General features: G+C 35.3%; 4 protein-coding genes across 6 annotated transcripts; 1 reads left to right on the top strand and 3 right to left on the bottom strand.

The window, feature by feature from the left end:
- Nucleotides 1–2,662: 2,662 nt before the first annotated feature.
- On the bottom strand, nucleotides 2,663–16,996 carry LOC138308567 (uncharacterized). Its single transcript, XM_069249617.1, has 18 exons — nucleotides 16,901–16,996; nucleotides 15,288–15,500; nucleotides 13,689–13,835; nucleotides 12,949–13,103; nucleotides 11,710–11,722; nucleotides 11,270–11,297; nucleotides 11,076–11,085; nucleotides 10,454–10,976; nucleotides 9,868–9,944; nucleotides 9,657–9,746; nucleotides 7,455–7,554; nucleotides 7,156–7,304; nucleotides 6,573–6,700; nucleotides 6,194–6,303; nucleotides 5,976–6,080; nucleotides 5,602–5,732; nucleotides 5,194–5,285; nucleotides 2,663–4,673 (listed from the first exon to the last, which is right to left on the bottom strand). Exons 1-18 carry the CDS (start codon nucleotides 16,931–16,933, stop codon nucleotides 4,507–4,509), a joined length of 2,271 nt encoding a protein of 756 aa, XP_069105718.1. The 5' UTR covers nucleotides 16,934–16,996; the 3' UTR covers nucleotides 2,663–4,506.
- A 4,584-nt stretch (nucleotides 16,997–21,580) lies between these two features.
- LOC138314604 (uncharacterized) lies at nucleotides 21,581–26,584 on the bottom strand. Its single transcript, XM_069255020.1, has 5 exons — nucleotides 25,979–26,584; nucleotides 25,017–25,303; nucleotides 23,815–23,933; nucleotides 23,568–23,681; nucleotides 21,581–22,889 (listed from the first exon to the last, which is right to left on the bottom strand). Exons 2-5 carry the CDS (start codon nucleotides 25,294–25,296, stop codon nucleotides 22,692–22,694), a joined length of 711 nt encoding a protein of 236 aa, XP_069111121.1. The 5' UTR covers nucleotides 25,297–25,303; nucleotides 25,979–26,584; the 3' UTR covers nucleotides 21,581–22,691.
- A 3,635-nt stretch (nucleotides 26,585–30,219) lies between these two features.
- Nucleotides 30,220–80,706, bottom strand: LOC138308560 (segment polarity protein dishevelled homolog DVL-3-like). The gene is made up of 18 exons (XM_069249609.1): nucleotides 80,439–80,706; nucleotides 79,088–79,157; nucleotides 69,920–70,038; nucleotides 69,575–69,654; nucleotides 56,109–56,189; nucleotides 49,312–49,435; nucleotides 48,483–48,617; nucleotides 48,212–48,224; nucleotides 46,587–46,923; nucleotides 46,036–46,123; nucleotides 45,471–45,599; nucleotides 44,930–45,150; nucleotides 44,513–44,644; nucleotides 43,379–43,546; nucleotides 42,899–42,916; nucleotides 40,994–41,260; nucleotides 36,274–36,510; nucleotides 30,220–34,591 (listed from the first exon to the last, which is right to left on the bottom strand). The coding sequence occupies exons 1-18, from the start codon at nucleotides 80,597–80,599 to the stop codon at nucleotides 34,272–34,274; spliced, it is 2,700 nt and encodes an 899-aa protein (XP_069105710.1). The 5' UTR covers nucleotides 80,600–80,706; the 3' UTR covers nucleotides 30,220–34,271.
- Nucleotides 80,707–81,332: 626 nt separating this feature from the next.
- On the top strand, nucleotides 81,333–107,911 carry LOC138314590 (E3 ubiquitin-protein ligase MIB2-like). Of its 3 annotated transcripts, none has more exons than XR_011207398.1 (19): nucleotides 81,333–81,458; nucleotides 81,989–82,214; nucleotides 84,414–84,585; nucleotides 84,708–84,823; nucleotides 86,075–86,269; nucleotides 86,453–86,592; nucleotides 86,885–86,995; nucleotides 88,394–88,498; nucleotides 89,948–90,125; nucleotides 90,503–90,636; nucleotides 91,798–91,946; nucleotides 92,359–92,518; nucleotides 93,082–93,236; nucleotides 94,062–94,188; nucleotides 95,712–95,921; nucleotides 96,338–96,513; nucleotides 97,788–97,969; nucleotides 100,090–104,818; nucleotides 107,413–107,911. XR_011207398.1 is itself a non-coding variant. In XM_069255003.1 (18 exons), the coding sequence occupies exons 2-18, from the start codon at nucleotides 81,992–81,994 to the stop codon at nucleotides 100,323–100,325; spliced, it is 2,769 nt and encodes a 922-aa protein (XP_069111104.1). In that variant the 5' UTR covers nucleotides 81,333–81,458; nucleotides 81,989–81,991; the 3' UTR covers nucleotides 100,326–104,838. The 3 variants fall into 3 exon arrangements, 1 of the variants encoding a protein (XP_069111104.1); XR_011207399.1 differs by lacking the exon at nucleotides 107,413–107,911 and adding an exon at nucleotides 104,871–104,914; XM_069255003.1 differs by lacking the exon at nucleotides 107,413–107,911 and having other exon boundaries at nucleotides 100,090–104,838.
- The last annotated feature ends 5,316 nt before the right edge of the window (nucleotides 107,912–113,227 follow it).

The raw sequence follows: 113,227 nt of genomic DNA, 5'->3' as shown, positions 1-113,227 counted from the left end.
TATTACACATATTCTGTCATTAACATCAGAGTTGTCTGCCCCTAGGAAGAGGTGGTGCACAGTTCCTGCGTAGCTTGTAAGATTGGCATCACCAGTTGGTGTAACAGTCTTCATTAAAAAGAAGTTTAGCTAAGCAAAGTTATTGATTCTTCCTTTCTAATGACAAATGTAGATGAGATTTCTTCTAACAGAGGAGATGACTCTAAGAAAAAAAATCCAGAATATCTTTGACAGTATGAAGCTACTGTCAGCAGGAACATCCAAGCAAAATAATTAGAAATGGATGGTTTATCATGGCTGTTCTCTTTTTACTAAGGTAAATAAACATTTATTTTATTATGGCTATTTATTATTTGACTGAACACAGATTTTTTTATCATGGCTGGTCTTGTTTTAACAAACATTTCCTTATTATCCAACTCATTATATTGAACACTGATTAATATAGTTTTTAAACATGACACATTCCAGGGTTATTTTATTATCACCAACACTAACGTCACCTTTTTGAATTTGAAGAACTATACATACACAGTTAGTTCCCTTACACTTGTGAATGTTTTTATTGTGTTTTAAATTGTGGCTGGTTATCATGGTGGTCCATATTAGGACAAATTTTATTTCTCATCACGAAACTTTAGCTGAAAACATTTTTCTCTATATAGAGATGCTTTTATAGACTGGTGGTGTTTGTAGAAGTTTGATGCATCAGTAGTACTAAGACTCGATATTTGGTTATGGTTTCTAGACGAGTTGCTTCCGTAGAAGTTTTTCATTCCTTATTAATTGATGAATTACTAACAGCATCACCGCTTTACTAATTAAACTGCTGTGGTTTCCATTTTCAAAACATTGCATTTTAAATTAATATTTCATCACCAAAGAAAGTTTGTGAATTATCTATCAAATCACATACAGCAGTGACCGATCGGTTAAAATGTCTGGACATATTAACCAAGCCCTCTACCTCTGGGTGGCCACAGTTTAAATGCCATGTGGGGCAGTTGCCAGGTACTGACTGATGGTCAGTGGTTTTTCTCCTGGATACTCTGGATTTCCTCCACCAACAAACCTGGTACGTCCTTACATGATCCTGGCTGTTAATAGGACGTTTAACTAATAGAACCCTGGCTGTTATTTTGTATGTCTATCCTAGAGTATCAAGGCTCTGTACACAGTGGATTGACTACAAGCGTAACACATAGTCCAACATATCACATATTGAAGTGATGTTTGATACATGTAGATATTGGTATATTATAGTGTGTGTGCGTATATAAACTAAAGTAATACTTAGTATGAAATGTCATGGTTATTGTTTGATTTCGGAGATTATTAAAAATATCACATGTTAATTAATGTGTTTGTATTGCTTACTATTAAGTCACTAAGCAAAACGACTTTATATCGGGCCTATAAAGGGCTTATTTACATCAACTGGTGTTGGTCTTAATGTTTCTGTAAAGGGCACATGGATCGGATATGGAGTAAATGCATGCTAGAATAAAGAAATAAGTTTGAACATCATACAATATTGGGTCAAATTGGCTGAAGTTGTGAAACAATTGTATTCTCCGTGATCATTATTCCCCGAGATGAAAATAACCATAGGTATGCTGGGATAGCATAGAACAGACCCTTGATGTGTCGCATAAAAATCATACGAAATGCTTGTAAATTTTTACCAATGACTGATCTCATGTCTGTGGTAAAATTTGCTTAAATCATTAAGAAACTTATTCTTCATAGCCCAATTATAGGTATTAAACTCGTCTGACAATATATGTCAATATATAGTTTGAAAAGTTATTTCACAAACACGTTTTCCTCGAAATTCAGTCGTTTTATCAGACCAATCGAGTTACTCACCTTGATTATATATTGAAAGACGAGTTTAATACCTAGGAGCCCAATTAAGAGTTCAGAGAAGAGATACTTTACCTTAGACATGTTTCAATGAAGGACTCAAATATTTTTTCAATGATCATGACTCAAGTAAATAGAAAGTGTCAAGTCAGCTTAAGTTCTATAAAGAGGACTATATAACCAAAAGGTAATTGTTCTCTAACACATCAGCAGGTGAGCAATGGTGACCTATATACAGGACCCTTGTAATTTGCACATCCTTGTATCCACTTTTGTAGAATTCATATTGCGAAGAAAGCAGGTGTAAGTGTTCTTCAACAAAATGTGACTTATAAGCAGCGTTCGAAATTAACACCTGTCCGTCTGCCCGTGACGGGCAATTTTATAGTAGGGCACACAATTTTTACTGTGTAGCTGGTCTTTTGACTGGCAGCTTTTGGTCCAGATACAGAATTTATACAAAACCAAAATGGCAGTAGAATTGTAGAAAACTGTACAAAACAAATATCGTAATATTCTGGTTTTCAGTCAACTTTGTTGAGAGCCTACGTTACTAATCCGGATATGCAGATATATTTTGTTAGTAAAACTATTACTTTGCTAGTAATCATATAAACTACAAGGATGAATTGTAACTTTGTAAGGACCAATAACTTTCAGTCAGGACCAGTAACTTTAAGGGCCAGTCGGTCCTTAGGACCAACTGGAAAAACTGGGAGAACACTGCTTATAAGGTGAACATAATCTAAGGGGAGATAATTTAGTCTGCTATTTCCTAATAATCACAACACAGAACTTGTGTTATAATAGAGTCTTTAATAAGTGAGGAAATCCAGCCTCTACAATAAAATATATTAACAGTATAAATCATTGTGATCCAGACCACAAACAGTCATAAAAATATACTTCATACGTTAGTTCTTACATCAAAGTATCAGTTACTTCAACAGATAATAATCGCTACAAGATCCTACTGTGAATGCAAGTCCAGTCAATGGAATGCTTCAACAAATGTTTGATTTTAATGGAGAAAACATATGAAATTTAACAAAACATTGAAGTTTTTAGTATTTCTAGTCCTTGGCTAAAGTTTGTTGATAAGAATGAACTTTAGATCAGTCAGGGTCCAGCTTCATTCCTTAAAGTTAAGGAATCCGTTATTTAACTTAAAATTCTCCATAGGAAATCATTAATACAGGCTTTAAGGAAAGCTCCTTCACTTAAAGTGAATAGTCGGGCAAAGAAAACCAGTCTAAATGCGTTCATTAGCCTTCCAAAAGTTCTCGCATATTAATACGACGGCCAAGTTCTGCTTAGTTTCCCAGTTCTGACCATTAAAGTAAAGAAAAGTTGAAAGCATTGAAAGCGAGGCTGCGTGGAAATGTAACCACGGACATAGTGAGCCGGGAGGACGTTTTAGAATTTCCATACTTTAAATTAATTTCTTCGTACGCAGACAGATTTTGACGAGAGATTTTATTTTTCCATTTCATAAGAAATTATACATTCACACCATTTTTACCGACTTTAGCCATCCTTGCCCGACTGTTCACTTTAAGATTTTTTCTTTAATTTTGTATTTCTTTTCTTTGCAGAATTTTAATTTAATGAATGTTGATGAAACTGGACCCATTTTCTAGTTACAATGATTGTAACATTAACAAATGCCTGCTTTGTTAAAGTATGTGTAACAAGAAATACCATACACTAGAATTACAAATGAAATCATTGAATTTTCCTAACCACACTTGAATATTAATTTGAATATGATAGTCATAGAATGTGTCTTCATTACAAAATGTTATTGCTATACATATATGAAACGGACGAAAGATATATATCACAAACAGGAAATTCTATGTAAAAGGTATATAATCATATGGACGGATAAGTAAAACCTAAATAGTCAAACTCTATAAAAAGTTGTGGCTTAATTGATGCCAAAATATATCCATAAAATATACAAAATCTTAAAACACAAAATGTCCTACAAGGTAACTTATTCACAGCCGTGGTTTACTCTCTAAGTGGTTTAACTCTTGTAAAAACTCAAAACAGTTTACCATAAAAATGCCATACTGAGTCATAAATTATAAGGTTTTAATGTAGGCTAATTACAAATTACAATGTCTACATAACTAAAATATTGTGTGATTTGAACTTCTTTTTTTATCAACAAAATGCAAGTTTGTAATTGTCATTTAAAATGCTATAATAATTAAGAAAAGAGAAATTAATATGTTATGAAAATCAATCAGATAATTATTATAATTCTTTTTTTTTAATTGGATGTGTTATTGAGCCTTTCCAAACTTTTCTTTGATAAAGGTTGGAATATAAGTCAGAATGACCTACCAATACTTTCGATAATACAATTTCACCCCACGTATTTTCGAGTGGCACATGGTGTAGAAAATAGTAAATACACACCTTTAATAGTTTTAGTCAAAGCCACAGCAGCAGCAGGAAACAGTTTCATGAAATAATACAATTTATCTTTTCTCAAAAGCAAATTCAAATTTCTTAACAGTCACTTATATTCTTTAGTGAACTCATGGAAATTTTTGACCTGACAAATTCTTGACAGTTTGTATATGTTTCTTATGGGATATTGTTCATTGAATTCCCTGTTTCACATTTCTAATCCGAGTTGCTGGAGTTGCTTGCCCCTGGTTTTTCGTCCGATCCCAGTGACGTCTTTGATCCAAATCTCTGTTTCTCCCCGCCCATTTTGTTCAGCTTCTCCAGTGTACTCAACATTGGTAGAGTAGAGAGGTTGTCTTCATCCGAGTCCATGGCTTGTATACCTATTACAGATGGGTACAACATTAGAGACTTAAAACTATACCATAATAGTTAGAACAGAAACAGTCTGTGCTAAACATCCGAGTCCATGGCTTGTATACCTATTACAGATGGGTACAACATTAGAAACTTAAAACTACAGTATATCATAATAATTAGAACAAAAACAGTCTATGCTAAACACCAAAACAGTGTTACAAAAATAAATGACCTGAGATAACAAACAAAGGAGTAATTAAACAAATGGTTACATTCTAAACTACATGTATATGGAAGCTTCCAACAATGGAAGAGCTAGAAATCAGATGGATGGAGGATCTAGTCTAGAAGTAGAAAAGACGAAATCAAGTTAGGATCTTGATATATGATGGAAAATAGTGAAGGGATAGCTGTTCTTGAATATCAATGGTGATAATATTTCTGTATGTACAAACAATACCATTACATACACACATAACCATCAATATGTATCTCCAACAGGAGATAACTCAATGTGAAATGCGAAAGGTTTTGGATTTTTACCTTGATCAGCCATATCCCAGGCCTCACGGTCCAATGAATTGTCACGGATGTATTCCAGCACTCTGTGTAGCTGCTGATCCTTAGCCTTCAGTCTGTTTAGAAAAGGAGTCAATAATTTGTATTATTTATTGTTCAATATTTGTCTAATAGCTATTATTATACATTTTGTTTGCAGTCCTATTGTTTATCATTTCATCAACAGAAGTCAATCTAAAGACCCAGGAGCTGTCTCCTACAACAGAATATCAAATGATTTGCAATATGGTACCAATCACACGTGAAAACTTTCCTTTATTCCATTTTAGAAAGAAGTATTTTATCATCAGTCATAATACTTGGTTGTAGGACATAAATATCAATCGGATTTTGGGTTAATAAATGAAAACTTGATAAAGTACAAATCCTCACTTCATTTCCTTGGTGTCGAGCATACAAAAGATGACCTTGGTGACGACCTTCTGTAGAATGGTGTCGTGGGAGCGAGCGAACATTCCGAGGGTATCTCTGATACTAGGGTGGTTCACCAGCATCTCACAGGTCTAAAAAATAGCAAATAAAGGAAAAATCATATTACACTGGGCTAGCTCTCTACATGTGGTAGGTCCGACATCAGTCCTAAACATTATAGTGAAACAAAGGATTCCTCAGGGTTACAGAAGAATGCATGCATTGTTTATGGAAGCAGACTCAGAAATCCACCTAAAAACTTATCCTTGTCTCAGACCTCATAAACAGCCAATGCTTGTTACATTGGTAAATAGAAATAACATTGTTACACCTACCATCCTGTTCTCAGCGTAATAAAGGAGGATCTTGCCCGCCAGCAGGTACAGTTTCTCATCCAGAGTTTTGTTGGGGAGTTCTAGCAACACTTCCATCAACTCTTCCTGAAAACAGAAAAACAAATTACAGTATTTATAAAGTCTGTACTCATTGGTATAATTATCATTACGTTTACAAATATTAAGGATATCAGATATAAGTAGTTGTGATATATTACCTGGGCACATATCATCTCTGAGCTCTCTATAGCAAGCAGTTCGAAAGTCTGTAATGCGTAGCGTTGAGTGTCTGGGTCTGTACTTCCACACAGGTGAACCAAGGCCTGGGCTGGTAACATAAAAACAATTTCCATTGCTACACCAAATTCAATCAAAGTGCAGTAAACATCATCATGTTAGTAATCAAAATAACAATTATACAGGGAAATCTACAGCTGTATATCAATATTTGTATTGAAAATTTTGCATGTACATTTTTTAACCTCATGCACAGGTGCTTTATCACGTAAAATCATTTTCACTTTTCATGAACGAAATCAAGAGCATTTAATCACAATGTCTGTCATATTGAGATGATGAAGCTGATCTCCCCCCTACCTGGAATATTCCTAGCAGCCATCTGAGCTCGTATCTCAGGGGTGAAGGCTAGCTCTAAGTAGATACTGGCTACTGTCCTCTGGCAATAGATAGTACCCTGGTAGGCTGCGTGGGCAAGGTCATCCAATCTATTAAGATCAAGGTCATATGGTGGAAAATGAAAGAAAACAAATATGTTTAAAAAATACATCTTAAAAACTGTAAAGAAAACCAATAACAGTTCAATTGATAATAAGTGTTAACATGATTTTAAGGACATTTTAAATATTGGACAATGCCTGGTAATTGTATTAAATATCCTAAAAAGTTTGTAAACTTGGTGTTAGAGAGAACATATACTGTATTCGACCCAATAAGTGCCATGGGTGCTTAAAAATTGGTAAAAATGAAAAGGTGCTAATAAGTCGAAATTCTTGCAAATCTATACCGTTTTATGTAATTTTGGTCCTTATTTATGCATGGGCAATTGAAATTGAGGCCTCAAAAAGGGGGAGGGGCGCTTATAGGCACATGGGCGCTTATTGGGTCGAATACGGTATATGATTTTACAATGATTACATTGTCTATTTATTGATATAATTACCCATGATCAGCGACAACAGCACTTTTGTTTTCCTCTGACTCAGAGACGATGGTATAGAGACTATCAGCAGCTTCCTGCATGATACGAGAATTCTCCGAGTGGAGCAGAGAGGTCAAGGTCTGGACACCGTTCATGTCCACGAAGTTATCCTGTAAATCCAATCCAGTAGCCACATGATTAGAGAGAAATAAATAGATTTAATATACAGACATATTTACTAAAGTAAGTCAATGAAAAGTAGTACATTGTGTGTTCATTATAAACATGTTTTACTGTATATACCGTAAGTGCATGTGTACCTGAATGGACTGTATGGTGAGGAGTTCGGCGATGGCCTCCACAGCGTGTTCCTGAGTCACGTCATCATCACAGTGGGCCATGGCCATCAACACATCCAACCTGAAAACAAATATCTAAGGTCAAATCCAAACAGTAAAATATCAGTTGATCTTTCAATAAGTTTACCACTCCTCCCCACCCCCTTCCTCCTCCTCCCCACTCCCTTCCTTCTCCTCCCCACCTCCTTCCTCCTCCTCCCCACCCCCTTCCTCCTACATACAACTGAAGTAATTTTACCCCTAAAGCCCTTTGCAAAAAAAGTTCAAAGCTAGTAGACTAATAGAGTTGAAATTGGTTAAGTTTAAGTGTGCCACATTTTTTATCCCCTTTCTATAATGTTGTACATGTCCTCGTTTTCATGGTACATGTATAACAATATTGTTGCACTAGACGCTTATCCTCACTCATTATTGCAAACCTGTTGAGACAAACACTTAACCTCCTTCCACTATTTTAACGCTGTTGAGACAAACACTTACCCTCCCTTCACTGTTTTAAACCTGTTGAGACAAACCCTTAACCTCCCTCCACTATTTTAACGCTGTTGAGACAAACACTTACCCTCCCTTCACTATTTTAAAGCTGTTGAGACAAACACTTAACCTCCCTCCACTATTTTAAAGCTGTTGAGACAAACACTTACCCTCCCTCCATTATTTTAAAACTGTTGAGACAAACACTTACCCTCCCTCCATTATTTTAAAACTGTTGTGACAAACACTTACCCTCCCTCCACTATTTTAAAGCTGTTGAAACAAACACTTACCCTCCCTTCACTATTTAAAGCTGTTGTGACAAATACTTACCCTCCCTCGGCTACGATGCGGAATTTGTTGTCGTCCCCTGATGCTGCCATACATGCCAGCTCATGTGCAGCTGTTCTCTTCTCCTTAATCCTGTGGGGAAAAATGGTCACATTATCTAATCATTTCATATTTAAACAACCAAAATCTAAATTGCAGAGATTATGACATTATCACTTTTATCATACAATACTTGTATGTTTTGGTCACTTACTTGGAACTGCGAGCAGATTTCATCACGAGTTCAATGTCTCTTTCCTGTACCAGAAACTTCTCAATATAGTCCCCTTTCTGTAATTTATGCAATATATAAATTCATTTTAGCATATCATTACATTATATTTCAACTTTAAATACTGATCAATGTCAAAGCTTTGAAACATATTATGTACTGCCCTCTGATATTTTTCAACTTGATATGTGTGAAGGAAAAATCTGTAGCAAGTATCCAAATTTAATAATGGTGATTTTTTTCAATAAATATAAAGAAATTATATAATAAGAACTTTTGATAACAAGTTTTTCTTAAGAATTGGTTGACCTAGGTGGCTTCGACACTAAAATTTAGCAATAAACAAATGAAAATATAAAAATGTTAACATCCGTAACCTGTGAAACAATAAGAAACCATTTCAAAATCAGAATTTGCAAGTATGAAAGCGTAAACTTTTGACAAAGTGTATCGATTATGAAGCAGGGATGTACGTATCTGTTATTGTTTTTATCAGTCGCCATACTGTGTTTGTACCTTTGAGGACCCGGATGTAAACTTTCTGTGACGTCACGCCATCTTTTCTGAAATTCCTATTGGTTAAGTTTAAGTGTGCCACATTTTTTATCCCCTTTCTAAAATTGTTGTCCTCATTTTCATGGTACATGTATAACAATGTTGTTGCAGTAGACGCTTATCCTCACTCATTATTGCAAACCTGTTGAGACAAACACTAACCCTCCCTCCACTATTTTAAAGCTGTTGAGACAAACACCTAACCTCCCTCCACTATTTCAAAACTGTTGTGACAAACACTTACCCTCCCTTCACTATTTTCAAGCTGTTGAGACAAACACTTAACCTCCCTCCACTATTTTAAAGCTGTTGAGACAAACACTTACCCTCCCTTCACTGTTTTAAACCTGTTGAGACAAACACTTACCCTCCCTCCACTATTTTAAAGCTGTTGTGAAAAACACTTACACTCCCTTCGCTATTTTAAAGCTGTTGAGACAAACACTTACCCTCCCTCCACTATTTTAAAGCTGTTGTGAAAAACACTTACACTCCCTTCGCTATTTTAAAGCTGTTGAGACAAACACTTACACTCCCTTCACTATTTTAAAGCTGTTGTGATATATACTTACCCTCCCTCGGCTACGATACGGAATTTGTTATCGTCCCCTGATGCTGCCATACATGCCAGCTCATGTGCAGCTGTTCTCTTCTCCTTAATCCTGAGGGAGAAAATGGTCACATTATCTAATCATTTCATGTTTAAACCATCAAAATCTGAATTGCAGAGAATATGACATTATCACCTTTATCATACAATACTTGTATGTTTAGGTCACTTACTTAGAACTGCGAGCAGATTTCATCACGAGTTCAATGTCTCTTTCCTGTACCAGAAACTTCTCAATATAGTCCCCTTTCTGTAATTTATGCAATATGTATATATATAAAAAAAATCATTTTAGCACATTATTAAATTATATTTCAACTTTAAACACTGATCAATGTCAAAGCTTTGAAACATATTATGTACTGCCCTCTGATATTTTTCAACTTGATATGTGTGAGGATAAAATCTGTAGCAAGTATCCAAAATAACGGGTGATTTTTTTTTCTTTCAATACCTGTAAATATAAAGAAATTTTATAATAAGAACTTTTGATAACAAGTTTTTCTTAAGACTATTGGTTGACTGTGGTCTAGTTTATGATAAGACATTGATATAGACATCGCAAAATTTGCCGGTCCGACGGACATGTCCAGCAAAATTTGACTCGGACCGCCTATTTTAAAATCCGGTCTGGACTAATTATTGAGTACCGGAAGTCGGTAGAAATGTCATCTCTGAATCTCTGAAAAATTATACAGGTGCCGAACCTGGCAAAAATGGCCATTATTTTTAACTTTAGCAATGTCTGTTGATACATACCTCAAGCCTGAAGTTGACGAAGAGAAGACCGATGAGTATGGCTGAGGCCAGAAGGATGACAGAATGAGCAGAATAAAACACCGCAGTGAACACGTTCTTGTGGGAACACTCATCAACAAATACCCAGTCTTTACAGCCGTGGTCCTGTAAAATATGACAACACACATCAACAAATACCCAGTCTTTACAGCCGTGGCCCTTTAAAATATTACAACAAACATCAACAAATACCCAGTCTTTACAGCCGTGGCCCTGTAAAATATTACAACACACATCAACAAATACCCAGTCTTTACAGCCGTGGTCCTGTAAAATATTACAACACACATCAACAAATACCCAGTCTTTACAGCCGTGGTCCTGTAAAATATTACAACACACATCAACAAATACCCAGTCTTTACAGCCGTGGTCCTGTAAAATATTACAACACACATCAACAAATACCCAGTCTTTACAGCCGTGGTCTTGTATAAATATTACAACATTCATCAACAAATACCCAGTCTTTACAGCCGTGATCCTGTATAAATATTACAACACTCATCAACAAATACCCAGTCTGTACAGCCGTGGTCCTGTAAAATATCACAACACACATCAACAAATACCAAGTCTTTACAGCCGTGGTCCTGTAAAATATTACAACACACATCAACAAATACCAAGTCTTTACAGCCATGGTCCTGTATAAATATGAAGCTTAGCCTACAAACAATAATGAGAATAAGGGTATAATTCCAAACTTTTGCTACCCCTGCGTACAACATGTACAATCATTGTACCGCAACCGTACAGGAAATCACATCTCCTAACCGACAGCACCAACCACAAAAAATATACATAACAATCATTGTACAAGTACAGGAATGACAATCATTGTCAAGTACCTAAAACATGACAATCATTGTACAAGTACAGGAATCTCCTAAAACATAACAATCATTGTACAAGTACAGGAATCTCCTAAAACATAACAATCATTGTACAAGTACAGGAATCTCCTAAAACATGACAATCATTGTACAAGTACAGGAATCGCCTAAAACATACAATCATTGTACAAGTACAGGAATCTCCTAAAACATAACAATCATTGTACAAGTACAGGAATCGCCTAAAACATAACAATCATTGTACAAGTACAGGAATCTCCTAAAACATGACAATCATTGTACAAGTACAGGAATCTCCTAAAACATGACAATCATTGTACAAGTACAGGAATCGCCTAAAACATAACAATCATTGTACAAGTACAGGAATCGCCTAAAACATAACAATCATTGTACAAGTACAGGAATCACCTAAAACATAACAATCATTGTACAAGTACAGGAATCGCCTAAAACATAACAATCATTGTACAAGTACAGGAATCTCCTAAAACATGACAATCATTGTACAAGTACAGGAATCACCTAAAACATGACAATCATTGTACAAGTACAGGAATCTCCTAAAACATGACAATCATTGTACAAGTACAGGAATCACCTAAAACATGACAATCATTGTACAAGTACAGGAATCTCCTAAAACATAACAATCATTGTACAAGTACAGGAATCACCTAAAACATAACAATCATTGTACAAGTACAGGAATCTCCTAAAACATGACAATCATTGTACAAGTACAGGAATCTCCTAAAACATGACAATCATTGTACAAGTACAGGAATCGCCTAAAACATGACAATCATTGTACAAGTACAGGAATCTCCTAAAACATGACAATCATTGTACAAGTACAGGAATCGCCTAAAACATGACAATCATTGTACAAGTACAGGAATCGCCTAAAACATAACAATCATTGTACAAGTACAGGAATCTCCTAAAACATAACAATCATTGTACAAGTACAGGAATCTCCTAAAACATAACAATCATTGTACAAGTACAGGAATCTCCTAAAACATGACAATCATTGTACAAGTACAGGAATCTCCTAAAACATGACAATCATTGTACAAGTACAGGAATCGCCTAAAACATGACAATCATTGTACAAGTACAGGAATCACCTAAAACATAACAATCATTGTACAAGTACAGGAATCTCCTAAAACATGACAATCATTGTTCAAGTACAGGAATCTCCTAAAAAATGACAATCATTGTACAAGTACAGGAATCACCTAGAACATGACAATCATTGTACAAGTACAGGAATCGCCTAAAACATGACAATCATTGTACAAGTACAGAAATCGCCTAAAACATAACAATCATTGTACAAGTACAGGAATCTCCTTCTTTTTCTGATCTCCATTTCATTTTCTTGTTTTTCTTTAGATATAACATATGATATGCTTCAATTTCATTCAATAATACCGGTATTGATAAGTTTTAATCCTTTTTGTTTGTTTCGTAAACAGTACATTGTACAGTATATATAACTTACAACTGCTTTCGTTTTCATTAAAATATACTGATATTTGTTATCTCTTTTATGTTTTAAAACAGTATATTATAAAGTATATAACTTACCACTGTGTGTAATTTCCTGTGAAGCCTCCATGTCTGTTGTAGTACGGACGGAAAATCACAGTGAAAGCTAAGAAAACCCCCGTCCAGGCTACGGCGTACCAATAATTGGTAAACACTGACAAACAGGTCGTCAGGAACATCAGATATATCATACCCTGAAATAGAATTTGAGAATTATTTTTCTTTGCATAAAATTATGTATTTATACACAACAAAAACTGAATTTAGATTAAAGGGGTTTAATCGCTACTCTAACAAATTATAACATATGATATATATAGGTTCCTGCACTTTACACACCACTTTCATACCTCACATCCTGTACTTCAGCAAACTAAACTACAAATTACAACATTTATATAATTTTGGCTCTCTTGGGGGCTGCTTATGTAACAAGACTCAAGTGATGAAGTTAAGGTTTCTTGGAACACTAATACTAAATTCGAGAATTATTTTTCTTTGCATAAAATTATGTATATATGTAATATGTATTCAATGAAATGGCAGTTTTCTAATATCAATATGTACCTAAAATCTATATATACATGTATATACATACAAGTTATCCACCTTCGTCAAATGTTAAAACTATCTTTTCCCGTCTAACAAACTTATGAGTCATATTTAGTAGCTAAATATGAGTTGTCCAACAAAATCAAATGCTCGGACCATCTTTTCCCGTCTGACAAACTTATGAGTCATATTTAGTAACTATATATACGAGTGTGTTATCCACCTACATCAAATGCTCGGACCATCTTTTCCCGTCTAATGAACTCTTTGATTTCCCTGAAGAGTTCCACTTTGACATCTTGTTGACCTGAGGTTGATATGGTATCCACGCTCATCGTCATGGTACTGGCAATGGAACGAATGTCCAGCATCGTCTTTGGTACAAACAAAATCAATAATGACAACATAAGGTAAAAAATTATCCATGAAATTAGTACTCTTACATATAGAAATCACAAATAAATATTTCACTGAACAGATGACCAAGAACTTTCATAATGTTAGTTGCTTATTTTTTCTTTTTTTTGCCAGTAGGTTTTTTTTCATAATGGACCAATTGAAATTGACTTCAGATTATTTGCCAATGTGACTTTCTTAAAGATGCTCCACCGCCGGCAAATGCTACTTTTTCACTATCAAAAACAGGAGCAGACAATTTAGTGTTTTTCTTCAGTTACAAAAGTTACTTACTTTACACCATTACCACCATTGAAAAGTTTGAGCTTCTAATTATACTTCAAGTTTAAAACATAAAAAATAACTAATTGCATCCCGAAAAAATTCCGACTCACTATATCCTATATGTAATGAAATATTGATTGCACATGCACCAAAGGCAAAACATTATTTTATATAATTTTTGTGTTAATTAGACATATATATAATACACGATTAAACACCAATTATTGTTCAAATATGAATATCATTTATTCTCTGTCGGCGGTGGAGCATCTTTAAAGGTGGCATTTTACTTCTGAAAATATAAACCTTTACAAAGTTTTCTTCATTGTGTAAGGTTAACCCTTTCACCACTGTAGGCCATAATGGACTCATCCAGATCAATGCATGGTAGAGTCTAATAAAGTTACATTGGGGTGAAAGAGTTAAAAGCAGTAAGAAAAAGGTATAAGTAAGTAAGAGTGATCCTCTGACAATATTTCACATCTATCATACAATGGCTAAACAATATATAAAATGTACAAAACTGAGGTACTAAACAGTTGAACAATGATAAATTGTGAAATTGATATTGTGGGATAAAGTTTTCTCCTCTCTTGTCCAATTTTATGCTCAGAGATGAAATTTTTTTCATCTACCAAAAAGATCTGTTTTGACTTAAAGATGCTCCACCGCCGACAGAACATAAATGATATTCATCATTTGAACAATAATTGGTGTTTAATCGTGTATATATATGTCTAATTAACACAAAAAATAATATGAAATAATTTATTTTGCCTTTGGTGCGTGCGCAATCAATACTTCATTCCACATAGGATATAGTGCCACAGAATTTTTTTCGGGATGCAATTAATTATTTTTTATATTCTTAACTTGAAGTAAAATTAGAAGCTCAAACTTTTCGATGGTGGTAATGGTGTAAAGTAAGTAACTTTTGTAACTGAAGAAAAATACTAAATCGTCTGCTCCTGTTTTTGATAGTGGAAAAATACCATTTGTCAGCGGCGGCGCATCTTTAACAATAGTCACAGACAGCGATTTCTATAATTCTCTCAGATACCAGTGCTGTTTAAGCATGCACTGACTAAAAATGTACTCCTTTTTCAACAAAGAAATAAATAATTTAAGATACAAAATAAGTTTACATCATTTCTTTTAGCAACAGGTAACAGTTTGATGACAGCATTCTCTGGGATGTCATAGTCTTCTATGAAGAAGGCGTCACGGAGGTACTGGCCCTTGTAGCGTAGTTTGAACTGGAGGTCCTCTCGCCCAATATCATACAGAATGTGTAGTAGGTGGGCACGGATCCTGGCAATCTTGTCCGAGGGCTTTACAACCGTCAGAAATGTTTTATACTGAAAAGGAATAGTATAATGTATTCCGAATTTGCATATTACAGAGTTATCTGTACTTGCGGGTAGGTATTGAATGTGACGTCATGTGTTTGGGAGCGTAACGTCTCGAAGAAAACTACGTTAATTGCCCTCACAAAATAATGACGTAACAGTTGATACCTACCTGCAAGGGAGTTAACTCTGTAATTTGCAAAGATGGAATAATTCAAACAAGGCTTTTACTGTATATTGAATATGCCACAGGGGTTGGTATTCGTGGCACTAGTTCTGTGGCCCAAGACAAATAAAGATATTGAAAGGACCTCCTATATTGGTGATGACTTATTCTAATGTGGTGGAAGGAGGGCCACTTAATTAGTATCAAGCACTTAAAAGGACCATCAGAAATTAATATCTAACGGTAGTGGTCATGTTGGCCACCAATGGGGCTAATTTACGTACCATGTGCTATCCAATAATGTTTATGCAGGATTGGATCTCCAGAGGTTATGGACTGTAACTGATCTTTGTAATCTTCCCCCTGAAATGACGTTATCGAGGGATATCGCCTTTTGACATCATTCCATCAATAGAAACAATAATCCCGCACAAACGTTATTGGGTATCACGTGGTATGTGAATTAGGAGGCCAATAAGCTTCAATGAAATCCCTCCAATTATAGTAGCAAGTATATATATATATAGGAGCCGAGGAGTAGTCAGTTAATCGTTGTGTCTATAGGCGGACAATAATATAATAATTAAAAGTGTAACTGGTTTTAGTTGTGCATAGTGAATTGCCTTTAGCTTAAATTTCTTAGTTGGGGGAGGGGGGGTCTCTTTAGCTCAGTTTATAGAGGTGACCTGGTGGACCAGTAAGTATGTAGGATAGTGATCCTAGCTGTCTGTTACATGTAACTCTCTCCCACATGTTACAATGATACTTTGTTCCTGCATGTCAGAAATTGTCAATCGGTGTCCCATTACTGAGAGCTACAATCTTGTTTTACCTTATTCCTTTAGTAGGACCTGGTAATTTGTAGTAAACATTTTTTTGCTATTTTTTTTGTACATGTTACATGCGATGTATTACATGTTATGAAGGTGTTATAGAGTTCAAAGTCAGTTTCATTTATCCATTGTGATTAAAAACAAGTGAAAAGCGTATATATTCATTTTTTACAAACGATATTGTGCGTTTTTGTCATATAAGACGTGTTATGCTTGTACATGTCGACTCGTCCCCAGATGCAGGTGCCCGAAATATATTATTCAAGAAGATATTATATGGGGCGAGTTGGCCACTTCACAATGCGATATTCTTTTCGATATAACAATAGTTCAAACTTCGAGCTAATAGTGACATGTCGAATTCTCACAACTTCACTTGATGCTTATTCTTTTAGTAGCAATGGACTTACTGGGAATGCTTTGCTTTCCACGTAAATAATCATTTTGACGAAGGACTTTTCCTTCCGGCCTTTTGTTTACATAATTCCCTTGACAATGACGTCATATCCGCTAACACAACTACCTGGTTTTATCAATTTTACCATTCTTAAAGAAACGGAACATAACATTTTAAACATTATGAAGCGGAATTTAAAGCAATGTCATTTAATAAAACAGGTGCATAAATCAATTGATATAGCTATTAAAAATATAGAAATGAATTGAAAAATATATGAGAAATGTATATTACCTTATTTTAAAAAACAGATTTACAAACCAAAAGGTACGATAGGCCTTGTATGATCATGTTTCTGCCAATGAGACCTAATATTATAAAGACAAGTTAAAGTTTATATAACTTTTTTGCCTAATGTGCAAATGGCAAAAAAATAAAGCCTTATAATATAAGCAGGTTTAGTGAACTAAGCTCATATATATTTACCTAGTATCAGACATCTTTGTGGTTATTTCAGCTAGATTAAAAAAAAAAATATCTACACTGATTCTAAAATTCATGTCTAAATGGGTTCTGTTGGCCCGCTGCATTAAAAACAACTAGACACTAGATGACACACACATGTATAGAGAAAAAATATTTTAACATAAAGATTCAAATGCCTGTGGAATAACCACGCTTTGTTTATAGAGACTGGCTTTGTCTCTGCTCCTCTTTCACTCTTGGACATTTTGTTCTTCTCTCTTGATGTTAATTGCTTTGGTCCTGAAATGAACCATCAAACACTTTCCCATGATTATCCGTGGTTTCTGGGTATTGATTGCCATGGTGACTCCTCCCCTTGCAGTTGTAGGATCTTTAGTTGATTCACAACAACATTTCAATTTACAGGTGTTATATAGACATTGTTTTAAACAAGCTCACAGCTGATGCTGGACAGCTTTTAGGTTTTTAAATGACGACTGGAGCACTGACCATGGTCATTATGTAATTAACTCACTGACAGGTGAGCTAAAAATCAGAACACAAATGTTTTCCACCAAACTCTTTTATTGTTAACAACATTATGGAACTAAACTACAATTAATATCTGCTGTAATAACAATTGTATATTAGTATAAAATATAGGATTCAGAGTTTTATGTAAAAGAACAAAAGTTCATTCTAAATATTTAATACATTTCTATACACAATTAGAATCTGGCTTGTAAAACAACATGAACTTCACTCACATAAAATTGAGTATTATATTAAATAAAATCAAGAGATAAAATTTATCAAAAGAAAAAACCTTGATGATGAACTAATAATCTTGGAAATATAGGTTATTTTTATAAAGATCATTGAAAAATTACAAGAGCATCCAACAACTGTAAAAGTGTAAATTCGTGAAGCCAAAACATATTATAGATCATACATACTCTGTAGAAGTAAACCCCACATTGCCAAAGACCCATCCCTCATTACCAGCCAAAGACCCAACCCTTATAATAAGCCAAAGACCCATCCCTCATTATAAGCCAAAGACCCATCCCTCATTACAAGCCAAAGACCCAACCCACAATACAAGCTAAAGACCCATCCCTCATTATAAGCCAAAGACCCATCCCTCATTACAAGCCAAAGACCCAACCCGCAATACAAGCTAAAGACCCACCCCTCATTACAAGCCAAAGACCCATCCCTCATTACAAGCCAAAGACCCAACCCTCATTATAAGCCAAAGACCCATCCCTCATTACAAGCCAAAGACCCATCCCTCATTATAAGCCAAAGACCCACCCCTCATTACAAGCCAAAGACCCATCCCTCATTACAAGCCAAAGACCCACCCCTCATTACAAGCCAAAGACCCACCCCTCATTATAAACCAAAGACCCATCCCTCATTACCAGCCAAAGACCCACCCCTCATTACAAGCCAAAGACCCATCCCTCATTACAAGCCAAAGACCCACCCCTCATTATAAACCAAAGACCCATCCCTCATTATAAGCCAAAGACCCACCCCTCATTACAAGCCAAAGTCCCACCCCTCATTATAAACCAAAGACCCACCCCTCATTACAAGCCAAAGATCCATCCCTCATTACAAGCCAAAGACCCATCCCTCATTATAAGCCAAAGACCCATCCCTTATAATAAGCCAAAGATCCATCCCTCATTACAAGCCAAAGACCCACCCCTCATTATCAAGCCAAAGACCCACCCCTCATTACAAGCCAAAGACCCATCCCTCATTACAAGCCAAAGACCCACCCCTCATTATAAACCAAAGACCCATCCCTCATTATAAGCCAAAGACCCACCCCTCATTACAAGCCAAAGTCCCACCCCTCATTATAAACCAAAGACCCACCCCTCATTACAAGCCAAAGACCCACCCCTCATTACAAGCCAAAGATCCATCCCTCATTACAAGCCAAAGACCCATCCCTCATTATAAGCCAAAGACCCATCCCTTATAATAAGCCAAAGATCCATCCCTCATTACAAGCCAAAGACCCACCCCTCATTACAAGCCAAAGACCCACCCCTCATTACAAGCCAAAGACCCATCCCTCATTACAAGCCAAAGACCCAACCCACATTACAAGCCAAAGACCCATCCCACTGACAGAGCCCATTGCCTGGTTATGATTCCTCCCTCATTGTCACACTTTTGATGGTCCAACACAGAGGTTCTGTCCCTACTCCTAAGGCTGTACCTCCTCCTACCTTCAGTATTCCTCACAATCCATCTCCTCCCAGGCCTCTAGTACCCCCATCCCTCCAGGTCCACCAGGCGGGCATTCTTGAGAACTCAAATCAATAAAGTGGTGTCACTAGGCAGGTTACGAACTCAACCCTTCTAGCGACCCCACCTCAAAAGATTTCCTCTACCACAAATCCTGATATCACTGGAGGGGAGAGGCACCAATGGTCTGGTCAGATCAGGATTGGTTAGTCTACATCCGACATTCATCAGAGATCCAGGATCGTAGGAGTTTCTGGTTCCAAACATGTGTGTCCCATCCATTCCACACAAACTCAGGAATCCTCACCATAATCAGACAAGAAAGCTCTGTAGTTCATAAAGACATTTAAATAACCCCAAAGAACTTTCAATTATATGAAGTTTGCAAAGATAAACCCTCCTAAATCATTTTGAATCTCCCAAAATAAACTCCAAAAAACCCTAAAAAGAAAACTCCCAACCTACAAAAACATTTTTTTTTTAATTTTCCCTAAAAAGTGAATTTGAATCCCTACCATAGCCTGTAAATAAAGGCTGTGCACAATGACATTACATTCTGAATTATGCTACATAATTTTGAATCTCTCAATAACCATGTGTTTTTTAAATCACCCAATGACATAAATACAAAATCATTCTTTCCCTTTAAATTTTGAATCTCCCTATTACCACTTAACTATATTATTATTTTCTCCTGAATTGACTATCTGCATATTTTTTTTAAAATTCAATTCAATTACAGACCCCCTAACAAATATTCAAACATTACAAAAATGTATATACGTTCAAATTGCTGTGCAATATTTAGAAGCACAATTCAATTTAAAAGTTAATACATGTATTGTAGAAAATTGTATTGCCACAGACGTAACTAATTCCCAAATTTCCTATTATTGCTAGAAAAAACATCAACCTACAAATCTACTTTGAAGGCTTCACAATTTCTCTGCTCCTGTAATCTGACATGATCTCATTGGAACCATATACTGCTTCCAACAAAATTACTTCATTTTTCTTAAGGCTATCAAAGTTTTAACTTTTTCAGACAGTAAAATCCAATGTTAATCAGCTGGCTTCATTGCCAAAGTTAATCATTCAAACTTATGGACAATAATTATTAATAAGCAAGGATTGGAATTGCTTCAGTTTAAAAAATATATAAATTATGAGCTAAAACATTTGGCACCAATAATCAAAATAGTAAAAAACATACAATATCAAAATGACTAGACTTAATATATATATCTGATAAACAAAATAAACATCAGTAATATTGCACTAACAAAATTTTGTGAAAGTCTTATTGATTCTTGACATTGTAATTACATTACATATGCTTAAATTTTTTTATATTAACGCACAGATGATGCAAAACAAGGTGAATATGCACACTGAGTGCTGTGCTGTTTGCAAAAAGCACATTAAATGCGGCACTGTTTGCATAAGCACATTAAGTGCGCGTTGTTTGTGTAAGCACACTTAGTGCTGTGCTGTTTGCAAAAAGCACATTAAATGTGGAGCTGTTTGCTAAGCATATTGAGTGCTGTGCTGTTTGAATGTTATCACACTGAGTGTTGTGCTGTTTTTGTAGAAGTACATTAAGTGTTTGCACAGCAGGCATTAAGTGGGAGCTGTTTGTATAAGCATATTGAGTGCTGTGCTGTTTGTGTAAGCACACTGAGTGTGATGCTGTTTGCAATAGCACACAATGTGCTGTGCTGTTTGTAGAAGCACATTTAAAAGCAGCACTATTTGCATAAACACATTAAATGCGGCGCTGATTGCTATGCACATTGAATACGGCGCTGTTTGCAGTAGCACATTAAGTGCGGCCCTGTTTGCTGGAGCACATTAAGTGCGGCGCTGTTTGCTGAGCACATTAAGGCGGCGCTGTTTGTAGCACATTAATGGCGCTGTTTGCGTAGCACTTAAGTGCGGCGCTGTTTGCTAAGACATTAAGTGCGGCGCTGTTTGCGTAGACATTAAGTGTGGCGCTGTATGCTATGGACATTGAGTGCGGCGCTGTTTGCAGTAGCACATTAAGTGCAGCGCTGTTTGCTATGCACATTGAGTGCGGCGCTGTTTGTATAAGCACATTAAATGGTGCTGTTTGCAGTAGCACAACTTAGAAGGATTCATTCTGGACTAGCAAATTTGAATCAGCATTCGATGCATTAGCACTGTTTCATATGGTGCTGTGCTTACAACAGCTGTGTTTACAATAGCACCAGTGCTGCAGAACTCTGAGGATACCAATATGGAGCTGTACAAGGTATCAAAGTGCTAAGAGTCACACAGATTGGTGCTGCTCTGGTTACAGCAGAGTTTGATACAGAGCTATTTACTGTAGTCATATACTGATATATTAATTACAGAATTTCTTTGATCTTGTTTTATGAATGCACATTTCTGTGCGGCCCTATGCTTATCCAGCTTAATTACAACATTTCATATCTTCCAGCGAAATAGAAGTAATTACATTCACATGATACAAAAGTGGTGGAAAATACATTTCATCACAAATCATACAAGTGTAGGCAATTATAAAAAAAAGACTGATAAAAGCAGCCAAGAACAAACCCTGCAAACTCTCTGCATGTAAATATCATTTGTAGACTAGAGTGCAAAACTCAAGTGTAAGCATGAGTAAGCAAAGACGAGCACCAAAATCATTAATCCCAAATTCACAAGCCATGTTCAGATATTAAAGCCATTAAGGTAAAATCACAAACACACACACTACCCAGAATGAAAGTAATAAATCTGGGGTACTTCCTACATAAGGAGACTAAATATCTTTTAGAGTACTTAAATTTAAACTATTCTATTATTTTAAGGTGCACTAAGTAAATTACACCTGCATGCAAAAACAGCAATTTTTAACATAACTTTGTACAATTGTTCTGATATTAAAAATACTTTTCAAGTAAGCAAATAGTATACATCTACATGGAAAAGTGTTCATTTCTGTTCAAATTGTATCAGGTTTTTAAGTGAAAGCCAAATAAGTATTTTTTTTCAATTAAATAAGTTGAGTTGTCTCCTCTGTAGTCAGCCTGTGATGTGATTTAGAAGCCGTGTTTAGGGCCACCTCGGCGTCCCTTGCTTGTGCCTGGCCGTCCTCCACCCAGGGAAGGAAGCTTCTGTCCAGCTGCTCGGGACTCACATTTTGGTGGGGTGTGCAATCTGTCGTGAGAGCGAGGAGATATCTTAGGCTGACCAACCAGGCGAGGAGACATCTTTGGCTGACCGCCATGGCGGGTTAACTGAAAAATAAAATGATTTCATTGAAAAGGTTTGCTGAAATGTGTCTAAAGACCATAAATATACTCAGATAAGGATTAGTTTTAAGAATGTCATCAGAGCTTTCATCAAAGGTTTATCAAAAATTCATGCGTGCGAAGGCCAAAGATTTCATTTTTGTTATTCAAATTTGCAGTGTTCATGAGAAAGGTGGCCCAATGGCCCAAGGCTATAGAAAATCTAGTCGGTCTATGTAAAATCTTATCACCTTGGCCCTATAGGCTATGCAATTTTGACATATTAAAATTTTTTTTATTCTGCATCCATGGACAAATTCTGATTTTGAATTATGTTTGATGAAATGCTTGACAAGGATAAAGAATAATATTTGTTGTGAAAAATCTGTAAATTTAGTAATTTCCATAGGTTTCTGTTGAATTAGTTAAACAAAACCTAAGAAGTATTACAGTCCTTTCATTTAACAGTACCGTGGTACATGTATGTGATAATTAAATGGGGCTATGAAAAAATGGCTGGGGCCATAGAATCTTTTCTCTGTAGACCGATTGTCTATGGAAAATTCACAGTCACTCTCAGACACTGAATTTGTAAAGGCACAGTTGAAAGGTGTTGAGTTCAGTAAATCATTTTTTCAGAATTTTATCAAACAAAACAATCAACCAAGTGGAGGATCAACCTACATCATTGTACAGATTCTCTGGCTGAGACTGGTGTTCCAAGACTTCAAATGTCAGCAGGTTCATTGGCTTCATCTTGATCTTTTGCATATGACGAGCAGCGATTCCCTGTCCATCCTAAAACATAAAAACATTAGTATCAGCAATCAACATGCAAGCAAAAACAATAAAAAAAAGTGCTTGCTCGATTTCATGAAACAAATAAAACAGGTTCTTAAAATCTTGCAGATAAGAAAAGATTTATTTTCACCTTGACATCTGGGAACAGGTTAGCAGGTTTTCCCATGGCCTTGTCCAAGTAGGAGAGCTCCTCCTTGATTGGCTGACGCTCAGCATCTCTGACAGTGAGGCCAGGAACATATCCCTTGACTGGAAACACCAGAGTATTCATTCAGCTCAAAAATCATTATAGATTTATTATTTCAATAATCCACATATAACATTGTCATTCACAGGGATCTGAGAATTAGTTATAGAATGTATAATCATGGACCCACTAGAGTGCCCTAAGACCATTTTTAGACGATTTAGAGATTCAGATAAAAAAAAGAAACGGCAAATATCATACTCTACATGGTACTATAAACAAGAAGGGTGGCAAGCTCCTAGACTAAAAATTTCTAACCCGCCTACTTCAGCGGCTATAAAAACACATTCCTAGCACATCTTCATAAAAAATGGTTACTACTGTTGGAAAGAACATAATTTTCCTTTCAAAATCATCCTACAAATCTATACAAAGTGCTGTCATTAAGACGATTTAAGTCCCATTATGAGAGAAACATTACTAAATCATCTAATCAAAATGCAAAGTGTCTGTGTGGTCGATATATATAATATGCATGAGCGCTGCCTCCTGCAATCTCATTGGCCAGCTATAAAAATTTTCTCTTCTCGGGACGTTGTACATCTATATGGATTTCTCCCATACTATTCAAGCATATTCAACTGTGGATATACATCTCAAACACAACATTATTATTGGGAAAGAGAACTATAACTTTTATGTAACATATCACTTTATCTGCGAATCTGAATAAGGCCATACAAACAAATATTTGTGTTTCCGGTAACCCGAACAACCCTTTAAAATCAGTGCCTACTCAAAAACTTTTTATTAGTTTTGTACTCAACCAAACAAATTACAACCTATATTTTGTTTGGTTTTTCACAAAATCAGGAATTTTTGTACAAATTCTGTAAATCTAAGAAACCAATAATCTGCTGGAAATCAAATCCAGGGTTTATATAAGGTTGACTGAAGTCTACTTCAGTTTTTTCACTGCAAGAAACTGGGATGAAGAGAAAAAAAAATCCCTACCTACCGACCCTTCATTTTTTAAGGGTGTTACCAGAAACAAGAATATTTTTTTATTTGGCCTAAACTGATACTATGGACGGATAATTAGGTCCAGTGTTAGTACTCAGAATGCCTTCCCAGGTTCTACTCACATTTGCTGGTACCCCTGTTGGTTCCCTGGACCTTGGGCAGCAATCCATGTGTGGTGCTCTTTGCCTCAGTAGGAGGGTGCTGTTTCCTGTTGTCCTGTGGAGTGGGGAAGATGATTCTCCTCCCTGACTCAGCTGTAGGGTAAGACCTCAGGCTTGTTCTCTGCTCCTGGAGAGGGGGCAGATGGGATTTACGGCTCCCCTCATTGATTTTCCCATCAGACACTGACTCTTGGTCAGGCTGGTAATATCCGTGACCAGTATGACCACGGTTCAGAACCATTTTAGGTCTGAAATAGATAGTTATTGAATTACTTCAAATTAATTTTAATGGTAAAATATACTTTATTTAGTCTTACTTTTCAATTATATGTAAGTAGTTGAAAACAGATTTATAGAATTAAGGCATTCGATGACTCCTTCCAAAATTTTCTGACCCACATGGGATTTAAACTCGCAACCCAGAGGTGGAGGGCCTTTGTTAATATATGTCCAGACATCTTAACCACTCAGCCACCGAGTCTGCAAATTGTAGAGAGATACTGTTACCCCTCGGTGGCCAAGTGGCTAAGATGTCTGGTCAATACTATTATGATTATCTCTTATATTTGCAATAACATCATCGTTGTCAATATTTTAATAGAGTCAAAGTCGACACCACAGCGTCATTGCATATCTCTAGTCCTAGAATGTATCGGTAAATTCAAGAAATGCAGTGCTTATTGTTGGCCAAGATAACGTTAATATAGACATGCAAAACTAAAACATTGCTGAAAACACTACTTTAGCATCCAAACTGGGATACACAAAGCTAAATTAGGCTAGAATCTCAACACTTCAAGTCACTTCCGCCCAGCTGTTTTCACAATATGGCAGGTCGAATTTAATCAATGATTAGAGTCAAATTGAAAACTTTTTACGCTCGACTCCGTACATTACATACTTAAAGAAATGAATATACTCACGTTTTCCACTTTTTCTTGGTATTTCACCTATATTTACGTTTTTTATAAAGATTTCCCCGGGAGCTCCCAACCAGAACTCCCGCCAACACAACTTGTTCTTGTTGTCAATGCTGACGTCATAATAATCCAAGAAAGAAGTCCAAAACATAGTTCGGGTATGGTTTCTTACTGTTATGAAAACTTAAAGTCTCTAACAGAATTAAATCATGAAATATCATGTAATTTGAGCTTTGAAGCTGTTACGATGCAAAATTCAACAAAATATGATAAGAGACAACCATCTTGTCCCGCCGGAAAGAGGAACGAGCAGAAGTAAATAGTCTAGTGTCAAAGGTCACGATGGAAGACAATTAGACTGGATTGCCTGCCTTAGTAACAATTCTCTCCGCTAGGCTGCGCTCACATCGGGGCGAAACCTAGCGGAGAGTAGAAAAACTACGACAGGCAATCCAGTCTGGAAACACGGTTTCCCGCTACGGGAAAGTAGGGCCAATATCGCAACCTCGAAGATTTGAGTTACTCTCAAGAAGTTGCGATTGCCCGAGGGCACGACTTCTCATTTTGAACAGCTCGATATTTACACGTTACACAAACAGAACAAAGTACCTCTTTAAGCAAGTGTGGTTTGGAATTGTACTGCATGTTAACACTATTAAAACAAGTATATACTGTTTGTGCCACATTTCTTTGACTTTGTTGTAAACTGCAGTATCATAACTTTTGTCTGTAAAATACTGCTATGAACAATCATGTTGAGTAATCAAACACTAACTTAAGCCTATTTCAGTTCTGGTACTCGTAAGGGTCAACTAGGCCTATATCATGCACGACTAAGAATGGGGCGTAGTGCTCTAAATAGCCATTTATATGAATATATATATATGTATATATGTATATACCATCTCGGTTATGTATATGTGGTGTGGCCGAAGATAACAAACATTTTTTACTTGAATGTGGTCGATTTGATGAAATATGACGACGCTACCTTCACTCATTAGATTTCAATGTTACTTTGGATCTTCTTCTTTTTGTAGATAAATCTTCTCTCACCCCAGACAGGGATATCCGAGATTTTACTGATGTGAGATTGTTCTATCTCGCCCTAACAAGCTACACGAGATCTTTGCACGTGCTCACATAGGGTAAGAGAAAAAGAATCACTCACACTCTTTGGGGTGAGACAGGAGGACTCAAACCTCGTGATAAGATTCTTATCTGTCAATCCGTACTCGACAAAGTCACAGGGATCTGAGAATTAGTTACAGATTATATAACCATGGACTAGAGTGCCCTAAGACAATTTTAAGACGTTTTAGAGGTCTAGATCAAAAAACGGTAAAAATCATACTCTACATGGTACTATGATTTTTACCGGGTTTTTTTTTTCAATGCCTCTAAAACGTCTAAAATGGTCTTAGGGCACTCTGGTGGGTCCATGATTATACAATCTGTAACTAATTCTCAGATCCATGTGGACAAAGCCTCGTGTTGACAACTGAACCCCCGGGTTGGATCTGTTCACGATGATTTTAAATCTTTGTCGGAGACCCAAGAGTCCCCGTTCTTTTCAATTTCATAAATTTAGTTTGATGGTAGACATCCGTTTTTGTTTTAAAGTTTTCAAGTGAATGTATACTTCGGGAAATGTAAGAGGTCCGCCACAAGTCAGTATCCATCATCCTCGATATCCCAGGGGTTACTATATCACTGATGGTAGTGGATATAATGTCAGTGATAGTAACCTCTGGAATATCGAGGATGGTCAATGGCAGTACACGTATGATATTCCATCCATCAATACGGATATAGTACATACATACTTTTGTTTTAGTAATCTAAATCTTTTCATCTACAAGTGATGATAATTATTGTAGAATTCAAACTAGAAGACGCAATAGAATTTTGCACACGTGATTCGACTAATTATTTCCTAAATATCAAAAAACGTAGTTTAAATCAAATTCGAGCGCTTTTCATACTATTTTAGTCCAATGAATCTAATTTTGGCCAAATGATATTTTCAATTATTTGCAAATCCTTGACAAAGGAATGCAAGAATATGATTTAGTTTTATTTATTTTTTGGTGATCCGACGAGTTGGAAAAGGTGTGGAACTCGACCAGAATGGGAAATGAATGCATCGTATCAGATACACATGTATATAGGGTCTAAATATTTTCGCCTTTTAAAAATACGTTTTTGGTTTGAAGATCTATCAAAACATCCAGTTTCTACAACATTTATTTTGGGCGCGCTCATCTAAAGGTGCTCTATTATTTGCGCATACCAAATAAAGTAGATTTATACTAAATCTCCGAAACACAGGGACACAATTTGTTACAATATACCAATATATGGACATATACAGATCACAGGTTTACGGCGCGCAAAAAAATTACTAAGTATTTTTTTTTAATTGCGCGTCGAAAACCTGTGTACTGATGTACCAGTTATTTACGTCTTCTTCAAACTTATCCTCAAAACGACACTGTTTATGGACACTAAGATATATACATTGTGAAATGTAACAATTTCTCGTGTATGAAGTGCGGGTGTGTGTTTTGGGAGACTGCAGTACTTCTTGTATAATGGAGCTCTTGACCTTTTTATAGTGCTATATCACAGAAGCATGCCGCCGAAGACACCAATGCAACACACCCCACCGGTCATTATATTGACAACGGGCGAACCAGTTCTCCTACTCCCGGTATGCTGAGCGCTAACCAGAAACTGAAACTACCATTTTTGTAGACTTCGGCGTGTCTCGGCCAGGGAACAGACTCATAGGGGCGAGCACTCAACCGAAGGTCAAAAGTGAGGTAGTGTCAAGGGAGACGTTAGGAAGAAGAAATTATGGTACGCAGAAATAAAAGATAAAATCCTAAATTTAGTGGCCTTCTACGATAAGCAGGTTTTGATTGACGAAAAAAATGTATGGGACACTTACATGGATATTATAACTTACTACATGCTCGATACTCCAGGAGTTAATATTCCACCCCTGGACTACCTCATAACAGAAAAGGTTATTTTAGTCCTTTGATGTACGTCAAATCTAAAGAATCATATTCAAAGGAAGTCTTAGCAGACTCATGAATATTGAGATTGTTTTTCCTATGCAAAAGTCCAGGGGGGAGGGGGTGTCTTCACATATGCTGCCTGGCATAAGGCGACTAAATTTAGGACTTTGCTCCTTTGCATACACACCGAGGAGATAGGCAACTAAATTTGCATCCAATACAAATGAGCACTATATATATATTTTGCCACACATCTGACGTCACAAATGGCACGCTTCCCAGTCATCGCTCATATTTTAGCGTTCTGCCAAACAGCATGGCTACATTTTGGTAGATCTGTCCTTCGGCTGCCACTTGTTGAAGGGTAAATTGCGCTCCATTGTGCTGTATAGTTAAATATTTGTCCACTTACTTTGTCCCGTATTACTGTTCGTATCCTATTATGTAATCGTGTTTGTTTTATGTCTTGATAAAGGGGCAGATCGCCTTGAAAATTTGACACAGTTAGTTTTTTTGTCCACACGGTTGGAATTATTTCCTTGTCCCATAACGACAGTAATAGTAACCCCTGGAGTATCGAGGATGCGCTTACAGGGACATATACAGTCTGAAGTGACATTGTTAATCAGATGATCTTGAAAAAGTGATTGTTAAGATTTGTAATGAGTCTAAATTCCCTATAAATGTTATTTATGTTACAGTTGTCACTTCCGAGGGTAAACTATGGACACTATTTCATTATTCCAGACACTAAATACATTGTTGAGTCATACCTGCCTATAAGGACCACCCAAGGGAGTTGAGGGACAGAGGAAAAATGGTCTAAAGTGTTGTCTCCATGGTTTCATGTGTTATTGTTGATTATCTAGGAGCAGGTCTGAAGGTATACCATAACATAATCCTTGTATGACAAAATGAAGGTGACCACAACATTTTCAACTCCTGTTTAAGTTTTAATATTGTTTGTTTTTTCTCTTAAATTTTTATCCTCAAAATTGAACTCCTGTTTAAGTTTTAATACTGTTTGTTTTTTCTCTTAAATTTTTATCCTCAAAATTGAACAATGTACTGTTGGATTATTACCAAATTGTAAAATCTGTGTACACATCAAATTGTAAAAGCAAATTTGTCACCAAAACCCGGACATTAATCTTGATAATCTATGGTCCTTTTGTTTGGTTTTGTCATTGGATCTGTAGATAAACAACACAACAAATATTATATTGGGCATTTTTATTTCGGCCCACTAGGCCGATATCATTTACACAATCATCTACCGTCAAGTATTCTGTACAAAACATCTTCTGGGTGGGGGGCAACCAAGTCAATAGTAACCATGGTAATGCTTGGACAAGGGCAGACAACCCTAACCATAATTTGTTAACATGATGTTAACGTATTTATGAACACTGCCATTAAGACAAATGATTTAAGATACTGTGATACTTAGAATAAGTTGTCACACACGATTTTTATTTGGCCTTCTTCAAATCCTAGGCAACTCCTGTTCTTGTCTTTATTTCATTTGTACTTTCACAAATCAAACTTTCTCACATGTACACATTTCATTTATACACACATTCCAGAGCTGACATACCATACACTCATTCATTTCAAGGAGATGATTGCCTTGGTCAAATTTTCGGCAATAACACCATCAAACTAGCCATTTTTTGTCAAGGAATACTGCATTTTGATATTGGATCACTAGGTGTAAAATTACATGCTCCTTGCAGCTTTCAAAGCAACCAGGAAATTTGTGTAAAAATTAATTCAAATCATATAACCTGTAATACCAATCAAATCATTCCAAAACTTGTTGAAAGAAAAATACTACGTTATGCTTGTTTTGTATAGATTAATTGGTTTTAAATTCAAAAGTAAACATTCGACATGGAAACTAAATATAAACTATACAAAAAAAGTGATGATCAGTGTTACTTCAAAACAGAAATATACATTACAGATCAAAAGGTATTGATTAAAAACAAGATACCATGTACAGTATAAAATTGGTTCATATATACAAAATATTGCACGAATTGGAAATAACACATGACCTTTGGTAAAATGTTTGGTAAGAGTTATCTTTCCTGTCAGAATCCAAGCAGCACCACGATTTCATTAAACTTGGACTACTTAATTACTAATTAGATGCGAGAGGTTTTCAAAATCAAGACTTTTAGCTCCACATAAAATCTCAAGAAATGGTGAAGTCAGCACATAGTTTGGGACATCAAATGCACATGTTCTTGAGAACATTTAGCAGAAGACACTGGACAGAGAGTTACACTCAAAGCTAAATGATGAATTCACACTATCTCTCTCACTATGACATACATACACGATTTTAACAGCAATGATCACACTTAAAGCTAAAGGATATAAAAAGTTTCCCAAAGACAATGTTCCTGTAATGTGTGACACAGCGACTGATGCAGCCTACTAACACATCCACACAAATCTTACACACACAACCTACCACCCATCACAAAGTTGCATTTTTACGGCATTTGGTTTCAAGACAACAAATATATATTCCACCATTTCTCCTTCACAACCGTAAGCACCGCTTTCCTACTTCTGCCAACACTGGCTCGTCATTTCACCTCGGCCTCGTCTCACCCCCAAGATGACATTCGGATGATCTAGTCACTGATAATACATTATGATCATGATTTCTACACTAACAATGCCTTACACACAGCGTGGTTTAACATCAGAGTAAGCCCGGAACAGATACCCATTCTCTGACTGGTTACATACCCAGTATTCTGGGTAATCAGTTTGGTTATCTATGAAGGATTTTGACAAAACAAATGGAAAATTTCAATAGCATAAAAACTTGTATAGGAAATAATTAGAATTTGGCTAAAAGATAATTTGGCAAATCACTTCTTCCTCATGCTTGTCTATGGCAAAGATTTTCAGCAGTAGATTTTGGTAATACTCGTTTACAACATATGACATACCTGTAATGCATGTACATTGTACTAGATCAGTATACACGTTTTGATGGGAAAAAATGGTTCATTTTGTTTGATGTCATATCAACAGCCATGGACAAAAACGAAGAAATTTACAATTTTGTGTGTAAAAGGCATGAATAGTCAAATCAAAAGAAAGAATGCTGTCTATTTTGAAATTCTTTGGTAGGTAAATTAATAGATGTTGACTTCTTTATGATTACATAAGTTAACCTCATCATTCAAGCACGATACTCTGAGAAAAAAAAAATCTTTAAAAAATTTATCAATTTCACTTCTGATATAAAAGTAACATTATTTTTAGTAAAAGATCTAATAACAAGCAGTATCTAATGTAGATAGTGCACAAAATAAATTTCATATTTACCATTTTAATAATATCATAAATCTGTAAAATTTATTTTTGATCAAACCATTTGAACACTATAAGACATCTTCTTACAAAAAAAAGTAAACTTTTAGCTTGTTGTGTTATATAAAACATCTGAAAATAAAAATCTTAAAATGCACAGTTTCACATTCAATAATTTAACCAAAAGCTAGCTTGCAATAATAAGGGAAATAAAATAAGTTGAAAAACTAAAACAAATGAACGTATACGTAGCTGTATTCTAATCAGTTGATATCAATAATTTTTGGACTTCTGTTGAAAGCTAGTTCCTAATTAATGTAAAATTATGCTCAATTTCATTAAAATCAGCAAATGGTTTTATAAGCAACATCAGAAAAGCAATCCAAAAGTGTGCTTGGAATCCCATGAATTACATGTATCTCACAATAAGGAGAATATATTACACAAACATATGGTAATGTCAAATAAACATTGTTTAAACAGGTTGAAATTAAAAATCAGCAGTAACTTTGTAAATATCTAGAGTCCATTGTTTTTCATTTTCAAAGCTAAAAATAATAATAAAAATAAATAACAACCGTTTATTTATAAAATAAACAAAATTGATATTTTCTTTTCTATGTGATAATCATGCCACATTAAGTAATGCAGGCAAACCAAATCTCTTACTACAACCCTGGGGGAACAACACAAAAACATGCACAGATGTACATAAAGAAAGAAAAGACAAAGATTGAAAGAAAAGAGGAAGGAAAATAACAGCAATGTGAATCTAGCATCTCCCAGAGCGTAGACGAGATGGTTTTCACTGAGAGCCTTAATGAGAGCTTATCACAACAACGACATGCACACACCACCTTACAGCATGTCCATCTATCCGAAACAAAATCACTTAAATAAAGAAATTCATTGTCAGAATAAAATTAATAAAAATGTGTCTGTAAATTATTATAAAACTAATCACAGATGACTTCAACAGAAGACAGCGACAACCATTCAGAGTACAAATAGAAAATTTACGATCTCCAGACGAAGTGGACCAGGAAGAAGGAGGAGCCAAGGTGATCATGTGACACATGACCATACAAGGTCAACAGCTGTTGAAGGTTTAGTAGTTAAAAGCACCAAGCACGATTCCGGGGAACAGGAGCTTCCTCCTGCTATCAGCCAATACTGAACGCGCACGCAAACAAACAGGCCTTAGTCCAGCTAACGCGGCGATCATGGAAGGAAGCTGTAACCATGGAGATGAGGGTCAGGGTGAAGATCAGAGGTCATGAGTCGATGACTGAATCGCCTAAAGTGAAAGTAAGAAGACAACTAGGCTTAAAGCCATCATCAAGGCTGACTATAAAATGTTAACACAACCCTTCCAATCCTAGCTCTTCATCAGAATGGTTTAATCCTGTAGTAAGATCGCTAAGATTGCAAGGGTCAAAGGTCATTCAAATTCTATGATAACATACATAACAGTCACACTCACTTTCACACTCAAAATCTTCTAAAATAAATTACATTTGCAAACATGCTAAAACCAGCTTGAGATACATTAGCATACAGTTTGAAGTATACGTGTTGTATATGAGGATATGTAGGGACATGCAGACTAATGGTAACTGTACATTCATAAATACTTTTTACATTATCACACAGAAAACAAAAATCCATGTCCATTGTTATTTCTCAGCGGGATCTTCTCTCATGTACTGCCTTCATCCAATGGCCATAATTTTTGATTGATCAGATTTCTGTTCAAATATGACAGTTGTCATACTTCTCATATTTAAAAAAAATATCCATTTAGGAAGTCAGATCTCCAATTTTTAAATAATTCTCAAAAAAAAAATATATATGAAAATCAACATTGTGGTTTTTTCCCAGCATGCAATAATAATGATAGCTGATTGGCTGTATAGGGGCCACATGACTGATCACATGACGTCCACAAAAAACTCACATGGATTTCCCATAGCCATTTTGAAAGACTGTCTGCTGCCACTTAAATCCTGTGGCATACTAGACAGGTCCCTCGGGGGAGGAGGCAGTGGTTGTCCCGGCATCATAGGTGGCATCATTTGTGGCATCATCTGGGGCATCATATTGGTTGATGGTGGGGCCGGCACCACTTGTACACGCCGAGCACTCGCTAGACTCGCTGTCTCCGTGTCACTACCCCCACTTCCTGCTGGACTTCCAGACTTCCTGTCCGATTTCTCTTTTTCCTTTCGGCTACTTCCCGATGCACTGCTTCCTGAAACACGAAACATTTCCAAACTATAAGTACTTCCAACATTTTTCTTCATTTAGAATTTCGTTATACAGCTGCAAACAGCTAGACTTATTGTTTACTAACGATTATTTTATATACGATCTGTCTATTAGGGGTGTCATAGAATTGCATATAGAAGGTATAATGGATCATTCTTGTTACACAGATATACATGTATTTTATACTGGGTATATTATCTGGAAGTAAGGCTGTTATACTTGGTTATTGAGATTAGTTTAAAACAACATCCAGTTAGTTCATGCTTTTCAATGTGTTATTTCTGTCAGAAAGCCCACAATTTACAAACTCCTTTATCTTTTTATTCTCATATAAAGAGGATCATTAAATCTGAAGATTTTTTTTTTTCACTCTGCTAGCTGATTGTTAATTAATTTGCTTTGCTAACAATAAGAGTACAATCTTAGATAAAGATTTCAAATGCATAAACAATTCATAAACAATTGTTGCTTTCTGTTTAATCAAATTCTTGATTAACACACAACTTATGCAAACCGATAGATATGTTAAAGAAACTGAGCCCATGATTTGACATGTGGCGTATTGTGTAACAGAATAAATGAACCGAGTCTGCAATTAATTTTGTAACAGGGAAAGCTGCCTGGGTAGGGAAACTGTCAATATATACAGCACAAGGTTTACACATATCAATACTAGCATATATAACATTTCTACATCTATGGACTTCTGTCATGGTCAATATCAATACATATCAACCTGAAACCGTTTTGACGATGTCCATCACAAATGACAATAGAGGGATTCAAAAAGCAATTCATAGGATGTTTGTAAATAACATCAAAGAAATAATTATTAATTTTTTGTACAATCTAAAACATTAAAATTATAAACCATCAATACAAAAAAATAAATACTGATGTGTATACACTGTACATAGTGACATTATGAATAGAAAATGTTGAAAAATATTGGTTACTAAATAAATGTACATTTCTATCCAGTTAAGATTACTTCCTTTTCTGGGTATCCATATTTTTTTTAACTAATGGCAAAAATAGAGAGACAAACACAAACAAATAAGGGAGAGCTTTCCCTTTACACACCCAGAGACAAACATTTATTTAAATATATATTTAGGCATTTTATAAATCTACAAAAGATTATTTCTGGTAAAATACAAAACAACCAACTATGAAAATCATTAAGTATGAAGGAAAGGGCCTTTAAAACATAGAGAAAAATTTAACAAAAGAACAATATCCTTCTACGCTGAAATAGTCCAGTACATATGGCAGTGTTACAGTACATATACACTGGTTAAATATTAAGAGTAGTTAGTACTGATGGCTCGGAGAACTGAAGCCAAAGGCAGGGTAACATATAACTATATTCATGCTATACAAAAGTATATTAACATAAACCAATTTGAACAAATAACAAAATTCAATAGAAGAATAAACCATAAACATGTGTCAAGGAGTTATAAAATAAGTCCTTTTCTGTGTATACTGAGTGGGTCCAGAGAAAGCGTGCCTACTCATAGACAGCGTAGCAGTGAAGTTCATGCGAGTCCCGAAAATATGTCAAGCTCGGCAGCAGCACTAGGCAGTGTGGTGATGGCGACCATGCGGAGATACTTCCCCTGACTAAGGATGGCAATCTGGAGTTATGTCCCCCTGACATACCTGTGCCATCAGCCTCTACAGGTGGAGTGGGTGAGAGTGCAGACTTAGCATCGGTAGCAACAGTTTCCGTATCAACTGTCTCTGTGGTGACCGTGGTTACCGTAGCAGGAGATTTAGACACAGATTTTTTACCGCGGACATTGTTGTTTGGCTCGACTGTCTCTATACACAAAGTTTTTGACAACAGCCTTTGAGCCGCCGGGAGATTTACTGGCAAACATGAGCAAGCATTGTGAACTGCCAAAATCAACAAAGATAGAGAAATCAAAAACATTACATCATAATAAATGATTACATAAATATATATACCTGCCACTTCATGATACAACTTAATACATGTGTATAAAATGAAAAGTACCATCAAATGAAATGAAAACTACAGTTAAAATGAACAGGAGTAAAATGGCATGCAAAACAGAACTGGGGAACATTTGGTTCTCTTACCAAGGGCTTTATGTTAGAACTAGGACAGTTCTCTTTACACTATCTTGTTACGGGTTATATTAAATTATTCTGGGAGGAAAACATCCTATCTGTAATGACTTGACTTCATGATGGAGAGTTAGTTAAAACAAAAAAAAATTGTGCAAAAACTGTGTGAAATTTTACTCCAGGAAAAGAAATAATCTTGTGAAATAACAGCTTATACCAAAATTGTCTGGTCCCAGACAAATGATTTCTCTACAACACATGCAAAGCTGCTCACCATATAAGAAAATAAGGGTATTCAATGTGACAAAAAAATCTACAAAAATTATGACAAAAAGGTGAACAAAGCAAAAAAAAAAAAGGAACAATAGAAAGTTTACTGAATGAGCATGCTAAATGAAAATTAACAATGTGGAATAGAGGCAGGTATTACATATAGAAAAAGATGTTGAATGGCAATTCACAATGTCTCCATGCCAGAATGTCAGAGAAAATCAAATTATTCCACCAAATCAGGACAATGGAAGCAAAACTCAGAAAGTGTGCAGAAATCCATGTCAAAATAAACACAATATTCTCGTGCATGAAAAATGACCTGTCCACCCCATAAACTAAAATGAATCCCGCTCTGCATTTATAGATGATGCAATAAGGCAGTGGGATAAGGGGTGAGCAGGTAGCTACATTTATACAATAGTAATAGCAAAATGTGTCTTCATAGAGTTATTCCCCTTTATACATGATGTGGCTCATCTTTTTACATACAACATGTACATGGTATCTCATTTTGTGTACAGTTCATTTTATAACAAGAGCAGTGTAAACAATGTGTATTCAGAATAAAGAAATCATGCAAAAAAAATGTCTGTATGACACAAAAAAACTACAACATACAAATCAATACAACACAATCATGTCAGTACATACAAAATTTGGCCATAACCATATAAACATTTGCCCTCAGGATGCGCACGTAGATTTATCACTGCCCTCTACATGTTCTAAACGATTGCTCTGCTATACTTCCTAGTATGTCCCCAATTACATCTACTGTCCAACATTTGTAGTTTGAATATTCTCACCAACAACTTTGTTCTGCCTTGTAGATTTAGTCTGTTATTCTAAAGCATCTAGTACTAGTAGATTTAGGAGTTTTAAATTTCCATTCCTTTAATTTCTTCCAAATAATTTTTTTTTTTTATTTTTTGTACCCTCATTATTGGTCTCTAAGTTCTAGCATGCTTTGTAGTCTAATTAGTAGTAATACAGATGTCAAAAAGTAGGCTAATTAGTGTTCAGAGTCACTAAAGTAATTACTAATTATATTAATTATCAGGGTTATGAAAATATTAAAGCATGGAATGAATTATTGAAATGTTTATTATAAAATCTAAATTCCATAAAACGAATAATATATTTTTAATTGAAACATTTATACATTGAAAATATTTGAAATCAAATGAATATAAGTCAAATATAATGTAGCAATTCAATACAAGATTACCAACTATCCGTTCTAACATTTCATAAAGTTTTCAAAATTCTGAACAAACTCTTGATTTGTCTAGAAAGGGAGTTTATTATCCAAAATCATTCTTTTAACTTTAGGATGCATGAAAAACCTGATATTTGTTTTGAAGCTGGAAAATACAGGTGAGATATACACAGGTAAGATATACACAGCCCAGTTATTTAGGCATCAAGCATTATTTAGGCATCAAGCATTGTCTATCTAACAGTGTGGTTAAATTCTGGCATTCTGCATATAGAAAGATATTTGGCTTGAATATTCTGTGGTTATCTAGTAGCGAAGAAAATGATACACTGGAAACCAAGCAAAATTTGAATATATCCAAACACATACTGGGTAATACGCCTGGGAAAGTAAGAATCTATAGATAAAATCTGCAGTAAACAGACAATTCCCCCGCTCCCTGGGACAAGATGAACATATGTTGGGGCTATTATATTCCTCTGTTGGTGGGAACAGTATAGACAGTGGTAAATACGAAATGTTGCAGTCAAAGAGCTATATCATAAATGCACTGCAACTAAATCTGGGAAAAGCAACATATCATGAAAGTATATGCATTATAACTACTTAGAAATTAATTCAATTATTTGAAAAGCAAAATGCCAAGAAAATTTTGACTTGACTGAGTAGTTATTACAACAAATGATAGATTGGTATCTGCCTTTACTCTAGACTGCAGCATTTAAAGGACACAAATAAATCCATAATAGATATCCCCTCTCTTTAAAACATCCAAATATTAGTAGTTAAATAGGAACATGCTTGGAAAGTATGCTGTTTATTCTGAAAGCAACAAATAATTGATGAAAATTGCATTCGTAAGATAGACCTCAACTTTGTTAATGTTTTGAGTTGTGTTCAGTTACAGTTAGATACAAATAAAATATGATCTGACTGGTGTCAGCCCCCTGGCAGAAGTTCAGATTTTAATAACCCATGCATGCATTTGAGCAGAATTTGGGAAAATTTTGTAAAAAATCTCCCAAGGCAGTTTATTTACATAAGCAGACATATATATCAGAATCAACATGTATACACATATAGCGTTAACTATTGGTGGGCAAGTGTTAACTATCGGTGGGCAAGCGTTAACTATTGGTGGGCAAGTGTGATGACATGAAATTTGGGATGTAACATCCCAATAAAATTTTAACAAGCAAAGCAGCAATAAACAAAACAACAGAAAATAAACAACCAGTAGGTAAGTACAAACACCAAATTAGGCAAAAAAAAACGGAAGGGGAAAAGATAGAAAGCCATGGAAACTGCTGTAAAGGTCATCACCATGACTACAGCAGGCTTATAGAGGTCATGACCTTGAAGCGCTGGGTAACAAACAAGACTACAAACCAGAACTAGCTGTGGACGTCCGAGAACATGCAAAATCCATGGAGTCCGTATATGGGGGGACCATGGAGTTTGGTTGTTGTTGGAGTTGGTTGAATTGTTGTTTATCCTTATTTTCCCAAAGTTTTTTCAAATGATTGTATGTACTGACAATACATGCACAATCTTTTTGGACGACTGAAAAACAAAGAAACCAAAAAAAATTGGGGAGAGGAGAAAATTAGGGGAAAAGAAGCACACGTTTTAAATCACACAGGGTAATGGTTAAGTATTATCAACCCAAGGTTTTATACACCATCCCTGAAGGGGCGATATCAGTGGGTTGGGCAGGGCAACAAAACCACAGAAAAAAATAAAATCAAGAAAACAATGTCTCCTAAAGTAAATCATAATATTCACATCCATGTTGAAATAAAAGGTTACATAAATGACCGACACTTTCTCATGCTGAGGCAGAAAACATGATACACATTTTTTACATGCACACTATTAAAATATAATTTTCTACATTAAGTTAAACAGAATTGGTGGTTTAAGACAGTTTTTATTAAAGATATTTGTTCAAACCTACATTTTTGTTTGTTCTCGTTTCTCTACACAGCCACATGCAATGTCAGACCAAGTATAGCGACAGTGAGCATGAAGCAGGTCAGTTAGGTTACAGGTATAACGACTAATCAATCTCAGGTGTTGTTTTCTATCAGATCGGTCTAATGATCTCGTGTACTAATCATTATAGCATCTCAACTAATCTACCTTCTCATTTCATCAATCAAATATCTATTCCTAATGGATCATTCAAGCTCTAAATGGGAATAGATTTTATAGAATCACAACTGTACACTTAAAGTACAGAATTAGGTATTAATGATAACTTAAGCCATGAAATTATCACAGAGGATTTCTAAGCTTTCAAGTTCTACATACAGTTCACAAGAAAAATCATTATGTAAGCCTTGTCAAGGAAGCAAACAAAATATCTAATAAGAAATGCAAAGCATTTAGCTGCACAAGAGAAAACTCTGGTTAGACTGTCTGTGAGATCAGGCCTGTATTATTCCATAGCATTATCCCTTCATTTCATTGTCTTGATAAAATACTGGTTGGGACTAAATACGGGAAACTTTTTTCTTCTGTCTTATACCTAGCTCTTCTTTTCTGAATTATTAGGATTTTTAGAATAGGGAAGAGACAAAAACCACACACAATTAACTTGAGTATTTGCCTACTAGTGACATAATCCGTGATGAAATCCTAGGACACAATGGAATCAATTTGGGAGACTAACTGCTATCAATTTTATCAGTGAAAGACCCAGTATGCTGCCTAAGCCTTTCAACAGACCTGAAAATATAAAATACACCCTAACACTATGTAATGTACTGAAGACGCTATCCCTGCTGTTATTACCTGATGCACTATGTACACTGCCGGCGCTGTTATTTCCTCCCCCGCCCGTCACCGACTTGTCCATTCCGTCGACGAAGCTGCCGACGTAACTCTGACTGTCGGTACTGGTGTAGCTGTAGGGTGGTATGTAGCTGAGGTTGGTCGGTAGGTAGCTTGTGTTACCGTAGGGGTACTGGTTATTCCAGTGCGGGGGTGGTAGAGGGGCCAGAGTGTCACGGTCAGCCTCCGAAACAGAGTCCACGTCTTCTAAACTCAGCGTGGATAAATCTGTAAACATACACAGTATACAGCAAACTTTAAACTTGGTGTCTGACAAACTTAAACAAAATGGAAATTTTCATACTATTTTTTTTTTAATAATGAGATTTTCAATGGGTAACTAAATGGACTATCAGTAATTTTTGTAATGATACATTATTGTAATACCTATTTGTTCATTAATACATTGAATGTTTTGTGTTTTGACATGCTGCACAAAATGGGAAATTAAATCTATGTCTGTTTGTCAGTGTTTGACTTGATTTGCTTTCCGCTGGTATGAATAACACTATATCACCACGGTCATTATCATCACCACAATTACAATTAATAATGAGAATTAACAAGTTCAGGGAGATATATATCTAATATTACAGTATTATTGTTTCTCAATTTATAGACCAGATTGATGTGATCACCATGAAGACACCAATAGGACAGTCTGCTTGTTCTGGTGTTTCTGGTTTCCATGGTTTCTTTTTGATACAAATGAAGATGGAGATATTATAAGGGCAGTATCGAAAGGTATAAATGAAGTAATGAATTATTTACACATGTCAAATTAACATAAATTACAATGTGCTATAAATGGTCCTATTTAAATCATTGAGTGCTATTGAATGAAATCCAATTGGAATAGTGACATTGATTCATCCATTTTCTTGCTGCTGAAGAATGTTATGTTGGAGCCAAGCAAAATCAATGTAATTCATGTACGATGAAGACAATACCAAATCAATAATGAGAAATATTGATTAAATATGATGAGAATTGATTATAATAGCGAAAAGAAAGCCTTTCATTCCTGTACAAAGTACAACATGTCATTGCAGTGGTCGTATGATTTAAATACAGATTTTTAGAATTATTTGATATTTAGGTGATTCATATGAAATCTGAGCAGGAGATTTGGGTGTATTAACATGCAGTAGCAGATTGGTCATGCTATATATAGATGGTATATATATGCAGAGCTGCTCTTAGCTGAAACAAAAACTTAGGAGCCCGTTGATAGTTACAGAAGACGGAATATAAGCCAAACATTATCAATATATACTTTTTTTTAGACATGCACAAAATTTTCATAATCACAAAGTTTGAGAGTGAAAACTTTTTTTTTAACTTTAGAAAATTACCAGTATCATTGACAAGTCTCCAAAGTACTGTAAACACAACATCAAAGGGATACAATTAACGCTGATCTAAGGTATAGTTCAGTACCTCGGCCCGCACCGGACAGTCGGACGCAAAATATGCATTACTGATAATCTATAGCAGCCAACAATGAAATTTAAATATAACCTTAAAGTGACCTTGACATATTAAATGACCTTAGGATTTGCAGTAACCTTGATACATATATGCGATATAGATGACCTTGACATTTCAAAATGAAATGACATTTCAAAATGAGCAGATTATTTTCAATGAACTTGACATTTCCAAATGACCTTGACATTTGAATGATATTGGTACTGATATGAGTAATAGATAGAGCCTTTATAAGCTGAATGGTTGAGCATAAGCAGACGTTGACAGTAGATATATACTGATTTGTTAAAACAGTAGATATATACTGATTTGTTAGTACAGTTGAGTGTTGTTAATGAGAGGGAGGGCTGGCTAGGGAACTGTATACACACTAACCTGGATACACGGGTCCATCTAAAATTGGGAATGGAAAAAAAAAAGAAACAATGAAATATGAGTAAAATCTTCAATAATGGAGACATTTGGTCGGAGAACCCCGAATATCAAACAGATAGTCCATCTGGTCATAAGGACACCAATAAATGTATATAATGAGTGATTTTATAGGAGATCTGATGAGCAACATATTTACACATGTACTGTAGTCTATTTCCCATTGCTTGGTCACCATCACAAATTAAAAGGAACAAAAGCAACTTGTTATAAAATCTGTCATATATGACAGTGGTTTTTTTTGTAGGAATGGAATGGAATTACTGTGTAAAATGTGAAACTTTGAAATGAATTTTGATGAAAAATGTTAGTGAATAATGAAAACTATGAAACAATTTTTATGAAAGGATAACATTTGGTCAAGAAATGATAATGTAAATTGAAATGAAATTACATGTTTTACAATATTTGTATAGCACTTACTTCCATAAAGATCCCCGAACACATAGTAGCACTGCTCCGAAAACGTAATTTTATTAACAGTGTGTCGAATATAGCCCGCTTTTAGTAAATTACATCCATATTTTCTCGCGTCCCTTCGATCAGCAAACCCGTCTACATGTGTGAACAGCCAGTCTACTAGGTCTGAACCTGTAAACAATAACATCACATACATCATCAAATGTCTGGACCTCAAAACAACAGGTTTTATAAACATTAGTATTTCTTTCTTGCTTTTATTGTTCTGATTGATATGTTATGTAAATTTTCTACAATCGTGCTGCCAAGCAAAACTTTCTACAGCACTTGCTTGGGAAAGTAACCAAGTAAAATCTAGTCATTCATATCAAGATTAACACTCAGTGTAAACTTTTTCGAAGTCATAACCTGGTATTTAGATCAAGAGTCACATTTGTAGCCTTTCACCAAGGCACAGTGATTCTGAATCCATGGTTAAATGGAATTTTTTGTGGCCCATTTAATGTAAGTCAGGGGATGTTTATATACAGAGATCTGGTTTTTCTAAATGTGAATCAATTTTACCAATGGATTGTTGGAATGAAATTATCAAGTAAAAAGACATGAATCTTAACAAATATGTATATGACAGTGATTTTCAGCTGAATTATAAATTTGTGCTGAAGTGAAAATGCTATGTAGTTATTAACTCAGAGGCTTGGGTACAATGACAAAATTGTTCGCTTGTTTTTGTTTGCATGTGTATATTGCTTCATACTGTGTTCATATGCAAAAGTATTGCATGAAGAATGCGTTCACAGGAGAGAGTACTTCTTCAGTAAAGTTGATTCCTAGCTCCTTATTCCATTACTTATTAAATTACCAATTACTTATTAATATAATAAATTTATCAAAATGTAATATCAAGCATCACAATCTTGTATAATTTAACCTTTAAATTCCAAACTAAGGGCTCATTCTTTCCTGATTATTTATTCAATTTCCTGATAACTTATTCTATTCCAAGATACTAATAAACATCACAAATAGTTCAAAATACAAATTAAATATCAAATGGCAATCAGTTTTACTCTGAGTATAGGTACTAAAGTGATTTGCCAAACTTTGCTTCCATGCAAACCAGTTGTTGTTACTAACCTATAAAAGCATTTGGTATGGTAATTTTTAGCCACATCCTATCGCGGATTTCTAGTCCAGAGTCAGGTTGGGCCATTGCTTTGACAACTGTAGCCATATCAGTGTTGATTGTGAGGTTTAAGTCATCAAATCCTGAAAAAAAAAGATAACAAAAAATATTTAGCAGTGTCAAGCTTCCAATTAAAGTTTAATAAATCATTTAAATTTTCACAATGTTTCATGCGGAAAGTTTTCCAAATATTGGCTTAATTGTCAACTCATGTAAAATACTAAAGAAGAAATCACTGAGTAAAGAACTCGTGAGTGATTAGCTAATAACTCATGCTCTGATTCGAGTAAACGACATGTGAGTGATGAGCTGAAAACTCATGCTCTGATTCGAGTAAACGACATGTGAGTGATGAGCTGAAAACTTACGCTCCGATTCAGGTATAGAACTTGTGAGTGACGAGCTAGTGGAAGTCATGTTACTTAAGGATGGGCTTGGCCCGCCCCGTGACAGGAAGTCACCCCTCAATGCTGTCGTGTGTGCTACCCATGCAGATGGATCGATGGGCCGCACAGGCTCCTGTCTAGGTACTGTAAAGTAACCTTTAGGATTTGGGTCCCAGCATTTGGCAACGACTAGTGTAATTGGACTGAAAACAAAACAGAAATTTCAAACAGGATACATAGTTCATTCCAAAACCTATCATTTTATATGAAAGGCACTCATGTTAATCATTAGAATTGTAAATTGGGGGGAAAGAGATTAGAGATTGCATTACGCTTCTGCCAACATTCATTCATGTTGCATACAATGAAAGTGTATTTGGTTTTTTCAGTTTCCAGGATTTGAATTTCACCAAGGAATCGAACATAAAGAATGCAATTCCATATTCTGCAAGTTTATATTTTAAAAATTCTACAATCATATTTTGATGAGAATGATGAACAAGAAACATTTTTTATCACTGACCCAGGTTTTTGGACAGCTTCCCGTAATGCTCGGACAGCATCATCATTACTCATGTTTTCAAAGCTGACCCCATTGACTTCTAGAATCATATCCCCAGGCTCCACCCGTCCGTCCTGTGCTACAGCCCCCCTGAAAACAAAAATGTTCACATATTATGTATAGAAGAACACACTGCAAATCTCAACAACTTAAACCTTACAGTGAAATAGTAAATATTTCCCTGGTTGGAAAAAACAACTTTTAAATCTGTTAAATTTCAAGATTTTTATTAGTATTCATTTTCAACTTATTTAAACCCATCAATTTAGTTTAAAAGAAATCAAATTTGCCAATGCCTTGTAAGTATCCCTAAGTCTGTATAGAGAATACATGGTTAGTATCTTACAATACAAGGTTTATTTTGGTGCGAGACATAGGAAAGCCGAGATGACAAATTCACGTGATCGTATTGACGGATAAAGCTTTTCATATTGACGGATAAAGCACAAGTTTATCCGGCAGTAGTTATCGGTCAGTATGTGGGACAGTTGCAGGATAAATATCAATATGTAGATTGTATACTTACCCTTTCATTATTGAGCCGACATATATACCCCCATCCCCACCTTTATTACTTTGACCGACAATACTGATACCAAGGAAATTCACTGTGTCTGAAAGTAAAGAAAACAGACATTTATATATTATTGTAAACAGTTACTCTACACATTACATGTATAAATTCCAACTTTGCCATTAAATCTCAAAGTTGGCAGGGCCATGTTACACTTGATGTATTTTATGTATTCAAGTCAATTAGGTGATTTTAGCTTGAACCTTTGAGTCTTACAATCTTCGGTTTATATGAGTTTAAACTTTTTCAATATTGAAAGGAGATCGAGTAAATTACAGAAAGTTGGAAAAGTTCTTTTCATTTCCAAAATGCTTGCTTTCATAATATTTAGCATCATGATTTTACAATTCATTACAAGTGAAATGAATATGATTTTGTGGAAAATGTATGGCTAATTCAGGCCAATAAGACTTAATGTATGGCTAATTCAGGCCAATAAGACTTACCCATATTTAATGTGACCGTAATGATGTTAAGAGACAATACAGGCCAATAAGACTTACCCATATTTAATGTGACCGTTATGATGTTAAGAGACAATACAGGCCAATAAGACTTACCCATATTTAATGTGACCGTTATGATGTTAAGAGACAATACAGGCCAATAAGACTTACCCATATTTAATGTGACCGTAATGATGTTAAGAGACAATACAGGCCAATAAGACTTACCCATATTTAATGTGACCGTTATGATGTTAAGAGACAATACAGGCCAATAAGACTTACCCATATTTAATGTGACCGTAATGATGTTAAGAGACAATACAGGCCAATAAGACTTACCCATATTTAATGTGACCGTAATGATGTTAAGAGACAATACAGGCCAATAAGACTTACCCATATTTAATGGACCGTAATGATGTTAAGAGACAATACAGGCCAATAAGACTTACCCATATTTAATGTGACCGTAATGATGTTAAGAGACAATACAGGCCAATAAGACTTACCCATATTTAATGTGACCGTAATGATGTTAAGAGACAATACAGGCCAATAAGACTTACCCATATTTAATGTGACCGTAATATGATGTTAAGAGACAATACAGGCCAATAAGACTTACCCATATTTAATGTGACCGTAATGATGTTAAGAGACAATACAGGCCAAATAAGACTTACCCATATTTAATGTGACCGTAATGATGTTAAGAGACAATACAGGCCAATAAGACTTACCCATATTTAATGTGACCGTAATGATGTTAAGAGACAATACAGGCCAATAAGACTTACCCATATTTAATGTGACCGTTAATGATGTTAAGAGACAATACAGGCCAATAAGACTTACCCATATTTAATGTGACCGTTAATGATGTTAAGAGACAATACAGGCCAATAAGACTTACCCATATTTAATGTGACCGTAATGATGTTAAGAGACAATACAGGCCAATAAGACTTACCCATATTTAATGTGACCGTTATGATGTTAAGAGACAATACAGGCCAATAAGACTTACCCATATTTAATGTGACCGTAATGATGTTAAGAGACAATACAGGCCAATAAGACTTACCCCTATTTAATGTGACCGTTAATGATGTTAAGAGACAATACAGTAACTAGAAACTGAGTAAATACCAAAGGGCAATAACTCTAGAAACTGAGTAAATGTCAAAGGGCAATAACTCTAGAAACTGATAAATGTCAAAGGGCAATAACTCTAGAAACTGAGTAAATGTCAAAGGGCAATAACTCTAGAAACTGAATAAATGTCAAAGGGCAATAACTCTAGAAACTGAGGTAAATGTCAAAGGGCAATAACTCTAGAAACTGAGGTAAATGTCAAAGGGCAATAACTCTAGAAACTGAAGTAAATGTCAAAGGGCAATAACTCTAGAAACTGAGGTAAATGTCATTCTCTAGAAAGTGAGATCATTTTTATTACTCAACAAATACAAAATATAAATGCAACAAGTTTTATTCACAGATTAGTTCTGACAGCATGTCAAACATGATCATGTAAACTTTCCTATCACAATTTTGATGTAACTTTTGTATCTCGTTGCTATTTATACCCAACACCTTGTGAAACCAATAGCTGTCTATTTTTATCGCCAGTGAAAGCTATCTGGTGATGGATTACTATTATAGTGCCTGGAATGAACCACCTGCACTGCACCACTGATAACAAACAGATTAGGTCAGAACAAAAAAACATTATTCATTTCTATAACCTACCAAGACGTACTTCTGATAAAACATATCAGTAAAACACACAGAAGAGGCAGTGTGAGCACATACTGATACTGTAAAGTGGTGTTTACAACTTGATGATTGTCAAGTTAAAAGAAATACTGATCAAGCTGCAGACACCACAGACATTAAACTCATCACCTTATTTCTGAGTGGAGTCTGGGTTATTAAACAATCTATACCTACATTGTACTTACATATCTAAGACCTGGACTAGACAGACTTACCCTGCTGATGGGAGGAAGTCGGTGTTTCCGCCGCCTTCGTCGGTGTCGACCATATTTTGACGATCTATTAGTGGTGTCTGTAACTGTTGAGAATCTGTGGAGAAAAATTTACAACTCTTTAAACAACAGATTACACAAGTATTTTCACGCAACATTTCTGGATTAAATTCAAGTGCCACTCCATCTAGTAATGATTCTTGATTGAGCGAGATAAACCGAGGTTTCCTATATAGAATTGTAGGGAAAACTTAGGTAGAAATATTCTAGCATTTCAATTTGCTCCCCATCAAACATTTCTCACTCGGAAGATTTACACTATCAACCTTCCCTATCATATATCTACCAGTCAATTTTGTTGAAGCTCAATATTTTACATCTTTTGATCAAGACAACATAAATTTTAATGGAGTTTTTTGCTGACTTCATGTAAGTAAAGATATTAATTCTTTTTCCACTTTTAATTAGAGGGCAGCATAACATTAAAGCACCACAGCGCCTGTTTCTGAAGTAATTAATGATGTCTGATATATGATATTCAGGGTTATTGACAACAAACACTGTACCAGTACTGAATGATACCATCCCAGTTTCCTGAGACTCACACAATCCTGGTTGTCCAACAATAAATCAGCACTTCACCAAAGGATACTTCATTCTCATGTTCTGCTGTGTAATATATCATTATCATTTGTGTTATATGCCATTGACATTTTAATTAAACAATTTAAACATGAATTTTTGCCTAAGAAGCCTTTTCCTAAACAATCGTTCAGGTAATTATTTTGTACCTGCTGTCATCTTCAGAGTCAAAGAAACTTGTGGTGTCGATATCACTACTGAGTACTGTTGACGAATCATAGGCATGACCGCGGTCTCTGTGATGTTTACTGTGGCCATTGATCCTGGGGGGAGCTGTGTACAGAAATAGAACAAGGTCAAACAAGGTCAAATAGGGTCAAACAGGGTCAACTCTGATGTCAAACATCTTTGGAACAAGTGAAATGATTAACCTAACACTAAAATTCTACATCCATGCATATCAATATCAAGAGCAAATGCTACAGGCTTTGTCAATAAATCAAATTTTATTTTCTCTGATGCCATTAAGAAAACATTTGAATGCACATGTTATTTTTTGGCCGTAGTGTTAATAGATATACCATTATTCTATTACGGCCCTTTCCAGAGGAAACTGTTCTCCTATAGCGTCGAAGACGAGGGGACTTTACCTCGCCAGGTAACACTATAGGAAAACTGTTTCCCAGGGAAAGGGCCATTATAGATTAAGTACGTCACATGATATGATATTCCCGTAGTCAGGTAAAGTCTCCCGTAGTCAAGGACAGGGAACTGTCGCAAAATAGACCATGTCTGTTATCCGAACACATTCCTAGTAATTATCATGTGCTGTACTAATAGAGACTATATACTGCAGTGACTTTCTTACTTTTACACACAAGATTTTGATAGGAAATCACATATTGCAAAGAAAATCAGAAACAAATTACCCAAGCAAAAGTCAGATCCTGGACCAATAACAGAACTGAAATCTCTACCATATACGGACAAGTTCCCACCAGTAACACTCTACCATATACTGACACCTTCCCACCAATAACACTCTACCATATACTGACAAGTTTCCACCAATAACACGCTACCATATACTGACAAGTTCCCACAAATAACACTCTACCATATACTGACAAGTTCCCACCAATAACACTCTACAATATACTGACAAGTTCCCACCAATAACACTTTACCATATACTGACAAGTTCCCACCAGAGACACTCTACCATATACTGACAAGTTCCCACCAATAACACTCTACCATATACTGACAAGTTCCCACCAATAACACTCTACCATATACTGACAAGTTCCCACCAATAACACTCTACCATATACTGACAAGTTCCCACCAATAACACTCTACCATATACTGACAAGTTCCCACCAATAACACTCTACCATATACTGACAAGTTCCCACCAATAACACTCTACCATATACTGACAAGTTCCCACCAATAACACTCTACCATATACTGACAAGTTCCCACCAATAACACTCTACCATATACTGACAAGTTCCCACCAATAACACTCTACCATATACTGACAAGTTCCCACCAATAACACTCTACCATATACTGACAAGTTCCCACCAATAACACTCTACCATATACTGACAAGTTCCCACCAATAACACTCTACAATATACTGACAAGTTCCCATCAATAACACTCTACCATATACTGACAAGTTCCCACCAATAACACTCTACCATATACTGACAAGTTCCCACCAATAACACTCTACCATATACTGACAAGTTCCCACCAATAACACTCTACCATATACTGACAAGTTCCCACCATAACACTCTACCATATACTGACAAGTTCCCACCAATAACACTCACCATATACTGACAAGTTCCCACCAATAACACTCTACCATATACTGACAAGTTCCCACCAATAACACTACCATATACTGACAAGTTCCCACCAATAACACTCTACCATATACTGACAAGTTCCCACCAATACACTCTACATATACTGACAAGTTCCCACCAATAACACTTACCATATACTGACAAGTTCCCACCAATAACACTCTACCATATACTGACAAGTTCCCACCAATAACACTCTACCATATACTGACAAGTTCCCACCAATAACACTCTACCATATACTGACAAGTTCCCACCAATAACACTCTACCATATACTGACAAGTTCCCACCACTAACACTCTACCATATACTGACAAGTTCCCACCAATAACACTCTACCATATACTGACAAGTTCCCACCAATAACACTCTACCATATACTGACAAGTTCCCACCAATAACACTCTACCATATACTGACAAGTTCCCACCAATAGACACTCTTACCATATACTGACAAGTTCCCACCAGAGACACTCTACCATATACTGACAAGTTCCCACCAATAACACTCTACCATATACTGACAAGTTCCCACCAATAACACTCTACCATATACTGACAAGTTCCCACCAATAACACTCTACCATATACTGACAAGTTCCCACCAATAACACTCTACCATATACTGACAAGTTCCCACCAATAACACTCTACCATATACTGACAAGTTCCCACCAATAACACTCTACCATATACTGACAAGTTCCCACCAATAACACTCTACCATATACTGACAAGTTCCCACCAATAACACTCTACCATATACTGACAAGTTCCCACCAATAACACTCTACCATATACTGACAAGTTCCCACCAATAACACTCTACCATATACTGACAAGTTCCCACCAATAACACTCTACCATATACTGACAAGTTCCCACCAATAACTCTCTACCATATACTGACAAGTTCCCACCATAACACTCTACCATATACTGACAAGTTCCCACCAATAACACTCTACCATATACTGACAAGTTCCCACCAATAACACTCTACCATATACTGACAAGTTCCCACCAATAACACTCTACCATATACTGACAAGTTCCCACCAATAACACTCTACCATATACTGACAAGTTCCCACCAATAACACTCTACCATATACTGACAAGTTCCCACCAATAACACTCTACCATATACTGACAAGTTCCCACCAATAACACTCTACCATATACTGACAAGTTCCCACCAGAGACACTCTACCATATACTGACAAGTTCCCACCAATAACACTCTACCATATACTAACATGTTCCCACCAATAACACTCTACCATATACTGACAAGTTCCCACCAATAACACTCTAACCATATACTGACAAGTTCCCACCAATAACACTCTACCATATACTGACAAGTTCCCACCAATAACACTCTACCATATACTGACAAGTTCCCACCAATAACACTCTACCATATACTGACAAGTTCCCACCAATAACACTCTACCATATACTGACAAGTTCCCACCAATAACACTCTACCATATACTGACAAGTTCCCACCAATAACACTCTACCATATACTGACAAGTTCCCACCAATAACACTCTACCATATACTGACAAGTTCCCACCAATAACACTCTACCATATACTGACAAGTTCCCACCAATAACACTACCATATACTGACAAGTTCCCACCAATAACACTCTACCATATACTGACAAGTTCCCACCAATAACACTCTACCATATACTGACAAGTTCCCACCAATAAACTACAAGTTCCACCAATAACACTCTACATATACTGACAAGTTCCCACCAATAACACTCTACCATATACTGACAAGTTCCCACCAATAACACTCTACATACTGACAAGTTCCCACCAATAACACTCACCATAACTGACAAGTTCCCACCAATAACACTCTACCATATACTGACAAGTTCCCACCAATAACACTCTACCATATACTGACAAGTTCCCACCAATAACACTCTACCATATACTGACAAGTTCCCACCAATAACACTCTACCATATACTGACAAGTTCCCACCAATAACACTCTACCATATACTGACAAGTTCCCACCATAACACTCTACCATATACTGACAAGTTCCCACCAATAACACTCTACCATATACTGACAAGTTCCCACCAATAACACTCTACCATATACTGACAAGTTCCCACCAATAACACTCTACCATATACTGACAAGTTCCCACCAATAACACTCTACCATATACTGACAAGTTCCCACCAATAACACTCTACCATATACTGACAAGTTCCCACCAGAGACACTCTACCATATACTGACAAGTTCCCACCAATAACACTCTACCATATACTGACAAGTTCCCACAATAACACTCTACCATATACTGACACGTTCCCATCAATAACACTCTACCATATACTGACAAGTTTCCACCAATAACACTCTACCATATACTGACAAGTTCCCACCAATAACACTCTACCATATACTAACATGTTCCCACCAATATAACATCTTTTCAAAACACGAATCATCCTAACCAGCTAACAACATCACGGCCTGTCAGTGTAGCCAGTTTTGTTTTTAATTTGAAAGGCTTAAATTTTATTACTTGTAATACATTCCCCAAACCATTTTCACAGGATATTTTATTCATTTTTTAAAGACTTTTATCAAACATCTGTCTTTTCAAAGTCAAACGGTTTGGAATTTCAAGTCTTTGCAAGTTTGATCCTCAAAAATTTCAGCATTCCTTCTATCATTTCTATCCTAGTATCTTAATCCCACATGCAGCTGATGTTTTAACATATCACCACACAAAATCCAAATGCAATCTGAGCTTATGACCGAAGGATCTGCATCAGTTTATTCACCAACTGTTCAGCCAAGTCACTGACATTCCTAACATTCTCCACATTCAACCCAACTAGCCTGTCTGTCATAAGACAATAAGATGTTAGATTCTATTATATATAACGTATGAAATACAACGACAGTCTTCAGACAATAAGATGTTAGATTCTATTATATATAACGTATGAAATACAATGACAGTCTTCAGACAATAAGATGTTGGATTCTAATATATATAACGTATGAAATACAACGACAGTCTTCAGAGTTGGATTCTAATGTATATAACGTATGAAATACAACGACAGTCTTCAGACAATAAGATGTTGGATTCTAATATATATAACGTATGAATTACGATGACAGTCTTCAGACAATAAGATGTTGGATTCTAATGTATATAACGTATGAAATACAACGACAGTCTTCAGACAATAAGATGTTGGTTTCTAATATATGTAACACATAAAATACAACGACAGTCTTCAAGTCATATGAAACCATAAAAAAATCAATAGGAAAAAACCAGAAAGCGGACATCTTCTATAAGTGAATGCTGTATAATATGACTCATAAAAGCAGCTCGTTAAGACAGGTGGGTTAAAGAAATCAATGGAGGTAGAGTGTCGCTGTCTTACACACTCCGTAGTGTAGAGCTCGAGGATGAATAAGAAGTTACAACAGGTAACACTACTAACACACACTGGTCATTCTCATTTAGATATACTGTAAAACCATTAAATTTTGTTGGACATTTAATTTCGTTTATTTTGTGGGTACATAAAAAACTACGAAAATGAAACACAAACGAGAACATAAATGAAAACTTAACCAGACCTAAAACTTTATTTTAAATAGAAAAGCAACGAAAATTTCCACCAATGAAAACGTTTATAGACGTAAACCAACAAAATTTTACCCTATTTTGCCCTAACAAGATTAAATGTTTTTATAGTATGTAATGTGCTAAATTTTGTTCCTTCCTAGAGACATAATTATCAAATATTCCGTAGTTATTGTGTATTCTTCATATGAAATGCACAACAGACAAGAGGAATTCATCAACTGAAACAAATGTTAAAACTGAAATTTCAAAATTTAATAAATTGGCTGTAATATAAAAAGAAATCCATGTAGTATGTTGTTTGTTTCAGGATGAGAAAGGTTGAACAAACCACATAAACCCCTCATTTGTTGTCAGTCGTTGTACACCAAGAACAACATTAAGTTAGGTATGCGACACCTCCATAATTCAGATTCATTGAAGAGTCTTTTTGCTTAAACGATTTATCTGTGATTGTGAACAGGTTGTTATAGCATTGTTTTGTGAGAAACTTACAGATTTCTTTACGTAACATCTACAATCGACCGTCCAAATGGTCGCACCTAAGGATAGGAATAACATGATGAGGTACAAAACTTTTTTCAGGTACTGAAGACTGACCATATTCAGTACAGATAGCAGTCATACTACTTTTTGACCAATAACTTCTCACAAGGGGGATAACTGAATAACAATAGTACAGACCATATAGAAGATTCATTTATCCACAGGACTTCTGAGTTATGAAGGTCTCAATATGTAAACGGATTGGTTAAACATATATGTTTAAAATGAATTAAAATGTGTTTAAAGCAGTGAGGTGCATTGTGTAAAATATATAGTGTTTTATTATCAAATCGTGTATTTAATTGTAGGTTATAACACAAACACATATTACAAAGCACATCGCAAGACAAACACACACTTTACAAAGCAAAATTAACCTGAAATTAAATGCAATAACTAGAAACTTCACAAAATCCTCATCAGATCATTGCCCAGACCAGAAAATTATACCCAATGAAAGTAATTCAAATTCAGAAAGTACATGTATTTAACTTTGAAAAGTATAAGCACACAATCCAGATATATAAGCTAAATTACAGCAGAACTGTTACAATATTTTTTTTGCCTTATGTATGCAATATCAACATAATTAGGGTCATGACTAATGTAGGATTATTGTGAAAAACATGGAAATGATTTTTCAATCAATGATTGAATCTATCTACAACATTATAGGCAAAATGAGACAAAAATTATGTTGTAAAATCTGGCACACTCCAGCAATACTTTGGTTAGAGAATATAAATGTATTGCACTTCAGCAATACTTTGGTTAGAGGGTATAAGGTCACACTCTAGCAAAACTTTGGTTAAAGGGTATAAGGTCACACTCCAGCAATACTTTGGTTAGAGGGTAGGAGGAAAGGAGGAGTCAATTGTTACTAGGCAATGGCAACAAGCTTACCATTGGGGTCGTTATGGTTACGACGGTCTCGATAACTGTGGTTAAAACTGTTGTGAGTATGGCGTGAACTTCTAGGTCGATCTATAGAAGAAAAAAGTAAAAACAAAAACCTAAAATTAAACAACTTTCACTACATCTAGATTTTAAATAAAAGAAGCAAAAAGAAACAAAATCAGAAATAGCAAGCAAAAGTAAATAAATATGGTTTAGTACTGAGGGCAAGCAAAGCAGTTGATAGCACTAATAAGACAGCATGGTATGGCTGGAATAATAATGACCATTGATGGGTAATCTAAATCTCAATAAAGACAGTTATTGTGAAAAGTTATGTAGAACATTCTTATATATATGATCCTACAGGTCTGCAGACTACTACCAAGATAAAGACACTGATGCCTTAAGCAGAAAAGTACATTCTAAAATATTTAAGTATCATGTTTTTAGGTGGTAAATGATTGATATTGAAATATGACAAGTTCCACAGTCATTCATATCAGTACACTATCTACCTATAACTATCATCATAACTTGTTACTTTGCTATGAAAGGTCTAAATCATGAACAAAATTTTCTGTTCAGAGCAGATCATGAAGTCGTCATAAAATATGGATATAATTTTGAAGTCCAAGGACTTACAAAAAGAAATTGGTATGAATATCAATATCTGGAAAAAGTTATGGATTTGTTCCTAAACATGATGCTGTAATACTGATATATGTGGTTGATAGTTAGGTATTAAGATATTAGAATTCTGCAAGCATTTTTCAATCCAAAAGAAAATCATCATCCTTCAATAAAATGCAAGACCTGCAATGAGAGCGTAAAATAGCACATGCAAACTTATCACCAGCTGACTGACACAAGGTCAGTACAAATATAAGGTAAACAATCTGTCTCTTATAAAATTGATACCCATTATAGGCAAGATACTGCAGGAAAAAAATAAACGTTGGATTCATACATATTCCTCAAGATTATTAGCTCATTGAGATTATGTATGTGTAGCCATACAGCATTAGTAGCTATTCCAATAGCGCTGCTAAAGTTTAACATATTTATCTATATGTACTATAGATAGGCAAACTTGCTACGAGAGCATTTATTCAATTAAGTGTGGTGTAAATTGTTGTCTTTATTTCAGATAAGAGCAGCTCTATCACTTCACACATTTTTAGGCTTGTTACTTTATTTACAAGTTTAATTAATAAACAATACCAACACAGATTTCCTGTATTGACTACTAGATTTAATCAATATCTATTTTTCCTGTCAGTCTTCTGCAATATTACAATTAAATTAGAATGCAATGTAAGATTATACTTTTAATTTACCTATAATCGCCTGTATGTGTAAACTAGTAATACTTATAAGATTAACCATTGTTGACAACTAAACCAATGGAAACAATATCAGATCAATAAACTTACAACAAGATTAATTTGTAAGAGAATTCATATCTATTGTTGTATTATCAACTTTGAATCAGATTTAATCCTAATCAAATTATGAAATAATACTATTTATGGAGATCACACACCAGGCCGCCGTGGTATAATATAATTGGCATTGTTGTCCATGTATGTATTATATCCTATGATCCAACTGGGACCTTTCACTGATTACACAGAAAAACGTTCAGCACACAGAATGACCTATTAAAGACTTCAGTAGTTTCAGTTGTTTAATGTACACCCTCGACAGATTGACCTAAACACATGACCTGGTCAGCAGACTCACACAAAGTTAAAAGATTTTGAAGATCTAACTTAATTTGTCCGATATCTATTAGTGGAAGTGGGTTTTTCTGTTATTTTAATTATGGTATCTATTTGGAGTGAAGGCAGAAGTTGATGGACCTATTCTACAATGACTAGTGGGAGTCAACATTGTCCACATAACTAAAATGATTCATATTTCAAATATCATGGCACTAGCATCAACACCTATTCAGGGATGGTGTGGGAAAGCTTCATCTCTATACTAAATGATTGGAGTCAGACTCTCAATTAAAATGATGGACCAATATACAGAGAAGTAGGAGGGGGCTCTACTGGTGATGGGGGTGGGGGTGGGGGGGGACTCGGTGGTGGGAGGGATGGGTCTAACTATAAACAGGATTGGTATATCAGCTCTGTAACAGCTGTTTAGTTGGACCAAGAAAACATTAGCTAACTCATCATACAGACATTGTTAAACCCTTAGACAGCAGCAAGTGCAATTTGTGGCTGACTTCCAATCCACCAGAATGACTAGGTAGCCACCAGGGACTGTATAACTTCTATAATTACTGCTTAATTTCACCATCATTTTCATAACGAACATCATGAGTATTTCCTAAAGCTTTTACTGAAGTATAAGCTAATTTTGCTTAGTTTTGCCTTTTAGCATGGCATATTGGACCCAGGAGTTGGACTGTAATTTGCCTGTTGGACCCTGAGTTTGTGATGTAATTGGCCAGAGAGACCCAGCTGTCTTTTGTCTATGGACCAAAAAGACTGTACCTGTATGTAACACACCTGTTAGATCCAGGACTAGAATGGCTGTAAGTCTGATCAAACCACATACCAGACTCATGCTTTCAGCCTCAGATTTCTATTAGCTATAGATCCAGAGGCTATTACTGATAACCAATGTTTATAGACAAGATCCACTGTAGTCTGGCCATTATCAATACATTTACTGATATGGAAGCAGTTTGTGTTTTGACATTTTCATACAGTAATGTTGAATATCTCGTATGTCTTTATCAAGTCTTCTAAGACAAATTACCTTGAACTTGGTTAATGGATGTGTTCTTACATCTGGAGAATGTAACATTGACAGACTTGTAGTAGACAGTCGCCAATACTGATCACAAGCAGCAGCATTTACCGACAAATATTCTGCTGCAAGCTTGACCTTTAACAGGATCAACTTAATGGCTACTCAAAAGCATTACCGAGAACACAATCAATACCCAAACCAATCAGTAATTTCCACGATAAATGGCCTTTATACCTAAGATGACAGCTACTTTGTATATTATGTAGAAGGGTCAGCTAGCTAATTTGTGGACTGAGAAACCATAGAAATGTTCTCTGTTAAGCAAGCTTCTCTCTTTGAACAGAATAACAGAATAAAGATTTTATTTCTTAAAAGCCTGGAAGCTGACAGAGAAAGCTTCCATTTCTAAGTAACAATTTACATAGATAACTACCTCTAACTAAGTCAAGCTTGTTAGTCACAGATGCTGTAAACCACTATACCATCTCATTTTTATGAGTAATAATTTGTGAAATAATCACAGGTCAATATTTTCATTCACAAATACAGTAGAACTTAAATGACCATTAATCACAAAATTGTGAAAAAGTCACCTGGCGTCATATCGAGAAATTTCGGGGACATGAGATTAAATTGGTTCATATAGTAACAAATACTCCTTTACGGGTTAACATGTTAAGATTGTTGAGTTTACCAATTTACCAATTGATACAAATGTTGAGAAAACTTATAGTGGTATATAGGGGGGATGGGGGATGCAATGTGTCTCAATGGAGTTTACATAGAGGCCAGTCATCACTCCAGCAAAATTTGTTTTATTAAAGCAACTAGCATATAGGGGTAATTCATCCAAAATTTTAGGTTCTGTATAAACCATATCAGACGAATAGATTTTACAGGGAAAAGAATACTTACTATTTTGTGTAAATTGAAACCTGAAGAAGTTAGTAATAATTGAGCAGGCAAACACGGTTTTGTTGTAAGCAGAAGACTGTAAGAGGCTAAGAGCACAAAACATAAGATTATCTATATGCTTAACAGACCTGTTTTAATGTGCTAACCTAACACAGGAAGTTCTGATGATGCTATCGACACATATTGGCTTTCTGAAAAAACTTTGAAAGATTAAGCTAACAAACAAGAAATTACGACATGCTGTTATGAACAGTTGCTGAAGGAAAGTGGAGATTTATCTGCCAATTCTCTCTCATTACATTAACATTCTGTAGATATTACACCCCTGTGACCTCTTTCAACATCAGAAATTTAGAATATTTTTAGATATACTTAAACTTCAGCAGAATAGTTTTTGACAATAAAATGTGGTGAAATTGCTGAAGTTATGTTTTCCTGGATAAGCTTAAGGGTAAGTGTTATTTTTTAAAGATTATGCTGCTGTTTATGTTGCTATACCAATGAAGACTGCCGTGAACTCGGCCCTCGCCACTTTGGCATCACGTACATACTAAACACAGAAAGTGTTCTCTGCCAATTTTCCATCCTTATGATACATGTATTGAAAGTGCCATAAAATGTTCCCCGGCCTGACCAGCATATTGAAACAAGAAGAATCCCTGGAGCACTAAAGCATATGAATATCTTTCCTACCTATCTTCATTTCCAGCCAATATTCACTAGCAGTTGGTGGTAGGTATCTCAGACATATCTCACACCCCTTATCTTCTACACTTGACTCATCCACTCTTTCATATCAGCAATTCCATTACACAAAATGGGGGTAATAGGTAGTAGGAAATTATACTTTGTTATAACTATAGGTGTAATCCTGGGAGCAGATATTATGAAACAAGTCAAACTTTTACTGCAGCAAACCTGATTATCTCGATTCTCTGTAGCATATGGATTCTGTTAAAGCCAGCAATGGCAGAGAAAGGAGACAAACATGTACGCAAACTTGGTAACAGAATATAGCCCTGGGATATAACTATGTCTGGGTCTACCAAAACAAAACTCTCAGGATAAACTGGACAATATTGTTAGAGGCCTGATAAACTGGACAATTTGTTAGAGGCCTGATAAAATGGACAATATTGTTAAAGAATAGGCGGACAATATTGTTAGAGAATAGGCCAGACAATATAGATAGAGAATAGGCCGGGCAATATTTTTAGAGAATAGGCCAAACACATGATAAAGTGGACAATATTGTTAAAGAATAGGCCAAACACATGATAAAGTGGACAATATTGTTAGAGAATAGGCCAAACACCAGATAAAGTGGACAATATCAATATTGTTAGAGAATAGGCCAAACACATGATCACGGTTTATCACAATAGTGCTCTCCCACAACCTCTCCTTTCCCTTGTACCTGTCCTCTTTTTTCTTTCCTTGTAATTATATAATAGTGCATGCAAATATGGTAAAATATGTTTCCTTTTAACAATATGCCTGAAGCTTTAGAATCAGTTATTACTTGTGACTGGTAAAATAGATTGGATAACACTTTACTATTTAAATTGGGTACCTATGTTCAAATGAGTTTTACTCGCTTTTCTTAGCTGCTGCAAGCAAATATAGACATCTATTTTCAGCATATTGTAACTTAATTTTTGAAGCATGTGAACAGGAAACTCTCAGTATGTTGTACTTTTAGGCTGACAGAAGATATCAGAAACAACTTCTACTGTAACAGCCTTCAGGCCCACCACCACTCTAAAACCCATTATGTTGTGGACGCTGTAATTCACAAGCTGAGGTGTGTGCATGAATTCAAACACCCTTGAGCTGTCTTACCTATCAATGCTGGCCAATGCAGACTGAGTGAAGTGACAGCTGAAACTTGTACACAACTTACATACAATCATTGGATATTCACAATTGATTTTCTACACACAAGTTCTGCATTTGTACATATATTGGTACAACAGAACTTTAAGTACAAACTCTTCAACATTAGTTAGGTAGTTTCATATCTAGCATGGATCAATATATGGATCAGTACAAACCCTGTAGGTGTGAAGTAACACAAACATGTAATCATCACACAGATCTATATGGTGCAGGGAAAATCACGATTATTTACATCTATCTTTCTTACTTAAAATCTTCTTTAGATATCAAGCAAGTATATATCATATCACAATGCTCTAATATCTTAATCATTTTTAACTTTCAGATTTTTAGAAATCAGGACAACCTAAAAGCTCTTGCCAATATATTCACCATCCAACAGTTAGATAGATACATAATACGAAGACTCAGTCTAGGTGTGAGTTTATGGCAAAAACTTCATAAACAGAGTCTGTTTTGTACATTAGATATTACGTAACCGTTACTAATGGACTGGAAACTTCCTTCCCTCCGGGAACACTACTCCGATAAGCCTGTTACTGATATAGTTGGATTTTTAAACATATGTTTTCCTAGCTATACTTCAGTTGTTTTTTTCCACCAAGATATTGTTTTACCACAGAGTGTTTTAGTATTCAACCTGGTACAAATCACACTTCCGACAAGTCAAATTTACAAAATGTGGAAATATATTCTGAATTTTGCAAATGAAAATAGATATGATGTACAAGTACCATAACTTATGCAATGTAGAATCATTTGAATTCTATTTCACAAGGCACACAAGATAACATCAAGCGAAACAATTTGTAAAATTTGGGTTTTGATGTTTGAAGTAAAATTTCACATAATTTGGCGATTTTGAATCTTTAAATAGAGCTGAAGCTATGTGTGTGAACATTCCATCAGATACGGAACACATCAATTATCTACGGACCTCCCTAGTTATAAGATACAGAATGGAAAAATAAAGGACTAAATTTCTAATTTAGAGTCCAAAAAGGCCAATTATGTTAACTATATATTTTTTCCACATCTATTTCACATTAAGAAAATCATTATAACAAAATTTTCCTTATCACAATAACTACAGTCTTCCTACAGAATGCGTAAAGTTATATCTACAAGTCAGCATCAACTTTAGGGCATCTTTTACCTGTATGAGGTCTGCGGTTGTTGGTGTTTCTGACACGGGCGAGGATAAACCAAGCCATGTCCAGTTATATTCCTACATCCTTGACCACATGACTGACCACCACAGAAATGTCACCTGCCCCTCGGTCCACACACTAAATCTCTGGTCACTACTCTAATCCCATCGCAGCTAAAATTACAACCTTAAGCTACAGGTGCCACTGGCCCACTTACAAATAATAATCTGATTTGTTACAAAATTTTTGTCGGCCAACACTGAACAAAGTGTTTGGCAAAGGACATTGAATTCTTCTGTTTCAAGCGTTCACCACATGTAAATTTATATAGCAATCATTACGGGTAAATGGAAAGTGTCTCGCAAGGCTGTGTAATGAGAAAATGACTCGGGTCCATATGGTAATGAAAGTTTAATAGAATGCAAGCTATAGACTACCAAACACAAAGCATACTGTTTGACAAGGAAATATCAAATACTTTCACCCATTAATACAAACAGAAAGCCAAGGTGTCGATTTCTTCCACCAGTAATAGATTTTATTGTGCTCAATGATATAGATTTCGGTCACGGTAATAAGGTTTAATCAGTGAACTGTTTATATATACTGTGGTCTCCTAACTATAAGGATGTAAATACAACAGTTTAACACCTATATACATTAATGTATTAGGCCTATAGCTTTCTACCATACAGTGCCAAGTCACACAGATTCATAACAAGAACTGATTGGTCGCTTTCTAAAGAGAGAACACAGAACCAAAAGTCTACAGGACATCAACAACAAAATTTCACAACTTATGATAATTGAAAAGTAGGCCCAAATACACACTGCTTTGTATACAATAGGTGTGTATGGTACTTCATACAACATTAATCTACCCTAACAAATCACCCAGCAAATGCTAATAGTTCTGTGCTGTGAGAGCTTTTGTTAAGTGATTGAAGACTGTTCTTTTTCCACTTCATTAAACATTTGTAAAGGAAATAATACTTTAAATACCCTTGTTTATCTAGCATTTAAATATCATATATCCATTAAAATACCTTCATAAAACATCTGTTAAGTTTTGTATATTAATATATTTATTAGCATTTAATACATGACAACAAATTATAATCATTTAAATATTTACCTTATTTTAAAATACAAGCTAATGTTTATATCTCATTCACAAAAAGGAGGCCAATTATTTTTTGAAAATAAATAACCTGATACATTTAATGACTTGCCAGCTAACATTCTGACCTGTTTGAAGTTGACAAGATAATTATGATGTAAATTCACCTTTTAAATTTCACAGTCAATGAACTATGACAAACTACCCATTTATTTGTGCATTACCACAGTTGAAAAACCAAACAACAAGAAAATAGGTCACAGAGTACCTGACTGGTCTGCATCACCATCACAACAATACAGGCACAGGTAAACTGAAGTGCAGACAGGAAACATCAATACAGTTTAACTACAAAATGTTCATCTCTATCAAGAAAGTTTTTCTTTTAATTTCTCCTAATTGCAAAGAAATATATTTACCAGTATAACATCACTTTCAAGAGGAAAGGAAATGTGATTTTATAAGAATTACAATTTAATTCCGGAAAAAAAAAAAAAAAAAATCAGAAAGAATCAGAAACTTTATATACAATTTGGAGAATATTTAAGATTTTTTGATGTCGTGAAATATTATTACAGTAGTATAGTCAGACTAGGTGTATTACGGATGATGAGAATATCTAATGAGCCATTTTTTAATATTGTGAGATATTACGGTAGTATAGCCAGACTAGGGAGTCATTTTTTAATATTGTGAGATATTACGGTAGTATAGCCAGACTAGGGAGTCATTTTTTAATATTGTGAGATATTACGGTAGTATAGCCAGACTAGGGAGCCATTTTTTAATATTGTGAGATATTACGGTAGTATAGCCAGACTAGGGAGTCATTTTTTAATATTGTGAGATATTACGGTAGTATAGCCAGACTAGGGAGTCATCTTTTAATGTTGTGAGATATTACGGTAGCATAGCCAGACTAGGGAGTCATCTTTTAATATTGTGAGATATTACGGTAGTATAGCCAGACTAGGGAGTCATTTTTTAATATTGTGAGATATTACGGTAGTATAGCCAGACTAGGGAGTCATTTTTTAATATTGTGAGATATTACGGTAGTATAGCCAGACTAGGGAGTCATTTTTTTAATGTTGTGAGATATTACAGTAGTATACCAGACTAGGGAGCCATTTTTTAATGTTGTGAGATATTCGGTAGCATACCAGACTAGGGAGCCATTTTTTAATGTTGTGAGATATATTATGGTAGTATAGTCAGACTAGGGAGCCATTTTTTAATATTGTGAGATATTACGGTAGTATAGTCAGACTAGGGAGTCATTTTTTTAATATTGTGAGATATTACGGTAGTATAGCCAGACTAGGGAGTCATTTTTTAATATTGTGAGATATTACGGTAGTATAGCCAGACTAGGGAGTCATTTTTTAATATTGTGAGATATTACGGTAGTATACCAGACTAGGGAGCCATTTTTTAATGTTGTGAGATATTACGGTAGCATAGCCAGACTAGGGAGCCATTTTTTAATATTGTGAGATATTACGGTAGTATAGCCAGACTAGGGAGTCATCTTTTAATATTGTGAGATATTACGGTAGTATAGCCAGACTAGGGAGTCATTTTTTAATATTGTGAGATATTACGGTAGTATAGCCAGACTAGGGAGTCATTTTTTAATATTGTGAGATATTACGGTAGTATACCAGACTAGGGAGCCATTTTTTAATATTGTGAGATATTCAGTAGTATAGCCAGACTATGGTGTCATATTTTAATATTGTGAGATATTACGGTAGTATAGCTAGACTCGTTGTATTACGGATGATGATACAGGAACTCTCCTCTGCTGGAGGACAGACAATTATACACAGAGGTCTTGTACGTTATTGACAGACAATCGCGGACACAGGTGGAAGGTGAGAGTTCCACCGTCTACTGGTCTTGGGGATCAATACTCTGGTCCTGTTATTATCTCCTGCATACCATCCATCTCAGCCTGATTTAGCTGTCTGAATTATACATATATCAGATACAAAACATGGAATATCATGTGAATTATCAATCTAGTCAGGAGTTTGTATATAATTGGTAGATTTCCACACAAATGTGATGTTGTTTTCTGATAGACAATACTCTGATCCCTATGCATCTTGGCAATATATATATATATAGACAACTATATAATGGACAAATATGTAAATCATTAATATAATTTTGAGTTCATATACAGTATAATCAATATATTTCCAAATCATTTTGTTGTGATTCTCTGAAATCGTAAACAATTTCGTCAATAATTTATGACACATGAAATATTAGATGGTTAATTTTAAATTGTGTGCATATTATCAATAGATTCATTCCATTGGTTTATATTATATATACTGTGACCTACATATTCTAGTTGTTATCATTTTTCATCAATGTTCCAAGTTAAATATGCCTCTAATGTTCCAAGTTAAATATGCCTCTAATATACCGTATTCAACCCAATAAGCGCCCAGGACGTTTAAAAAATTGAAGAAGTGCTAATAAGACGAAATTATTGCAAATCTATACAGTTTCTAGTCTTTATGTATGACTGGGCAATTGAAATCAAGGCCTCAAAAATGGGGAGGGGCGCTTATAGGGACATGGGCGCTTATTGGGTCGAATACGGTAAAAATATTCTCAAATTACAACAACTGGTTCAAAACAATTTTTTCAAGTAAATCTTAATGCACCTTTACAAATTGTTCAACAGGAAAACTTCCCTTTTCATATTGTATTTATTTTTTCATCACACTTCCTGAAATAATCTTTTAAGTAATAATTCTAAACTGCGTCTCCCAACCCATTCAGTAGCCATTAAGGCTCATTGTTGTTATTTATAAAGCCAGCCTGAATCAATGTGTTTTAGACAGAAGGACACATGTAGGGCTGACTGTGTTAAGTGTTGTAGAATAGCTTTGTAAACAGGGTGAATTCAGTGCTAAGTGTGTACAACTATTACATAACAACGCCTGGTCCCTGCTGAGGAGCTAGTTTCTACCTCCGTCAACAATACCACTATACTTTAATGTTTGTGCACTATTGAGTGGGAACGATTTTTGTACATTCCTCACTAATGTGCATCTTGGTTTTTTTCCTTCTTTTTCTTTCAGACTTCCTTTCCTCGAGATAATGACTCAGGATGTGATCACATGTGGATTCTACATTTATTAGATATCTGACAGGATAACACTTAGAATCATTGCGATCAGCTCAATTCAAATTCTTAGTCTGGTATCCATAAACAAACAAGGCAAGATATTAGAATAATCACACTTTAACTCTAGGCTTTGTGTACATGTAGTACCAAATACAGCTACAGTGACATCGATTTGGTCCAGCTGTCAAAAATAAGGTCAGTTACATACAGTAGTTCTATTGAACTAAAATTATTATAGTAAAAAGAATGTCAAAATTCGTTACGTTAAGACCCTATCATATGATAATGGCTTTAAAATGATAAGTTAACCTACGAGACACTGGCCTAGATAATGGATGTTATAGAGTGAGGTATTGTACCCAGGCCTATCATCATCAGAGACAGATAGGGCTGACACCCCTAATAGTACAGTTAGAGTACAGTAGACCTCATTAGGTGTGTGACAACATCTACATACATTGTAATTATAACATACGTTTACATAAATTAATAAGAAGAATGTTCTTTAGTAGTCATTTATACCTGGGTACAGATATTAATATTTACTAGGTTCAATTTTAAGTAAGGAGAGTTATGGTCACTAAATGTTACATGAAATTTTGAAGGATATCAAGAGTACATTTAGAACATCAACAATGTACTAATGTAACACTTGAGGAAAGATCTTGCGGCAGAGTCACAAAAATCTTAACCACTTCGTCCCAGGGGACAAGCTGAAGGTAGGATGTTCGGTCCCTATACGTCCCTGGGGACAAGCTGAGGGTAAGATGTCCTGTCCCTATACGTCCCTGGGGACAAGCTGAGGGTAAGATGTCCTGTCCCTATACGTCCCTGGGGACAAGCTGAGGGTAGGATGTCAGATCCCTATACGTCCCTGGGGACAAGCTGAGGGTAGGATGTCCGATCCCTATACGTCCCTGGGGACAAGCTGAGGGTAGGATGTCAGATCCCTATACGTCCCTGGGGACAAGCTGAGGGTAGGATGTCAGATCCCTATATGTCCCTAGGGACAAGCTGAGGGTAGGATGTCCGATCCCTTTAGGTCCCTGGGGACAAGCTGAGGGTAGGATGTCAGATCCCTATACGTCCCTGGGGACAAGCTGAGGGTAGGATGTCAGATCCCTATACGTCCCTGGGGACAAGCTGAGGGTAGGATGTCAGATCCCTATTTGTCCCTGGGGACAAGCTGAGGGTAAGAAGGCTGAGGGTAAGACGTCAGATCCCTATACATCCCTGGGGACAAGCTGAGGATAAGACGTCAGATCCCTTAACCACCAAACCCTGGTCATGGGTGGAAGGATGCCACACAAGAGAAATCAATTCATCATCTATAATTTTTTGTTTTTGTCTTGTCTTGAATGTGTCAAAAACTGAAAGCACTTCTTGAGATGAAATAAATCTTTTAACAAACTTTTCTCTTAATGCTGAACTCGGGACATCCCTGGGCCCTATACATGTGGTATACAGTTATTCTTTAGTACCAACATTTATCTCTGAAGTGCTACTTGAAAACACCAAACTGACAACTATGCTCAGGTGATAAGCATCTCAAGGACTCGGAGCATATTTTAGTCTAATCTGCTGACATTCAAGCCTTTGGGGGACCAGGAGGATACTTGTGTTGTGTGTACAGCTCTTCCATGCCGCCTAGACACTATGGAATATTTAATTACTGTGTTAGGGCTTTAACTGACAACACTATAAGTTTAATCTTTTTTAAGTATAGAGACAGCTGTCAAAATGTTCCATAAATCTGTCTGCATCAAAAATGCTTTTAATTGTTTCAAGAAATGACTACAATATTAAGTGGTTCAGAAGAAGCAAATAATTTAAATAACAGATGTCAAGCCTTCCAACTTAATTACTTACTTAATAGACAGAAAAAGTTAATATTATAAATTGATAACTACATATTACATATATTCAATGGAGAACAAAAGTCTGAAATGTTGTTCTCCTTAGAAATCTTTACGTGAAGTTATATAATTAGCTATTCCAAAGTATAAACAAATGTGTCTAACACATTTAGACTTTAATATTTATGTTAGCTTATTGGTTTTTGCGTTCTTAACTATCCGGTAAAATGTTTTTTTTTTATATAATTATATCCAGTTATTGTTACTGACCTGACATTTATTGTTATCATCATACATTAATGAAGACACTTTCTCAAGTGAAATCAAAGGCAAAAGCTGACGTTAAAACCAGTTACCATATAAGAATAGCATACAACAAGCAGGTCAAAGCACAAGCACACACAAATATTGCTGCATACAGTCACAGCACGTCTACAGTGGTGCCATCTACTGGCACAGCACATCTACAGTGGTGCCATCTACTGGCACAACATATCTACAGTGGGGCCATCTACTGGCACAACATATCTACAGTGGTGCCATCTACTGGCACAGCACGTCTACAGTGGTGCCATCTACTGGCACAACACATCTAGAGCAGCGCCACCTACCTCGTCGGGAGCTCAGCACTGAATCCGTCTCCGTACATGTGTCACAACTCTGATCTCGACTTACTACAGATGTGTTTGCACTACAAAATAAACTCAAAAGGTTAAATCTTGGCAACATACATTATTTTGTGAATTACTTCTCATTCAATCCCCTCAGTTAGTTATAATTCAAAGATTAGTAAATTACACATTTTCACTTTGAGTATTTTTTTTTTAAACATGTTAGGGGTAATTTCATGATTTCTTGATTTAATTGATCACAAAATTCTGATACTTGCAAATCTGTCCCCAAAGCTATGATGAATATCAATACTATGATGGATATAAGATTGTAAATAGACTCACTGGAAAGACGAGGGCCTACTGTCACCGATGCCACCTAACCGTTCGGTCGGCATCTGAACATCCCCAGAATCTGTACATTGTGACTGAGTGTCCGAGGTACTGCTCTCGGCTGGCACCAACTGAAATATACAAAATACATTGTTAACAACAAGATAAATCATCCATTTCCCTTGTACTTTACAAAATCTTAGGATATCTGACAAAATGATACCATGGTAATGTAATGATGTTGCACTTTTATTACTAATAATATAACATATTTTTATGAAAAAAATTCTAACAATTAAAGATGTTCAACCGCAGACAGAGCATAAATGATATTCATCATTTGAACAATAATTTGTGTTTAATCGTGTATATTTATATGCTAATTAACACAAAAATAATATAAAATGATTTATTTTGCCTGTGGTGCATGCGCAATCAATACTTCATTCAATATAGGATATAGTGCCACGAAATTTTTTCAGGATGCAATTAATTATTTTTAATATTTTTAACTTGAAGTAAAATTAGAATCTCAAACATTTCAATGGTGGTAATGGTATACGCATAAAGTAAGTAATTTTTGTAACAGAAGAAAAATACTAAATGGTCTGCTCCTGATTTTTATAGTGCAATAATACCATTTGTCAGCGGTGGATCATCTTTAAATTAAGATATACATAAAAGGTCTTTGCTTTCGTAATTGCATTGATTAAAACCCCCTGTAATGTCCATTAATTATAATTATAAGCTACACAATAAAACACATTCATAACGACCACACTTACAACAAATTCTTGATTGTAACATTAATGTAATAATTTTTTAATAAGATGTCTGTAATAAGTATATAACAATAATTATACTTAATTATAAAGGAGTGATTTTGTTGGCCCCTAGAGGTTTGTTATAACCATGTTTTACTGTACATCGTTGTTTTTAACACAGGGCTGTTTATGCATTTTTTTTATTTAGGTAGGGACGCTTTCAGACCCTTCTGTATAGTTTGACTTTCAATTATATGGTTGATGATTTTGTTTCATCTCCGCTGTGGAATGATTTTTAAACAGCCTAGAATCTGTGGATGATAAGGAGTATTAAATAACACTCTACTCCACACACCACAAAGCTAAACTGTATGTCCACAAACCCCAGTCCAACACAGACCCAGTTCTGGCTAATATTTTCCTACTACAAAGTCCTTGTGTATTGAGGAAGGCTTTGATCTTCTACCCAGGTGATTATACCTATTGATCCATAATGGGTTGTACCTGTCCTGTTATCTGGACCGTGCCATTATCGGTGATGGGTGTGATAAGGTAAATGTAACATTAAGGGAGAGTTATTATTAGCTTTGTTTGCCCTGACAGCCTGTTAAATAAAAGCAGCCCTCCCATTAATCACTACAGTTGAATCAATCGGCAAGTTCAGGGGGAAAACACTCATTGATACTACTATATACTATAGAAAGTCTTCATCTCAAAGTCACCAACTAATTCAGTAAATCTGATACTTTTACCAAGTTCAGGGGGAAAACACTTATATATACTACTGTAATATATAGAAAGTCTTCATCTCAACGACACCAACTAATTCAGTAAACCTGATACTTTTACCAAGTTCAGGGGAAAAACACTTATAAATACTAATATAGAAAGTCTTCATCTCAAAGACACCAACTAATTCAGTAAACCTGATACTTTTACCAAATTCACAGGGAAAACACTTATAAATACTAATATATAGAAAGTCTTCATCTCAAAGACACCAACTAATTCAGTAAACCTGATACTTTAATAATTTCATGAAAACTCACTTGTACTGCAATATTGGTAACCATATATATAGCATATGAGAATATGATAGAGATTATTCAGATCATTCAGTTGGAAAGCATTTCATATTACTAATACTAAACCTATCTTTTTAGTTTTTAACATCACATTATCATACCAACCAATTAAAGAAACTGACTATACAAAAGGAAAATGACTTCAAATAATTATTGAAAATGACTCAATAAAAAACAAACAGTTTTCTACTTAAAATGATTAATTTTAATTGCATCTTATTTATATGAGGCAAGCATGAAGTTCTGGCCATGTAGAGGTTTATTGACAATCTAAGTCAGACGTGTATTATATAGATTTGACTATTGGAATGAAATTGTTACATAAATGAATGATCTTTAGTGTAAACAAACATGAAGCTGATCTGGCCATAACACAACTCTAGCTATATAGGTAGTATGTGCCATTCCAGATATTGACTAGTACTCAGACACGTTCTATTCAAAACCGTTTAAGGACACTTATTCTGAATAAAAACATGATCTATCTGATATCTCTAGACCTGGCAGATGTTGTCTACATAAAGTATTGACAGCTAGACTCCAGCTCTAATCCATTGTTATGCTTTCTACTGAATCTGATTACTAAGTACAACTTAAATATACCTTTGTCTTGCTCTGTTTGTTTGTAAGCTATGTAAATATACACCTATTTTCTTAGCTGTCAAAGCCAAGGACAGATGGACACGCTGATTCCAGACAGGTTATTACTTAATAAAGCATGTCATTTGGTGATCAACGTCGGAAATCTACTGCGTATATCTACTGTCATTGATCAGTGATCAATGTCGGAAATCTACTGAGTATATCTACTGTCATTCAGCGATGGCGTCTAAAATCTACCGAGTATATACAGAGATGAAAATGGAAAATCTTAAAAAAAGCTGAAATTTACCTTTTTGTGAAAATTATATGGAATTATATGTACCAGATAGCTATTTTCTGAAAGTCAAAATGGCTGAAATCAGCCAATCGGCTGAAGATTTCCATCCCTGTAGATATCTACTGTATCATATACATGAAACCATTTCTGTGTCATTATATAAATACTGGTTTACTACTTCTTGTTGAGATTTCCTCCCACAGGCCGTCTTGAAAATGTGAGTACAGGCGATCAAAAAGTTTAAATTTTGTGTTACAGCCCAACAACCAGGCTAGCTAGAATTTCTTGCCTTCAAATAAAACATTATCTGCCCCTAGTTTCAATTGAATAACTAAAATTATAATTGAAAATATTAAATTTTCATGAGAATGGCAAGTATTTCACTCTTCCAGTTGAAAGTTTTGATCAAACTTTGGCCATATCTAGACCCATCAGTATCAACTGCCAGTGTATTGAGTGTAATTTAAGGAGGTTCCAGGAATGGTGTTTTCTCAACTGACCATGATATGAAATTTTGTTACAAACAAATAAATGAGATAGTAACATTCTTTATCTAATATTCAGTCATCACATCACCTGAGGTAATTTATTGTACTGATATGTTCATTCATAAACTCTCCAGATAGAGAAGGAAGAATCAGTAAGAACAATAATATCTGTTACTATTCACCGGAAACCAGGAAAACATCTCTGGGTGGGCTTACCTAACTGACACGAATTCACAGCTGAAATAGCAATAATACAGACAAAACACCTTTCTCTTTTTACAACATCATGTCAGAACAATAAACATATTATCCTTTTACAAAAGAATTCCAAACAAAGCTAGAATTGCAGGTTAAGGAAGGCCCGACTTCCTCAGTAAAGTGATATTTGTATGTTTAGCCTGGTACCTGTTCTGGTCATTAGTTCTAATACAGGCACTATAAAGTACCCAATAACCCTCCTTATAATGTAGTCGACTGTGGTAGATATCCTACAACATCGCTCACAGTAATTATAATGTAGTGTGCTGGGGTAGATATCCTACAACATCGCTCATAGTAAATCCTCACTACAGTCCAACTATTTTCCTTCAACTGCTATTCCTGGTATCATTTGTTAGCCTCATTCAAAACATCTCAGTTTGATATCCTGATGACAAACTATATCAAATAATAAAATGTCTAAAACCTTTCCCTTTAATTTTTTTCTAAGAAGCAAAATTGGACTAAATTCACATTGATGCTGTTCAAAGGGCAAAATGTAGGTCACTGTGACATAAGACCGTTTGACAACTATATATAGTTGTAATGAGGTCTAACTTCATTCTATATCCAGATATACTTGTTGTCTTGTTTAATCTGTTGACATCAAAACTGTAGAAAATTTACTGTAATTGTTTCAGGTCTGTACACAAGGTTGGAAGGATTTCACAGAGGCTCTGATGAAAGACATGCAGTTCTGGTGGTAATGACTTCAATCGGTTGTATTCTACTCTACCAGTTTCACTGGGAGTAACGAAGCTTTCTTTATTGGTATATCAGCATCACGACCCCGTGTGTAACTTAAGGGCATGTGCAACACTTTGGCGTATATTTTGGTAAATCTTTTGTCAGTATGCCAGTCTAAGAAAAGCACTTCCTTGCTCCATTTGTGATTTACAAGACATTTGATGTATGAATCGATATTTTACATATGTACAATAACACAGATATGGACTGTCAGATGTATACATGATCACCTTCAATTTACATGATCTGCAAACTTTAGATGTGATGTTTAGATTATAGATGGGTGACAGAAGTTAGCATGTCTATCTATACCTATATATATTTCAGCTGACATGGTATAGGTCAAGTGAAGAAAACATATCCAAGAGTATCAACATTTCTTTCTTTTTCTCTGTAATTATGACCGATTTACATCAAACGTACAGAAGGAAATAAAGTCTGTTTAACTATTTGATTCACTGACACAAATTACTGGCTCCTTTATGCCCACTGAGGTGTACTTCTCTTATAAAGATCCACAGAATTCTATATTCATATCCTGCTCCAAATAAAACCCTCAGAATAAAATGTTTGTGTAGTAGCTCTGACTACCTGCTCCAGTGATCTATCAGAATGATCCTCCTCATCGCGGCAGTTTTAATTGCCAGCAGGAGATCACAGGGATCGTGAATGTAAACAGACATTCAGTAGGTACTACATACAACTGTTTGTGAGTCCTATCTATTTTTATATCTCAATTTAGGTGAACTGGGGTAAATAAAAGTATTACTTCAAAGGGCGGAGACAACAATGAATGTCTAGAAATTGATCTCAATCATAAAAAGTTTACTTCAGATATCGTCTATAAGTGAGAATTTTATAATAATATATTATCAGGGTCAAAAAGCAACTGAAGATAACTTTCTTTGTACCTGATGATTCAGCAAACAGTCTAATATACATCAATTTTTATTTGAAAATTTTAAAATTTAAAGAATAGCAGAAAAGAGGGAGAGGATACCAGATATCTCAGTCAGACCTAAAAAAAAAATCAATTCTGGAATTTGTTTGTGCAAGTAGATAATTCGGATATAAGTCTGAAGGCCCACAAATTATCATGTCATAAGTTGAAAATTTCTTTTTTTTTTTTTTTTTTGGAAGTTCTTCACATTACTACGTATACTGAAGTACCAGATATGTCAAAATGGAACAAAATAGGCACACATACACAAACTACAAACTAATGGAACATGTAAGTGATATGTTATGATTTACCAAAAGAATAAAGCCCATCAACGCTGAGTAAAGGTCTATAGAAGAGTTCACTATAAAGAGAGCAACAACTTATACAGAGGCAGCGATTAGGGTGACCTGAGGATGCTAAAAAGAAAGCATGCTGGGCTACATCGTGTTTGATTAGTAAATCTAGTCCCCGTCTTTTAGATTTTACCATAAACCATTTACATCCTACATGTTTGTATCATTTCAATACACAGTTTCCGACCAGCAGCCCAGCTCAGTGTTGGGATCAAAAAGCAAGCTTCCTCTACCATCTATTGGGCTGCCCCCATAACGGCATCCTCCCAGTTAGATTTGTGCCAGACATATGCACTGCAGGGTATTTTTTCAGGTGTATGGTTTAGAAATTACAGCTTTTGCTTGAACAGACATCACTTCCATATGTAATAGAACAAACCAGTGCTCAATCTGGGGCAACATTTTTTTCCCCTTCATTTTATTAAAACCCTCAGGATTGAATTATTCTATCAAATTATTTTTAGCAAAATTTATCTTGCTCCTCCCAAAAATAATGATTTCTCTTATAACATACACTGACAGAAAATTACCCTTTACAAAACATGCATACAAAAACACCAATAGGGTAATGACCTAACAACAGTCAACATGTGATCAGTGCTAAGATACATATCATATCATCTCTCTATAAAAATAAATTATAGAAGATATCCAACATTTATGAAAATGGTTGAACTACAATGATTGGCCTAGACATGACCATACTATTGATTTCTCTTTCACTTCAAAGGAATTAAAAACAGATATTTCCAATTAACATCCCAATGATGTCTCGTTTCACTATAAACCACCTGGTGTTCCTATTAGCTGTCCTTACCTTACATCAACAAAATGAACTCTCCCATAATGAGGATATGACCATAGAACGGATGCTGCCATTTCTACAGAGGGGTAACCAGCGCAACGGTGATGATTCATAAATGATGGTGCAATGTTTTTTTATCATCAATACCACACCTTATCAAGATGAACCCCTGCATTACTCTAATTAATAACAGTGTGAATTTATGGGGATGTCTAATTGACTGGCGACCTGAGTTAATCACTGATCCACATACAACTGTTGTCATTATACCACAACTACTGGTGTCAATGAATGGAGCCGTTTTATACTTTTTATGTAGAAACACAATTAAAGGGAAATTTGAATGAATTTCAGAAAATCTTTGGAGAGTAAAATGAAATTTGTTTTTTTTTTAACTTAATTTATTTGTATTTTAAAATGGATAATCAAAAATGGTAATCATGCAATTCAAGGACCCACAATTTAACTAGACAAAAAGTCCTTCAGAAAAAAATACCACATACCGTGGTATGGCTAATTCACTCAATCAAGGATTTCATGTTGGATAGGTATAATATAACATAATTAAATTAATCTTATATATTGTTATCTTCTGAAAAAATATTCTTATCTTGCTCATTACTTTGAATTAATTTACACAATTTTTAACTTGCCAATACAATTATGAATCTGAAACAATACATAAACATATCTACTTTACATTAACGTATGTATGGTGCAACCTACATGGTAAATACTGCTTCAGAAAATGGCTCCTTTTTTCTGTATATTCATGAATAGAAATGGATCTCAGGAAGTGAAGAAATCCAGAACATCTTCAGCAATATATTCTAGAATGCCAAACGTTACATAATTCATCCTAGCTTCACTTAAGTGCTCGGGTAACCATGCACATGTTCGTCGACTATGGAGAGATTTTTTGGTTATTTTCAACAATAATTGGGATATTTAAAAACAGAATCTGGCAGAATACTTAAAGACCAAAGAAATAGTACACCGGTAGCAGCCCAGCAATACATATTAACAAACCATGTGTATACATAATATATAGACAGAACTAATTCTGCTATGGGAGTGCTGACTCACTCCCATATTATAGCCTTCATTCCAATTCAATCAAACATTATAATGTTAAATTTACATAAACATATACTGTTCGTGGACTGATAAGAATGATTTATAACTTACAACAAACAAATTTCCATAACAATAATATATATATCATAACTGATATATTCAATGCAATATCGACGTTCAAAATATGAATATGTGCATCACACATTATGATACCAAATAAAGCTGCATCAAATATGAGCAGCTTAATTCAGTGATAAATGATGAATTATATTTTATTCTGAAAAATTTGAAAATGATCTAAAAAGAGTCTTGGGTGCTCTTTTCAGATACATGCCTGCAAATCTTGTTAAATTTCAGGTTTTTAATTTGGGCAGGTGGAATATATGTTGTCCAACTGTTCTGATGTGAGCAAGTGAATTTTCAGCCTCATTTGGGGCCCAATTTCGGCCCCATTCCCTATGGCAAATCCTCTAAATTTTCCCAATTCAAGCCTTAAATTTCCCCAAATCAAAGGTTATTGAAGACTATCCAAAAACATTGCATGAACTTAGTTGGCTAAGGCTTTAAATATTTGTGAATTGGCTTCAGAAAAGTACATTAACTACAGTGGAAATAAAAAGTCTTATTTGTTATGCATTATTTCATATTTCATAATTTTCCCCAAATCTTGGTTTTGTCGCACATTTTCCCAAATTCAAAGCCACAGGCCCCATTCCCAAAAATCTCTGGGATGCCAAGTGGTTGAGATGTCCCAACATACTATCACAAGCCCTTTACCTCTGGGTTGAAAGTTCTAATCACATGGGAGGGGGGGCAGCAGTTGCCGGATACTGACCATTGGACGGTAATTTTTCTCCATGTACTTTGGCTTTCCTCCATCAACAAACCTGGCACATCCTTAAATGACCCTGTCTGTTAATGGTATGTTTAACTAAAGAAACCAACTAATATAACTCTGTGACCTAGAAAGGAGGTCAAGGAATTCTAATTTTAAGTCAAGGCTGTTCATTTGTACAAATATGGTAGGCTTTCATTCCAGCATACTTCGAACAGGCCGCATGTAACATCAATCTCCAAGCATCTTACTTAATGAGAAGCCATGTAAGATTTTTAATACCAATAATTGACAACCTATGGACTTAGCAAGTAAAGAGTATTTATAACTATTTTTGACAAAATTGATATCCCTTAGATTAACTAATAACTCTTTTTGACAAAATTGATATCCCTTTACCCAAGTTTTGTAGACATATAATTTACAATATCATAATATCTGGTCCTCTCACTTTTAACATTTTAGTCTTATCTGACCAATGTGACCTTGAATGATTCATTTTTATAAAATTATGTATCCCTTCGTCCCAGCACCAGCTGACTAACACTGACAATCAAGTCTCTGGGCCAGTTGTGAACTTTTTGAGAAGTTGAAAACATGTGATGGACACAAGGTGATCTCAATAGTTAAGCCGTGATCTAAAAATAAATCCATAGGTATAATCACATGGAAGACAACTCATGATCAACACTTCATCAATACAGATGTAATGGTACATGCACCTTGGGCTGTCAATTTTCACACAGTGCGCAAGTGTGATTTTGCGTATAGAGAATTATCATCAGTTACTCTCAGAAGTCTATATTTTGGTAGATGTAAACTTGTTGAAACCGAAATAACCAAACTGAACATTAAACAATAGATTATTTCACTCAGTTCTATATGGCAGTGCAAATAAATACTGAGAATTAAAGCAAGTAACATATTAAAGAAATAAATACTTACCCATGACACTACTCGTCCATTAAAACATGGTAATCGTGTCTCATCATCAATTATTTCTTCTTTAACAACACTGCAAAATAAAACAAAGTCAGTGCTAATTTGGAAATTTGGTATCTGAACCCAGCTGACTCAACATGAAATTAGGATACCATAATAATTAAATCATAGTTTAGATTACACATGTTAACTTTTTCGTAAGTTATATATATCAGTAATATAAGTTACATGATTTATAATTAATTTGACTACAATGTAACTCTCGGTTATTTATGATACGAAACTAAGAACATTTATAAGTAATCATGATGTCATATATAGCTAAATGTTTTATTCTTTTTAAAAAATATTTTCAAATTCTGTAAAATTTTCTTATTTTACTAAAGCATTAGATTTTCAAGCAAGTCGACTCAGACAATAAAGGCTATGAATATTATTTGAAGCTGATGTTGTCATTGCATTATATGTTGGACTTTATAGATATCACTGCATTGATAATATATTACACATCCCAAGTCATGTCCACATACATTTGTTAAAAGACTCAGATTTTCTCGTAAAAGGTTACTTTAACACTGTTACAGCCTTTGTCTCTGGCTGGCGAATCTGATTTATATATATATGTGCTGAATTGAGGATTCTCAAGATATTGTCAGTATGTCCTACCATTCTTAATCATGATATTAATGACATTTAAACAGTATAACGTACACATGGATAACAGTTTATTCTAACATACACAAACTCGACAGCATTAAAACCGAAGTAACATTGACTGGTAACCAGACTAGAGATTTCTAGACTTAGTAAAGACATTGTCCAAATTATTGTGCGAATGCATCAAATCCTCTTCAAACACATCGTCACTTTCAATTCAAATCATGTTATTTTATATGAATGTCAACCCCTGGTCCTGGAAACATAAGATCCGTTTAAATCTAAAGCTGTTCCACGAGGAAAGCTACTGCCAAGACATCAGAAGTTTCAATATAACACATGCAAGTTGTGGCTTCCTCATCCATTCAGACACATTCTTAGCGTTTGTTTATATTTACGTTTAGATAATCTATTTCATAATGACCAGTGGTTTGAAACCAATAGCTGTCGTCCGGATCAAACATTGAGAAATTCTGTGATACTCATTTGTATCACTCGTAGTGTATGTTTGAAATGACCTTGCACTTGGATCTGCCGACGATGTCTACTTCTACAGCATGAACAAAGAGTGTCAATGCAACATCGACGGCATCAATGTCGTCAAAATATACCCTTACACAATTAATCCTCACCTTTAAGGGTATCTAATTTCCAAAATCTGATTTTCGATTCCGAGGTCTCGAGTTTTAACACTTACCCGAAGTCGTCATCCACAGACTTGAAAAAGAATTTATAATTTGGACGGTTCAAAGCATTCTTGAAATCCCCCAAAGTTACACGATCGGCGGGTATCGGTAATTTTATCAAATATGGAGTATCCTCATCATCAATGTAGTAAATAATTTTAGTCTCCTCCATCCCGAAGGAAGGAGATATCCACGGAAAATCCCACAATGATGGTCAGTTATCTTCTGCAAGATGGCGTCCAAATATTTTCAGTGCCGAAGACTGATGTCAGACTGAGGCTCTAACGGGAGAAAAAAGTCTCGGTTCCGACAATGCAGTAGGAGGCCACTTATCATTTTCTGTGCTTACTTGCATTTACAAAGATAAAATTGTAAACTTTGCATGATTATTATTTTGTTGTATTCGTGTATATCAAGAATAAAAACTATGATAGCCAAATATTATATGGCTAAGATAAATTGCTGGTTGGATTTACGATTTTTGAGTGAAACCCTGCTGATAAAGCGAAAGGCAGGTGCTTGGTATTTTGGATGACTAATCGCTATTTCATTCACTATTAAATTGTAGCTTACAACGTATCTTCACTTAAAATGAGGAATTATAAAAAATCGATCGCTATAGAATAAGATATTTCGTATAAATTGTCAAATGTAGGCAAAATACATCCCTGGCCTATATTTGCCTTTTGTGGGGTGACAACCCACTAAATGGAACAGCGGTAAACAATCCTTCCATTTGCTCCGTTCCCACACATAAATTTATTTCATCCAGAAAAAGACCATTGTCTTTACTCTTTCTAAAAGTACGCCGTGTATATTTATTTAAAATTTTCTGTCATTTGAATTAGTTTTTCTAATTTGTGATTTTGTTTACATTTTTATTGACCAATCCAATGTAGCATTGATATCGATGCTTATAACTAGTCACTTCCTGTTGGAATATTGAGATTTTATTTGGTGAAAGTATTTCTGTCCTGTTTTGAGAAATACTGGATCTTTGACAAGGGAGTGGTGCTACTGTAGCCTCACAGGTATATGTTGTACCCCGATGATTTCATTTAAATAGTAAAAACAGTTCTATAAATACGCAATATCGTTTATAGCGATATTGGTTTGACCTTATGGAAGGGGGTTCTTTTTCTGTCATTTCTGGTCCAGCAATTTGTTAAAATTCCCCCGGATGTTATTTAATGAACTGATCTTATTTTGATAAGTACCAAAATAAGCATTATCCTCTCACTATTTCATTGATTTTCAATAACATTTCTATATGCTGATGGAGACATTTGTATGTCAATATCAATAATGGACATTTTCTTTTTTGGGGGAGACGCAGCGCAGTGATCAATATTTTGTCAAACAAGGTATTCAGAATTTTGCATAATTCGTTTGCAGTAGTCTACATGGAAAATAAATTTCCCATGATGACTGACTCATAAACTTTAAAAAAACCTCATAAAACATTTTCCCAATTTCAAATTGACAGTCCCCATTCCCAAAGTAGTAAAACAGAAAAAAAAACTATATAAGAAATGTAGTAATATTTTATTTCCTATTATAGAGTATGGAGGTGGGGTTACGGGCTGTCCGTGGCCCAGACTGGAAATGGGGCAATCAAGACGATGGAGAGGGTCATGTTGGTACTGTAGTGGAGATCGGAAAGCCAAGTAGTTCCACTTCTCCAGACAAAACAGTCGTGGTGCAGTGGGACTCTGGAGCTCGTACCAATTATCGAGTAGGCTATCAGGGTGCCTATGACCTGAGAGTTCTGGACAATGCTCCCACAGGTTTGTATATATAACCATCAGGCATCTAATAATAAATGTGTCAACGATATTACAGTATGATCTAGATTAATTTGACAATAATGGCATGGAACTGTCGATCAGAAATCTCATGTTTGCCAATCAGAATGTGATACAAAGTTCAGGAGCTGATATAAACAAAGCACTTATATTTTTTAATATTCTGGGACACATATGATATAACAGTACTGATATTTAAAGACACATATAACAATGGCTTCAGCTTTTCATTCAACACTGTATTTTCATTTAAGATATACTGTACATGTACTTAAATTTGCGCACTCAAATTTTAGCGCTCTGAGGGAGTAAAGACTTATTGGCGCAATCGTAACAAGAATTTTTTTAAGTTAGCACTGTTACAAGAAATGTGGTAAATTAGAGCTGTTAGACTTTTATGAAACACACTATAATTTGCCGAGTACAGGTAATATTACCACAGCGTAGTGTTCAATTTGATACAGACTATACAGGTAAGGCTAGCATTCGCTACAACAAATCAAAGTTACTCATATTGTGTTGGTAAACAGTATTCAAAACAAAAGACAGGTAAATGAAATCGATCATAAAGCTGTTTTAAATTTAAGCACATGATATCTCCTTAAAACAACACCTCGTAATTACATATTTAATGAATGTGAGCTCAGTCATTAACAAATACTATTCACCTTATTGTGCGTTTAATTTGATATATTATAAAATTGTAGGTGACTGTTGTTCTCGGATGTATACTCTCGCCTGTGAATGATCCATGCAAATGTTATATATCAAGGAAATACCAACGCATGCCACCCAAATTTCGTATTTCCATTGGATCATGATGCTATACTGAATATATACTATATCGTGGGTTGGGACAAATTTTAGTGCTGTACTTGAATTCAGGGCTCGACATTAACCATTGCCCGACTGCCCGGGGCAGGTCAGACCTCCTTTCGGGCAGGTCAGTTACGTCTGTGACTTGCCCGACTGGGCAGGTGGATATTTTAGTGCCATTGATACTTGTTTAGGCTGATGTAGAGTTGATATCACAGTCCTTAAGATACATTTACGGGTCATGTAACAAAATCTGAGCTATGAAGCTGTCTACACAGATTTATCGGTATAATTAGTCATGGTCAAACAGATGTTTGTACACCCATGTAGTATACACGATGTGATAATTCAAGCGCTTTGATGACACAGTCATAATGTAATTTGACAGAAAGCATGGCAAAGAGCTTTGAGATTGATAACAAATGGTAGGCCTAGCTCAAAAGCAATAGTATGGCAATAGTGGAAATCAAAAGTTTATCATTATATGCAAGAATCAAGATTAATTATACATGACCAGCTTTTGACTGAAAATCAAGAAATTTAACAGTTCTGTTCGCCATGCCGGCTATTCACAACCTAGTCTGCTCAAATCGATCTTTCCCTATCGGTATTTTACAGTTTTTGCTTGTAGAATATTGTTAGCTAAGACACCTGTTCATCTCGTTAATAATCACCGATATTGTGTGGACTAAGAAGAAGATACATCAAAGCAGATTTGAAGTGTCAGTGGAGTTATTAGGTCTGGAAGGTTCCTGATAATTATCACTTGCCCAACTGGTCAGTAGCTAGGAACAATTCATTAGGACAGGACATATTTTGTTATATTTACTACAGTGAATTATTAATTCTTCAATATGCTCATAGAACACAAAAATTAAGAAAATCAAAAGGAATCATAAATTTATCATAAAAATAGAGAAATTGTATCATTTTTCATTAAATTTTATTGGGCAAGTCAAATTTCCAGTCGGGCAGGTAGGTTTTTGTAGTCACCTGCCCGACAGGGCAAGTCCTTAAAAAAGTTAATGTCGAGCCCTGGAATTAGTGCTATGACTTATGAGCTAAAGGCCTTAAAATTAGAATACTGCTAATATTAGTACACGTACAGTAACAGCTAAAATCCATGGTAGAAACTTTTTGACATAAATAATAGATTTAAATCTGATCATGATTGTCCTACAGGAGACTTTCAACACATTTTAATTAGAATAGAGTACGTAACGACTATTGATTATTCTGTTTAAATGTGATTATTTGTGTCAGATATGTTTAGGGCTATAGAATGTACTTAATCAAATCACTAGAATGTCAAAGTTTTATAGGTAAGAATAATAAATCAATTATTGATATTATGATGTATTTTAGGAGTGAAGCACCCGAACATTATTTGTGATGGCTGTAAGAAGCAGGGAATCCAGGGAATGAGATGGAAGTGCACTAAGTGTCACGACTTTGACCTCTGTACTGAGTGTTACATGTCTGACAAACATGACCTTGGCCATGCATTTCTCAGATTTGAGACATCACCATCTAAAGGGTATGTATGTATGCAAGGCATTCAATATGACTGGTACCAAGAACTTTTTGCCTACGATATATTTTTTCCTTAGTAAAAACCTAAAACTTCGGTCCTTATTTTGTACTTTTTTTATTTTCCAGGGTGAAGATGCCAAAAAGGAAGGACAGTGTTAATAGTAATAAAATTCAGTCATGGGGAATATATCCAGGGGCCAGGGTTTTACGTGGCCCGGATTGGGACTGGGCTAACCAGGATGGTAAGTTAGGACTACTCAGTACTCATATAGACATTAGGACTACTCGGTACTCATATAGACATTAGGACTACTCGGTACTCATACAGACATTAGGACTACTCGGTACTCATATCGACATTAGGACTACTCGGTACTCATATAGACATTAGGACTACTCGGTACTTATACAAACATTAGGACTACTCTGTACTCATATAGACATTAGGACTACTCGGTACTCATATAGACATTAGGACTACTTGGTACTCATATAGACATTAGGACTACTCAGTACTCATATAGACATTAGGACTACTCGGTACTCATACAGACATTGGGACTACTCTGTACTCATACAGACATTAGGACTACTCGGTACTTATACAGACATTAGGACTACTCGGTACTCATATAGACATTAGGACTACTCGGTACTCATATAGACATTAGGACTACTTGGTACTCATACAGACGATAGGACTACTCGGTACTCATATAGACATTAGGACTACTCGTTACTCATACAGACATTAGGACTACTCAGTACTCATATAGACATTTGGACTACTCGATACTCATACAGACATTAGGACTACTCAGTACTTATACAGACATTAGGACTACTTGGTACTCATACAGACATTAGGATTACTCGGTACTCATATAGACATTAGGACTACCTTGTTCTCATATAGACATTAGGACTACTTGGTACTCATATAGACGTTAGGACTACTCGGTACTCATACAGACATTGGGACTACTCTGTACTCATACAGACATTAGGACTACTCGGTACTTATACAGACATTAGGACTACTCGGTACTCATATAGACATTAGGACTACTCGGTACTCATATAGACATTAGGACTACTTGGTACTCATACAGACGATAGGACTACTCGGTACTCATACAGACATTAGGACTACTCAGTACTCATACAGACATTAGGACTACTCAGTACTCATACAGACATTAGGACTACTCGGTACTACCTACTCTGTAGCTAGGCTGTCAATTTGTTACAAATTACAGAGTAGGTTATTTAATCATTGAAAATAATTGTTTGTTGTTTGACCTGAGCCTATACTAAAAAATCAATATGAACTCTATCAAAGTTACAGTTCCTTCCTATCATTTCTAGGTGACTTGTAATCAATGAAACAATGAGTCCTGTAATCTGATAGTAACTAGCCATCCTTTAACCTTACTCACCATTGAATAGTGTCCCACCTAATTACTGTATGGAGATCCTTGTTACGGTTACAGGTGGGGAAGGTAAGATAGGCAAGGTGACCGACGTTCGAGGATGGGACTCAGAATCTGGGCGAAGTGTGGCCCATGTCACATGGACATCTGGATCCACAAATGTTTACCGCGTAGGACACAAAGGCAAGGTGGATCTAAAGTATATAAGTGCAGCTAATGGGCCGTCGTACTACAAGGAACATCTTCCTGTCCTAGGTATGTCTTGTCTAGGTTATCTGTCACTCACATGAAAGGTATCAATCTTAAATCATAAATCCTTCTTATAATTTTATCTAAAAGTTGTTTTATGGTCAGTTTCTTTTTAATATTTATTTACATCAATATCTTTATCAAAATGTTTATTACAAGGTTTTGTTAAATTACAACCCTTATTTGTAGGAGAGTTTCCAGATATAGTGACCTCTGGAGGTGTACAGTGTCAGTTCAAGGTCGGTGACAAAGTCAAGGTTGACCTAGAAGCAGATATCCTAAAAGCCATGCAGGAAGGTCACGGAGGTTGGAACCCACGCATGGCAGAGGTATTGGAATGAGAGAGAATGATAAAGGCATAGAAATTAGGATTTACTGCTAATTTTGTAAATATTTGTTTATCAGAAGCTAAACACAAACCTTCATTTTGACCTATGACCTTAGTTGATTTGTTTCAGAACTAATCCTATTTCCTTATTTACTGTTTAGGATTTTGATTCTAGAAATGAAATTCATTTACAACACTCTAGCAGAAATTAAACATTGATTTTATGAATGAATGTTTTTATTCTATTTTAGAAGAAACAGTGTTTTGCCATTGAAATTATATATATTTTTCAGTACATTGGGAAAATTGGTTCCGTTCATCGGATCACAGACCGCGGCGATGTCAGGGTTCAGTATGAGGGCTGTAGTAATAGGTGGACATTTCATGCTGGTGCCCTCACCAAGGTAACTTGTTATCAAATTCGAAAATTGCAATAATTGAAACATTGACCATTTCAACTTTCTTCCTCAGAGAGATATTCTGTAAATTTTTTGTCTTCATTGCTCTATGAAAGAAATTATTATGAAGGAGATTAGATATGATATGAGGATGTTTCAAGCATGAACACTAGAAGGGAGTATTGATGGAGGATTGTTTTGTATGTAAGAGACTTTTTAGAAATCATGTACAGAAAATTAAATCACATTCTCATTTTTGAAGCTGATTCATTTTCAATGAAACTTGGCAGTATTGGTTTGAACCCTGTGTAAATGTGCATGATGGTTTTCATTTGTCGAATTTGCCATGGTAACCAGGTCACTACACAGGTTTCAAAATTTGTCTGAACAACTCCTTCTAAACTACTGAATTGATTTCAATGAAACAATAATACAATAATGTTTTGGACCATGTGTAGACATACATGCATTTTTTTTTTTTGTTTTTTTTTTGTTTTTTTTTTTTTTTGCATTTGCATTTGCTGGGGTTTTATTAAATATTCATAAAACTGCCCACCAATGAAAAAGCGTGTTCAAGTTATCGGCACCCTTGTGCAGGTTGAGTCGATCACTATATTAGGAAATGAACAAAAATTACGTCGCTATCTAATCCTTAACTCATCCAATTGACTAAATGAAATGTGGTCACTTGATCACCAGATTCTAACTATGTAATATATTACTATACCAAAAGCACCTTCTATGTGTTCAATTATTTCTTAAAATTCCGTATAAGTCAGTAAATAATTAAATTAATTGACACTTTAAATAATAAACATTAATATAATTATAATCAATTTTACATTTAGATATTTATGTATTTAAACCAAATAAATAAAATACATATATCAGTAATTATTATTGACCATATACTGTCGCTATTGATACACAGGCTTTTAACTTTATACGGACACCTCTATATGTGTACTATTGGGTACACATAAAGAGGTCGTCTGTATATCAATAGTCAAAAGCCTATGTATCAAATGAAAAACTATAGGATATGGGTCTGGATATGCACTCAAGCATGACATGGGTACATTGTAAGTCAGGCTTCATGTGCTTCAAATTATACCAGAAATATGTTTTGAGGCGCAAAATTTGATTGCATTCACTTGGTTTAAGCGGAGCCAATCAAATGACCAAGATATTTGTAATTTATTATTTATGATACCACGGAAAATGCAGCCGATGTTCCCAGGAATTAGTAAGCGATAGTGCAACAAACACTTGGGACCGAAGATTAGTCCAAGAGTGAATATTTATGGCATTGAAAGTAACCCCTAGAACATCGAGGATGGTATTCCATCTGCAGTGTTAAACAAAGCGTGTCTTGTCATTGTTCACTGATTCATTCTTTTTCAGGTCCATCTGTTTACATTGAATGATGTTGTAAAGATATCACAGGATATCCATATAGTAAAGGAACTACAGAAGGGTCACGGTGAATGGTCAGAAAATATGCGACCGGTCAGTATACTAGTAACTTAACTATGCCATTGTATTATTCATATTGACTTTTTTATACTCTTCAAATCTCTTATGCTTAGTATGCCTTAAAATAACCCATTGATGGGACTTTATATAAATTTGAACTTGTTATAGGTATTTCCCTTGTAAGACTATCATCCTGAAGATGGCTAATGCTAGTAAATTGTCTCCCTTGTTAGAGTTCTAATGATAGCTAATGTTAGTAAATTGTCTCCCTTGTTAGAGTTCTAATGATGGCTAATGTTAGTAAATTGTCTCCCTTGTTAGAGTTCTAATGATGGCTAATGTTAGTAAGTTGTTTCCCTTGTTAGAGTTCTAATGATAGCTAATGTTAGAAAGTTATCTCCCTTGTTAGAGTCCTTATGATGTCTAATGTTAGTAAGCTATCTCCCTTGTTAGAGTTCTAATGATAGCTAATGTTAGTAAGCTATCTCCCTTGTTAGAGTTCGTATGATAGCTAATGTTAGTAAACTATCTCCCTTGTTAGAGTTCTAATGATAGCTAATGTTAGTAAGCTATCTCCCTTGTTAGAGTTCTAATGATAGTAAACTATCTCCCTTGTTAGAGTTCTAATGATAGCTAATGTTAGTAAGCTATCTCCCTTATTAGAGTTCTGATGATAGCTAATGTTAGTAAGCTATCACCCTTGTTAGAGTTCTAACGATAACTAATGTTAGTAAGTTATCCCCCTTGTAAGAGTTCTAATGATGGCTAATATTAGTAAGTTATCTCCCTTGTTAGAGGTCTAATGATGATTAAATGTTAGTTAGTTGTCTCCCTTGTTAGAGTCCTTATGATGGCTAATGTTAGTAAGTTATTTCCCTTGTGAGAGTCCTTATGATGGCTAATGTTAGTAAGTTGTCTCCCTTGTTAGAGTTCTTATGATTACTAATGTTAGTAAGTTGTCTCCCTTGTTAGAGTTCTAATGATGGCTAATGTTAGTGAGTTATCTCCCTTGTAAGTGTCCCTATAATGACTAATGTTAGTAAGTTGTCTCCCTTGTTCGAGTCCTTATGATGACTAATGTTAGTATGTTGTCTCCCTTGTTAGAGTCCTTATGATGGTTAATGTTAATAAGTTGTCTCCCTTGTTAGAGTCCTTATGATGACTAATGTTAGTAAGTTGTCTCCCTTGTTAGAGTCCTTAAGATGACTAATGTTAGAGTCCTTATGATAACTAATGTTAGTAAGTTGTCTCCCTTGTTAGAGTCCTTATGATGACTAATGTTAGTGAGTTGTCTCCCTTGTTAGAGTCCTTATGTTGGCTAATGTTAATAAGTTGTCTCCCTTGTAAAATCCCTCTTGATGGTTAAAGTTAATAAGTTGTCTCCCATGTTAAAGTCCTTAGTCCTGGTGGTTAATGTTTGCAAGTTGTGTGCCTTGTTAGAGTCTTATGACTAATATTAATAAGTTGTCTCCCTTGTTGCAGGCCCTTGGGAAGACAGGTCGTGTACTGAAAGTGTACCCAGACGGTGACCTCAGGGTATCTGTGTCTGCTGGTCAGACTTGGACTTTGAACCCTGCCTGCTGTACATTGGCTCAACACGCTCATTCAAATGTCAACAACACCAATGGGGCTGCACCAGAACGAGAGGAGGCAGCAGGGGGTGAGTAAAGTTAGAGATAGGTCAGGGGTCAAATATAGGTCATAGACAAAGCATATCTCAGAGGTCAAATTAGGCATCAAAGATAGGTTATAGACGAAGTATAGCTCAGAGGTCTGGGGTCAAATAATAGGTTATAAGTATAGCTAAGTAAGTCAGGTAAGAGTTCAATTATAGCTCAGATGTCATTTGCAGGTGATAGGCATTGGTGGGAGATCAAATATAGGTCTGAATTACAGATAAAATTAACTTATTTGTGGAGAATATTGATTTGAAAGGCATGACTTCATGATAATGACACACTTGATACATTAATTATTATTTGCTATTTTCCTTGAAAGTGATGGCAGAGTCTAATAACCTATATATTTGTGTTACAGTGACCTTGACATCCCTGTTAGAACAGCTGATGGAGATGAAGTCACTGGACTCGGGACCTGACAGGCTTGTTAGAGAGGCTGCCCAAGGTCACACTGACATTGTCAAGGAAATTGTCAGTAAACATCCAGACAAGGTGTGTAAACATCCAGATCAAGTCATGCTGTGAGCATCCAAAAAAGGTTATATAGGGCACCCGCATTGAGTTAGGACCCCATGCAGCAAGTTTTTGAGCTAACTGATAAACATTTTTTTGTAATATTTTGAAGCGAAATTGTTTAAGGATTAACCTCTTACTTTGTTTAGTTTATTAGATGATAAACCCAATGGAGCTTGACGTAAATTGCGTAAATGCGAAGTGTTTATGTACAATTTACCGACTGCTCCATTGGGTTTATCATCTTATTAACTAAACACAGTAAGATGTTAATCCTTATATTTACAATACTTTCTTTAAACAATAAAATCAACCAAAACGTCACATACAATCATTTACCGATGTGTTTTTCGCCGTCAAAATTATTCTGCCGTGATGTTTATCCATGCACAACAGCCGTTTAAAAAACCGCGCCGTTGACTTATAGCTTAATCCCACCCTTTTTTTCCATGACGTCACAAAAAATAGTTCCTATGTTTCAGTTAATTTATTCGTGATAAATAACAGTTATACATTCAAAAAATAAATGTGTTTTATTGTATGTCTCCGATTGTCTCGTACATGTGTTATTTGCAAAGATTGGCAAGATTTTTTGTGGAATGTCAAAGGAAGTCTGCCAAAGTTTACATGTATCCATACGCACCGAATCGGGTCACGTTCTGCACTCAAGTTATTGGGAAATAAACAGATCTGCCCCAACATAGTTTATCGATACAGACAGTAGCAATTATAAATATTAAGTAATGTAACTTAAATTTTCTTGACATATGTCAGTAACAGTGGTTCACAGGTCAAGGTAATTCTGTCAGAGTTCAAGGTCACTGGATCACCATCTCTGATTTTAGCATTAAAACATCATGTAGACAATATTTTTGTAATACCATCGAAAAGCTGTTTAGAATTAGTTCTTTATTACTTTATAAGTTGTTCTTGGAATCAAATACATTGTGTAAAATATTCAGTTTGCATATTGCATACCTATTGATGGGGGATTGCTAGCTATAGATTCTGATACCCTTGTGATTTCGCGCCACCCTTACTGACTTGTCAATGTTCTAGTTTCTACTGAATAAGTGAAATATGATCGATAATGAAGGATTTATAGGACCATTTATACCAATAATAAAATGTGACTTGTAGGTGGATATGAAGAGTTCTGGGAAGACTGCTTTACAGGTAGCCAGCCATCAGGGCCATACAGACATCGTACAGATCTTACTTCACGCTGGGGCAAACCTCGAGCTCCAGGATGAAGATGGGGACTCCGCTCTCCACTACTCGGCATTCGGGTCAGTTTCTTAGATAATTATACACTTTTTATTTAGGTATCCTACATAGTCATATGAGGGCTCTTCAATTAAGGTGTACTCATTAAAAAAATCAACATTTTGGTCTCCCATTTGAAACACTCCATAGATATTTTTATAAAATGTTGTACACTTTCCAAGTAATATATATTTTGAAGCTTTTCATCTTGATAACCACATTTTGTGGCCTTATAAATATTACCAAGCCTAATCAATGTATTAGAAATATTGGAGATTTGTGTTTTTGTTTTATGATTTTTTATTCACAGATATACTCAGAAGACTAGTATTACTAGTTGATATGCACCTGTAGACACATACTGTTGTTGAGAAACTGTTACCTACCTGAAATTTCCAAAATTGAAAAACATAATCTTGTATTTTTTTGTGACAGGAACCAAGCTGAGGTGATGCGTCTCCTGCTGAGACAGAATGTCCATATAAACTCACTAAATAATGGCGGCTGTAGTACACTACATGTGGCTGTCAATAAACAACATGTCGACTGTGTCAAGATCCTCCTCGCACACGATCAGTGCAATGTCAATATACAGGTACAGGTCTTTTTATGTGTTGAATGAATTTCGCGGCAGAAGAAACTTTATCATATAAGTGGCCTGTAGAGCCATGTATGTTCACGTCATAAATATCGTAAGACATATGTGTAATAACACTATTATAACCTCATAGGTAGTTGTGATATTGTAATAAATAAATGTGTTCATAGTCACAATTGGTTAACAGAAATGTCACATCTGAGTCTGATTTCTACTATTTAAAGTTTTACTTAAAATTTCATTGATAAAAGTTTTGTGATAAATAGAATCTTGCACTCTTGGATAAAAATTAAAAAAAACATCAAAATTTTGAAACTTATTGAATGATTTGTCTTCCATTTCAATTATAAAACTTAAAAATTAAAAAAAAAACCATAACCAACCTACATAAGATCCTCTATGTATATGTAATAATTGCCAGATGAGTAGTAGAAGCATGAGACAAGATAATAAACTAAATAATAAACAGTGGAGTAACGTCTGCTTTAGATGGTGGTGCTCTGATTTGTCTGGGTGGTATTCTGACTCACTACAAGTTTTAACTGTTTGTTTATATACAGGATTCGTATGAAGACACCGCCCTGCATGACGCCATTGGTAAAGAGAATCGTGAGATAATAGAACTGTTGGTGAATGTAAATGTCATCGACTTCACACTGCGGAACAAACGGGGATTCAACGTTCTACACCACGCTGCCCTGAAGGGAAACAACTTGTAAGGAATACTAAATCTATTTGATGTGTTATTCTAGGGCATCAAAATATATAGATATTCATTTTAATGAAAGTGGTTTACAGGGGCTTTTGGAGACACTGAATATCATGGTCATAGTTTTGAAGAGGTCTTATCATTTAAATCCACAATGGCTGCAAACAACCTCTTAAGGGGTCAAACTTCTTTAAATCATCTGATATCAATGAAAATGATATTGGGTCACTGGTAAGATGGTTTCCATTGGGTTCGAGAATGAAAAATGGCTGCTTGAGCCAGTATGCCACGTTAACTGTAACTAATGGTCAACTCAGCGGGGAGCAAGGCCTTTTTTCATAGTTGTCGGTTTTTGATAACATTTGATAACTAGTTATTAATATTTAAGGAATAGATATTTTCCCGGGGTTACATGCTCCATTATCATTATACCCTCATAACCTCAACAAAATAAATATCTATTCCTTATATTTACATTTTTTCACGTAAATGAATATAATTTATTCTCACGGCAATTGCATATTTTTTATTAAAATACCCATATTTTGTTCTCTCTCATCATCGTCAACAAAATTTTCATGTTGTATAATATTTTTAGTCCAGGGTCTTGTAAGTGATGATTTTGATTTGTACCCCAAAGCTACCTGGTATACCATTTAATATGATAAACTTATATAATTGCGTTTTATCATACAGACATGGAGACTTCTTGTGTCAATTATGGTATTTGTCAACAGCAAATTGTAATCGGATCAAACTTTGCTCACTTCTGTTGTCTATCAAAAATTCTGTAGTTTTTCCCTGTATATAATGGAATAAGTTACATTACAGTGCAACAGAAAAGATTCTTGCTAAATGTCGACAAATCGTAGATATAAAGAAGGATGATGGATTTTCTGCCCTCCATCTTGCTGCTCTGAATGGACATAAAGAAGTGACAAACACACTGATTACACAGGTAATACACAGGGGGGAAATGTCAACTTACAAACGATACAGCAGAAATCTCCCAAGTGCCATTTAAAGGGAAGCTGAAGAACAGGATAAGAAAGTGCCTTGTATAGTTTTTATACGAATCGTCTTTCACCTGTCTATTTGAGGGGTCACTGTGGCCGAGTGGTTAAGATGTCTCGACATATACCCACAGGCCCTCCACCTCTGGGCCGCGGTGGCCGAGTGGTCAAGATGTCTCGACATATTACCACAGGCCCTCCACCTCTGGGCCCTGGTGGCCAAGTGGTTAAGATGTCTGGACATATCACCACAAGCCCTCCACCCCTTGGCCCGGGCGGCCAAGTGGTCAAGATGTCTCGACATATTACCACAGGCCCTCCACCTCTGGGCCCTGGTGGCCAAGTGGTTAACATGTCTGGACATATCACCACAAGCCCTCCACCCCTTGGCCCGGGCAGCCAAGTGGTTAAGATGTCCTGACATATCACCACAAGCCCTCCTCCTCTGGGCCGTGGTGGCCAAGTGGTTAAGATGTCCTGACATATCACCACAAGCCCTCCTCCTCTGGGCCGTGGTGGCCGAGTGGTTAAGATGTCTCGATATATCACCACAGGCCCTCCACCTCTGGGATGTGGTGGCCGAGTGGTTAAGATGTCTGGACATATCAACACAGGCCCTCCACCTCTGGGACGCAGTGGCCGAGTGGTTAAGATGTCTCGACATATTACCACAGGCCCTCCACCTCTGGGATGCGGTGGCTGAGTGGTTAAGATGTCTCGACATATTACCACAAGCCCTCCACCTCTGGCATGCGGTGGCCGAGTGGTTAAGATGTCTCGACATATTACCACAGGCCCTCCACCTCTGGGATGCGGTGGCCGAGTGGTTAAGATGTCTCGACATATTACCACAGGCCCTCCACCTCTGGGATGCGGTGGCCGAGTGGTTAAGATGTCTCGACATATTACCACAGGCCCTCCACCTCTGAGATGCGGTGGCCGAGTGGCTAAGATGTCCTGACATATTACCACAAGCCCTCCACCTCTGGGATGCGGTTAGAATCCCATGTTTGGCAGTTGTCAGGTACTGACCACTAGTCGGTGGTCTTTCTCCAGTACTCTGGCTTTCCTCCACCAACAAACCTGGCACATCTGTACATGACCCTGGCTCTTAACAGGATGCTAGAATAATAAAACCAAACCCAAACTATTGGGAGTTTGGTTCTTGGTAGTTGGCACAGGCGTGAACAATTTGGGAGTCAATGATTGGGTTCCTCCCACGCTAAGACCCCTCACATGCTTTAATTCAGACATCAAAAGGGTTTTATACAACTTGTTTTGGAGTTAATGCAAACACATAAAGTTTATGGTTCATAAGGATGTTCTTTAAAACATCCATCTGAGTACATGGTTTGGAGTACTATTGATGAATTTTCTGGTCTATAGTGAATTGTGTTTTCTGTTCAATTTTATACAACATCATTATATTATTTCATGTGTTTGTAACTGAACATCAAATGTTTTACAGGGTCATGCCGATATAGAGAATCGTAACAACCGACAGCAGACTCCATTACTACTGGCCGTGTCCCAGGGCCATACCTCTATCATTGAGCTGCTCGTAGTCTGTGGGGCAGATGTCAATGTGATGGATGAAGATGGCGATACCTGCCTCCATCTCGCTCTCATGAGACAAACTGTCGCCACAGAGAAGGAAAATAGTCCCATGCTAGATGCTGTGAGTACAGCAATTTTCTTAAGAATTTGAAAGTTTGCATTTATATTTCTGGGATTTTATGGTACTTGGTACATGTACAATTTTATGGTTGCAAAAAATTTGATCCACAAAAGAGTTTGTTACAAAATGGTAAATGATATACACTTTTTAAAGCTGATAGCAATAATTTAATAAGTTGAAAGTTTAATTTCTTGTTTTATGTCAAAGTCACATTTTTTTATTTTTGAAAATCACTGTCTATACTCTATCCTATTCCAAAGAAGTCTTTGTGAAAGTCTTTCCTCTTTTTCATTAACCTAAGTCTATGATAGTCTATATCAAAATTCTAATAATCTTGGACATTGTGCCTGCAATCTGCTGTAGATATCCCAGTCTACGTAGTCTATTATCAGATGTTTATTTCTCATTCTTACTAGATCCGTGTCCAGCTTGGTATGACCGAGGGTGATGAACAAATGGGACCTGCCATTGCTTGTTACCTCGCTCAACAGGGAGCTAAACTCACTCAGAAAAATCACCAGGGCAAAACGCCAATGGATGTTATCAGTGACCCACGCACCGAAGAGCTCATCAAGCAATTTGCTACTTCAAAGTACTATTTTCATTTAAAATATCTAAAATGCTTAAAGATGCTCCACTGCGGACAGAGCATAAATGATATTCATCATTTGAACAATAATTGGTGTTTAATCATGTATATATGTCTAATTAACACAAAAAATTATATAAAATAATTTATTTCGCCTTTGGTGCATGTGCAATCAGTACTTCATTCCATATAGGATATAGTGGCATGGATTTTTTTCGGGATGCAATTACTTCTATTCTATGTTTTTAACTTGAAGTAAAATTAGAAGCTCAAACTTTTCAATGGTGGTAATGCTCCTGTTTTTGATAGTGAAAAATTACCATTTGTCAGCGGTGGAGCATCTTTAATTATACCCTCTGGAAAGAAATTAAGTTGGTGGTGTGTGTGTTTTAATACTAGAATTGGACTGCTTGTCTGTCGGTAGACACAACCTTGTCTGGCAAACTCCTCCTAAACTGCTTGACAGATTTTAATAAAATTTAGTACACAGAACTCTGACATAAAAGGGAGTTATGACAGAAAGGGAGTTAAGTAAACTATATAGGGTTCTGTAATGTCCCCAAGTCTGCAACTTTCAGCATTAGTCCGATGCCCATGACGAGTAATTTTAGCGGTCGGACTAGTACTAATTGTAATGAACTAGTCCGATTGGACCCCGATTGGGATTGGATTGGACTAGTGGCTTCCCACCCAATTAAAATCATTATAGAATACTATATCTCAAGTGGTCAATTGCATTTTCAACACATTTTGAGTGCATTCTTTTTGCAATTATTTCAATCCAGATGCATTATTCACAAACGCATCCAGACTGTACTTTGGGTCAAAAATTGTAAACTGATGATGACCAAAATGCTGAAGCAAAACGGCTGTATAGTTATTTTGGACTAATATTAAAATAGCCAGACTAGTAAAATTTGGGGGTTTACTAGTCTAAAGGACTAGCTATGAAAAAAGTTAACGTCACAAATGGTTCCCTTTTAATGGAGTTATTGCTTAATTTGTGCAGCGGGGGTATAAGTCGCCTACTCTGGCAATGGTTGTAGTTTGGTCTGATATGCAGGTTATTATTATAAACAAAACCCTGGGGTAGGCTAGATGTGTAATGGGAATAAAATAAATGAAAACTTGGATTTTTGTAGATGTCACAAATGCAGATTTTGATATTTTAATAAAAATTGCCTCTAAAACATCAAAAATGTTTGTTAGCGATAATACATATTGCATTTATAAACCTAGCAAATTATCAGTGATTTTCTGAACATTATTATTTGTAGTGCCTCTGGTACAAGATCCGAGATGACCCAGCCTGGTGATATAGAATGTGTGGTTTGCTCCGAGCAAATTGCTGTTATCAAGTTTCTGCCGTGTGAGCATGTGGTCACATGTCAGGAATGCAGCGTAAAACCAAAACGATGTCTCACATGCAAAGTCAACATTGAGGCCAAAGTTTCTAAAGGTAATTTTCCTGTGATGTTCTTGGATATAAAATATTTGAAGATGTTTAAAAAAATTCATGGTTTTCAGGAGTAACTCTAGTTATTGATGTTAAAAGATATTGTCTAAAGTTACATAATTCCAGAGGGAACTGCGGTAATATATAAAGAATAAAATTGTAAATAAAACCGGTACTGATTATGTTTTGGATCAAAGCATTAAGTTTCAACAGTGATAGTAATCCCTGGGATATTGAGGATGATTTACACCATTCATCATCTGTATGTTGATCCCAATAAAAAAGACTTCCCTACTACTGAAACTAAGATTAATATACTTCCCTACATTGTATAAATTAAAATACTTCCTACTTGTAATATGATAATAACTTCCCTACTTTGTAACTATAGATAAATATACTTCCCTACTTTGTAACTATAGATAAATATACTTCCCTACTTTGTAACTATAGATAAATATACTTCCCTACTTTGTAACTATAGATAAATATACTTCCCTACTTTGTAACTATAGATAAATATACCTCCCTACTTTGTAACTATAGATAAATATACCTCCCTACTTTGTAACTATAGATAAATATACTTCCCTACTTTGTAACTATAGATAAATATACTTCCCTACTTTGTAACTATAGATAAATATACCTCCCTACTTTGTAACTATAGATAAATATACTACTACTCCCTCCCTACTTTGAACTATAGATAAATATACTTCCCTACTTTGTAACTATAGATAAATATACTTCCCTACTTTGTAACTATAGATAAATATACTTCCCTACTTTGTAACTATAGATAATAACTTCCCTTTGTACTTTGTAACTATAGATAAATATATTCCCTACTTTGTAACTATAGATAATATACTCCCTCTTGTAACTATAGATAAATATACCTCCCTACTTTGTAACTATAGATAAATATACTCCCTACTTTGTAACTATAGATAAATATACCTCCCTACTTTGTAACTATAGATAAATATACTCCCTACTTTGTAACTATAGATAAATATACTTCCCTACTTTGTAACTATATAATAAATATACCTCCTACTTTGTAACTATAGATAAATATACCTCCCTACTTTGTAACTATAGATAAATATACCTCCCTACTTTGTAACTATAGATTAATATACTTCCCTACTTTGTAACTATAGATAAATATACTTCCCTACTTTGTAACTATAGATAAATATACCTCCCTACTTTGTAACTATAGATAAATATACTTCCCTACTTTGTAACTATAGATAAATATACTTCCCTACTTTGTAACTATAGATAAATATACTTCCCTACTTTGTAACTATAGATAAATATACCTCCCTACTTTGTAACTATAGATAAATATACCTCCCTACTTTGTAACTATAGATAAATATACTTCCCTACTTTGTAACTATAGATAAATATACTTCCCTACTTTGTAACTATAGATAAATATACCTCCCTACTTTGTAACTATAGATAAATATACCTCCCTACTTTGTAACTATAGATAAATATACCTCCCTACTTTGTAACTATAGATAAATATACCTCCCTACTTTGTAACTATAGATAAATATACCTCCCTACTTTGTAACTATAGATAAATATACCTCCCTACTTTGTAACTATAGATAAATATACCTCCCTACTTTGTAACTATAGATAAATATACCTCCCTACTTTGTAACTATAGATAAATATACCTCCCTACTTTGTAACTATAGATAATATACCTCCCTACTTTGTAACTATAGATAAATATACTCCCTACTTTGTAACTATAGATAAATATACCTTTGTAACTATAGATATTACTCCCTACTTTGATAACTATAGATAAATATACTTCCCTACTTTGTAACTATAGATAAATATACTTCCCTACTTTGATAACTTTGTAATATAGATAAATATACTTCCCTACTTTGTAACTATAGTAAATATACTTCCCTACTTTGTAACTATAGATAAATATACTTCCCTACTTTGTAACTATAGATAAATATACCTCCCTACTTTGTAACTATAGATAAATATACCTCCCTACTTTGTAACTATAGATAAATATACTTCCCTACTCTGTAACTATAGATAAATATACTATGTAACATTCATTACAGATGGATCAAAACTACAAATACATAGTAATTCACGGCCAACTGACTCAGATTCAAATGTACTGCAGCGCCGTCTTCAGGAAATGGAGGAAAACATTCTGTGTACGATTTGTATGGAGCGGCGACGAGATATGGTATTCCTGTGTGGACACAGTGTCTGTAACAAGTGTGGAGAGGCACTCAAAATCTGTCACATGTGTCGCAAGCCAATCACCAAAAAAATTACTATCTACAGCTAAAGTTACAACGTATCACAGACCAATCACCAAAAATTCTATTTACAGTTTACTAGCCAACTGACAAAACAATTACTGTGTAACATTTAACTATGTGTTCCCTGAACCATTCATAAAAAATAGTAATTGGAAATAATTGATGTATTGCATTTTAAGTCAATCAGTAAAAATACAAACTACAGTTTTGTGAACATTTTAATATTACACAATAATGACCAAGAAAATGAATAATTACAGATTAATTAACTGCTGCAAGCCAACCACGAAAACTGACTACAGGTAAATGAACCACATTATAAGTCACAGTTAAAGCTGTTAACCTGTGTACCACCAAAGTATCCTTTTACATTATGACTGAGGTAGTCTAACTGATAAAGAGTTGAACATCCATGTTTGTGTGACTGGACAAAGTCTCTTGAATGTTGTATTTTAATAACAAAAGACTTAACTTTGCAATGGAAATATCTCCTTTATGTAGACCAAATGTGAAAAATCAATTTCAATTTTTATCTTAATTTTTATAAATGATTATATAAAAGCCCAAATGTTTTACAAATAAACAAAGAGATTCTGTCAAGTTATTTTAAACTACTGGATTCTTGAGAAATTTTGAATTTGAAATAAATGATAAAGAATATAAATGTCAACTTTTGGTATGATTAGTAATAATAATATTCATTGAAGATTTTAATATGTAAGTGTATGATTACTTGAAATATATGCCAAATCTCTGAACTTAAATTTAATAGCATGAAAAGAGCTAGATGGGGAAAAAATCCACATGTGTCTGCTTAAGGTTATAATCAAATGTATTATTTGTTTCCTATCATACATGCTTTCTTATTGATAAAATAAGGATGGGGCATGGGAATGGTACACCGCGGGGCATGGGAATGGTACACGCGGTGCACTTCTTGGAACAAATGTAGCTGTTGAATATGGAAAGAAATCAGGTTACAGTTTTCCAAATATACGGTAATTGTCAAATTCCATAGTGGTAATGTGAACTTGATTTTCGCCCATACTTGACAGGGTTATCCCGCATTTGCTAGGGAAAGATAACTCTGTCTTTTACCAGGGTAAGGAAAAGATAGCTCACACACACTAGACAATGACGTGACGTCATCATTACATGCGGTGTCTATTGTCGACGACTTCATTGATTTTGACGCATTGCGACGTTCCTATGATGGCGGCGCTATGGAAATGGTTCTATATAACTGTATTTTCATAATTTTTCCTTTAAGTATGTGAGATAAAGAATCTTAGATGAGTCTGTCAGGTGGACAGGGATATCTCAACCCTTGTGAAAGATTTTGGCCGCCAACCAGCCAAAATCTTTCACTCGGGTTGAGATATCGCTGTCCACCAGACAGGCCCATGTAAGATTCTATTAGTCTTGTTCTTTGATTATGGAATGTTATTATAATAATATTTTTGCTTTTTCATAAACATACCTTCAAAATTCAGAAAATTGGGCACACTGTTTATCTATTGAAGCTTGAGTCACAGTTTTCGACTTTTAAGACCAGTTTGGGTTGTATCGACTTCAGTCTGTTTGCTACTTTTAGATTTGTTGTTGTAAGTTGTTGCTATATATGTACTCCAGAACACATGCAGAAATTATGTGATATTGTTGAGAAAGCGCAGTGATACAGATTTATTTTAGATATGATGACTTTAAAAGCTTGACAGTTGCAGTGTTTGTATTGTGGAAGTCTATAAAAAGATACAAGTTTGTAAAACTACTTTTACCTTATTGTTTAAGACATTAGTCACTAGTCTAGCAGGATACACGGACAGTTTAATGTTTAATCTATTATAAAAATGGGTTAGAAATTTGCATTACATTTGAAATGTTGTACGAGATAAGTTTTGATAAGAAAGTTTATTTTTGTATTTTGTCTGCCATAGCTGTGGATTAATGAAAAAATACTGTTTAAAAGAACAATGTTGATGCCATTAGGTCAAAGTGTCATTAACATGGGATTGTGTTCAGAAACACAGTCTGTTTTAATACTGTTGTTATCTTTCCTGGAAAGAAAATTAATCAAAGAAATGAATTAAGTACATTGTGTACTGTATGCTATTAATCAGCACTATACCGGTGTTAAAGGAGTAGGTTAAATTAAACATTTAAATTGAACAGGTTTAATGCGGACAAAAATGTTGTATATATATATTTAATAAATGAATGTAATGTCATCATAGAAGAATTACCTCCCTTGCCAGTTTTTAATTTTAATATATCCTTTGTATGTAAATATTGTAAATAACTTTAAAATACTAGTGCACCTCACTTTGTCATGTGAGGCAATTTATTTTTATTACGAATTGCTTTAGCCCTACGGTTGATCTAACTAGATCTTTGCCATTTAGTACTCCTGGTTTTAGCAAGATTGAGACTTGGAGACTAAGAATTTTTACTTTGAACACACTAGTAATTGACAATAATTTCTAATTATCTGTTATTTTCAGTGTAATTCAACAGGGTAAATTAACATTTGCATCTTCTATATACGCATTTCAGTCTTTTTATGTATGCATTGTTAATTCCTGCACTAGCACTCTTTGTGATTTACAATTAAATTGTAAATAACTATTTGTACAAACATAATACCAGTGTGTAAAATGTTTATAGCCAAAGCCATCTATAACAATACTAGTTATTCCCCTTGACTAGTTATTCCCCCTTGACGGTGTGCATTATCTCCCCAGGATCCTGTGGCCTTAGATGTTGGTGATATTGAATGTTCCTGTAAGACCGAGTTTGTCTGTTGTAATTTAGTGTTAAAGTGGAGTTGTTCCCCTTGCTGTATCATATGGCTTAGTTGAGTTTGTTCCATGGTGTTGCGACAGAAATAATGGAATAATTTCTCTTAGCAGTGTTAGCAATATAATGGAGTTATGTCCCTTTGCTGGTCAGATTGTCCCATGGCTTTGTGAAATAGGCAAGAGTTATGGTCTCTGTATTTTGTTGTTTATTAATTAACTGTTTAAAGGTTGACAGATAGGAGGTTTGCATATTGTGTGCAAAAAAAAAAAAAGAGTCATTAAGGGAATATTCTACCTAAGAAATATGTACATGTTTATAGAAAAGGGATTCAGATTGAAATGTAGAAATGGGAAAGTGATTATTTAGTTTTAATCTACATAGGTTATTTACCTCTCTGGTGGCTATTTCTGTGCAAAAAAGATAAATTATTTACAGAAAAACACACAGTATGATAAACTAAAAGCTTCTATAACAAAGAGATGTAACTTGCATCATACAGTTCTTTTCTTCTACCTAATGGCATGAAACAAATCAAGGTTTAGTAATTTTCAAGAATATTGCAAAGGAATAAAACAATATTCCTAATATGGGCATACTATGGTAACATAGTTTAACAGAATGGAATCTGGTTAATTAGTTTGTGAATGAAGGCTTAATTTTTAATTCACTTGATTGTTATTTTATATTTCTTATCAACCGTACTTAATGTATGTTGAGTAAATTTGATACACCGAAAGTAAAATAATGGCGCTGCCAGCCATGTTGAGTACTAAAAGGATAGATCAAATTTACCACCTCATTAAGATACAGCTGGCCTGTCAATCAACACGATGAACAAAACTTAAAATGAAGTTAATTCTATACCTTACCCTAATGTGTTTCATGATTAGTTTTAGTTCCCAGTCAGATTTCAACGAAGAGGGCTTTATTTTGTATTTATGTTTTAACTTATTTAATTGTAGATAATGTTATATAATGCATGGGTTTGTTGGATAATTTATGGTGTAGATATGGTAGATATTGATCGTATATAACAAAATGGAGCATATCATGTCAGCCAGCATCTTATCATTAGCATTATTTTCGTATAAAATCTTATTTAGTTTAGATAATTTCGAACTGTCGGTGAAAACTGTTTCCCATTTTAACGAAGTAGTTTTAACCTTATTATATATATACCAACCTGACTTATACAAATATAAGTATTTATCATTACAATTTTTCTCTGTCGAGATGTGCCGTTAGAAAATAAATGATTCGTTTTCATATGTCATCTACAATAATGGAGATACATAATAATGTAATAACATCTATGTGATCAAACATTTTAAATTGAATAGTGTAAGTGATTTTAGTCTTCTGTCACACCATTCCTTGTACACAGACACCTTAGAAAGAGAATACGGCAAGCTCACTAACATTGAGTTTATTCAATTTAATGTTAAAAACAATTTTCTTGCCAGTTGTAATCTAGTACGAATGTATCATTAAACCATCGTTTAATCCAAATACGTATACATAGCAAGTATCAATGAGTATGTAAATCTGTATGAATAAACATAAGATGGCCAATTCTTAGTGCTAAGGCATTCGCCCAAAAATACACCTTGAACTTTTATTGTATTTCTTGAACAGTTCATTATTAAAAAAATTCAGGGATGAATTAGCTGTTTTTATTTGAAAAACCACAGACACTAACCTAATACAGTATATTAGTTAGGTCTATCAACAAAAAGGCACATTATACTAACCTAATACAGTGTATTAGTTAGGTCTATCAACAAATCACAGACACTAACCTAATACAGTGTATTAGTTAGGTCTATCAACAAACCACAGACACTAACCTAATACAGTGTATTAGTTAGGTCTATCAACAAATCACAGACACTAACCTAATACAGTGTAAGTTAGATCTATCAACAAATCACTGACACTTACCTAATACAGTGTATTAGTTAGATCTATCAACAAATCACTGACACTAACCTAATACAGTGTATTAGTTAGGTCTATCAACAAATCACAGACACTTACCTAATACAGTGTGTTAGTTAGGTCTATCAACAAATCACAGACACTAACCTAATACAGTGTGTTAGTTAGGTCTATCAACAAATCACAGACACTAACCTAATACAGTGTGTTAGTTAGGTCTATCAACAAATCACAGACACTAACCTAATACAGTGTATTAGTTAGGTCTATCAACAAATCACAGACACTAACCTAATACAGTGTATTAGTTAGGTCTATCAACAAATCACTGACACTTACCTAATACAGTGTATTAGTTAGGTCTATCAACAAATCACAGACACTTACCTAATACAGTGTATTAGTTAGGTCTATCAACAAATCACAGACACTAACCTAATACAGTGTGTTTAGTTAGGTCTATCAACAAATCACAGACACTAACCTAATACAGTGTGTTAGTTAGGTCTATCAACAAATCACAGACACTAACCTAATACAGTGTATTAGTTAGGTCTATCAACAAATCACAGACACTAACCTAATACAGTGTATTAGTTAGGTCTATCAACAAATCACAGACACTTACCTAATACAGTGTATTAGTTAGGTCTATCAACAAATCACAGACACTAACCTAATACAGTGTATTAGTTAGGTCTATTTACAAATCACAGACACTTACCTAATACAGTGTATTAGTTAGGTCTATCAACAAATCACAGACACTAACCTAATACAGTGTATTAGTTAGGTCTATCAACAAATCACAGACACTTACCTAATACAGTGTATTAGTTAGGTCTATCAACAAATCACAGACACTAACCTAATACAGTGTATTAGTTAGGTCTATCAACAAATCACAGACACTTACCTAATACAGTGTATTAGTTAGGTCTATCAACAAATCACAGACACTAACCTAATACAGTGTATTAGTTAGGTCTATCAACAAATCACTGACACTAACCTAATACAGTGTATTAGTTAGGTCTATCAACAAATCACAGACACTAACCTAATACAGTGTATCAGTTAGGTCTATCAACAAATCACAGACACTAACCTAATACAGTGTATCAGTTAGGTCTATCAACAAATCACTGACACTAACCTAATACAGTGTATTAGTTAGGTCTATCAACAAATCACAGACACTTACCTAATACAGTGTATTAGTTAGGTCTATCAACAAATCACAGACACTTACCTAATACAGTGTATTAGTTAGGTCAACAAATCACAGACACTTACCTAATACAGTGTATTAGTTAGGTCTACCAACAAACCACAGACACTAACCTAATACAGTGTATTAGTTAGGTCTATCAACAAATCACAGACACTAACCTAATACAGTGTATTAGTTAGATCTATCAACAAATCACAGACACTTACCTAATACAGTGTATTAATTAGGTCTATCAACAAATCACAGACACTTACCTAATACAGTGTATTACTTAGGTCTATCAACAAATCACAGACACTAACCTAATACAGTGTATTAGTTAGGTCTATCAACAAATCACAGACACTAACCTAATACAGTGTATTAGTTAGGTCTATCAACAAATCACAGACACTAACCTAATACAGTGTATTAGTTAGGTCTATCAACAAATCACAGACACTAACCTAATACAGTGTATTAGTTAGGTCTATCAACAAATCACAGACACTAACCTAATACAGTGTATTAGTTAGGTCTATCAACAAATCACAGACACTTACCTAATACAGTGTATTAGTTAGGTCTATCAACAAATCACAGACACTAACCTAATACAGTGTATTAGTTAGGTCTATCAACAAATCACAGACACTTACCTAATACAGTGTATTAGTTAGGTCTATCAACAAATCACAGACACTAACCTAATACAGTGTATTAGTTAGGTCTATCAACAAATCACAGACACTTACCTAATACAGTGTATTAGTTAGGTCTATCAACAAATCACAGACACTTACCTAATACAGTGTATTAGTTAGGTCTATCAACAAATCACAGACACTTACCTAATACAGTGTATTAGTTAGGTCTATCAACAAATCACAGACACTTACCTAATACAGTGTATTAGTTAGGTCTATCAACAAATCACAGACACTAACCTAATACAGTGTATAAGTTAGGTCTATCAACAAATCACAGACACTTACCTAATACAGTGTATTAGTTAGGTCTATCAACAAATCACAGACACTAACCTAATACAGTGTATTAGTTAGGTCTATCAACAAATCACAGACACTTACCTAATACAGTGTATTAGTTAGGTCTATTTTTGAAAAACCACAGACACTAACCTAATACAGTATATTAGTTAGGTCTATCAACAAAAAGGCACATTATATTGTCCGTTTATCAAAATACTGTGTAATGCTATTGTTACGTATGGTTGGTTGTTATGGTAACATGAACTCGTTGTAGAGTTGCTTTGTACAATAGGCAGGTATGTACAACATATATTTACATGTCTATCAATAGCATTTCCTAGATCTTTGATTCTCTGCCTATGTACATGTATTATTTCCTAGGATTTTGATTCTCTGCCTATGTACATGTATTATTTCCTAGGATTTTGATTCTCTGCCTATGTACATGTATTATTTCCTAGGATTTTGATTCTCTGCCTATGTACATGTATTATTTCCTAGACCTTTGATTCTCTGCCTATGTACATGTATTATTTCCAAGACCTTTGATTCTCTACCGTATTAAAACCGCCACAAGCTGCATTTTTATCTTGCTGTTTGTATTAAGAAGATTGTATACTAAATAGAATACAACCTCTACACATGCATAAAATAAAAACGCTAAAAATGTTGTTGTATTCTTGTTATTTTTACTTTCGAATGATTTTGTTTGCTTGTTTGATTATTTTAACGTCCTATTCACAGCCAGGTTCATGTAAGGACGGCCTTATACAGTCTGTAGCTTTTGTGAAGTGCAAGGTACGTGTTTTGGGAAACTGTGGTATATATTCATATTGTGTCTTCTTGTATAGTGGAACTGCTGCCCTTTTTATAGTGCTATATCACTGAAGCATGCCGCCGAAGACACCAAACAACCCACCTCACCCGGTCACATTATACTGACAACGGACGAACCAGTCGTCCTACTCCCTGTGTGCTGAGCGCTAAGTAGGAGCAGAAACTGCCACTTTTATGAATTATGGCGTGTCTTGGCCGGGGGACAGAACCCAGAGCCTACCTCACAGGGGAGAGCGCTCAACAGAAGTGAGGTGGTGTCAAGGGAGATGTTAGGAAGAAAGAAAAGATAAGCTCCTAAATTTAGTCGCCTTTTATGATCATGCAATAGGGGCAGCAAGTACAATTTTTCCGCCCTACCTGGAGGGACAAAGTTGAATGATAAATGTACCAACATGATGATGAGACCATGTCCTCTGCTGCAGTATGTTAGTTTACTGTCCCAGACAAACAAAGGGTTGCCATGGGGAACATAGGCACGTGATTCCATCAGTCCTTTTTGATAAGTAGATGTAACAAATTTCAGCTATCAAAAGGCTAGTGTTGGTCGTTTGGTCCTAAAATGCGATATGAATTTGAGAAAGATTCCTTCAGTCCTTTCTGATGAATAGATATAACAAACTTCAAATATCAAAGGCAAGATTGTATCCTGTCGGCCATCTTGTTGATTTGTTGGTCCAAAACTGCAATGCAAAACTAGGGTCATCGGAGTTAACATTTTGTTTGTTAATATGTTCAAAGTTAGCTGTTATCGCTAGCCAAGTGTATTCAGTACGATACTGAATTTTAGGAAGAGTAACGTACTGAATGACATTAGCTAGCTAAGTTACGCCCTATTATCATTTGAGATTAATTGTGACCCGACCGGAGTTCGGACGTATTGGTTACCGTAATATATACTACGGTCATCAAAGATGGATGCCAGTAAAAAAAAATCGGTAAGTTTCGGTTTTTGGCTGATTTAGATGGTTTAAGATGACATTGAAAGTTTTCCATTGCTCTTCGAAGGAAGAGTTTAACCTGCTGTATCTAAAAATCATATCGGTTTACACTGGAAGTGTATGCTTTTAACGCAATAGAGCTTTGATGAAGTTCATCCTCGATATTCCAGGGTTTCCGATCAGTTATCATTTCTTCACCCCTGGACTATCTTATAGTAAAAGTGGAGGCAACAGAATAGAACAGGTAATTTAGTCGTTTGATGTACATCAAAAGAGCCATATAACGGTACACTGTGGTTGACTGTGTGGCTATGAAGTTGGGCATCACTCTCTCTGTAGTCTTCAAAGGAAATTTTTTGCTGGCCTGTGATAGCCCATGGGTATAGAGATCGTAAGTGATCGGAACCCCTGGAATATCAAGTTGTGACAGCCGTCTCCCGAGTTTGACTGGCAGTTGTACCTATGCAGCTTTGCGCGTTATCTCTTCCGGAAAATCTGGAATTATTTCTTCTGTTTCACAAGTCTTTGTAGATATCTCTCATATACTTACGGTACTGGTTTATCTCGGGCTCGTGTTTATCTCGAGGGGATCTGAGAATTAGTTACAGTTTATATCAATATAGATCCACCAGAATGCCAATAGATCATTTGTAGACGTCTAAGGGGTTAAGATAAAAATAAAATCGCTAAAACCATACTTTACATTGTACTATACACCTTTACCCACACAATACAAGTTCATCGCGACTTCCCGGTAGAATTTTAGCTTGATTTCTAGAAAACAGACTGAATATACTGAAAAGGAGGTAAACAATTTGATTTGCGTTACAGCACGCAATTTTTACGTGTAGAGAATGAAAGCCGCGGCTTTCTTAGAAGTAATTGCTGCCGATTTAAAAATGACGAGGTATTTTATTATGATTTTGAAATAAAAACATCGTGGAATAGTTTTTTTTTCTTTGGCGATCAAATCTTCATATCACTCAAAGTATACCAGACACTTCAATAGCACTGAATATCACGGGAAATGCTTTAAGTTTTCTTTCATACCTACGGTTGTAGAACTGCTTTCCTCGATTCATATTCACGGTTACTCGCAGTCAGTGCAATACGACCCCATGTCGTCAACAAGATCATTATTTCCTCGGTGAAATATTAACGAGAGACTGGGCTGGTTTTACTATAAAGAACTCAAACAACGGAATTTTCGTTAAAAATAACACGCAATTTTCATATATACAGGAATTTGACTTGCAGTCGCGATTTTCTTCGAACTTATTTCAAAATGGCGATATCATAATTGTACAATTGTAAAATCTTGTAATCGTTTTCACAAAAAATGTATTATTGGTTATGCTTAATTCATTGTCAAGGTCACCAAGATGTCAACTCCCCTAGCTTGGCTAACGAAGTTGCCAAAATGTGTACCATAAAGACATATTAGAACTATTTTACATTATTTTACCTATTTCATTATTTCTCATCTTATCTTTTTTTTTTAAATTGATGTTTTAATGAAATAAAACTGCTCTATTGGTAGCGTTAAAAGGCGACTAAATTTGGGATTTAACTTTTTTTTTCTTCCTGTCGATCGACTCTCTTCCTCCTAACACCCTTGACACCAACTCACTTTTGGTCTACAGTTGAGCCACGTGATTTGGTTCGATCACAGCCAGGGTCATCCCGTAAATGCGGCGTGTAGGGTGTGTGGATACCTGTTTGGGAGGCTGCAGTATACTCGTATTGTGTCTCCTTGTACTGGATTTCTTGCCCTCTCACTATCTCACTGCAGCAAGTCACCAAAGACACCAAGTAACACATCAACCCGGTCACATTTTACTGACAATCGGCAAACCAGTCGTCCTACTTCCTTTTTTCTTAGCGCTAAGCAGTAGCAAAAACTACCAGTATTATAGACTATGGTTTGTCTCGACCAGGAAGCCTTCCTCACAGGGACGAGTGATCAACTTAAGGCGTAAGTGAGGCGGTGTCATGGGAGACGTTAGGAAGAATACAGTCAGATCATAGGAAGAAGTGAAAAATATTATCCTAAATTTAGTCGCCTTAATTTTACTATCATACAATGTGATAGTAACCCCTGGAGCATCGATGATGGTACAATTCTAACGCCCTACGCTAGTCGTCGCCCCTATGAGAAAATCTCTGTGTTCTGTAGTTTCTGGATTCTGGTTTCTATAGTTTATAAAAAGCTGTAGTTTTTGCTCCTGGCTAGCCAACGGGAGTGGGACGACTGGTTTGCCCGTTGTCAGTGCAATGTTGTCGGGTTGGGTTTGCTGTAGTATTATAGCGCTAAAAAAGTTTCGAATATAACACCACGTCTCAAAACGTATTTAGAATGTCAAATTGCTAAATCAAATACTGCAGTGCCAATCAACTTATCATAGCCCATTATTTTAGGATTAATTTGAATGTATTATTTATGTTATCTAACACCAAATTTTTAGCATACTCTATATAAACCGCCAAGTGCTTTATGGTTAGCATACCATAAACTATATTCAAATTGATATTACAGCTTTAATGTTTTACCTGGAATCCCACTTTTATCGATGGACTCTTTTCTCTAAGAAATTATAACGTCGTCGTATAAAGCAATCAAATGCGACATTATAAACGGCGTCGTCATTTTTTACGTTAGGGGCTGATAATTTTACGCTAATAAAATGATTGCTGCAAGCAAGATCAAATTATTATGAATGGACTACAGTAAAAAGATGCAGTTCCAATAATCTTTGACCCGAATTTTTTTTTCTTCATACAAAACAGCATTGTCTGTGAGGAAGGCTCTGGGGTCTGTCCCCTGGCCGAGACACAACAAAGTCAATAAAAGTGGCATTTTCTGCTCCTACCTAGCGCTCAGCAAACTGGGAGTGGGACGACTGCTTTGCCCGTTGTCAGTATAATGTGACCGGGTGGGGTATGTAGCTTGGTGTCTTCGGCGGCATGCTTCAGTGATATACAGGAAGCATACATGGGAGGCCGTCCTTACATGACCATAGCTGTTAATAGGACGTTAATTAATCAAACAAACAAACAAAAAATCATTAGATCTACATGAAGCCATTTAGTACGAAAATGGTGATATAACACACCATAGCGTATTTGTCTCGTGACATTTTGTGTGTTTACTGTTTACACATTCAGAACGTCATATCTATATATGGTATACAATTGGAAGTGTCCCTAGTTCGTTGGCCGTTTGCTGTGTAAAACATGTCATAAGAATCGGATCTTTAATTTCATTTAGATACGTCTGATTACCATAGGAGTAGTTTAAATATTCTATGTGTTTGTTATTTGTGTCTCTTTTATGGTAAAAAAAAAAAAAACCAAAAAAAAAACAATAATAAAAAATAATACAAAATCTCACTGCAATGTGTTATAACTTCCCTCCTATTCATTAACACGTTCATCGTCTATTTTCACATTTTTAAACAAATTTTAACTTTCAGAAATATGTATTATTGACATATTTTCAAGATGCTCCACCGCCGACAGAGCATAAACAATATTCATCATTTGAACAATAATTGGTGTTTAATCGTGTATATATATGCCTAATTAACACAAAAAATAACATAAAATAATTTATTTCGCCTTTGGTGCATGCGCAATCATTACTTCATTCTATATAAGATATAGTGCCACGGATTTTTTCCGGGATGCAATTAATTATTTCTAATATTTTTAACTTGAAGTAAAATTAGAAGCTCACATTTTTCAATGGTGGTAATGGTGTAAAATAAGTAACTTTTGGAACTGAAGAAAAATACAAAATCGTCTGCTCCTGTTTTTGATAGCGAAAAAAATACCATTTGTCAGCGGTAGAGCATCTTTAAGGGAACAACCAACTAAATAAAAAAAGACCTTCGAAATGCCCCTGTGATGGCCCCCAAGATTGAGCCCAGGATATAATTTTAACCCGGCCGCTAATTGGCTGTCTAATTATGAATTTCAAAAGTAAAAATGTTTTCTGACAGGTAATTATTCCTAAATAACCATAATATGAATTTTGAATTTGGAAATTCATATTGAGATTTAGGTTCAAAATATCAATTTTGATAATGAATAAGTAAAAATATTAGAATTTCAGGATTTTTTTAGTGCAAAATGCGCCTGATTTCAATGAAGAAACCCTGGTTGGAGTTTGAGCAGAAGTACCCAAACTTCTTTTTCTTCCTAGTGTTATA

The sequence above is a fragment of the Argopecten irradians genome, chromosome 1, assembly GCF_041381155.1.
Source record: "Argopecten irradians isolate NY chromosome 1, Ai_NY, whole genome shotgun sequence".
NCBI classification, from domain to species: domain Eukaryota; kingdom Metazoa; phylum Mollusca; class Bivalvia; order Pectinida; family Pectinidae; genus Argopecten; species Argopecten irradians.
The sequence above is the reverse complement of the archived record's forward strand: the minus strand, read 5'-3'. Positions and strand labels throughout refer to the sequence as shown.

Excerpts from the sequence above, each read along its gene's own strand:
- LOC138308567 (XM_069249617.1), bottom strand. The coding sequence starts at position 16,933 with ATGATTATTTACGTGGAAAGCAAAGCATTCCCA. Across the intron at positions 13,836-15,287 it reads CTGTTGCTAAAAGAAATGAT|ACGATGCTGGACATTCGTTC; the intron begins GTAAACTTATTT and ends TTTGTACCAAAG. Across the intron at positions 13,104-13,688 it reads AGATGGTCCGAGCATTTGAT|GGTATGATATATCTGATGTT; the intron begins GTAGGTGGATAA and ends ATTCTATTTCAG.
- LOC138308560 (XM_069249609.1), bottom strand. The coding sequence starts at position 80,599 with ATGGAGGAGACTAAAATTATTTACTACATTGATGATGAGGATACTCCA. Across the intron at positions 79,158-80,438 it reads TCTGTGGATGACGACTTCGG|TGTTGTTAAAGAAGAAATAA; the intron begins GTAAGTGTTAAA and ends TTTATTTTGCAG. Across the intron at positions 48,618-49,311 it reads GACTCTGAAGATGACAGCAG|ATTCTCAACAGTTACAGACA; the intron begins GTACAAAATAAT and ends TTTTCTCCACAG.
- LOC138314590 (XM_069255003.1), top strand. The coding sequence starts at position 81,992 with ATGGAGGTGGGGTTACGGGCTGTCCGTGGCCCAGACTGGAAATGGGGC. Across the intron at positions 82,215-84,413 it reads TCTGGACAATGCTCCCACAG|GAGTGAAGCACCCGAACATT; the intron begins GTTTGTATATAT and ends GATGTATTTTAG. Across the intron at positions 92,519-93,081 it reads AGTGCAATGTCAATATACAG|GATTCGTATGAAGACACCGC; the intron begins GTACAGGTCTTT and ends GTTTATATACAG.
- LOC138314604 (XM_069255020.1), bottom strand. The coding sequence starts at position 25,296 with ATGGTTCTGAACCGTGGTCATACTGGTCACGGATATTACCAGCCTGAC. Across the intron at positions 23,934-25,016 it reads CAACAGGGGTACCAGCAAAT|TCAAGGGATATGTTCCTGGC; the intron begins GTGAGTAGAACC and ends TGGTGTTTCCAG. Across the intron at positions 23,682-23,814 it reads ACCTGTTCCCAGATGTCAAG|GATGGACAGGGAATCGCTGC; the intron begins GTGAAAATAAAT and ends TTTATGTTTTAG.